Source organism: Gastrolobium bilobum, unplaced genomic scaffold, assembly GCF_033153095.1.
Source record: "Gastrolobium bilobum isolate Gb01-03AN ecotype WA unplaced genomic scaffold, APGP_CSIRO_Gbil_v1 utg35275, whole genome shotgun sequence".
Lineage (NCBI taxonomy): Eukaryota > Viridiplantae > Streptophyta > Magnoliopsida > Fabales > Fabaceae > Gastrolobium > Gastrolobium bilobum.
The window spans coordinates 65339-200167 of NW_026897206.1; the positions used below are offsets into that span (position 1 = coordinate 65339).

General features: G+C 34.8%; 6 protein-coding genes and 1 long non-coding RNA gene across 8 annotated transcripts; 4 read left to right on the forward strand and 3 right to left on the reverse strand.

Annotated features, from left to right (window-relative positions):
• Nucleotides 1-6757: 6757 nt before the first annotated feature.
• On the reverse strand, nt 6758-7827 carry LOC133304896 (probable long-chain-alcohol O-fatty-acyltransferase 5). Its single transcript, XM_061504974.1, has one exon. It carries the CDS (start codon nt 7825-7827, stop codon nt 6799-6801), a length of 1029 nt encoding a protein of 342 aa, XP_061360958.1. The 3' UTR covers nt 6758-6798.
• Nucleotides 7828-9276: 1449 nt separating this feature from the next.
• Nucleotides 9277-30179, reverse strand: LOC133304891 (protein ENHANCED DOWNY MILDEW 2). Of its 2 annotated transcripts, XM_061504968.1 has the most exons (20): nt 30029-30179; nt 29205-29658; nt 29020-29116; nt 26937-26996; nt 26666-26811; nt 26394-26490; nt 26187-26285; nt 23044-23291; nt 22858-22950; nt 22399-22769; nt 22248-22308; nt 21866-22013; nt 21318-21419; nt 20961-21053; nt 19233-19274; nt 18612-18722; nt 11291-11362; nt 11072-11190; nt 10847-10910; nt 9277-10681 (listed from the first exon to the last, which is right to left on the reverse strand). In XM_061504968.1, exons 2-20 carry the CDS (start codon nt 29618-29620, stop codon nt 9557-9559), a joined length of 3564 nt encoding a protein of 1187 aa, XP_061360952.1. In that variant the 5' UTR covers nt 29621-29658; nt 30029-30179; the 3' UTR covers nt 9277-9556. The 2 variants fall into 2 exon arrangements, with proteins under 2 accessions (XP_061360952.1, XP_061360951.1); XM_061504967.1 differs by having other exon boundaries at nt 22248-22769.
• Nucleotides 30180-55645: 25466 nt separating this feature from the next.
• LOC133304894 (uncharacterized) lies at nt 55646-67030 on the forward strand. The gene is made up of 6 exons (XM_061504972.1): nt 55646-56214; nt 60157-60268; nt 60364-60535; nt 60619-60800; nt 65603-65746; nt 66668-67030. The coding sequence occupies exons 1-5, from the start codon at nt 55763-55765 to the stop codon at nt 65726-65728; spliced, it is 1044 nt and encodes a 347-aa protein (XP_061360956.1). The 5' UTR covers nt 55646-55762; the 3' UTR covers nt 65729-65746; nt 66668-67030.
• Nucleotides 67031-71331: 4301 nt separating this feature from the next.
• LOC133304887 (sodium/hydrogen exchanger 4) lies at nt 71332-87275 on the reverse strand. Its single transcript, XM_061504964.1, has 14 exons — nt 87102-87275; nt 86226-86344; nt 86045-86142; nt 85880-85939; nt 85587-85633; nt 85305-85499; nt 78309-78355; nt 78091-78157; nt 77655-77755; nt 77475-77576; nt 72305-72449; nt 72140-72202; nt 71799-71882; nt 71332-71616 (listed from the first exon to the last, which is right to left on the reverse strand). The coding sequence occupies exons 1-14, from the start codon at nt 87273-87275 to the stop codon at nt 71332-71334; spliced, it is 1587 nt and encodes a 528-aa protein (XP_061360948.1).
• Nucleotides 87276-89218: 1943 nt separating this feature from the next.
• LOC133304884 (uncharacterized) lies at nt 89219-90925 on the forward strand. The gene is made up of 3 exons (XR_009750688.1): nt 89219-89505; nt 89760-89833; nt 90552-90925. It is a non-coding gene; the product is annotated as an uncharacterized LOC133304884 (long non-coding RNA).
• Nucleotides 90926-96361: 5436 nt separating this feature from the next.
• Nucleotides 96362-103044, forward strand: LOC133304892 (glycerophosphodiester phosphodiesterase GDPDL3-like). The gene is made up of 9 exons (XM_061504970.1): nt 96362-96579; nt 97163-97456; nt 97753-97874; nt 98021-98522; nt 99603-99641; nt 99755-100039; nt 100571-100701; nt 101570-102053; nt 102666-103044. The coding sequence occupies exons 1-9, from the start codon at nt 96492-96494 to the stop codon at nt 102899-102901; spliced, it is 2181 nt and encodes a 726-aa protein (XP_061360954.1). The 5' UTR covers nt 96362-96491; the 3' UTR covers nt 102902-103044.
• An 8608-nt stretch (nt 103045-111652) lies between these two features.
• On the forward strand, nt 111653-127815 carry LOC133304888 (glycerophosphodiester phosphodiesterase GDPDL3-like). The gene is made up of 9 exons (XM_061504965.1): nt 111653-111770; nt 112655-112951; nt 114360-114466; nt 114551-115052; nt 116083-116121; nt 116268-116552; nt 116909-117054; nt 122020-122503; nt 127514-127815. The coding sequence occupies exons 1-9, from the start codon at nt 111653-111655 to the stop codon at nt 127813-127815; spliced, it is 2280 nt and encodes a 759-aa protein (XP_061360949.1).
• Nucleotides 127816-134829: the final 7014 nt, after the last annotated feature.

The following is a 134829-nucleotide window of genomic DNA, read 5'->3' on the forward strand; positions in this document are numbered from 1 at the left end:
ATTACCATTTGTATGTTTAATACACTAGGTGCACACAGGGTGTTACACCTATTTTTCTTATTAATCCCTAATACCGTTAGATCAAAATTTTAAGAGAAGATAAAAGTAATAAAGGTTAGTTAAAATTCTAATCTAACAGTATTGGAGAGGAATAGGTAGCGTAAGCATGAAAAAGATAAATATAAGCATTTGAGAAATTGAAACAACTTCTATTATTAAAAAACTAAAAAACCAAATGAAGCATCAAATATTTGAGTAATTACATGCGTGCATTTTTTTGTGTGGTTATTAGGCATTTTTTTTGTCAACATGTCTGCAAGTTTTTTAAGTAATTCGGCTAAAAGTTTCAAAAAAACTTAAACAAACACAAAACTTCAGAGAATTAAATTGCAGTTTTTTTCAAACAAAGCCGCAAACTTTTAGGGCCTAAGAAAAAATTTCAAAATCAGGCACACCTGATTATCAAAAGGACGGCGAAAATTATTGTCAAACAAGAAAACAGCAAAACACAAATAGGTGTTCCAATTTTTTGCACTAAAAATTGGGGAAGGAAAAGACCCACATCCATCGCCGCTTCTCAACCTTGACTGCACTTGATTCTTGAAGAAGAACTTTCTAGCAAAGGTTATGAAGCAAAACCCTACCACAAGACTATAAGAGAGAGATAGACTCTCATTCATCAAACACACATCGAGGCACGTACAATATCGGCTGAGCCAATATAGCATGTGCTTTCTTTTCTTTGTGCATTTAATTTCTTTTATTTATTGGGGAAGGATATTGTGACAACCAAGTTGTGTTACTACCAAGTGACTACCAATCAATCTTACCGTTAGATCGATTATATGGATCCAACGGTTATATTTATTTCCATCTTTGTATGGTAATGATTTTCCAATTTAATACTTTATATTTATTTTCACCTTTGTATGGTTATGATTTCTCATATTTAATGCTTTCACTTTAAATACGGGGAATCATGACCATACAAAGATGGAAATAAATATAACCGTTGGATCAACATAATCAATCTAACGGTGAGATTGATTGGTAGTCACTTGGTAGTAACACAACTTGGTTTTCACAATATCCTTTCCCTTATTTATTAACTTACTTTCTTTTATTTATTTACTTACTTTCTTTTAGCCCAAATTAGGGTTATAAAATAAAAAAATTTATATAACTATCTAATTCAACTCGTACTTTATATATATATATATAGGCAAAATAATTTCTGCAACCGCTGCACATACAACAAGTCAGGATACGGCACCGGATCCTAGGATACGGAACCGGATCCTGGTTTTTTTTTTTTAAAGAAAAGCTGTGAGGCCCACTTTTCTGTGTCAGGTTGCAGATAACACTATCTACAGCCTATGTTGCACCGACACCGACACGGGACACGAGATGCGATGCGACACGACACTCTGACACGTTAATTCTAAAAAATGTTAAATTTCGACACGTTAGGACACGTTTTGATATTATATAATATTTTTACTTCATGTAGTGTATATTATGTTTAGTATTCAGTAATTTAATAAAAAAATAAAGCTAAACTTATTATACCCATCAATTTTGCAAAGAAACATAAGATATCCCAAATGTTTATATTAAACTCAATAAAATCGTAATCGTAATCTAACGAATCTAATAGTTGGAACTCAAAATGCAATGCAACGTAACCTTTGAACTTTTTTTGAATCTTTGCAAAGAGTATTGAAGTGTCGGAGTGTCTGTGAGTGTCGAAAAGTGTCGGACACGACACGCCAGAATTTTTAAAGTGTCAGTGCTTCATAGTCTACAGCGGCTGCAGAAAAAGTATCCCCATATATATATATATATATATATATATATATATATATATATATATATATATATTATGAATGTACAGGGTTGATGCTATATCCAAGAACAAGCTAACAAAGGGAATTCCAATTATGAGTATAATAATCTATTTTATTTATTTATTGGCATTTAATTTTTTTGTAGAACAGGATCATTTATCTATAATATTTTTATTATTAAATTCTTTTGTGTAGATTATTGGTTTAGAGAGAATAGTTTAATTGATACTGAAATTTTTTAGAATTGGGTCTTTTACCACTTTAACCATATTGCAGCGCTTTTTTTTTTCACTCTCTAAACATGAATTTCTTTGGTTTGATTTTGATAATGGCATTCTAGTCAACAAGGAATTTTGGTAGATAATAATTTCTTTTATCACTAATGGCTTCAATTTCTTTTATCACTATTGGCTTCAATTTCTTTCCTGTAGCGGCAACTGGGGTTAAGGTAAACAAATTTTACCCAATTTTTTTCTATTATTTAATTTATAGCTGGTTGTTAAACTGTTTTTACAATTCATGCTTTGTTTAAAAAAAATTGAAGAGATAAATTTTCCTATATTATAGTTCAAATTATGTATATGTGCACTTCCCACAAAATATGAGACTTTAGGAAAATATAGATTTCAAAACCTACAGCTAATTTTAATATTTTATATATGAAAATAATATAGGTGATTATTATAGGGAAGAGATAGAATAATTCATGCTCTCTGTAGGTGATTATTATGGGGAAGAATGCTACAATTGATGCTTATTTTAAGAGAAAGAAAGTTGAATTTTTGTTCCCATCTAGTCATAATGTTGAGTTGTCAAATATTGAGACTCCTCCTTCAAAGTCTCCGAGAATTGAAAATAAAGAGGTAGTTAAAGAAGTTGATTTTGCTTTATTGGAAAGAGATCCTACACTACGCCTTTCAATATGGAAATATCCTATCAATCAACAAGATGAAATCCGTCGTGCTTATCTTAAATTTGGTCCATATCAGTGCAAGCTTCAAAATTATCCTTTTTCTAGGCCAGAGAAGAATCAACGTCGTTTTTTCTCTTCTTGGTTTGATTTGTTCCATCTTGGCTAGAGTATTATCCAACGAAAGGTGTTGCATTTTGTTTTCCTTGTTATTTTTATTTATTTTTTTGGTACATAAGTTTGCCTTGTTATTTATTTAGCAAACCAAGTGACAATGGATATTTTGGACTTAGTATATCTGTTGTTGATGGTTTCAAAAATTGAAAAAATGTTAAAAATGGAGGAAATTGTGCTTTTCTATGTCATGTTGGAAAAAATGTTATCTCAATGCATAAAAATATTATAAGATCATGTAGTGATCTTATGAACCAATCTCAACATATTGAGACATTGGTTGAAAGGCTTACTTCTGAACAGATTGCAGCTAATCGTTTAAGGCTACAAGTTTCTGTTGATGTGACAAGATGGCTTGCATTTCAAGAATGTGCTTTTAGAGATCATGATGAAAACATAGATTCTCTTAATCAAGGCAATTTTCTGGAGATGATAAAGTTTTTAGCTTCTTATAACCAAGAAGTTACAGCAGTTGTGTTAGAAAAAGCTCCTCCAAATGCTTCATATAGTTCCCCTCAAATTAAAAGAAAATTCTTCATGTTTTCTCTTAAAAGGTGAAGGCCACAATATGAGAAGAAATTTCCAATGCTAAGTTTTTTCTATAGTTGATGAAGCTAGTGATGTATCTAAAAAAGAGCATATGGCTATTGTTTTGAGATTTGTAGATGAAGATGGTTTTATACGGGAAAAGTTTTTTGGTCTTGTACATGTGGAAGATACAAGTGCTAAAACTTTGAAACAAGAAATATTCAACATTCTACGTCACCATAATCTTGACATTCAAAATATTCGAGGACAAGGCTATGATGGAGCTAGCAATATGCGAGGTGAATAGAATAGATTGCGGCTTTAATTTGCGTTGAGTGTCCATATGCTTATTATTTTCATTTCTTAGCTCATCGGCTTCAACTTTCCTTGGTTGCTGCATCTAATAAAATAAAACATGCTCATCAGTTTTTTTGATGAATTGAACTTCATAATTAATATTGTTACTTCTTCTTGTAAGCGTAATGGTGAGTTAAGGCTGCCCAAACAAATGAAATTGCAAGAATGATTGCTATTAATGAACTTGAATCAAGAGTTGGTCTTAATTAGATTGGTACTTTGCATCGAGCTGGAGCTACTTGTTGGAGTTCTCATTACAATTCTATATGCAATTTATTTAAAATGTTTAAAGTTGTATGTGAAATTCTTGACAATATTTCTAATGAAGGAAAGACAGCATCACAACGTGGAGATGCAGATAATGCATACTTATCATTGACATCTTTTGATTTTGTCATCATAATGCACCTTATGAAAGAAATTATGACTATTACTGAAGTTCTTTGCCAGGCTTTACAATGAAAGTCCCAAGATATTTCAAATACTTTACACTTGGTTTCAACTACAAAAAAGTTACTTCAGAACTTAAGAGAGACAGGTTGGGATGTTTTCTTGGTTCAAGTTTGAGAATTTTGCATAAAACATGACATTAACATTCCAGATATGGCTGCAAAATATATTGGAAGGGGATGTCGTGCTCGAAATAAACAAGGTGATTTTTCTACAGAAAAATTTTATATGGTAAATATCTTTTGTGCTACAACTGATTATCAATTGCAAGAATTGAATAGCAGATTCAATGATAATACTGTTGAATTATTTGCTTTGAGCATAAGTTTACATCCGAGAAATGAGTACAAGTCATTTAATAATGATGATATATGCAAGCTTGTAGATAAATTTTATTCTGGTGATTTCACATAACAGAAAATTGCACTTGAAGATGGAGTTACAACATTTTGTGCTCGATATTCTTAAAGATCCAGATTTGAATAATTTATTAACTACATCAGAATTATGTCAAGGCCTGGCAAAAACTGAAAAATCAACCATTTTTCCTCTTATTGATAGAATAATTGGACTTGTACTCACTATCCCATTTTCTACGGCAACTACTGAAAGAGCTTTCTCTGCCATGAAGATAATCAAGACCAGACTTTGAAATCGAATGGAAGACCAATTTCTTGATGATTCTTTGATTACATATATTGAAAAAGAAATTGTTTTGAATTTTAGCACATATTCAATTATAGAAAAATTTAATAATATGAAAAAATGTAGAACAAGAGTTAAGTGAATTGATCTTGAATTTTGTAATAAAACTCTTTCAAACTTTTTATATTACATTCATATATAATTGTATGTACTTTTCTTAATAATATTTTTTTTCGCCCCCACTATAAAAATTTCTTGGTCCGTGCAAGCTTGTATGTATATCGCTTAACTGTAATTAATAAAAACAATTTTATGAGTTAGGAGAAATTTTTGTGTACACCAATCATTACACTAAATATATTAAAAATAAAACTTTTTATATTTTTGTACCTTTTTGTCCAATAATTCGTCCAGATCTATTATATGAGTTTTCTTTATCTAGAATTCTCTCTCTCTCTCTTTTTCTTTTCTTTTTTAATCTTATCTTCTTGTTTAGTCCCCGTCTAGGTTTTTAAATTTCCCTATTTAGGTGATTTCTTTGAGCCCCTTTGTAACTTCTTTTGTTCTAAGTCACGTTTTTACAGACGAGATACTAAATTCGATTTGGGAATTTTTGGCAGAAAAGGGGTACAAGCTTTAAGTGTAGTACTGTTCGTGTCAATCTCTGTTTTAAAAAGGGTTGAAACTTGAAACAAACGTTTAAAATGAAACGCAAATGTTCACACAAAAGGAAAAATAAAATTGTTCTTAAAAAATATAAAATATAAATTAAAATCAAAACCGTTGACAATTAATTAGAATTCCATCATTTATAATTTTTTTATCATATATCCTTGTGGCATTAATAAAATAATTGATTAAATATTTCCATCAACTCCGAAATTATGTATTATAGGATCTAAGAGAATTAATTAAAAATATTTCAACAAAATTCATGTAATTAGAAACAAATAAAATTCTTCTACCAAAAAAAAAAAAAGAAACAAATAAAATTCTTAAAATACCTTTCATTAATTCTTAATTTCCAAAATAACATAATTTTGGGATTGACAGAGATAGTTTTATCACAAATTAATACAAAATATACTAAAAAATACATGTCATAATACTGAAATTATTGGATCAAGTTGATAATATTATATAATACAATTTAGATCATAACTTAACTTTTGAGAGATCGTATATAAATGTATTTTTGAATCAGTGCTTGGCTATCTAGACCATGTCACATGTGGTGCTATATCTTGCCATATGCATACTTTGCGATAATGATATTTACGTACTATTTTCTATTATATTATTTTTATATCATCTTTGAAATTAATAACTTAAATAAAATATATTTAAAATGCATGTTCTATCTCTCCCTCTCTCAAACAAGTACATGTGTACAAAATAAAAATGGATGTTCTCATATTTTATTTAATAAGACTATGATATGTGAGAAAATCATAAACATATAAAAGTGAATTTATGGTAATAATTTTGTTTTTTCTCAATATTTCTTTATCACTATTGATACACTTTTATATGATTATAAATCTCTCACATGACTTAGTTATATTAATTAACACACGAGCGAATCTACTTTCTTACAAAATTGTGTTCAAATCATTTCTCTTCATAATACGTGGGATACACAAAAACTCAATCACCCCAACTTCCTTATCTAAAGAAGTGTATATTAGAACAAACCAACATGAATTGAAGAAGTAAAATAAAATATGCACTTGAGACTTTTTGAATTGCACATTTTCTTTATTAACTCACTCTCATTTACTAAAAATAACATGCTTGTTCTGATTTGGTAAATATTATTGCATAAGTAAATCAATGTCTACCCATCAAAAATGAGTAATTACAAGTATAGCAATGTTCAATTGTTCACTATAGAGAGTAAAACAAATTCATTAATGGTAACTTAGATTTTAAAAAATTTACCAAAATTGCATACTCCCCAATAGCCTTCATGTCCACACCATTCCTCAACAGTTGAGGAAAAAACAGCCACTTCCCGCTGACCGCCAAGAAAGCCACCGTGAGCGGCCCCGACACGGCACAGTGCAACCGCCACCCACGGCAGACCATCACCTTCTTCACCACCACCTCCGCCGCCGTGCACACACCATGAAGCACAAAAAACCACGTGACTTCCCACGTGGGAGGCGCACGTGCAAGGTAATAATATATCAACTCATGCATAAGACCGGACACAAGGAACGTGGCCAACATGGCAGCACATGTGCCCCAGGAGGGACCCACAAAACGAGTAGACACATGGCGGAGAGGATCGTATACGGTGGGGCGTAGAATACTTGAAACCATGAGGTTCCATCTATGACCCCAAAAGTCCTGAAGTGAGGTGCAAAGGTAGGGTTCATTGAACTGTGGTTCAATCTCAAAGTTGAAAATGGCTCGAGCCGGGGCTGCGGTTATGGCTAGCACAAGCTCTATGCCAAGGTACATGTGGCAGATATAGAGGGCTAGGATGAAATGTGGGTGTAAGTTTTCTCTGTAGTCATAAGCGCATATGATTGAGGCCAAGATAAGGAGTTTTAGAAATAGGAGGAAAAGGGGTTTTGGTTTTTGAATGTTTGGGGTGTGTTTGGGTTGGATGGGAAGTGAAGCTATGGAGATGAAATGGAAGATGTTTGGAGAAAGGGAAAGAGGGCCTTTGTTGAAGGAGAAAAGGAGGAGCTTGAAACTGCAAAGCCAAACAAGGAAGAAGGTTGTGGGCCCACCAAGGTGAAAGGAAGAGAGGTTTAAGGGAAGGATAAGGAAGAGATAGAGAACAGGAAAGACAGAGAGAAGTCTCATGAAGCCTTTTGGTATTCTAGAAGCTATGTAATAACAATAACAAAGACATGAGATGACTATAATCCACACCTTTATGAATCTCTGAATTTCACCATCCATTTTTTGGTTCTCTCTTGAATTGTCCTGGACTTGGTTTTATGTGAAATGTCAACGAGAATGGAGACCGATGGGTGATGAGATATGTGAGGCTCACAAAAAAAATATAAAAAAAATTATTATTATAATTTAAAAGAAGAAACAAAATGTACTAAATTATATCGATAAAGACAATGTACAATGGTCAAAGTTCTTGCTATGTATATAGGGTTTTATTATTGTTATGTTACATGATTTAAGTGTTGTTTCTAACACACACACAAATTGTGAGAGAAAGTGGAATGATGAAAGAGAAAGAAAAACATGTGGACCCCACCTCTTTAATGTGTGTGTAGTAAAGTGATGTTATATTATGTTAAATGATAAACATAAAATCCATGTATATATATCTCGTTTGTTCTCTTCGATTTAGGAAGCTTGCAAACTTTAACATGATTCCTCTTTTGTTTTTTTTTACATGATTATTTTTTTGAGAAAATTGTTTATCTTTTTAAATGACATAACTTATATTTTTTCACTCTCATAAAGAAATGAGACTTATACCTTTATTTTATTTTTTTCAACTCTCCTTCTTTATCTATCTCTTTCTTTCTCTTAAAATGACACAACTTTACATTCTTTAAAATGACACACAATTCTCCCTTCCTTTTTATATTTCTGCATTTTGGTTCATTTAGACAAACGTTTCAGGACAAAAATAAATAAATAAAAATGAAACTACCCATACATCACGCAGATCCCGTAATTAGGAATAATATAAAAGGTGTACATTTTCCGTCAAATTTTCTGACTATAATCTATACTTTTTCTTTTTCTTTTTCATTTGTAGAATATTTAAAATATTATTGTGACAATATTTTTCAATATTTATTATCATATTGCATTTTCCTTGTTATTTAAATTTTTTCTTTTTTGCATTCATAGAATATTTAAAAATTATTAGTAACTATTTTTCAATATTTATTGTTATATAGGATTTTTCGTATAAATTTTATCAGCAAATAAATTTATTAATTCAAGCTTCCAAAAAACATTGTTATAAAAAAAATCATAAAATTATGTTCAATGTTAAATATTACTCATTTATTAATCAAAATAGCCCAAATATAAAATTTAAAATTTTAAAGGAATAAAAATATGTGAAGCACAAATTCAGAGGCTTTTTTCCATTATCAATTTACGGTAATTAATTGCCTAGACATGGGGTGAGATGCTAAGCACATTCATATCTAACAATTCTTCTGACTAATCTAACAAATTAGCCTCTGAAATTATTTTCCACTTGCAGTTCAGTCTTTGAAAGTATCTGAATATATAAAATGTGTATCAATTCAACCCTTTATGTTTCTTACTATGATCCCTATGAAGGCCTGAGTTGATAAAGTTTTGTAAATTCAGAAATTAACTTGTACACACAATTAAATTCCAGGACAAAAACTACAAGTAGGGAATAATTCCAAAAACTAATAAATTGCAAATTTACTTATTCTATTACTCTTTCATCTTCATTGTCCTCATCAACTAAGGCAGAGAAAACAAGAAAGTACCCTTTGCCCTTTGGGAAGGACACGGATGGAAGGGAGCATAACAAACAGAAATTCTCTGAATGATGTACCAGGACCACAATCAAACAATCTTTATGGACAACACGTTCCTTCTTAATATCATCTATGTACAATATATCACATCTTTATCCAGAACCTAAAAAAGATAGAAATTCAAACTACTCGTTCTACCGACCCGCTGAATTCTGGCGTGAATACAAATTGTGAGGACCGGTTGCAAAAGGAGGCAGCCCAGTTCCATATCCAGGTTGGGGCACACTAGGTTCAAAAGTGCCATTTCTACCAACAATAGGAGGTTCAGATCCCAAAGAATCCATCCTGACAGGATTTAATTCATCTAGCCGAGGTGCATATCGTTGCATAGTTGATGTATTCATCATGTAAGATGAATCGGGTACTGAACTGAGTAACCCATAACTAGATCCCATTTGGCTATAAGCAGAATCATGACCAGATAGATTATTACTCCTCATAGAATCAGGATTCTGCAGCCCGTAAAGGCGAGTCTGTTGCCTTGTCTCCAATTCTCTCAGGTAATTCTGATCCTCCATGATATAGGGTCTATATCCAATGCTATTGGTGCTGTCTCCTAGGAGGCTGCTATGGTGTTCCTCTATATCTGTAACCCCATAATCAGAAAGAGGATCGACAACACTAGAGGCAACTCCAAACTCCATACGTGAGGAAGAGGGGGGATCCAAATGCCAATTACCATTGTCACCAAAATCAATATACGTAGGTGACATAACAGATTTGGGCTGATAACCTTCAACTCTCCCATCATCTGGATTGGATTGACTACGGTCAAGTACTTCCTCAACCATTTGATTTACAGCCTGCATTTTGGCTGGTGATGTCACACTTAGTCCACCGCCCTCATTTTCCTCTGTTCGTTTCCTCTTCCATGAGGTATTCTCAGCCATCTTCACCCAATATTCCTGTCTATCTTGACTCTCTCGATCAACATTTCCATGCGGCGAGCTTCCTTTCTGACTTTCATTCATAGACGCATGATCTTCTTCGTTATCAGTTGACTTCAAGAGATCATGACCCAGAAAGAGATCATCAACATGGTTACCATCCATAGTGTGACTGGCAGGTGACTTTTCATCATTAAAGCTTTCCGTTTTTAATACTTCATGCTGGCTGAACAGGTGACCATGCTCCTGGGCTATGACCATGTGCTTATCAGTCCAGTCCGGACGGCTCCAAAGGTAGAGCGGGGGAGGCTTAACATTCCATTGCTCTATTTGCCTGTCATTGGCATCAACTGATCCAGGTAGATAAAAAGACTGGAGACAAAACCCGGAAAATTATAAAAAAATAAAAAAGCAGTCAGAATACCAAAAGGAGTGCATCAACCAAAACATAATTTCTACATTATTTGGCTCCCCAATTTATATAATCTCCAAATGCCAATTACAAATATCACCAAACATAATTTGTATAATATTTACCTTGCCTGCTAGGAAATTCTCATCCTGCCAGACAAGATCATACGGCGACCGTTTTTTATCCAGCCTATAATAAGAAAATAATTGTGAAAAGTCAGGAAAAATAATAATGAACTATTTCATCCAACCAGGAAGCAACGACTCGGGTAGTCCGGGCAGGCTTATGTAGAAGGGAAGATTATTTTAACTCTCCCATCCATGAAAAAATAACGAGAGAAAAGACACTACCTCTCTGTCTCAGGTGGTACTATAAGAATCATGAGCTTCGGTCTGAACTCGAGAGCCTTATCTATAAACTTGTTAGCCAAAGCTGCTTTAAGCCCAAAGGGAGGATTGAGGCCCATGATCTGTTCCAGAAGAAGACAAGAAAAATAATGAAAATAAATACATGAGTTGGCCATGTGGATATGCATGCTAATCTCAACCATCCAATTGACCAATTCTTACCAATTGCGACCCTGTAGGCAACTCTTTTGGCTGGACGGTCATCCAATCTCTCATCTCAAAATTAAAATCATTCTGTAAATAAAACAAACAACATTCTGGTAAACAGGTAAAGAAAAATAACAAGATAATCATAGACTAAACCCTTAACTATAGTCTGCATTTGTCTTCATTCACCAAAAATTATTTTGCTCATAACATGAGAACGCCAGAGAGTCATAATATTCATCTTAAGCCAGTTCAGTTCACAAAAGAGTCTAGTAAGCTATTTTATACAGCCCATTAATTATTACCAAGCATCATTTAAGCCCCAAACTACTTAAAATTACAAAAGCCTCCAAACTTCCATTGAAAAATCACCACGTCAAACTGCTATTCAGTCTTCAAAAGTAGCAATATGGCCCCAAAAAAATTACTTATTTCATGTAGCAAAAGCATTGAAATATTCCTGAAGAATATGCTGGCAAGTTACTAATAGCTATATTGTACACCCACCCATATACACCAGATGCTTAAAGTTCAATCATATGCATTTACCGTTTAAAATGAATGAAAAAAATCTGATAAGATATGAAGAATTAAGATGGACAAGGAATTTTCCAAAAGAGAGGGCATACTCAGGCAGACACCTCCGCATATCATATTACTGGATATATTTAGTACATCAAATTCTTCCTTGCCAGAGCTAATCAACCAAATTACATGCAATATGTTATTCCTAATCCGGACACTTGATGAGATGATGATCATATCAATGTCGATAGAGGAGCCACAAAAATATTAAAAAAAATGGAAAACCAAAATATCACACATACAGCAATATTAAAGCATATGTCAATACAAACAGATATATAAGCATTGTTAGAAGTATTGAAAATAAGTTGATAAGAAGTCCCACTTCATTATATTAGTCTTATGTAATTGCCATAGTCACTCTATATAACAGAGCCTCCGCTGTTCTATTGACACATGGATTTGAACATCGCCTTTCCTTTCCACGTTATTAATAACCTGTTTCATCACTTTTTCACTGCCGAGTTCACTAAATTTTGGAAATCTTCGTTTCTTACTTTTTTGCCAACCTTTTCTCATTTGTTTCTTTCACTGCATATCAAGTCAAAGAAATCAATGAGAGAGGAAAGAGAAACGAGAGAGAGAGAATGAGTGGTTCATATTATTCAATGGTAATCAGAAACAGTACACATGTGTCCTTTATAGAGCTCCTAAGTTTGTTACAAACGTTACACGTCATATTTAGTTCACCAACTAATATATTGGCTATTTACACAAATATCCTTGAGTACAGCTGTGACCATAAGCACAGCTGTCCAGTTTACAATATAGCTACTCTAATATGCCCCCTCAAACTCAGGGTGGATGGAGATAACTGTGAGAATCCACCACACTGAGTTTGTCTCTCAAAACAGCAAACCGTGAGGCAGATAAGCTCTTGGTGAGGGTGTCAGCAACTTGATCAAGAGCTGGAATGTGACAGACTTGTACTTCCTTAGCAAGAACACGTTCTCTGATAAAGAAAATGTCTAGTTCCATATACTTGGTTCTGGCATGAAGGACAGGATTATGAGACAGAGATACTGTGCTCAGGTTATCACAGAGAATCAGAGGTGTACGAAACTGAACTTCGAGCTCATGAAGAAGAGATTTAAGCCATAAAACTTCTGCAGTGGCTAGAGCAAGGCTGCGATACTCAGCTTCAGTGCTAGATCTAGCTATAAGATTTTGCTTCTTAGACCACCAAGAAACTAAATTAGATCCAAAAAAGACACAAGCTCCAGAAGTGGACCGTCGATCATCAGGATCACTAGCCCAATCTGCATCACAAAATGCTGTGATAGAGAACAAATGGTTGGGATTGCATGGTTGCAACAGCGTACCATGATGTAATGTACCATTCAAATAACGCAAAATCCTCTTGATAGCAGCCCAATGTTCTTCAAGGGGCTGAGATAGGAATTGGCAAGCTTTATTCACTGAATAGCTGATTTCAGGTCTAGTGAGAGTGGCGTATTGTAAACCTCCCACAATAGACCGATAGAAGGAAGGATCTGAGTAATAATTTGACCCATACTTGGAGAGCTTGCAGCCAGATTGAAGAGGAGTAGAGATTCCTTTTGCATCTGCCATGTGAGCTTTGTTAAGTAACTCTTTAATGTATTTAGATTGAGAGAGTATTAACACTCCACAAGGTGCTTTCTGCTCTTCAATTCCAAGGAATAAATTAAGCTCTCAAAGATCTTTGAGAGCAAAGGTAGAATGGAGTTGTTGAATGAGAGACTGGATGTAGGATGAGTCACTACCAGTGATGATTATATCATCTACATAAACCAAGAGGAAAACACATTGAGCTGCTTTCTTGTAGATAAACAGTGAGGGATCACACTTACTAGCAGTAAAGCCAAGATGAAGTAGAGTGGTTTTCAATTTGTCAAACCAAGCTTGTGGTGCCTGTTTTAGGCCATAAAGAGCCTTATGCAACCTGCAAACAAGAGATTTATTAGAAGATTCAAAGCCAGGCGGCTGTTGCATGTAAACTTCTTCTTCAAGAGTGCCATTGAGGAAGGCATTATTAACATCTAGCTATCTTAATGACCAGCCAAAGGTAATGGCAATAGTGAGTACAGTACGGATTGTGATGGGCTTCACAACTGGAGAGAATGTCTCTGTGTAATCAAAACCAGCTTGTTGGTGGAATCCTTTTGCCACCAACCTAGCTTTATATCTATTTAGAGAGCCATCTGGATTTTCTTTGACTCGAAAGACCCACTTGCAACCAATGGCTGTTCTGTTGGGAGGAAGAGGAACTAAAGACCAAGTGGAGTTGATATGAAGTGCATCAATTTCAGTTTGCATAGCAGAGAACCAGTTGGGGTTGGCCAAGGCTTGTTTGACTGTGCTAGGCTCAAGAAAGGTGGAAAGAATGTGAGGCATGCAGGCTGTTTTGGAACGAGTAATGATGGGGTGAGTTGGTGAGTTTGTAACGGAACCTGAGCCAGAACTAGAAGGAGAAGAAGATGAAGAAGTGGGACTAAAAGAAATAGGAACAGGAGAACCTAAATGTGAGGAGGCAGCAGGTGAAACTGACCCATAAGCACAGTTGTTGCTAGAATGTGATGTGTCTGGAGATGAAGCTGGACTTGGACACGATGAGGATGATGTTGGTTGGTCTGGGCTGCATGCTGGTGTTGAGGAGGTGCTGCTAGATGCTTAGGAACTTGGACTATTAGCACACGGCAGTGATGATGAATGTGCAGTAGAAGTAAACTTTGTTGGTGATGTCATTAAAGGAATTATATTGGAGACAGATGGAGAAGAGTCATGTGAAGGAGTGGTGGAAGGCAAATTGAACCAAATAGGGTAGGGAAATTTTGTTTCATTGAAAAGTACATCTTTTGAGATAAAGAGTCTACCATATGAATTGAGACATTTGTAGCCTTTATGAGTGGGAAAGTAGCCAAGGAAAAGGCATTCACTACTTCTAAACTCTAGTTTGTGACTGTTGTATGGTCTTAGGAAAGGAAAACACACCCAAAGACTTTGAAGGATTTATAGTCAGGAACTGTTTTATGCAATTTGATGAAGGGAACCTCAAAATTTAAGGCAGCAGTGGGTAAACAATTGATGAGATAAACAGCAGAGATGAAGGCATGATCCCAAAATTTTATAGGTAAGGATGCATGGGCAAGTAAGGTGAGGCCAGTCTCAACTATGTGACGATATTTTCTCTCAACCAAACCATTTTGATGATGAGTGTGGGGACAACTAATCCTATGAATTATACCAAGATCTTTAAGCTGCTGATGAAAGGGCCTAAACTCTCCACCCCAATCAGTTTGAAGAGCTTTAATGGCCGACTGAAAATTATTTGACACAAGTGCTTGAAATTGGTTGAAAACAGTTAATGCTTCTGACTTTTGTTTAAGAGGATAAATCCAAGTGTATCGAGAGTGAGCATCTACAAATGATATGTAATAAGTGAAGCCCATTGTAGATTTAACAGGGGCTGGACCCCACATATTACTGAACACAAGATCAAAAGGTTTTGCATACACTTTGGTGGATGGAGCAGAATGCAAACGATGTATTTTTCCCAAACAGCAAGCTGAACAAAAGGAAATATCTGTTTTATTTGGAATAGAAATGTTACAGGATTTTAGAACAGAATTTAGGGCCTCAGTGTGAGCATGTCCCAGTCTACAATGCCAAAGGGAGTACATATAGTTTGATCCTACAGATTTTACAGAGTTACTAGCTTCATTGGATATATATATATATATATATAATGTGCATTGTGTGAGTACATCAGTGGGTAAGGTACTAGAAGAAACTGAGCTACTACACACGGTCTTAGGACTACAGAAGACAGAATTGAAAATAGAAGTAGGAGAACACTGTTGACTTGATTGCTTATTAGAGTTCAAGGAAATATTGACTCCTTGAAAACGGTACAGTCCATCTGTTCCCAAAGCACCATTCAGCAACACTTCATGAGATACCTGAGATTTCACACAGCAAGTGGAGGGGTGAAACTCAAAATAGACACCATTATCTCTAGCAAACTGACTCACACTAATGAGATTTTTAGTTATAGATGGAACAAGAAGTAAGTTATTGAGGTGTAAATGAGTGTGTGGTTTGAGTGGAGAAGGAAAAGAGGAGTGACCAGCAGCATTCACTTTCAAACCTTGGCCATTCCCTATGTAAACTTGGTCTGCACCTGACAATTGTGTGCTTTGTAGCAGGTTCTGAGGATTAGCAGTGACATGGTGAGAAGCACCTGAGTCTGGATACCACTCAATGGTTTGAATATTCGAAGGAGTTGGCAGAAGTCCTTGACCCTGAGTGACATTGCATTGCTATTGAGTGGCTTGTTGAGGTTGATTGGTGGTTAACAGAGCTTGAGGTTGGTTTGATGCAGCAGTTCTGTTGTACTGATAGGATCTCTGAAATGAAGATTGTGGTAATGGGAAGTACTGAGGGGCTTCGGGTGGAGGGAATTCAGGTACAAAGTTTTCATCAAACCTATACCAACAGCTCTGAACTCCATGTCCAAACTTATAGCAAAGTTGGCACTGGACATTGCTACGTCCACGACCTCTTCCTCCTCTGTTGTTTCGAGCATAGAATCTCCCTCTGCCTCTTTCATTATTTGAGCCATAAGGCCTTTGACTGTACATGTTCTGGTTCTGGTTAGTTTGTATAGCACCAAATGGAGGTCTTGTAGTTGTTAACTCAGATCTAGAGGCTTCCTTTTGATCAATGGAGACTTTCTGAACTAGATTCACAGACATTGATTCTGAGAGAAGAGTTTCATTTTGCCTTGCAAGCATCATTTCATAAGAAATAAGTTCAACTCGCAAATCACTGAGTGAATATTGATTTTCGCGAGCTCTAACGGAGGTTACAAACGCATTGAAATCTGGAGGAAGACCAGCTAATATTAACTCAGTTTGTTCTTCTACAGAGATAGGACTTTTAACAGCTTTCAGTTCATCACAGATGGATTTCACTCGTCTGAGGTATTCAGCTACAAATCTCCCACCTTTCTTGATGGTACGAAGTTCAGATTTGAGCTGATGAGTCTTAGATCTCATCATTCCTTGAAAGAACTTATGAGTCTGCTCCCAAGCTTCGTATGCATGGCTAACACCAAGGATCTCATTCAAGACTTCTTCTGAAACAGTAGAAAGGATCCACGAGAGGAGCATCTGATCTTGACGAAGCCATTCAGTATACAGAGGATTAATGACTCCGTCAACACGAGCTTGCTCAGATTCATACTGAAGAGGTATTTTAGGGTTTACAAGGAAGTGATGAAGTTGGTGAGAAGTGATTACCGGTTCTACAACTTGATTCCAGAGGAGAAAATTACTCTCTGTTAGCTTGACAGAGATTTGATGAGTGAACAACGACGAAGAAGACGATCGGTTCTCCGTTGATCCATTTCCAACAGTGGTTCCGGTGGCTGAAGCCGACGGAGAGTGTGGTTGCGAAGCGGAAGATATCGAGTGAGACGATCTGTATCAGGCCCTCAGAAAGAGAGCTCTGATACCATCAAAGAAATCAGAGAGAGAGGAAAGAGAAACGAGAGAGAGAGAATGAGATATTAGAGTAGCTATATCGTAAACTGAATAGTTGTGCTTATGGTCACAGCTGTACTCAGGGTTATTTGTGTAAATAGCCAATATATTAGTTGGTGAACTGAATATGACGTGTAACGTTTGTAACAAACTTAGGAGCTCTATAAAGGACACATGTGTACTGTTTCTGATTACCATTGAATAATATGAACCACTCATTCTCTCTCGTTTCTCTTTCCTCTCTCTCTTTCCTCTCTCTCTCTTTCCTCTCTCACTGATTTCTTTGATCAAGCAATCACCATCCCAGTTGTAGCCTGGCCCCATTAGTCTTTGGCCCAGATGTAGCCTGGCTCTGTTGGAAATTTTATCAGCAACATATTGGCCCTGTCGGACTTTGTCCTATAAATGTTTAGTTGGACCTCCTAAGTTTTCATGTGGTTGAAGCTTCCAAATGCTGTTCTTGATGAAATTGGAGAAGTTTTAGTTCCTATTGTATATACTTGCTTGTCACGACATTTCTGCTTGTGTTCATTCAAACGAAGTCTCTTCTTCCTTAGTTACACAATATTTCAACAAATGACGGTCATTCCAGCCATGCTGAGTTGTCTTTCCAGCAACTTTGATCTGTCTGACGTCTCCAGCATCCCAGAGTTGATTTTGCACTCATGTTTTATGGAGCTCAAATATATTATTTGGTTAATTTTTCATATGTAAGGGTTCATTTGTAACAAACTCAAAGCTTTAGTAAGTTTTAACTTGAAGGGGAGTGTTAGAAGTATTGGAAATAAGTTGATAAGAAGTACCACATTGTTCCATTAGTCTTATGTAATTGTCATAGTAGCTCTATATAATAGCGCCTCAGTTGTGCTATTGAGACACGTGGATTTGAAAATTGCCTCTCCTCTCCATATTATTTAACCACCAGCATAGTCATATTTAACCAAATCACTAGTTTTTCAAAGATTATGGTTATTCTATTACAAGGCGGTAACAAACAGAGAAGACATCATTGATAAACTGAAATATTACAACTGGAAGCATATTGAAAACCTCTGCCAACTTGTCAAAGATATCAGAAACAATACAAATAATAGAAAACACACCAATACTTTAAACTTTTAAATACAAAAAAATTGGTCAGTTTAAAGTCAGCAATCACAGATTGCAGTGGCAATTAGCAAAATTCGAATAAATAGAATTAGAGTGATAACAACTTGTAAATTCACCTTCGTTGGAAGTAAATCATAGTTTTTGTATGAGCATCTCTTCCCATTCTCTTCGAGCTTTTTCTTCATAAGGGTGCTAAAATCATTTGCGCCACAACAAAAGTCCACGATCTGATAATAAATAATCATTCCCAGTAAGTTAATCAACATTAAAAATTAGAATAGATTATATATGCAATGGTAATCCACCAGACAGTAATAGTAAATCATAATTTCACAAGGAAAATGTGATCTTTTGTTGTACCGATATGGCAGAGAAAGAATTGTCGAACACAGAAGAAATGTTAGAAACAAAGAGTCTAACATAGAATTCCAGATAGGCAGGAAATTGACACAGAAATTAAAAAAAGATTTTTCCTAGACTAGTTAAACCATAGAATAATCAAAAACCAGCATCATTTACTTCCCACCAATTATTTGTCAGAAAATAAAAACTCAAATATCTTGATGTCAGATCTGTTCAAAGTTTTAGTAAATAATACACTACAACTTCAAGTATGCACAAACTCTTTGGAGGACCATTTTCACTCAGCCTCAGGCGAATATTACGTTATAAAATTAATGACAAAAAGTATGCAAGGACAACAAACTAAATAATTGTACATTAATATCAGTACTTACTGTATCACCATTCTGAACATACCAATGAAGTCTATCAACAATCTGCAAACAAAAAAACCATTCTTTTAAGTAATGCTTGATGGATGCAATTATTGTGGGTAAGCCAAGAAAGAAATCCATTCCAGCAAGACAAAAAGTTATTCATATCAAACGTGATGAGAATAATCACTTTCCAAATGATTTTCCAAATTTTAAATAATCAAACTCCAGGAAAGCTACATTGTCAAGAAGTGTATTACTATGCACCTACTTGTGCAATTCAGAACATCGGCAACTATTAGTGCGATAACAATAAAGTTTGAATGATTAGTTTGTTTTAAACATGTGCTTGTATAAATATTAAACACCTCAGAAAACTTACACCAAATATCTTATCATATAATCCATTTTAAACTAATGTTCAAATGCTATAACTATGAGCATATGACAATAACCTGACTTCAAACTATTGAGGTTGGATAATATCTTTTCATAAGCTCTAACAATCATGTAAAAAATTTATAGAGGTCATCATAAAGCTAAATAAGCATCTATAGGTAAAACATAAGTTCATCCAAAAGGGTCAAAATCATTCTTGGGTTTTTCATTGAGCTTTTTTTTGGTTCAAGTGAATCTTTAACTCAGCACCATGTCTAAAGCTGGATCCTTTCCAACCCCATTCAAATAATTATAATTTCAGTGCCACATATGATGAGTTTCACAAGATGCTAAATCTAATACTTCATCTACAGTTTAAACCAAATAAATCCCAGACAAAGGCATATCAAAATTATGAAGACAGTTTTTGGACACTTCATTGCTTAGTAGTTAATCGCGCCGCAATAGCGCCGTGAGCCACGTCGTATGGGCGTTGCGGTGCCTCACTGCAAGAAACCACGTCACGTCGCACCAGAATGCAATAGCGGCCATTTCGATTGCATTTGCAGCCAAATCGCAGTCATATTGCTGTCATAAGGCAAAATGTCAACTTTGTCCTAAATTTAAATGTGTAACAGAAATTTTTTAAGGATTTTCTAGTTTATTTGCGTCTCTCTGTGTCACTTCTGCTATCTTTGCCTTTAAAAAATGTTTCTTTTTGTCATTATTTCTGTCATATATATCTATTCCGCTATTTCCGCAACCCGCTATAGCATTTTTCGGGATTGGCCGCGACATGCCGCAATCCGCATTTGATAACTTTGCTTCATTGACAGATAGATTTTTAATTAGGTGGTACTGAAATATTTTTATGTACATAGCCTCTCCCCCTCATAAGAGTATTTACCCAATTGTTCATCACATTGCCATCATTCAAACCATTAAACCCAACTAAGAATGACTGGCCGCCAGTATCAGGTCTATGTTGTGGTTGAACTAAAACTGAAAAATATCATTATAGATGCATGCTTCTCTTTAAGCTGCTTACCACATCTTACTACATAATCAAAGCCAAAAGCATCATAATTATTGTTAATCTGTTTTCTTTTATTACAGCATCTGCTTAACTATTTCCACTATTCATGACATCTGCCTCACCCAAAAATCTATAATACATATTCAAGGGCTATCCTAGATCAATAATACTCTTCAATGAAAAGGAGGATATTAAAACTAGTTTTTGTGTCTCCCCAACCCAGCAATACCAAAAGATGTAAAAAGATACAATCAAAAAGAGAGAATATCAAGAACACAGGAATCTGATAAAATAACAAAAATAAAAAGAGATGAAGTTGAATGGGAATATAATACCCCTTCCAGCTTTTCCAATTGAGTAAAATGGCGACCATATGATGTGTAGCGATTACCACATAGAACAGGTGCAAGATATACTCTCAGCTTGTCCTACAAAAAATTCACTCAATGTAGTTGTGATAACTGAACTGAATCATTTCCATGAATTTAGAATTGCATCTATTGTGTACCATAAATGAAAACACCAAATTTATGAAACAGATATCAAGATATGTAACAAGACATAGCATAAAGCATGTTACGAAAGAAAAGACAATGAAATAATATCATGCTGTAAAACGTATTAGAGGGGACTGAACATTTAGACACAAAACCAAAATTTCTCGAAAAATTAATTTAAAAATAGGAAAGTACCTTCCACTTGAATATTTGGTTAAGAACATCAGGTTCACAAACAGCTTCTGCATCTCGAATGCTGTGCCCATCCTCTAGCATCCTTAGAGCTGTTCTAACAGCCTATATACACACAATACAGAGCACATAAGCTTAAAACTGTAAAGAACCTTGGGATACACCACCCCAAAAGCTAGCTCAAAGAGTGAGAGTGCCCAAGACCTTATAAACTCCACATTAGTTGCACATACAACCAATGTGGGATTGTATATCTCAACACGCCCCCTCACACGAGAGTCCATTGGGCTTGAAGAGTGGATGATGCAACAGGCCCAGCCTACCTGTGCTAAGAAATTCCACAAGAGAAAGTGGGGAGCGGCGAAGCTCTGATACCATGTAAAGAACCTTGGGATACACCACCCCAAAAGCTAGCTCAAAGGGTGGGAGTGCCCAAGACCTTATAAACTCCACATTAGTTGCACATACAACCAATGTGGGACTATATATCTCAACAAAAACAAACTCCGCAATACAACACCATAGAGTAATAAATATAGATAGATGTGTACCTCAACCGAGCCTTCCAACTTGCCCACTCTAATGGTCTTCTCCACAACATTTTTCAACGAATGAGCATGAGTAGAAGCAAATTTATGTTCTTTTATGACATTCGCCAAAGTAACTGATGATGTAGCTTCTTTAAACAAAGCCAACAATCTACATCATTAGAAAACATCTTAACAATATCACCATAAATAACAACATAACACAAAGACAGCTTTAGAGTTTCAAACAAATATCCAACAGAATGTTATTAAACACTAAAAACTGACCAACACCCCCCCCCCCCCAAAAAAAAAAAAAACAAAAAACACACTAAAATAAAAAAAAAATCAACATCAGCAAAAGCATAAAATAGGCAATCCAGAAGTCCAGATACGACAGATTTACCTCCTCTCTGAATCTGCATCTAATGCGGGCAATGCTTTACTCAGTTTTTTAGTCGGCTTCACTGACAGGGTGTTATTAGCTACATTATCAACCTGATTGCCAGAATTAATTTGCTCAGAACCCTTCTGCATGTAAGCATATAATTTCTTACCCAATGAGAGCTTGTTTTCCTCACAGTCAGACCTTTCAGTTTCCTTCGAGATTGACCTCTTATTTTCATTCAAAAACCTTGATGCTTCATTTACTTTCTTCCTTGAGATATTTGATCCAAAAATCTGTTCAGACTTCTTGATACCAACTTTCGCAGAAGACATCTTACCAGACAGTTTAGATACTTTAGCAGTATTTCTTTTGCTAAGTAAATTATGTAAGTCAGCATTGTCCTTGTTCAACATAACTCTCTCTTTGGTTGCTGGCTTTCTCTTCTCCTCAGCATTAATTTCTCGTACAGTAGCTTTAAAATTGGGGAATTTTATATGATCTCTTATAGGAGTCCCAAGTTCATCATCAATCTCATGTTTTCTGGTGCAAAGAATGGGAAAAGCTATTAGATAGGAGGTTAACATGGATAAATTGGAAAGCAAAAGTATCCTTATACTATAACACTTACAAGCAATATATAAGAATGCGATTGTTTGGTAAAAGTCCTTCCCAAGCCCTCGTTATAATATCTTCTTCCTCTATGTCATCAAAAGCGATCTTTCTGATAAAAGCAACTTGATAATCAACCCTCTGGATACTAAAAATTAGAATCATTAAATGAATACTAGAAACACAGGACAAAAGGTGATATAACCTTGGCAAACATTTGCGATGATATGACTTAGGACAACGCCTACAGACAGCAAAGTGTAAATCATGTTCCTTCTTGTTTTCCATTTCTTTACAGACACAGCAATAATGAGTAGGACAAGTAAAAGGTTCTCCCCCAGCAATATTTTTCTCAAGTTCCTGTGGAGCATCCTCAACCACCCGGTGAAGTAACTTTGCAACACATTGTGGATGATAAAAGAAGCCACAGGTTGCAGAAGCACATTTAAAGACCTAAAACAAAACGACTTTTAGTCCAATATAAAAACAAAAAAAATCTAGGAAGATCATCCTATTTCTGAAAACCGTTTGTTAGGAGTAGTGTATTAAGCATGTATTTACTGCAAAAAGATATATATGCCTTTGGTGGTACTACTTTGTACTACGTTGTACTGCTAACCTTTCTAATTTCTCTTTTATTTTTCACGGTATAGAGCTCTCTCAATTTGTATTCCTCTAAAACAAAGCAAAACAAAGAGATCAAAATAGGTAGCAACAGCATCGTGACCTAAGTCATGTCTTCAAGTTAGGGCAGCCATTGAATTTCTCAAGGAACTAGTAGTGGTCACCAGTGACATCAGGCCATTTGTGGTTGATTGGCACCATGACAGGGGTCGGGGGCAGGATGGCAGCTGACAGCTAGCTGGGTTATAGGTTTTAGTACATTTTGCTTCAGTGCAAGCATTTCAGGGTTGGGTTTGTTTTTCCTGGTCCAACCAAGGTCATCCGGCAACTACGTACGAAATAAAAGGAGTGAAGTGAAGTAGCACTCGATTCTGTCTTGAAAAGGAGCAGCCATCTATGATTACTCTGTCTTTCATTGGCAATCCAACGGACGTATTCTCATGGAGTCATGTTGTCTATGTTGATGACATAATCATAACTGGGAGTGACACATCTGGCATTTCAAAACTCGAGCTCCCTTCAAACCAAATATCAGACGAAGGACCTAGGCCATCTAAAGTATTTACTGGGTAAACAAAAACAAAGGTAAAGTGGAAGAAAGGGAAAGAAAATATTACTCTGTAATTCTCTGAAAGTTGATTAAAATTACAGCTCAGAAGTGTAGAACTGATAGATATACAGATACGTCAAGCTTGCAGAGCAAGCTGAGCCTGGACCAAACTAACTTGGTATTCAATTAATTGATACAAGTTACAACTCAATGAAACTAGATGCCACGTAGGCATAACTAAATGCCCCAACTAAAATGACTAAATAGCAGCTAAAATAAGGCTAAAATAACCCACGAGTATTTACTCTAATACTGGGAATAGAAATAAGCAAAAGCAAAAAGGGCCTTTTCACTCTCAATGAAAATGTCCTAGATCTCCTTTCTAATGTTGATGTGTTGGAAACTAGGCATTGTGATCCCCATCGATTCCAAATATGAAACTTATTGCAAGTGAGAGAAACTTAATACCAGATTCCCAAAGGTACAAAAGACTAGTCAACACACTTAACTACCTTACTATGACAGTATGACTCATATGGACATCTCTTTCCTATTAGGCATAATGAGTCAGCTCATGTCATCTCAGTATTCTCATTGGGATGCAATGTTACATATCCTAAGATATTTGAAGGGAACCCTGAGACTTGGAATTTTTTAAAGATATTGGGCTGGACATCTTGTAGATAAAAAATCAACTGGCGACTGCATGCCATGATCCTTCGAAGTAATTTTATCTCTTGGAAAAGTAAGAAACAAAACATAGAAGCAATGTCAAGTGCAGAGTTCGAAAGGGGCCAAAATTCCCGTGAATTATTGTGTGTGTATCATTCATTTGATGAGACTGGGTTCCAAGTTTCTCTACTCAAGAAGTTGTGGATCGAAAACCAAGCCACTTTTCAAATTGCCTCAAAATCAGTATTTTATGAAAGAACATAGCACATGGAAACCAACTGCCATTTCATTTGAGAGAAGATTCAGCAGGGACTTACATCATTTACATTTACATGACATGACTCACAAAGGCGTTTTATGGGCATAGGGTCAATTATCTTTGTAACAAGTTTGACATGATTAACATCTATAAACAACTTTGGGGGAAGTGTATAGTAGTGTAGTGTAGTAAGCACTCAAATAGTGAGCATAAGGGTATTTATGTCTTTGTGGTACTATTCTATACTACACTGTACTGTATCCTATTTACTTTACATATAAACACATGATTTGCACCTAGATTGGGTACGGAAAAAGTTTCTCTTATTTTAAACCATTTGATCAATAAAAATCACCACCCAGAGAAACCAGACATTAAAGTAGGAGAACTAAGTGTTAAAATCGAAGAAGCCTCTATACTAAACAAGCCAACAAACCATCAACGACAAAACTTCACAGTAACGCATATATTGGAGTCCAAGGACGAATCTGCTACTTAACGTGTGAATTATAAGTTTTGAAGCATAATCATTCTGCAAGTTTAAAATATCAGTGTTTAGAGATTAAACTGCTGAAGATACTGTCAACCATGCAAGGTTAATTTGATCAATGGGAAGGCTTAGACTGGTCAGACAATTTGTACGACAAAAGACTGAAAGAAATCAATTTCAGGGGTCCTAAGCATATAATTTGTAGTCCAGCTCACCATAAATATAAGGTATAGAAAGAAAATAAATAACGCAATATGATTCAATTAAATAACATTATCATATTTCCTAAAAAAGTTAATTTGTATGGATAGTAGATATAGGAACATGTCTTTCTTTCGATTCTGGCCAACAATCAAGTCCATTGCCCTCCAAAGCTAAAATCTTTTGAGATCTTTGACAGTCAGTCCAACAAGGCAATAACTCGACCAATGAAACATGCATGACCCAATCAACAACTCAACCAAGACCCAAAGCATGTGGGATAATGAAGTATACAACACGATCATTCCAGTAGGACCTTTCCTGATGTTCACAGTTACCAAAAGGCACCACAAACATCACCCAAATCATTAAAAGAAGTGGGATCCGAGTTAAATATGCTAAAAGCTAATTCTCCTCAAAGTAAAAGTGATAAATAAAAAATATATATTCAGATAGACTACAAAGGATTGGGTGGCATTTCATACAGCTAGGGGGAAATATATAAATGAAATAATCAAGAAGAGCAACCCATTTTGTTTCACACAGTCGTACCTCAGCACCTGAAGATTTATCAGAACAGCCTAGTTTGCCACATGCGAAGCACTGGTGCTTATTATATTCACAATTCTTACAATAAAAGTTCTGAATCTCCTGCAAAATTTATCACAAGCAGTCAAATTTCTACATTATTACACAATGAAAAAGGGAACGGAAAAGGACGAGTCAAATAAATATAAAGAAAAAGTATAATTAACATACATCTACTTCCTTCCGGTTAAAACCGAGAGAGTCACAACTAGATTCTTCACCATCCTCCTCAACTGCATGAAATGACCTCATGCACTTTCCATCACAACTGAATTTATCATTTAATAACAATTTTTTAGAAATAAAATTAAATCAACTACTATAAAATAAAGAGGCAAGTAAATATGAATGTGATACTCTTGAGAAATTATGCACAGTCACATAAATAGAAAGCACAGTTATCGCACTAAATTGAATTAAACCACACAAAAAAAACTTCATACCACAAAAGTTTACCGCCATTGTCACAAATCGAACAAACAGAATCAAACAACTCATCCTCTCCATCTGACTCTTCAACAGTATCATCAAACATATCGTTGTCAATATCATCAATTATAAATCCAGGTCGTGATAAATCTTTAACTTCCTGAAATCAATGAATTAGAATCTTAAAAAATATTACAAATGATACATATAACATAATTAAAAAGTAAAGAAAGAAAATATATCAGAAAAATATTTTCAAGGAAGAAAAATTTAACATCTAAATACCTCTTCAGAAAGTTTCTTAATCCTCAGCTTATCCTTATCTTCCAGAACCATGAGCAAAAGCTGTTAACTCAAGTAATTGTCGTTAAAGTGAGGCAAACATGTCAAGAAGAAAACAAGAAATTATATTTTTTTTCCTTATAAAGAAGAAATTAAATGTTTAATACTTTAATAAAAAGAAAACAAAACTTTAATTTTGTTAGATAGCAGAAATGCAAGTCAGAGGATAACTAAATACTTATAACATAACTAAAGCCAAAGCAAATTTGAAGAGCACAAAGTAGACATTTAGCATGTGAAAAAGGAGACTGAGAGAGAAGGAAAACAAGAATATATTTACAAGATGAATCAACTACAACAGTATTTGAGACTACACATCTCATCTAGCTCAATGTTGGATGCAAACCACTTCATGAACTTCATATTCTTGACCTAGGAGTCTTACACATCCATCAATTAATTCAAATAACAAAGAAGAATCATGTAATACCCATTTAATTTAAATGTTATTCAAAGGAATAAATCTGATATAAGCTATGTTGCACGTTTATGGGTAAGAGTATCCTATCTAAATGATTATGATATGATAATGGATACAACAATTTTCTAAAAATGTAGGATGCAGTTACGGAAAGGTATACTAGCACAATATTCAACATTATATTAATATGTAGAATTATTGCATATTCATAATCATCCCTAAAGTCACAATTCAAAAATAACAAAAATATAATCATTTGTAAAGAACCTTGGGATACACCACCCCAAAAGCTAGCTCAAAGGGTGGGAGTGCCCAAGGCCTTATAAACTCCACATTGGTTGCACATACAACCAATGTGAGACTATATATCTCAACACGCCCCCTTACACAAGAGCCCATTGGGCTTGAAGAGTGGACAATGCAACAGGCTCAGCCTACCTGTGCTAAGAAACGCCACAAGAGAAAGTGGGGGGCGGAGAGGCTCTGATACTATATAAAGAACCTTGGGAGACCTTGAGGTCACCACCCCAAAAGCTAGCTCAAAGGGTGGGAGTGCCCAAGGCCTTATAAACTCCACATTAGTTGCACATACAACCAATGTGGGACTATATATCTCAACATCATTAAAAAATAAGCATAAACATTGTTACGACCCCAATAAGGAATAGGTGACATCCTATAGTTTGGCAAGTATATTCCCGAAGGAATATACCCAGGCAGCAGCTAGAGTAGTTAAGGGCATTAATTAGTATCCCAGATTAGTTAATAACTGCTGTATAGACAGGAGTTAGATGGTTCGAGGCTTATGAAAGAAGCCTAGATGGCTGTATACAAGGGAGACACTCCCTACTGATAGATATTCTTTGACTATTCTGTTGTAACTGAGGCTTTGCCAAGGGAGAATTCCCTTATAAGAGGATTGGCGTAATCTTTTTAACAAGATTCTCTAAACTTGTACAAGCACAATTATTTTTACTTAGTTTTTGACTATTCTGTTGTAACAGAAGCACATTGCCCACTTTGATAGGGATGCAGGGAGAGAGTTGTACACGCAACTTAATTTTTATTCATCCATCCTCTCCCATAAAAAAATTGTAAATCGAAACAGTTAAACGGCCTATTTACTTTTATTACTGGAAGTCATCAAAGGGTATGATAAAGTATAATAAGATGACCTGTTTCCTTCAAAAAAAAATAACAATAAAAAAAAGGACAAGCAAAGAACACAACAGATGATTTACAAACACAGCTAATTAAATCTTCCTAGCCTTGCATTGCATCAACTATCATACAAGGAAAAATGTTTTATGTAAATTATAAAGGGGCCCACAATTTTGTTTTCTCTTTCCTCATCTCACTTTCTCTCTCTTCTTTATTGTCTCTGCTGCAGAAGATTTTGTTGTGCAGTGACATAAGATATATAAACCCCAATTAAAAATTCAATTTTGTAGCAATTAATTTAACATATTGCAAAATTATACAATTATAATTTCAAACCACATTTTGAATCAATAATCCCAAAAATGATGTTTCAGAAGGGGAAAAAGATCACACGCTAATTTCCTAGTTAACCACCACAACGAATTTTGTAAAGTAAATACATACCTGGGACTTTGCTAAGACAGCATCCCTTTTGGCAGCTTCACCCATTAAAGCCACATGGTCTGATAGATCCATTTGCGAAGGCATAACCTCATAAGAGCTACAAATAATTTATTAAAAAAAATATGTCATGATATGTACGTCCACAACAATTAGGAGAGAAAGAAGCCCAGAACTCCAAAAATTACCTAAACTCCTTATTCTTACTCAAGTTATCCCACACAGATTTTGCAGATATGTCAGGATTTTTCTTCAAAAGATTCAAGAAGTGAATGGTGACTAAAATAGTCCTTATAATATCCTCATAGCTCTTCCTTGGCTTCTGAAGTTTAATCCATCTTCCATCCTTTGATAGCACTGATATCTCAGGCTTCACATAGGAAATATCAAACTTCCACGCTATGACTTGCATGAAAATCTTCTGCAGCCCATTATCCGCAAAACCGTGCAGGAAAACCTTCTCATTCTTGCCACCCAGTCTCTCAGACTCACTCCATTGAATTGGCAACACAGAAAAAGACACAGGCGCATCTCTGTCATCTTCAAAATGGTAATTTGACACAGATAGTGGCCGAGTCTCACCCTCATCATCTGAAGACGCCATTTCCCTTCTTTTCACCCCAAACCCTAACTACTCAACACCTAAGCACCAAATATATACATCAATGAGTAACTCTTAGAACAATTTTATCTAACGAGAAACTAATATTATCATGTCACCTTCGAAGTTATGAATATTCAATGGTAAAATCCACAAGTGATAATCAATATAGACAAGCAAGACTCGAGCAAAATAAAATTTAACGCTTCTGAAAACTGAATTGAACGGGACATGTGAGTAATTATGTGAAAAAAAAAAAAAAAACCCAAATCATGGAACCCTAACCTGCTGCCATTTTTGCGAGGGGCTTGAAATAGAAGAATTCAAAAAGGCTAAAGCTATTGTCGCATCATATTTCAAACAAGGATGAGAAGAAACGCAATGAAGCATGAGAATGATGAAGTTAAGTACCTTGTACGACAACGAACGCAGCGTTTCGAAGATTGTGCCTATAGCTTCGGGTTCGAAGGGCAAGTCGCACAGAAGAGAAGAGAAGAGATGGATCCGTACGATTGTTAATATGTTGCCGCGCTCCACTGCAATTTTGGGCCCGTCTATGTGCCTAAACTCTTGCCGAAGTGTTTTGCCACTAATAATGAAGCATTTCTGCGTCAAGGTATCTTCATATCTTAAAAAAAAATTGTGTATTTCGAAGGATAATTATTTGGAGGTATTAAAAAATTTTATAACTTTTATTATTAAATTATTTATGAGAAAAGTGTTTGTCATTTTAAATGACAGAAAGTTATGTCATTTTAAATGACAGAAAGTTATGTCATTTTAAGAGAGATACAGACACAGAGAATTTGAATTTTAAATTAAAAAAGACCACTCACTTTCTCTCTCCCATGATTTCTGTTTTTCTGTGTCTATCTCTCTCCTAAAATGACATAACTTATGTCATTTAAAATGACAAACACCAAACTCATTATTTATAGTTGATTTCAGTCGATCTAATAATTATAATTTATTATGAATTAATAATTATATTCAATAAATTATAATTATTAGATTAGTGAAAATCAACAGTTATTAATTTAGTACTAAGAGTTCTAAAAAATTTTGGTAATAAATATAACATCTCCCTAATCATTTTAGTAAAATTATTTTTTTATTCAATGTGTAAATTAAAAAAATTATTTTCTTCATTTATGATTTTTTCTTATTATAAAACATAGGAATTTTGACTAAAATAACACAATTTCATATCCTTTAAAACTACAAACATTAATCCCTTTTAAAAAATAGGAACTAAAAACACTAATATTTGTTTTTAAAAAACTACACACTTTGCGGTGGTTTATCATTCTTGCTATTATGTTTGGTTATCATTAATTTTGAATTAATCTAACAATAACCAAACAAATACTAAGGGTGGTATAACTGCCCCCTTATTTCTTTTACTTTAGTATTTTAAATGTGTATATATATATATATATATATATATATATATATATATATATATATATATATATATGGGCTTAACATTTCTTAAGCTGCTTGAGATAATTTTATCTCTGCCTACTAAGGGTGTGCATGACAACCTTCCCGGAATGAGTTTTTTTTAATTTCTATTCTCAGAAATAAAAATGGATGAGAAACTCGTTAGGTAAAAATGGATGAGAAATTTCTGAATCTCTGATCTGGGGCACAAAAACAGAATCGATTTTCTCCATTCCAAGTTTTCCCTCACTCTCTCACTTCTTCGTACACACTCACACACGAACACCAACCATCACAGGCCTTCAACCATATCACCCCTCCCTTCAGTTTTCACGAGAATCAGTTTTCAAGGCTGAAGTTCTTCGTCTCCTTCGACGTCTTTTTCTATTCCTTCACGAGAATCAGTTTTCACACAAGAACAACAGGTATGCTCCTCACCTCTTCGTCTTGATGAATCTCGGGTTAATGGTAGGAGTAAATGCTTATTTTGTTACTTATTTTTTCTTCTTTTATGACCTGTGATTATAACTTGAAATTGCAAATTTTGGGATTTTTTAAATTGGGGTTAGGGCTTTTGAATTTCCAAATTGATGATTTTTCCTTATCATTGAATTCTGCAATTGAGCTTGGGAACTGTTAATTGTATGCACTGTGACTGTGGGGTATGATTGGTTAAACCAGTTCTGGTTACCTGCGCTGGTAGCAAGGAAGCATGGATACTTGTAAAAACAGGGAGAGTCGTGTCCGACAGGGCGACACGCTCCGACATGGTGTCGAACACGCGGTCAACTTTTTCCAACACGTTGACCATTCCGACACGCGAATTTGACCGTGTTCGACACGGTCAAATGGCATTTTCGTAATTTTTTTTAAGAGTAAACACCATTTTTGGTCCCTGGCAATATCTACGAAATTCTTTTTAGTCCCTGACAATAAAAAAGGACCAAATTGGTCCCTGACAGTATGTAAAAAGGGCCACGTTAGTGACGGAGGAGTTGACATAAGGACTAATGTGGCCCTTTTTTCATAATTTTAGGGACTAATTTGGTCTTTTTTTATTGCCAGGGACTAAAAAAGGTATTTACTCTTTTTTAAAAAAAAATTTAAAAAAAATTATTTTTTAAAAAATTAAAATATATTAATAAAGCTTCCACCTGATCATATCAATTTTATTTTTTTGTCTTTTTTCCCTTAAGTAGATAAGAGATCATCTCAGCATCATTGTTGTCAATTCCTATCACGCTCTTGTTGTATCTCCTTGTCTCTGATCTCTCTAGTATGATTTGATTTCTCTATCTGATATTATATATCTCTCATCCCAGTTCTTTTTTTTTTTTTATTAAAGCTTCCATCTTTATAACGTGTTGATGGGTATTATTAATTTAGTTTCATTTTTTTGTTAAATTATTAAATATTAAATGAAATATACACTCTATAAATTAAAAATATTATTTAATATTAAAACGTGTCCCAACGTGTCGAAATTCATAATTTTTTAGGATTGACGTGTCGGAGTGTCGTATCGTATCGCGTATCGCGTGTCGTAGCGGTGCTACATAGGCTGATAGTATAGGGTCTCGATATACAAGTAGCGGCTGCCATGTTATTTCAAGTTCTGGTTACCTGAGCTTTTTCCTTTGTTATTTCGTGTTAATTGTTACCTCTTCGTCTTGCTGATTTATGGTTTGCTGGTTACCTTATCTTATAGCGGCTGCCATCTAGAAGCCCTTTGACGGTGAGCAATTTATTTGAGGACTACTGTGGCTTAATAATAGATAATGCTAAAAGAATGTTCCAAAAAGTATGTGGATAAAATCAGCATAGTGCTGCAGAGTTTGCAGAACCCCACCCTTGAATTCGAGTACCTATAAAATTACATCAATGATCAATGGACAGAAAAAAAAGAACCCGAGTTAGTTTTTCTCATACATTTGTTTTAGATGTATAGTTCACACACAACCTCAATTTCTGGGGCAAAATCCTGCTTGATTTGGTAATCTTCCAAACACAGTGAAAAAACTAAGGAAAGTATACACTCATATGACCATGTGCCTCGGACATGCCACCACCACTAGTATACAACAAATGCACAAAGATTACACAACGTGATATGACATAGTGGATGTAAACTAAATTTTTTCAAGGAAACAGAATCAACAAATAAGCATAGATAAAAGGCAATTTTGACATCCAATAACCTCCATTAAGGTCAATTCCGTGAAAAGAATTATATCACCACCTTTATTAAAGTAATAGACCTTCTTGCCAAACTTTATCCAGGTAGATTCCTACTACTTTAAGGTTCACCAAACAACCAAATTAAAAACTTTATACATGCAACCTCCAGCCAAACCAAATGACAACCACCCATTTACAAAAATATTATATACGAGCAAACTCACTAATAAACTCTACTAACAATGGGTAACAGACAAAATAAGAATCTACACTATGTATTTAATTGAAGAACTACTACTAATAACATATTGAGTTTAAATTGTGTATTAAATCTTGTTAATTACAAAGGATAAAGAAATATTAAATCTGCACCATGTTAGTTGAGATAATAAGAAGCTACACTCTGTATTAACTTTCTACTCTCAATCCTGTCAGTTGAATATGTTTGTTAAGAAGCCCTTTGACTTATAGATGGATTTACTTTAATTGATTTGGCACTCATGCTTGCGTCAGAGGAAACCAAAGTCAATAATCTCGTGGAGGTGACTTTAAGACTAGCTACTTGAACTCTTCCACCAACTGTGTCTTTGAGTATGTACATTTCAAATATTTCAAACCACCAAATTGATTTCATGCTTAGTATTTCTACGACAGACTAATATGTTTTTATCAGACTATTATTCTCAGGATGAGTATGTGCATTTCTAATTTTTGGTGTTATGGTTTATTTTCTGACATGTTATCATCAAGGAGTATGGCATCCGAAGGGTTCGTAGCAAAATGGACTGATAAAAACACACATCTTTTTGTTAATTTGCTGGTAGAGGAAGTAAAAAAAAGGAATAGAACAACATCTACTTTCAGTAAGAAAGCATGAAAAAGCATTAAAGATGAATTTACAAAACAAACAGCGCTTGATTACACACTAAATCAACAGAAAAACAAGATGAATAAACTTAGACAAGAATATTCAAGTTTCAAGAAATTACTAAGCATATCTGGTTTTGGTTGGAACACCGTTTTGAAAACTACTACAACCGAGGATGCATCTTTATGGGATGTCCACATTAAGGTAACTTTTAACATAGTGTTCCCTATGATTTATTATAAATTTGTTGATTTTCTTAAACATAATTAGGTAAATCTTTTGTACAGGAAAATCCCCAATGGGAGAAATTTCGGAAGAATGGCCTTCCTTATTGGGAAGAGTTAGTTGAGATATTTGGGGATGTTTATGCAAGTGGAGATAATGTTATAGGAAATGCTGAGGTACACCAAATTTCAGATGGAGATGGTGATAATATTGACAGTCTTGTTGAGACGCCTAGTCCTGTACTACATAGACAAGAATATAAAGAAGATGAGCATATGCTTAATGAAGATTTATTTGCATCTGATCCTGTTGAGACGCCCAGTCCTGCACAACATAGACAAGATAGGACGCCAAATGCAAAGTGTAAAAGAGGTAGTAGGAATACAGATATTGCAATGGCATGTCAAGCCATTCAGGATTTGGTTAAGATTAGACAAAACCAATGCCACCATAATTATGCTAATTCCGCTACTACAAAAGTGAATGAGGATCCATACTCAGTTGAGGCTGCAATGGATGTATTGAATGACATGGTAGGATTGGAGAATGAAGTGTACCGCAAAGCAGTTGATCGAGTGGTTGAAAGCGAAGCATGGAGAGTAGCATTTATAAAGGCTCCACCTGAGAGGAGAGCTTTACTCCTATAAATTTTTAAATGAATGAGATTGTGTTGCAACAAACTTAATTTTGTCTTGTTTAACGGAGTCGAAGACCATATTTTAATTCTTTTTTCGTATGACTATGTTGTGGATATTTTTTTAATTTTCATTTTTGTATGACTATGATGAGGATACTTTTTAAATTTTCATTTTTCGTATGACTATGATGTGTGATTTTTTTTTTGTTAATGCGAATTTTTTTTTTGAAATATGTTAGCATGAAATTAATGATGACAATATCTATTGATGCAGTATTGTCATGGCTAATGCTCTTATTTGTCTGACTTGTGGGCAATATTTTGAACCTCATACTGACGACGAATCAATAGATGAAGATCTTGTTATATCAAACTTGTTGAATATTATTATTAATAATTCAATACATAACAAAGAACCCATTAGGGATAGTAGCCTGACAGGTGCTGAATGGGTTGCGGAACTTAGATCTGGCCACTCAGATAGAATATATGAGGCATTTAGAATTGAAAGATTTGTGTTCAACAAACTTTGTATGTTGATGACACAAAAAGGCTGGTTAGCAGACAATAGATATATTAGGGTTGATGAACAATTAGGAATTTTTTTGTACTTGATTGGACAAGGGAGTTTAAATAAGAATGTTTGTGAGAGATTTCAGCGTTCAGGGCAAACAATTAGCAAGTATTTCAGCAAAGTGTTGAATGCGATGCTTCAATTAGCACGTGAGATAATCAAACCACTTCCTTTTGATGATAACACATTTTTAAAAAAAAACCTATATAATAAAATATTATAAATTTTTAGATAATTTGTTTAAATATAAAATTTGGCATTTCGGTTACAATCTATTGTCATTTGCTATTTTACACAGTTAATGAAATCTATAAACAAAAGTAAAGAAATAGATTTTTATTGTGTTATCAAACGTAATTCTGATTCTCGGAATAAAAACAAAATATGTTATCAAACGTAATTCTGATTCTCGGAATAAAAATAAAATATGTTAACAAACGTAATTCTGATTCTCAGAATTGTTCCAAGGCACAGAAATAGAAAAGAATCATTTCTTTTAAGAAACAGTGCCAGGAATCAGAATGGTTGTCATGTGCAGCCTAAATCATAACTGTACAAAGATGGATCAAAGGTGATACAGGAAGAGAGAGAATAAGGGAATCATAACCATTCAAAGGTGAATCAATTATTATAAATAAATAAATAAACAAAACAACGTAATTTTAGGGTGGTCGGAGATAAACTTATCTCAAGTTGCCGGAGAAATATTTTTCTCTATATATACATATATATATATATATATATATATATATATATAGTATACACACGCAAATATAATGTTTTAAACAAAATATATATTAGGCTTGTACGTTCACTTATGCTTATTTGTCTTAAATTAAAGATTGAATTTTTTTTTATAAAATTCAATGCACCTCCGCTTTAATTTTAAAGTCACTTGTCTAACACTTGTAATTCGAATGTAAGTCACAAATGGTGAAAATCAAACCAACATAAATAGAGTTTGCAATCTTTTTAACCTTTAGTCTTTATTTAAAGCTTTTAAATGGGTTGATTGATATCTTGTATATACTAGTATAGTTGTATAATTGTATGTAGTATAGGTATAATTTCATATCTCAAAATTTGCTTGAAATGATAATTTAAAAACAAGAATGAGACTTTTGCAAAAAAATTGTAATACGAACCACATTCATAACAAATAATAGTGCAAGAGTGAAAGAATCATTTGTTGACATTGCCATAAGTTCTAATAATGAACCAATCACATTATAAACAAGAGCCAGTGTCTAATACAAGTCTGTCTTCCGCATAACTCGGTTATCCAATCCCAATTTTTGGGATTGATTCTAGACGCTAACACCTAAGTCATGTTAGAGTAGAGGCCTTACTAAGGAAAATCAATAGATGAAACGAGGAAGACTAGAGAAAGTAGTTATCAGGCAAATGCTCGCTAGAGCGAGGAAGTTTATCAAGGAAGTCTAGAGAGTATTTCCTTCAAGTGACCTCTCGCTGAGATGCTCACTAGAGTGAGCAAGGTCAACGAGCAACACCAGAATGAAATTTTGACTTTGGCAACACCCAAGGTTTTCTGGGACCAAAACCCTACCTTGTACCAATTCCAATATATCATCCTACCCCTCTAAAGTTCAGAAAACATGCATGCATCCTATACTACCACAATTCCTAAAAATATCAATGTATGATTCACTTATCATATAGTATGCTCATGCATGAACAGGGGTGACCAAGATCAACAGCAACTCATATTTCTTTCTCTTTTTCCTAGAAAAAGATGACCCACACACAAAATCAGCAAATATACATATATCATCAGGGCATAATTTCAAAGTCATAATTGAATAAGCACGATTGTTTTATAACTTACACAAATTAAAGGTTCTAACTCCCAATATCCTCCCTCATTCTCCACAAAATTCTAAGAATGTATCTACGAAAGAAGAATGAAAGTTGTTCCCATATGTAACACCTCATTCTAGATCGGTATGTTAACATTACATATGATATTAAGCACGGTTACAATCATGGTATTTGAATTGAAATACGATAAAAAAATTTCCATTTTATAAACGTTTACATTTCAAACTAGCGTATTTAAGCCAATTCCCATATTATGATCATAACTCAAATTCAATTGCGAAAACATAATTTCTATTGCTTAAATATCATATAATACATATCTAAGATTGCTAAGTAGTTCTCATAAAGCAACAAAACTCAAATACATAATTACACGTTTTCCTAACCAAAGTTAGTCTCAGTATTTTCAAAACTGGGCATGAACTATGTGTCCATAAATTCCCATATTTCTGTATGTCAATTAGCAAATGATATTCAATATTTAATTTAATTTAACTTACAACCCATGACACTTTATTCATCATGGCCGAATTGCATCACCATTAATTCATGTATTTCATGTGTCATTTATTTACTACCAATTAATCCAATTGATACACCATATAACCTAATTCACAATCACTTTATAACTTTCACATGTTAACCTCACATTACACATTAGGTTATACACTTTCTGACCATATAATATACAACTTTATTAGTGCAATTCACCTTACGTAAATCATGTTTAATAATCCACCTTAGTATCAAATTAACTTCAACTCCTTCACCATTTTTCCTTTATAGCCAAATTGGTATACCAATGCATCCATTGATCTTTTCATTGTTTAATTTTAATTAAACTATGTCCCATCTTGATTCATCACATCAAATAAACATTAAACACACTTACCTATTCAACTATCCAATTCCAACCCTAGTTAATACATATAGACTGAATTGTACCTATACAATTTTCATTTTTCATGTCACTCCTCTCAATGTAAACTACTTCGATCATTGATTAACCATACATTAACCAACCTTTAAACATATTTGCATGATCAAATACTAATCCCTTACCATTAAAATGTATATGGCCGAATGGCCTACACTTAGAATCAAAGGATTTCCTTTTAACTTCTCAATTAATTCTCCATTGAATCAATCATCATTAAACCCATTGAAAACCCTAGTTTCACTTAAATATTTTATCAATCACATCGTTTGCATATTCTTTCATCACTTGGCCGATTTACTTCTTGTATAAACATCAAACCCTTTTTGTTCATTTAAAGCATTTCCATGCATAGTTTCAACAACCAACCACAAAAAAACATCAAACCACATGAAATAACTTCAAATGATCATGATATATTCAAACCCTAGTCAACCATAAACATCACCATACAATAACTTTCAACCATCAATATTTAGATATCTTACCTTATTTAGCTTCTCTAGGAGCTAGGTAGTCTTTTTCACCAAGTAAAACTCCAAAAACCATCCTTAAACCTTTTTGGACAGCATGTAAAGCACATGACTAGGAGAGGATTATCTCTCAATATAAAGCTTCTTTAAGTGAAGCGAAAGAAGATTTGAGATTACAAGCCCTAAAGCTACAAGTTTTGTGTATAGATTTTCTCTAGTTTTGCCTAAATCTTCAATAACTTCCTTGCTTTTTCTTTCATGCAAGCTTCGGCCATATGAGAAGGAAAGAAAGAAAAATGGGGCGTGAGAGGGACATAAAGAAAGAGGGGTTGCCAACTTATGAAGGAAAGAATAACTAAATACATGTATCTTTCACTTAGCCACCTTTTTTGACTTTTGCATCAAAAGCTTAATTCCCATTGGTTCAATTTCTACACACTTAACTTGTCCACTAAGTATACAACATTCTAGACTCTTTAATCTTGTGCAAACAAGAAGAAAGGGCGTCAAAGAGAGGCATCAAAATCGAATTGAATGAGGCTTCTTCACCAATTCTATTTAGTTGTCCACTTGTCACATTTTGACTATTCAAACTTCATTCTTATTGGTCCATTCTTTCAAAACTTTTCAACCTTAATTCTAACTGGTTAGTTTTAATCTAACTTTGACCTTCTTGTAATTAAAAATCAATGGTTGCATATGCATCACTTATGCATCAAAAATTCAAGAAAAAATTCACAAAGTTAAGTTACATTGTCAATTTCCTTAACTTTACATGTACATTTGACTTATACCATTTCTTATTAGTTGTTTTAGGTAAAACTTTGACCTAATTTTAAAAATTAATTTAGACATCATCTAATTAATTTAAAGACACTTTAAGTCTATGAAATTTGTCACACAATTTAATTACACCATCTAATTCAAGTTTTGACCTAGTTTTAATCAATTACCAACTAACCTTACTTTCACCATAATTACATCTACATCCTTAAATATATTTTATACTTATATTTGGGTCCTATTAGACTTGTCTGGCATGAACTGTATTCTTAATTTAATTATCATGTCAATTACATGATTTATCGTTCATTGTTTCCTTAAACACGTGTTTAATTCACTTAAACCCTTATGGGGCGTTTGGTAGAGGAGAAATTTGTTTTTACCCGAGAATCACGATTTCCAGGAATATGGTGGGAAATTGACTTTCACTATAATGTTACAAAAAAACTGTTTGGTAGGCCAAAATATTCATGAGAATGTTGGATCAATTTTCCTGATATTATGCTTGGTTGATTGAAAATATTGCTAGAAATGTGTTAAACTTTACCTTTTCTACCTGTAGGTAGTATTTTTGGATGGTATTCTTGGTTAAATTTTGCTCACAAAATAAAATCCCGAGAAAATTTTCAGAAATCCTCTACCAAATGTGGGTAACTTAGATTACCACATTCAGTTTCTTAGGAATCTAAACAAAAATTCTCTACCAAACACCCCCTTAGTTAATTCATTGTCACTTATTTTGACGATGAGGGTTGTTATACCATCCAAGCTTGATGTTCCAATTGAAGAGATGAGGAAGAAAGGTGAAAATAAGAGGGAGGGAGGTGAATAAGTGTTTGTGTGGGAGTAATACCCTTGATAAATGCAAATGTACATTGTCAACAAGTAATGTAGGATTGTGAGTCCAAATATTGTTCTCACGGAGATGATTTATAAAGTGTGAGTATTCAAGTAAAGAAATAAAGGAAATGAATTATGCTTATGGATGTTTTTATAAAATAAAAGACTAGTAAAGATAAACTAATTAACTAATGTAATAAAAATAATAAGCTAAATTAAAATATGAAAGTGATGGATGTGAGATATAGGTTAGGTTCAATTTCTCTAATACTACAATATTGTAATGATGCTATAGCAAAAACTTTATTAACTTTTAAGTAACTGAGCACTAAGGTATGTAGGAACTCTAGCCAACCTTACATATATACCCAACACTTAAGCCCTATATCTCTATACAAGAATTAAATAATGATTTAAGCTCAAATTCTAAGACTATACGGTGTGAATAATCTATCTACCCACAACTTAACTAAATTTCTTTAACTTAGTTAATCCACACTATTCAACAAGGATCAGGATTCGGAAACCTATCATCCTTAACCTCCTCAATATCATATATGTACTTCTCGGCATGCACACATGAATAAAATTAAGCATACCCATTGAATAACTAATTTAAAATTAACAAAAACTAAATTTAGGCTTCCATTACAACAATATAGCATAAGTACTCTATTAGCAACCTAAAAAATATTTAGCTCATGGTGGAAATAAAGAAAGAAGAAAGAAAGGGAAGATAATTCATTGAAATAGATTCAAAAAACTATAAAATAATGTTACATCAAAAGTTATGTTCCAGCATTGCGAACAAGTTCCTCATCAGCAATGCTATAGCACGATGCTGCTCATTGCCTTTAATTTTTGAGAACTTTTCTCTCTCTAAACGTATGTGTGTAACTTCCTTCAATCGTCTGTGTGTTGTGTGTATATCTTCATCGTGAGGTGAAGTCTTCTTTTTATAGGAAAAATGGGACTTGGATCTCAAATTTAAAGAGTGCAATCCATGAATTTTGTTGTTGCAGCCTTATCTTATCCCTACTTTTTCTTCAATTGGTTTAGGTTATTGACACTTAACGAATAAGGTCTTATCTTCGTAATTTGAATTTGAATATATTGTTCCTCATAAGATAAAAACCTATCTTCCTTGATTTTTGGGATTTGAAGATGGTTTGATCTCCTAGAAGTCTTTATCCCTTGCTTTCTGGTTATCCTTTGGTTTGTTCTCACGTCCTTGTTGTCTTATTGCCGCGATTGTTGTAGCATTATTTTCCTTATCATCTTTTTCTGTTACAATATTCGAGTATCAACTTTTCCTACAAAGTAAAAAAACTCAATCAGTCATCTATTATATTTACCATATTTTTCATACTTAGTAATCATAAAGCACTTAATCATAAATACGCAATATTTTGCCCAAATATTATGCAAATAAGACACCTTATATGCAATTTATGTATCTAATTCATCATAAAAACACTAAATTAACTCTCTTTTATCAAGAGGTTTCTGGCTCCTTAGTGAATGGTTGACAATGTACGATGAAACCTTTAAAAATATGGAGGAATGTGCTTGAGAATCTTCCTTGAAAGAGAAAGAAGAGTAGAAAGAGGTGTTGAAGATGGATTATTTTTGAGAAATTAAAGAAGAGTAGACAAAGGTGAAGTGTTTGGTGGATTTTTACAGAAATGGAATGTGGGAGAGGGAAGAGTCTTGTTTGACTAGTAGAATTTTGCTGGGAAAACAAAGTAACTAAAATGCCCCTGTCTAACTACAAGAAGTGAGGGAAAAGGTAGGGCAGTTAAGGGATTTCATTAGGAATCTTTTTTCTAAAACTATGGGTATTGCACTAAAAAAGAAAAAAATGACCCAAGAAGTAGTCAAATGGCACAACTAACTCTAGAATCATAGTTGAACCCTGCTAGTCCAATTCTAATGAAATATACCAAAGTGGATGGTATGTTGGTACTATCTATATAGGTCTTATAGGAAGAGGCGATTCAAAAAATGCACGCAAGCATTATATGAAAGAATGTTAAGCCTTCTCAAGTAAGAAAGATTATCAATACCAACCCAACAAACCTAATAAGCCAGGCATAGTGTTCAGCAAAAAGGACTATAAGGGAATCCTGTCAAACATGGTGACTTATTGGTCAAAGATAACCTATTGGCCTACTTTGAGGTAGAGAGAATGTTGTTAAGCGGCAGGAGTTTAGCTGACTTCATCTATTGTGATTGTTTGCAGAACATAGAATTGCTTAAAATGCAATTGATGTCTTGCAACACGGATCTGATTAGTTTTTAGGTGAAAGAGTCATACCATTAGGATACATAAAGTTGCAATTAACATGAGGTACACAAAGTGCAGCTAAAACCTGTATGATCAAATTCATCGTGGTAGATTGTCTTCAGCTTACAACAGTATATTGGAGAAACCAACATTGAAAGCGTTTAAAGTAACATTATCCCATATACATTTAGCAATAAAATTCATGGCCAAAAACTATGAGGTGGCAACAATGAGAGGTAACAAGACATTGCACGAAAATGTTACAACGAAAGCCTAAAGATTTTGAAAACCAACTCTGATATCCAATAGATAAAGTTTAACCTCAAAAGGAAGAAAAAAGAAATCAAGATAAGTCATGGTGATAGTTATTAACTTTTGACAAAAAAACATTCGCAATATCGACCCCGAACTAGATGGCAAGTTGAAGGAAATCCTGCTAGGAAAAAAACCTGGCCAAATTACCAAGATCGAATCCGGCCTACCCTTGAAACTAAAATATGACTTGATAAGAGCAGAAAAATGGAGTATAGACTTGCTCACTTGGGTGCATTTTGATATGCTAGACATTAGTGCCAATTTCTTTTGCCATAAAATGTCTACCTCACCATAAGCTAAACTAGTATCTCAAAAGAAAATGAGGATAACACTAGAGAGCTAACAAGTGGTGGATAAAGAGGTGAAGGGATTGTTAGAGGCAGGATTCATTTGAGAAGCCTGATACACCATATGACTCTCCAATGTAGTCTTGGTAAAGAAGTCTTTAGGAAAATGGAGAATGTGTGTTGACTACATAGACCTTAAAAAGGTCTATCCCAAGGATTCATATCTCCTCCCTAGCATTAACCAATTGGTAGATAACTCTTCCGATTTTAAAATTCTCTTATTCATGGACACTTATTATGGATATAACTATATCCCAATGTATAAGAGCATGAAGAGAAAATAATGTTAATAACAAAGAGGGCCAATTATTGTTACACTATGATGTCATTTGTACTAAAGAAAGATGAACAAAGTATTTAAAAAGTAAATACGAAGGATGATGATATGATCGTAAAGTCAAAGGAAGAGGGAAGATGGAGGTTATATTCCAACTTCAATGGAATTTTTTGATGAATTAAGAAAGCAAAATATGTGTCTTAACCCCGTCAAGTGTGCCTTTAAATTCCCTGTATGACAAATCTTAAGATTTATGATTACAAATATATGCAGTGAAGTCAAATCAAACCAGTTCAAAGCTATCATCGAGATGAACAACCTTCAAAACATAAAAAGTGTATCAATTAATTGGATGAATTATGGCTTTGATGAGATTCTTGACTAAGTCAGCCTGTAGATATTTCCCCATCTTCCAACTATTAAAGAAAGGGATGAACTTTGAATAGACCAAAGGATGTGAAAAGGCTTTATAAGAGTTGAAACAAATTCTACCATCCCTTCCCACGACGGTTTGCCCAGAACTAGGATAAACATTGATTGTTTATCTAGCAGTTATAAATGAAACTATAACACCTCGTATTTCTAAATGTATGATTATATATAATAAGGTGAATTAAAAGGGAAAGATTAGTGAAAATCCTGAAATTAGGGTCAAATTATGTAAAAGGGCAAAATGGTAATTTACCAAACACGTATCCTAGGCAAGAAAAATTGAGTAGAAGATCTCCAATGGCAAAATTAATGCCGGAAATGGATTCAGGACGAAAAATCGAGTGGATAGGCAAGTTTCGAAAAATTTCATTAATAGTGATTTTACCGGTGTAAAATACTGTAGTATAATTCTACCGATAAGCGTGAAATATTGATCAGTATTATTAGGAAACAAAAATATGACGCGAACGAGAAAAATACGTAGGTTATGAAATTGTGGTTTAAATTAGGTGATTCATTAAAGTTAATTGACGTGTAAGACCCACTTAAGTGATTTAAGTGACAAAAGGACAAATGAGACACATTTTCAGAAATTCTCTCTCCTCTTCTTTTCTTCCTCCTGTGGAGTTTCACAATTTTTGAGGGTTTGAGAGGTTTGATATCTAACTCCATTTTCTAGCCACTTTTAGGAAAAACTTCCAACTACAAAGTTGTTCCCCACACTCTTGTGTATGACTTTCATGTAGAGTGCATCTTGTGGGGAGCATTGTGGAGGGAGAAAACCCCCTTGAACAGCCACGAAATTTGTGAGGTTTTGGAGAGTTTTTGGGGCTTTTATGTTGAACCATTGGTTGGAGATCACTCCCTTGGACTATTGGAGGCTATTGGTGGTAAGATTTCTCACTCTCATTAAGTTTGGAATTAAATGCTTAGAATGATAAATGATGATGATTGATGCAATAAAATTTATTGTGATTTGAAAAATTGTAACTTAGAAAATTTTGGAGTGTGATGCATGAGTTCATGAAAATTCCATGTTGTAGGAGTGTGTAAGTTGAGTTGTGAATCATGGGTATGAATTAATTATAGGATTAAAGGATGTGTATGAGTGTTGAAATGAATTGAAAACCTTGGTATGTGCTTCCTTGATGAATTCGAACCATATGTGTTTGGAGGGGAAAAGTTGATGTGAAATTATGGTGTAATCAATGATTCATGCTTTAGTGCATAATCGGTAGATTGATGATTTAGTGGATAATTGGTGGGTTGATGAATTAGCTTGATGATTCAAGTGGTAAAGATAATTGAATTAAATGGGAAAGGGCCATTAGGCCTAAATGGCTAAAATTAGTGATAGGTCTTGTGAAATTGATGAATTGTTTGCAATTGATTGATGGTCATTGTTGTTGATCATTTAGGGTGCCTCTCACGGATTCAATAGAAGTGGATTAAGCTTGGAGCTTACGTTGAGGAGCATTGGCTTCGGAGTGAGGTAAACCTTTGGAACTTGGGTTTAGTCCCTTGTGTGCTCCACCACACCTAGTGAAAGGTTGTGGTTGGATTTTGTGCTTTTGACATGGTGTGAATATGTATGTTCATGCATTATTGCTTGATTGTGTGACATGCTTGGTGCATGTTGTGTGAAAAATTGTGTGGTCTCTGGCCAGTAGATGCATGTTGGTTTGGACTTCCGTTGGAGATATCCTTTGGGGATTCCGGTCGGGCTTTGCCGTGGGGCCGACTCTGGGAGCGGTACCAGGATGATCCAAACGTGGGACTTTCGCTGGATAGGGCTTATGAGAAGTTCCAGTTGGGTTTTGCCATGGGGTCGTCTCATCCATGGGAGAGGCACCAAGAAGATTCCGGGAGTTATATGATGGGGTCCTTGAATGGAATCCTGATGTGGATGTTCTTGGATTTGTCCCCAGTTGTTTGTGATATTGTATGTCATGCATTTTTACATAATGTTAATTGTTGCACATTGAGTGAGCCATGGGATGGAGTGATCCTCTAGTACCCTTGGTTTACTGAGATATATTTGTATATCTCACCCCGCGTTTGGAGGACACCATTTCAGGTTATAGTGAGCACGGAGGGGCTTCGGGCAAGAGGCCCGCTTAGTAGACGAGTTGGGGATGATGTGCATATGGTGAGCATGGCATTTTGGAGGAGCATATATGATGGACATAGCATATTATTTAGCATTTTGAGACTTAGATCATAAACATATTGCATGTTGAGGTTCCATGCTTTTGTGGTGTTCATGATTGGATTCTAAGTCTTTCGTATTTGATTTATATTTCATGCCTTGGTTTATATTTGTATTTTGTGTGAGCATGGGACTTGTCCATGGCCACCTATGTTGTATTTGAGGCATTGGAAAGCTTGTGATGTAAATAGATCATTTGATGTGTAAAATGGCTATGATATTGAGAATGTTGTAAATGATGCATGGATTAATGTATATGTATTATGGAAGGGCCTATAGCCTACATTAGTATTAGTGTAAGGTGTATATTGAGTATTAAGGTGTTAGGAGTAAGTTACATCACCCATTTAGTGCATTAAAAGCTGTCAAAATGCAATTCTGCAGTTAAGGAATCGATTCCCAACATCACAGTGGCCTAAATTTTGCGTGCTCTGTTTCAAGGAATCGATTCCTTTTGGGAGGGAATCGATTCCTCAAAACAGGGGAGGCAAATTTTAGCTACTGACTTCTACAGTAACTGCTGGGAATTGATTCCTTGAGGTTGGGAATCGATTCCCACTGTGTAAAATTTGAAAATGTGTCATTTTATCACCTAGAATTAATGGTATTACTTGGAGGGGTTATGATTAATAAGTTTTATGCTTCCGCATGTCTTGCAATTACAATTACGGTGTTGTTTTTAATTGATTACGAACATGTTTAAGGTTTAAAAATAATGATGTAATAAAAGAAAAAAGTTTACCCGTAATTTAATTAACTCAATTACTGTGATTGTAACTGCGCTTAATACCATATGTAATGATAACATCATCGGTACGTAACGGGCTGTTACAGAAACAGTCATCAAATATCCAAGTACGTGCTCGAGAAGTGTCACGTAATTCAAGATATCATTGATAACATTGATGTAAAGATGGGCTACATTCTCATAGATGACAATATGGTTGATTTTCTGACAAAAGTAGTTTATCAGAGGAAGCATAATAGCCATTATGAGTCATTAAGGTTGAGGTATCAACCTGATTGACTTTAGACCAAGGGGGAGATTGTTAGTATACATGTCTTGGAGATAATCTGAGAGTCAGATGATATCATGTACTTTATCATTTTTCATAAATAATATTTATAGCATTTATTTTATCTATTATTTATTTGTCTCTATTTATTATTTTTGATTATTGTTTTATGGATAAATGCCCTAGGAATAATCAAGGTGTATCTTGAGAATCTATGATAAGATCATGATCATGAGAACTTTAGTACACGATTATTTGCTAAACATTGTTCCTAATTAAAAGTCATCAAGAAAGGGCATTGGTTGACTCAATTAGACTAGCACGACATTAAGCTACTTACATGTGATACAAGGTACAAATCTCATGGGAGCAAGCATGGAGATGCATTCACTGAGTTGTTGATTGGTTTATTAGTGGAACAAATCGCACTGAACTAACTCGTCGAGATACTCCATAAGGAATCCTTACAACATGTATCATTGGATACAATCTCTTATTGTTTGGTAGTGCGAATCATCCTTAGACTTAAGGTTGCATCAATTATTGTGTCTAAGGGTCATACCTTGATTATATAACTTTATCTGCTTGAAATATAGGGGTATAATGCACTCTTGAGTAAGACTTGAGGGCACAAATATAGATGGACAAGACGATAGGATTCGTCATCTGTGTAAGAGATAAGTTATCCACTAGATACTGGCGAGACTTGGTTGAGGGAATTTATGAATTTGCCTTTAGAGTTTATGGAAGAAGACTTATAGTTCTAGAAAATCTTTCTTCTGGTCATTAAAGAGTTGATACAACATACATGTTCTTGATCAGAACTAGGGTAATGAGATGAAATGATGAATTGACACGACAATCACACAGGAAAAAGGCAAGATCACTTGATCGTCCATTAACTCTAGGGCCATAAAGTATTATTAGTACTATGTGTGGCTATTAAATAAGTTGGGCCCATTAAAGGGTCTAATTTGCCCAAGCTTATTTATGTTTGTGGCTAAATAAGTTTAATGGGTCACACACCAATATCACCTTGATGGCATAGACTAGCATATGGTTTTGGGCCTATAGTGTATAATATAGATCTTATGCACAAGATCATGCATTGGGCTATGCATAAGTGAGACTTATATGCTGTAAACACATGGGCCTATTTGGGGCGTAAGCTAGCTAGGCCTGGGAGGCGCTAGCTACTTGTGCCATTGGGCTATGGAGAGAACTACTTTATTTGATAATATCAAATGTAAATCAAGTTTAAATTAAATAAGGATTAGATTGTTAACTTAATTTAAATTTGAATTTTGAATTTGAATTTGAATAAGATACGCGTAAGGTAAGATCTTATTATAAGTTTAAAATTTCAGTCGACAACACAGGATGAGTAAAGTAGGGAGATAACTTCAGTTCGATTCCAATCAAATACATTTTTGGGAGGGACAAAGAGCTTTAACTATGACTAAGCCTCAACTCTTGAGATTAATCTCATAGCTGATACAAAGAGTTGAAGTTTGTGGGGATACTTGGGGAGCCGACTCGCCTCAAAGTAGTAAATAAAGTCAGTATACCAAAAAAAATTGAATTAAAGATAAGGATATTAATTTAAAGTTTAAATATTCATAGTTTGAAATTTAAATTATGAATTTAGATTTCATTCTTATATTAATTAGATTAAGATAGCTTTTATCTTAAAGGTTTGATGTGATTAAAACCTTTTAAGAGTAGTCATAGAATTTGAATTCAAACTAGATAAGCTCTAGTTGTTGAATTCAAATTCAACTTTCACGGAAGTGGGAGTCATGGTTCGACCATGACTCATTTGGTTTATCGTTTTAAGAACCTAAGTGAGGCTAGGCACAAAAAAATTAACTGAAGCACCAAGACAGCCTCACAATCACTTCCTCTCCTTCTCTGCACTTTCTTGCATTTCGAGTTACACAATTAAGTAACTTGGATCCCAAGTAAATACCCTAGTGTAGGCAGCCCATTCTTGTTCGAATATCAAGCGACCAAGCCAAGGAGAGTGTCTATGAGAAGTGTTCTTACAAGCCATCAAGCGATATTGTAGACTATCATTAGAGGATGCACATCGTCTACACATTGATTGAGGTTTGAATCTTGTTCACAACATAAAGTTCATTTATAACCTTTATATAGTCACATGTTTGAATTAAGACATCATGCATCTTCATGAATTTTATTGAGTTTCAATCTAGAAAAAATTTGAATATGTTTCCGCAAGAACAAGTTTTTGTTTGTTTGTATATGCGCATACCCATGGCTATTGTAAAAGCAATGGTTGCAAAATTTTAACTTTCACGTGATATGAGAGTCTCTCTCAATACCTTTAATTCGTGAATTAAAATTGGATAACCAAAGGAGTTTTGTGCATGTAATTGTTGGGTGCTTATGTGTTCTTTTAAGGATGTTTCCTTTACTTAGTCCATCAGGAAAAACGCATTCGTTCTCTTGATATCAACCCAGTCGCGCAAGTGCACGCATCAAATAATAAATGGGATTATTAGTGCTCAGATTATCGTTCCTACGAGGATAGAACTCTAAATAATACCTTTAACTATTTTAAAGAGAATTGTTAATAAGAGAAAAATAAGTATTTGAACTGTTTGGCCACTCGTTCCCTACTACCTTGAAAACGTTTCCTCAAGATAGTAAGTTCAGTTTGACTCTAAACAACTCCTCACGTCGTTATGTACCAAATCTTTCTTGATGTGAGAAGGAACGACAAAATTCATTGGAATTTTGATTGTATGGTCACAAGAGTTATGAAAGAGAATAACTACAAGATAACAATATTTAAGAGACAACAAGATGGGTGGATAAAAAAAGTTTTTAACACAAGGAACGAATCCACTATTCCATTCTTAAATAGCTATACTCTCGACTCAAGATTAACCCTTCTGAATTTGTTTAGGTCTTTTCACCGCCAACTCTGATTCCTCAGCTCATGGACTTTAATGGCTCACAAGTTTTCATATTCCTATGGTTTCCTTGACTTCAACAGTTACTAAGTTCAGAACCTTCAGAGAACGAGGTGGTCCCTTATTCCTAAGGCAACCAATAGTGTTGCTTTCACAAGCTTACTTTCCTCCTATGATCAAGTTGTCTGAAATCTCTTCCTTAAGGAAGTTCCTTTCTCAGTTGAGTTCAATTTCCATTGAGACACAAAGAATAAAGCTCACTTAAATCACAGAAATGCAAAAGCTTCAGTGCAAAAGTTTTGGGTATAGTTCTTTAAGAGTTTCATAGCTTTTCCGTTCCAAAATAACTTGGCCCATGGCAGAAAACATAAACATAATTATTCCAAACTGAAGTCTCATAGACCCGAGATTCAATTTAGAGATAACGAATGGAAGAGAACAAAAATAACAACATATATTTATAAGAAACAAGTTTAGGTTACAAGGAAATACAATGGAGAAGTATGGTTGCTGCTCGTAAGGAGTCTCAAATGGTGGATAGAGAATGAGGAATGGTTGCTGTCACTTAACTATTGTTAAAACTATACAACTGAAAAACAGAAACTGAACTATCCTAAGTGATCTCTTCTTAAGGAATTTGATGCTTTCTTCGTGTTGGAACATCCTATTTATAGGCTAGAAGAGTGGATAACAAAACTTGTAATTCCACTCGAGTTGTTTCTTGACTGCATGAAGAGGCAGTGTGAACAGTGCTCTTTTGTGAAGCAAGTTGCTGGATGGGACAACTTAAGGTTGATATTTGCCTTTTCTTTTGAATTCCCCATGCTTGTTTTTTCTCTCATCGAATGGTTGTTCTTTATTCTCTGCTATACATGTTTCTTCCTGCTTGATTGCTGTACTTCTTTCTGCTTTTTGGAAACTTCTTTTCAACGTTTCCTGCAAAGTGGTTAGAGAAAGGGTTAGTGGAGCAGGTGTGCAAATAAGTCAATCCGTTCCCCTTTTCTTAAATTCTCAACTGATTATATCATCATTCATTCCCTTCTGGTGTTTTTGTTCCTAAGATCTAGAAATGTGTTTTTAAAGCAGAAATTAGTCACCAGATGAAGGAACGGATAAAATTTTTCCATCAAAATGAGCTTGGATGGGAACAAATTTTTGTCCCATCAGTAATCAATTCTCGAATTAGGATTCCTTAAAGCTTTAATTTTTTATGTAAAGCTTGATTCTTGAATTAATTAGGAGGTTAATTGTTGATACTCCCTACATATAATCCAATGGTTAGGGTTTGCAGATTGTATGTTAGGTATCTTTTGATGATAAGGGTGGTCATGGAACCATAATTATTTAATTATTACAAAGGTTATAATTTTATTAATTATGGTATGAGACCTGCATGTCTCATCTTTACCTTTTTATTTCTGATTGTATTATCTTCTCATTGCATACTCTCCCTGAATGTAACTTGGGGTTTCTCTTTAATTCTATGTAATTAGTACTAGGAAAGAGGAGTTTAGGCCATGTAGATGAAATAGGAGTGATTCGGCCATAGAGATGAAACTTGGAGCGGATCAACCATGTAAAGGACAAATGCCTATAATGGAAGTTTTGAATGTGAATCGAGGTGCCATGACCATCCTCGACTTATGTTTTATTTTCCGTTTATATAGTGTGCATGTGTTTGTGTTCGACTGGCATGACAATCGATGAGAATACATAATACTATGACCCATGTGCTGTTTTGGCCAGAGCACTTTAGCGTGCTAACACAACAAAGAAGAGCATGTGGTTCTGGTCGTACGCGAGCATGTCACATACGATGAGACCTTATATACCCATAATTAAAATGAACCCTCAATTATTCAATGTATTGATTGCTTCCTAGTGTTGATAATGCTTAAATCCTTTCAATGTAGCAGTGCTCTCTAACTTAGCTAAGACCTATTATTTTGTTGGTTACATGTTCTACTTGAAGTGTTGGACACTTAAGATAGTGGTTTGTGCTTGACTGGATGAAAAGTCTTCAGGCTCAACCGAGATGATTCATTTGGGGTAATGGTGTACTAGGTTATCCTACCCTTAATGTAAATCTTTATTTTACCCCGAGCCTTTCTTTTGTCTTGTAGGCTAAAGGACATAACACACAAATAGGTCGAACAATAGAAATAAAAAAGGATAGTCAAGCTTTACAAAGTTTACCTTTGCTATAATTGTATAACTTAAGCAAGTGACATCTATTTTTTATTAGAGGAAATGTTGTTCTAATCTAAGGGACTAACCACTTCACCTCCATAAGTCTGAATTGCTCCGCGTTATTAACATTTTGCATGCTGAGGGCAATTTTTTTTTGGTTTCTTACAATAAGGCATCCATATTGTTTCTTCTATGTCTGTCTGAATGCTTGCGAACAAGTGGTTAAATAAAAATAATGAATTGATAAGTGTAACGATTGTATGTGGTTGGATCCATTTGGTGATTATGCAGTTGTATAGTTGAGTAATATAGTGATAGATGAGTGTGTGGTACCGTGTAGATTAAAACCACGTTAGTGTATGTTCCACTTTAGGATCACAAGCTTTGGTATTGCAAATAAACATATTTGAAAAGCCAATAAGAAAAGAATGAACGAAGGATATGGTTTGTGAAGGTATGGAATAGCTTTTTTGAAACATTGTGGTTTATATTATATTATATTTGTGGCTGTGGGTGAGCGGAAGTTGAAACCAAGCACAATGCATTACCAATAATCTAAAAGATAAACATAATAAGGACTTAGGAAAGTTAATCAATAGTTTGTGATAATGTTGAAATATTACACTTGTAATGAAGAAATCTCTCCATAGATAATATACATTGTTCTCCCTAAACCATGTTGGATTACCTTATTTACATAGTTACCAAACCAATATAATAAAGGGAAATATTATTCTCCTTTTACATGAGATTACTTCTCTCCTACTCTCTCACTTCGATTTCCGCACCTCACCTTTTTTTTTTCTTTTTTTTTTTCTTGTAATGGTGGGACCCACCCATTTTATCTCTACAACATAAGATACCTATCTTATGTTGAAGGAGAATAATAAAATCCTATAATAAATGACTCTCGTACGTAGCTTGGAAGAAGGTGGAACAAAATTAGAAAAACCTTTCCCCCCTCTCACGTAAGCAAACAACTATGGTAACAATGTGGTCTTCTCACCACAGACATTGCTAGTAACCATAAGAAAATAAAAAACAAGCAAGAGGAAAAAGAAAACACAAGAAGAGAGGTTACCTAATCGATGAAGAAAACAACTTGGTGAGGGTCAACATGGTGAAAGTGAAGGAAATCGTGGGAAAAAAAAACAGAAGAACTCGAAAGAGAAAAATGAAGGCACAAAACTACTTGCAAAGAAATTTAAATGACCCAGGGATAAGTTAAAATAATCATTTTATAAGTGACATGAATGAAACAGGGAACATCGTCACTACACGATCACAACACACGATCCCCATTACACGTCTCAAAACTCAAAACTTGCCACATGACCATGATTGTCGTAAAAAAAACACGCCTTAAACATTTGAAAAGATGTTCTCAAAAGTTCTAAAGCACTATTTGAAAATTGAAAACCATTTGGGCATAGCTTAACTCCAGGATTGAGATTCTTCCTTGAGGCGACATTGGAAAGATAATACCGTCCAAAGAACACAATCCATCATGATCTTTCGTCCAAGACTAGTATTTCATCTTGCCATTGTGTCTTACACAATACCAAGCTAGGGGCTTCTGTTACGCGCCTAACTCTGGCTCCATACAACCCATACTTCATTTATTAATATAAGACAAAAAATAATAATCCCAACCCTGTTTGCACATTAAATGCATCTCATCACTTAAAATGATGATCCCAATGCAAATACCATATTTCCCATCTTGGTATGACTCTCGTTACTAGAACTCACCACATCCTCCATGATGCACCACTATAAAAGACACCTCATGTACACATACAAAAGGGTTCTTTTCCACTCCTTCTTCATCACTAAAGTCATCCCCTTAAACACCAAAACTCATTTGTATTGGCTTTTTAAGAAAGTTCTTTTTATCACTTTCTTATTTTAAAAGTACTTTTTATAAAAGTTACAACTATTTAGATTTTTAAAAAAATATTTGATTTTTAAAAAAAATATTTGACTTTTGACTTCTGTTTTTTTTAAAAACTAACATTTTTAGCTTCCGAAAAAAGTAAGAATTTAACTTTTTTATGACTTCTGCTTTTTTTAAAAGCAGACATCCAAACAGACTTTTTTCGAGAAGTGTTTTTTTTTTCTTAAAAAAAAACAGCTTTTGAAGAAAAAAAACCCTATCCAAACGGGCTTTTCGAAATGCATACATTTGTCTCATACACTATAGAGATGGTGAGAAAAGATATATTACCTCATGTTAAAAGTCCTTCACCTGGTAAATAAAGCAACAAACAACCCTATCCCTAGTTACACATCCGAACTTAAAACTTTACTAGTGAACCTAAGAACACCATCTATTCATACGCAATTGTGAAGCACAAAATAGCAACGATTGCAAGGATTTATACCACTTTCGCCTTTTTGTGACAAGGTTGTTAACGAGTGAATCTTCAGTACTACCGCAATAGGTACATCATTGCTTAAAATAAAAAATAGTAGGGACATGCAAGAAATAAAATCAAAAGATAAGGATTTAAATGATATAAAAAATTTCTGATTTCGGAAAAAAGATGCACCCAAGTGGATGCATCCGATGCACAATAGAAATTTCGGTTGTTAACAACCCTATGCTCTAAAGCATCGAGAAGCATATGTAAAAATAGGATCTGGATTCTCTTCGTATTCACATGTAACAAGGGAAATCATAATCATACAAAGGTGATTCAATGATAAAAAAAGAGAAGAGAGAAAAAAAAATAAAATAGATAGTTATAAAATCATAACCGTTGATTTACCTTTATATGGTTGTGATCTTCCCACATGATCATATTTTTTTTTTTTTTGACACATTAGAGCCTCCATTTTCGTAAAAATATCCCACTTGACAAACTAGTTACATCCCAAATTGCGACACCTTTAAATCATCATTGTAATTTACTGTTGTTTTGGGAAAATTTAAACCGACAAATAAAACATAATAAATTCGATGGCAGATAAAGCATAACATTGATAAACGCCAATATTAATTTTTCGTGAGAAACATAACAAAATAAAAAAATAGTTAAAATTAATTTTTAAGATTAATATCACTAAATTGAAGGTTTGGTAAAGTGTTTTAGCTTTAGACTTTCTAGAGAAGAAGACGTGGCAACCCACGATTGAACCTCATACGAGGATTCTGTCATTTTCTGTTTTTAAACGAAGAGTCAGGAGAGAGAGAGAGATAGTATGGTATAGAGAGAGAGAAGAAAAAAAAAGGAAGCTCACCAGCAGATAGAAAGAGAAAGGAAGAGAGAGAGAGAGAAAAACGTCCGTTAATTTCAGTTAAAAATAAAAAAAAACAGAAAAAAGAGAGAAAGAATGGTCACAGAGGAAGAGATATCAGAAGCGGTGCGGTCTCTGTTGAGAGAATGGAACCCTAGAAGGCAAAGCTTCACGACGTTGAACCAAGTGGTTCAGGAGCTTCAGGCCAAGCTTGGCCATGACCTAACCCACAAGCTCGATTTCATAACCGCGCAGATCAACCTCCTCTTCGGATCCCAACAACCTCCGCCGCCGCATCCTCCGCCGCAGCATCCGCAGAGGCAGTTACAACAACAACAACAACAACCGCCTTCTCTTTCCAAGGACCATTTTGCCCTTCACCAAAACCCTAATTTCCACACTGCTACCGTCAGTTCCGCCTTCCAGAACTTCCCTTCCAACCCCGCACCGCCCGTTAAACCCGACACTTCCGCTGCCGCTGTCACCGTCGTTGCGGATGTTGCTACCACTGCAGCTCCTCCTCCTGCTAACGAGGTCCCCAAGGAAGGGTTAGGTTTCAATTTTTTATTTTTTGTTTTTCTGTTTTATTTTGTTTTTTATTCTGAAACGGTTGGAAGATAAATGGAAAATGAATTGGGTTGGTTAATGCTACTTTAAAAGTGGGGTTTTGCTAGTAATTTGTTTAATTGTTGGAAAGTAGAGAGTTTGAAATCTCAATTTTTGTTGCTTTCTAGTAGTTGGGGTTTGAGTGGGAAAATTAAAAAATCTAAGTTGAGTCTTGGTATGCTTAGAATTAGCTTTAACAAAATGTTCAGTTCAAGATTTAGGTACTGGATGTGGTGTAGGTGAGGATGAACTTGTGGTGTTTGATGGTGGCTCCTTCGCTATGCTTGTGGTGGCTGCCAGAGAGGGTGGCGGTGCAAACTCCAATGCCCAAGTCAGTGTGTGAAAGAGAGTGAATTGGTGAGGGTTAGGTGCATACATGAGAGTTTGAGTGGAGTGGTGCGGGTTAGGTGCTGGTTTGACCTCTGTATTTATAAGAGGGGTGTCAAGTTGATGGAGTGTCAAGGGGTGGGTGGAACAAATAGCAATTATGGAAGCAATGCCTCCTTCAATGAAATCTTTAATACCCATTTCGAGTTATGAAGAAAAGTTTCAAATTTTGAAAGAATTAATGAAATTAAAGACGTGGGGTGGGGTTGATTTTGTCCCGGAGAATTTCTGAAGGGGAATTATTTGGAGTTAGTGCAACCGAATGGATTGATTCAAACTAAAGGCAGATGATACAAGAGAAGGAACTTCTGGCTTTTTCATTTTTTTTCATTAAAAAACTTTTTTTTTTAAAGAGCTTCTCCAAAAAAGTGTTTGGTTCGGATTCTCTTTTAAGGATAAGAGAAGCTCAGAGTAAACTGGGCCAAATGGGGGGATTAAATAATACCTTTTTTTTTCAAAAAAAAATTGTCTAATTGTTATAAACATTTTTAAAATTTTTTAATATAAAAAGATTTTTTTTTTTAAATATTCACAAACGAACGGGCTTTTATACTCTTTCAATGGCTAAGAATTGGTTTAAGATTTGTTAAAGTAATATTTAAAATTAAATTCAGTTCCGAATATGATTATGCAATTCACATGTATTTTCTTTTTTAGTTGGACTAACTATAGTACTCTGTACTCTCAGTATATATAAGAACTTCTGGGGAGGAATATGGAAGCCTGGTTCTAACTTTTAGTCTCTGTGTGCTAAAAATCAGCTTTAACAACAGATGGAAATGTCAGCATAGTTGTTTCCATAGCCGCGAGCCGCGCCATATGGGCGTTGCGGTGCCTTGCCGCAAGAAACTACGTCGCGCCGCACCAGAACGCAATAACTGCCATTGCGATCGCATTTGCGGCCAAATCGCAACCATATTGCTGTCATAAGGCAAAATGTCAATTTTGTCCTAAATTTAAATGTGTAACAGAAAATTTTTAAGAGTTTTTTAATCTATTCGCGTCTCTCTCTGTCACTTCTGCTATCTCTGCCTTTAAAAAATATTTCTTTTTGTCATTATTTCTGTCATATATCTATTCCGCTATTTCGGCAATCTGCTATAGCGTTTTTTGGGGTTGGCCGCGACATGCTGCAATCCGCATTTGATAACTGTGGTTGTTTCCCAAAATCACTGTATGGTATAATAAAGCACCGCTCCTTTTTTGGGACTGAGGGTTTCGGAGGCAAAGAGAAATGAGGGTAAAATTTTCATTTCAAGTAAACATTTTCTAATTTAAGAATTTTTTAGAATGAAAGGAATTAAATGATAGATTATCATGAAACCTTCCTATCATCCCATATTCATTTTTGTACATACTATATAATTCTCTTAATTCAAAAATGAAAACTTTACCCTCTTTTCCTTTTCCTTCCAAAACCCTCCATTAAAACAAATAATTTTTTACATTTGTCAATTTGTGCCAATTCTGCTTGTATGATCGAACTTCTTCGTTTTGTATCTTTTAATGACATTTTATATGTCATTAAAAGATACAAAACGAAGAAGATACAAGCGAGGTGGACCTAGAGGACGCGTATGATGATATGAATAGAAGATTTGTACGTAGAATTAATACACATTAAGTTAAGGAGGCTTTAAAGAAGATGAAGACTAATAAAGCCTTGGGGCCTGATGGTGTCCCTATTGAAGTGTGGAGAGGCTTGGGGGATGTGGCAATAAAATGGTTGACTAATCTTTTTAATAAGATTCTCCAGACGAATAAGATGCCTGATGCATGGAGGAAAAGTATGATTGTGCCTATCTACAAAAACAAGGGAGATATACAAAATTGTTCAAACTATAGAGGCATTAAGCTAATGAGCCATACTATGAAGTTGTGGGAGAGGGTTATTGAGCATCGCTTGAGGAGAGATACCAAGGTTTCTGTAAATCAATTTGGATTTATGCCAGGAAGATGTACCATGGAAGCCATTTTCTTGATGCGACAACTAATGGAAAGATACCGAGCAAAGAAGAAGGACTTGCATATGGTGTTCATAGACCTTGAGAAAGCATACGATAGGGTTCCAAGGAAAGTTTTATGGTGGGTTCTGGAGAAGAAAAAGGTTCCATTAAAGTATGTAAAGGCAATTAAGGATATGTATGATGGGGCTACTACATGTGTAAAAGCTTGTAACGGATCATCAAGTTATTTTCCTATCACGGTAGGTGTACACCAAGGGTCGGCTCTAAGTCCTTACCTCTTTGCCTTAGTTATGGATGAGCTAACAAAAGATATTCAAGAGGAAGTGCCATGGTGTATGCTTTTTGCAGACGATATTGTGCTTATTGATGAGAGCAAGGAGGGTGTTAATAGAAAACTTGAATTGTGGAGAAGCACATTGGAATCCAAAGGATTCACATTAAGTCGAAGTAAGACTGAGTATCTGAAGTGTGAGTTTTCTCTGGTACGAGATGGGGACCAAGAGCCCGTGCATCTAAATGGTCAAGAGGTACCCAAAAAAGATGCTTTTAAATACTTGGGCTCCATTTTACAAAAAGTGGAGAGATTGATGAGGATGTAAATCACAGAATCAGAGCAGGGTGGATGAAATGGCGCAGTGCATCTGCATTTTTGTGTGAACGCAAAATCCCCCTGAAGTTAAAAGGAAAATTCTATAAAACGGCAGTAAGACCGGCAATGCTATATGGAGCAGAATGTTGGCCAGCACATAGGCAACATGAGCATAAGATGGGAGTAGCAGAGATGAGGATGTTAAGGTGGATGTGTGGTTACACAAGGATGGATAAGATAAGAACTGAAGATATTCGACGAAAGGTCGGAGTAGTACCGGTAGCCGAGAAGATGAGAGAACATAGATTGAGGTGGTTTGGGCACGTGATGAGAAGACCCATGGATGCTCCTGTAAGAACAGAAGTTTGTTACCAAGAGCTAAACACAAAAAAAGGCAGAGGTAGGCCGAAGCTTACTTGAGGGAAGGTAGTAAAACAAGATTTAATGGAGTGGGATATAGATTGGCGGACAGCATGTCTTAGAACGGAATGGAGAAAAGCTATAAGTATGGTGGAGGGTTAGACCCGCTGTTATTCCTATGTTCCAGATGGTCCCTTTTTAGTCCTTTTCCCCTTCATTTCCCCCACTTCTTCTTGTCCCTTCCTTTTTTACTTTTATTTATTTATATATACATATATTTTTTTTTATTTTTTATTTTTTATTTTTTATTTTTTATTTTTATTTTTATTTTTATTTTTATTTTTATTTTTTATTTTTTTATTTTTATTTTTATTTTTATTTTTTTCAACCGTTTTGTATCTTTCATGTGGGTTCATCTACCACCGACCCCAATTAATTTGGGATAAAGGTGTTGTTGATGTTGATGTTGATGTTAACTGACATTTTATATGTGTCTTGTTAACTTTGCTTTGTTATTACAATTGAGATTTGATTTGATATTTGGTAATGTTAAGTAATGCTATTCTTGTTGCGTCTTGCAGTACTCAAACTAAGGCAAAGAGAAGGGGTGGCCCAGGAGGTCTCAACAAACTTTGTGGTGTTTCACCTGAACTTCAGGTCATTGTTGGCCAGCCAGCATTGCCAAGGACTGAGGTTTATACTAATATTTTTTAAGTTTATCATTCACTTTACATTTTTCAATCTAGTTTCCAGCAAGATTTCTGACATGTGGAATGACTGTGGTTTAGATTGTGAAGCAACTCTGGGCTTACATAAGGAAAAACAATCTCCAAGATCCTAGCAACAAAAGGAAAATAATTTGCAATGATGAGCTGCGTGTGGTGTTTGAGACTGATTGTACTGATATGTTCAAGATGAATAAGTTGCTAGCTAAACACATAATTCCCCTTGAACCAACCAGTAGGTATCTGGGTTATGGTGATATTTTTATGAAATTGTGGTATGATGCATTGTTTGAATTATTCATGTTTTGGCACTTTCAGAACAGCCTGTTCCAAAGAAGCAGAAGGTAGATGTGGAGTCGGGAACAAAAAGTGCTGAGCCTGCTCCTTCTGTAATAATATCAGATGCACTTGCTAACTTTTTTGGCATTACTGGAAGGGAGATGCTACAGTCAGAGGTTCTGAGACGTATCTGGGAGTACATAAAGGTTAACCAGCTAGAGGTAAGCAATGGAGAGAGAACATTTATACTAAGTTACATTGTGGCACATTAAAGTTAGGTATCATGAGAATGATAATTATTGATAACTTGATAGTTTTGCTAAATAATGCAGATTTGTGAACTACAAATGTCCATCAAAGCTCTTTGCCTTTAATTCTTTCAGCTCTACCTCACTTTAACAACTTGGTCTTATTATTAGTATATGAGTTTTCCTTTCCCAGTTTATTGTTTTGTATTTTTACTTTAATTACTAGTATTTTGTTACATCTTATATTTTGATTACTTTGTTTTACCTAGCGCGATTAAATCTAGGATCAAAGCTTGAAATGTTAGTCTGTGTCAGTCTAATTTGTTAATAGTTAGTTGAAAAAAGAGATGGTCTTATTGATAAAGTTGTGTATTACATATGTACAATTGCTCTCTATTTAAAGAGACTAAATAACCTAATGGGCTAAGCTCAAAGAAGATTCTAGAATGAAAATAAAAAAGCAAATACTATTATTTACAACACTCCTCCTCAAGCTGAGGAATAGATATTTATTATTCCCAGCTTACTAGTAAGCTCTTGAAACCTTTCTGAGGGAAGTCCCTTTGTTAGAATATCAGCTAATTGACGTCCAGAAAGGATGTATGGAGTGGTGATCAACCCGCTATCAAGCTTCTCTTTGATAAAATGGCGGTCGACCTCAATGTGCTTAGTCCGATCATGTTGAACTGGATTATGAGCTATACAAATGGCGGACTTATTATCACAAAATAACTTCATAGGTCCTTCACATCTTATTTTAAGATTACCAAGTATAATTCTCAACCACAATAGTTCACAAACGCCTTGAGCCATAGCTCGAAATTCAGCCTCAGCACTCGATCTGGCAACCACGTCCTGCTTCTTACTCCTCCATGTCACTAGGTTACCACAAAAAAACATACAATAACCAGTTGTAGATCGACGATCAGTTACGGATCCAGCATAATCAGCATCAGTATAAACTTCTAAAGAGAGATTGCCATTACGCCGGAACAACAGTCCTTTACCAGGAGTGCCTTTAAGATATTGAAGAATTCAGTGTTTTTCTTTTGGATTATGCATGAACTGACTTACAATACTGACATCATAAGCAAGATCTGGTCTAGTATGAGCCAAATATATCAGTCTCCCAACTAACCGTTGATATTGTCCTTTATCAACTGGAGGACTCTCCTCTTCATAACCCATCTTGTGATTCTGCTCAATAGGAGTACTAGAGGGTTTACACCCAAGTTTTCCCGCTTCTTTAAGAAGATCAAGGACATATTTCCTCTGGCTGATAAAAATTCCTTCCTTTGAATGAGCTACCTCTATCCCTAGGAAATATTTCAATCTCCCAAGATCTTTAATTTCAAACTCAGAGGCTAGCCGTGCTTGTAGAAAATGTTTCTCAGCAATATCATCACCTGTTATAATAATATCATCAACATATACAAGGAGTACAGTTAGCTTCCCATTTTGGGAGTGCTTGAAGAATAGTGTGTGATCTCCTTGACTCTGTTTATATCCTAAGGTCAACATAACTTTAGTAAATCTCCCAAACCAGGCACGAGGAGACTGTTTCAAACCATACAAAGCCTTTTTTAACCTGCAAACTTTATTTCCTCCATCCATAGAGCCAAAGCCAGGTGGGATTTCCATGTAGACTTCTTCTTCTAACTCACCATTAAGGAAAACATTCTTCACATCAAATTGATTCATATCCCAGTTGTAATGGGCAGCAAGGGACAACAAAGCTCTCACAGTATTCATCTTTGCAACTGGGGCAAAAGTTTCTTCATAATCAATGCCATAGGTCTGAGTGTAACCCTTGGCAACTAACCGAGCCTTATATCTCTCAAGAGTACCATCGGAATTATATTTCAATGCATAAACCCATCTGCACCCTACTGCTTTCTTTCTATCAGGTCTATCAACAACCTCCCATGTTTTATTTTTCTCCAAGGCATTCATCTCATCTTGCATGGCTCGAGCCCAATTCTCATATTTTAATGCTTCATGTACTGATTTTGGGATTGAGATAGAATCTAGTGCTGAAATAAAGCTTTTGTGCTGCACAGAAAGGTTAGTAAAAGAGACAAAATGAGAGATAGGGTGTTGGGTACAAGATCTTTTCCCTTTTCTTAAGGCAATAGGTAAGTCATCAGAGGTACTGGGTAAGCTATCAGAAGCAATGGGCAAGTCATTAGATGCAACAATATTAGGTTCAGAAACAGGAGAAGTAATAATATTAGAATCAGAAACAAGAGATTCAGGACTTACCAGTGGTTCAGACGATTGAGGTTGCTGGTGAAGTAGTGTGGGCTGCTTTCTCCTTTGATATACCAACTCAGGTGTCACAATCCTCCGTATTTTCGATGTATCAGATGGGTCAGACACAAAAGAATCAGAAACAAGAGGAAGAGGTGTAGGAGAAGGCATGGAAGGTCCAGACTCAAAGATAGAAGGTGATGAATCTACTGAAGAACTGCTCTCCCCCTGAAGATGAGGACTTGGAAAAAAGGACTCAGATTCATGAAATGTGACATCCATTGAGACAGAGAATTTTCGACTAGTAGGATGATAACACTTGTAGCCTTTCTTATCAGAGGCATAACCAAGGAAGATACATTTGAGAGTCCTAGGATCCAACTTACTGCGAAGATGTTTATGAACGTCGACAAAGACAACACACCCAAACACTCGTGGCTGAAGACTCTGCATAGAGGGAACAGAGGGAAAGAATGAAGTCATTGAGTGAATAGGACTTACATTATCAAGGACCCGAGAGGGCAAGCGGTTGATTAAGAAAGCTGCAGTAAGAATGGCATCTCCCCAGTAGCATTTGGGTACATGATTCTGAAAAAGTAAGGCACGAGCAACTTCAAGAAGATGACGATTCTTTCTCTCAGCAACTCCATTTTGTTGAGGGGTGTCCACACAAGTAATTTCATGAATCATGCCCTGATCTTGGATGAATTTGGAAAGACACTGATTGACATATTCGGTACCATTGTCAGACCTTAGTCTTTTAATTCTTTTTCCAAATTGGGTCTCAATCATTTTATAAAATCGAAAGAATATCTGTGGTACCTCAGATTTTTCATGCATTAAATAAACCCAGGTTACACGAGTGCAATCATCAATGAAAGAAACAAACCATTTATTAGCAGAAACATGAGGAACTTTAGAAGGACCCCAAACATCAGAATGAACAAGATCAAAAGGGTCAACACTTTTAATGGTACTAGAAGGAAAAGAGACACGATGGTGTTTAGCAAACTCACAAACATCACAATGAAAACACTCAACAGACTTAGACAAAAATAATGATGGAAATAAAGACTTAAGCAAACGAAATGGAGGATGCCCCAAGCGTTTATGATGGAGCCAAATCAAAGAGTCGGCAGTAGACTGAGACTCAGTCAACAAGGTGTGATCTTTAACATACTTTGCAGAAGATTCTGACACCAGATAGTACAACCCACCTTGCTCTTTAGCACCCCCAATCGTCTTCCCCGTGGCGAGATCCTGAAAAATGCAGTGAGTAGGGAAGAAAGTTACAGTGCAATTCAAATATTTGGTAATTTTATGGATAGAAAGAAGATTAGTGGAGAGTTTGGGAACATAAAGAACATCTTGGAGATGTAAGGAAGGCTGTAAATATATGTTACTGGAACCCGCAACTGATGTGTGTGAGCCATCAGCTACAGCTATTGTATGGGTGCCAATAGTAGGGTTATAAGAAAGAAAGGAGTCAGCACAACAAGCCATATGATCAGTAGCACCAGAATTAATAACCCAAGAATGTTTAAAATCAGTACAAGAAGAAAGAAAAGAATGAGTAGTGGAGCTCATACCAGTCATAGCCAAAGCACTAGTATTAGATGGCTTACTCAGAGAATTAGTACGAATCTGCTCCAACTCATCTCGGCGAATAGAAATAAATTCTGATGATGCACCATTTGAACACGCCATAATATTGAGGTGAAAATCACACAAACGCAAATCCAAATAATGTTTGACCGAAGAGAAAAACACAGATCCGGAAAGAGGATACAAAACCAAGCAGAAAAGTTTTTTTTTTTTTTTGCGTGAACAGTAACCGATGAACATTGTGCGGTGAACAGTACCCCCGTGAACAGTGTGCGATGAACAGTACCTCCGTGAACAGTTTTTTTTTTTTTTGAGCTGTTCCGGTCGTCTGATGAAAAAAAACCCTCCGTAGAATGATAGATCTGAGAAAACAGAGTGAAACAGGGGTCCTCACGGTCCAAAAGGCCCCCGGAAATTTTTTTCCAGCGGCGGCGAGAGGCAAATAGGGTTTGATTTTTAAAAGCGGTGATTTGCGGAAGCAAAGCCCTCAGAATCGAGAGCTCTGATACCAAGTTGAAAAAAGAGATGGTCTTATTGATAAAATTGTGTATTACATCTGTACAATTGCTCTCTATTTAAAGAGACTAAATAACCTAATGGGCTAAGCCCAAAGAAGATTCTAGAATGAAAATAAAAAAACAAATACTATTATTTACAACATAGTTCTATAATAGTAGGTACATTAGTAAGTTGCTATGCTTTTACATTGAGCACAAGCACATAGGCTTTCAAGCTTCTATGCCAATGGACAAATGAAGGCAAATATGGCTATAACGAGAAGAAGAAGATGAAATTGATTTTCAGTTAGTTTGGAAAAAAAAAAAGTTCAATGATATCATCATATGAATAACAAATTATATATGGTGAACTTTGTTGGGAAATAACTTGTTGACTTACACAACCCTTCAATTTATTCCTAGGATCCTGTGAATCCTATGGCAATAGTGTGTGATGCAAAGCTTCAGGAGCTCTTTGGCTGTGAAAGCATTTCAGCATTGGGGATACCTGAAGTTTTGGGCCGTCATCATATTTTTAGGAGATCATGATGCTGACAACATTCTATGGTTAGTAGAATTTACACATTCAACAATTATGTTCTCTTTTCTAACCTCTTTCAAGTTTCACTGAACCTAGTTTATGTGATTATTTAACTGTTGAGTCAAGTGTATCATGTGATGTCTCAAAATGTTGTCTGCTTTTCATGTTGTCGAATCTGTGTCTTCCAAATGTTTGTTTATATTTCAGGATAATATTATTGTATGGAATGGAAGTGCTATTTAATTGTCTTTAGCATGGCATAAACTGAAAATATTCTGTAAGTATGACAATTAACAAACATTTTAAAAGGAACTGAAACTTGGGAACTATTAAGAATCAGAAATATTACTTATCATGTCTTGTAGTCTCTTTGTTTTCTTGTTTTCCTTTGTCTCAAAAGTGATAAAAATATAAAAAAAAAACCCTTTATTTTCCCCTCTTCTTTTCCCTCAACCTCAACCACTAACCCCAACTAGTTTGGAATAAGGTGTTGTTGATCGTGATTGTCATTAGACTAGACTCCAGAAATAGGCTTGGTTGATCTTTTCATGTTTGAAACTAATTTGCTTTTTTATGAATATCCTGATCCTGTTAATTAATCTTAGACTATCATGACAGTGGCGCAGATTGACTTGATGAATAGTGTATAACAATCTCCAGAGATTATGAATGTGCTGCCTTTCATATGCATTATATTTTTTAGATACAAGTGGAAATTGAACAGATAACTTAATATAACTTACCCAAATCCTTCATCATTAGATCAAATCTAGTGGCTTTCATATGCGTATTTGTATACATAACTGTCATGAATTTCCAAAAACAATGACTTGCCCTAGTTTGGATTTGATAGTTTGCCTTTCAGATTGATGGATCCCCTTTTGCTTTTTCAAATGATATTTATACATAGAACTTAATGTAATGTTGGCTTTTGGCTGCAATGACAGATTATGCGGTGTTAATTCCAGTATAGTACGAGCTGATCTTGACCACATGTTGATATGGTTCTGTAATTTAACTGCTAGATTTGTGTTCTTAGTTCGTGTTGTTAAGATATTAGAAGAATGAAGATGTAACAGGGACAAATTATATTTTGGGAGTGGCACTGTGCTTGTAGGTCCAGTGGTTGTGGTTTGTCTAACTTGCAATTAGGTTAGTATGACCTGTGGGTATTCTGACGACTGTAAAATGCTGACATAGGAAAGAAAATGATGTACAAGTTATCTTCCTTCAAACATGACTCATGCTATTTATGTGTAGTTAATGAAATGCAGCTTGCCAGATGTACATATAATATTTTCATTTAAGAGAAAACATGGGTAAAGTATGTGCTTGCTGTGTTTTTTTTTTTTAAGTGACAAAGCTCATGTATGATTTTTTTTAACTCTCAATCGAGAGAACTTTAAAAAGGAGAATGAAGTGCTTAAAAATGTTACCCCTCTTGTACTTTTATTTGAGAATGTTACCCCAATCACATATGAAAGTTTAACGTTTTGTTTAGATTTTTTTTAACTGTAGTACTATTCAACCATCCAAAGGGCAATGATTTGTTGTACTTAATTTTAGTTGGTTAAAATCCCGATTTAAATTTACATTTTTATGATTTTTTTTTTTTCAAAATACTTTCATTAAAATTTCAAATGCTTTTACGATTTTTTATGATTTTTTTTAGTTAAAATATTTGATATTTTATCCTTTTTTTGATTTTAGATTTTAACTGTCACGGTATCAACCTTACCATGCTATTTCGTAAGCTTCACTTGGGCAATTTTTTTTTTCCCCATTTTAATTGGTTGTAAATTGATGGATGGCATTTAAAGCTGCATTTTTTTAAAATGTAGAATATTTAAATCCTAAACAAACAAATTCCTATGGTGAGGATGCACGATGGGACGATTATTCTCCTCCTCCACTTATTTGGTGTACGCTTTTGGAAACTGATAAATCTAATTAAGTAGCCGTAGCCGTTAATATGCCGTTTTGAAAAGCTAAATTGTAACGCCGGCCGCTTCAAGAATCAATGACTATCCTCACATATTAACATGAGATTTTTCAGTGTGTTTTTTCTTCACTCGCACGTTTTCTGGAAAAATTTCTCAGGAAGTCATTCATTTCAGAATTGCTCTAAGTCAAGCACGCTTAACCATGGAGTTCTTTCGTTCCGGGCTACTGAAAAGTAGATGCATCTTGTTAGTATAGGTAGTACCAATTAATTTTTATAAGCTATCCCAAACTGTGTAGTCTCATACCTGCACAGTCTTTGGAATATCTTTCTTTCGGGTGTCGATTCGACGCATTCATGCATGTAACCCCCCGTCGGAAGCTTGTCAGGAGCCACTCTTTGTCTGTGCCTCTTTGCACTGGCGATCACTCCCTGCCCTCGTCAGCGCTCGGGATGTTACATAAATCCTTATTTGCGAGAAGAATTTTAGTGGTATCGGATCACCATTTATTCAGTAGTCCGGATCAATTAAAATTATACAACTAATGAGGAGAGAGGAGAGAGAAGAAATAAAAAATAATTTTTTGTCCAAATATCATCTATGGAATGGAAGGATCACATGGGGCTTGGAGTACAAAAAAAATTTCCCTTATTTGCCTCAACTCGGTAATCATATAGCAGATTAACTTTTAATTAAAGGAAATTTTCAATGTAACAATAGGGTAATGTATTTTTCATGTTGTATAAGATAAAATTATAGATGAGATTTACTAAGAAGAAAAAAAAATAAAGCAAAATAATAAGTTTTATTTATTTTGTTGTGTACATGAGATAAAATTATCTCATGTAATATGTAAAATTATGTATTTCCCATAATAATAACCCTGAAAGGGATGCAAGTAAGGGGTTTGATTTTCTCATGTTGAATGAGAATTCAATTCTCATGTTGTAGAGATAAAAAGCATGTGGGACCCATGTGTTAGAAAAAATTATATGTAGGACCCATGTCAGCACGGAAATCGAAGGGTGTGTAGAAAAATTTGAATTCTCATATTGAATAAGAATTATAAAACCCTGCAAGTAAACCCTTTACTCTGTCAATTTTTTTTCAAAGCAACAAGAGTGTCTCTTTGCCAACGCCACGAGGATTTTAAATTCCAATTGGAGCAAATTTACTATGGCATATTTTATGACACGGGCATTTGGTACTAGGTTTTTTTTTTAGGATTCTCGAGAAATTAAATTTTTTTAAATTTTTAATTTTCAGATATTATCGTAAGCTAAATGTGAAAATCATATTTTCTGAAAATCGAGATTCCCAGACAAATTTTTTTTTCCTCTATCATGTATTTGCAATACCAAATGCAGATGATTTCAGGGTTGTGGGTTTCATGACAAGATATTTTTTATTTTTATTTTTTCACCTACTCATCCATTATTTGACTAATCTTGAAGAGCAAATCACTGAGTACAATACAAATGATATTTTTTACTCCTGCTTTTATTAGTAATTGGTTTCGGATCAGTTATTGACTCGCTCGAGGTATTAGATTAATAGGTCATCAGTTTACTCGTGTGTCACTGGATCAATTGCATAAATTAAATATATATAATAATATATAATAAATATATTATATAATAAATATAAGATTAGAAATACTTTAGCTAATAATTAGAGTTGGTTTAGTAACGAGTGTTATAAGTTATAATTCAGATGGTTTAGGTTTAAATATCATTAGTGCTATTTTTCAAATATTTTGTCCAAAATTTCACAAAATCAATTTTTTAGTTTAATATCGATTGAACTGGTTCAGGAGCAGTTTACCGATTTTATACCAGGTCAAATGCATGGCCACTCCAATACCTAGACAAAACTGATTGAGGATCTAATTTACAGGTCAACCGGTCAAATCGACTGGATCAGGTTGATTTTTATAACACGAATTGTTATCGCATCCAAACCTTGATTTTCTTCACTATTTATAAGCCATAGTAACTTTATGAATTTTGCTTTAACTACATAATATTCAAAAAAACATATAAATTTAAGGAAATAATCGTAGTGTTGGAATGTTTTCAATAAAATTAACTTCATAGATTATTGAAAACATTCATGCCTTAGTTTTAAAATTACAATGCGCAATGCACAACTCTTCATCTATATAACATTGATTCTTTTTATGTCATTTAGCTTGTAAATAGATGATGAATAGATCCATGACTTATGGCAGTTGGCTCCATCAACCATTTTTTATTATTAGCAAGCAAATGGCCAGTTTAAGTTTGTTTGAATGTGGTTAAGATCACATCCATAATTCTAATGTAAACCAATCCCGTGAACATCCACAGAGTGGATTCACGTGACACACCTAAAAGCAAGTGAAACAAACACAAAACAATATTCCAACAACACTCTAAACTCCACTATAAATTAACATTATTCAGGCAAAAGCAAAGAATGGTTAGATCTAGTTGTTTAGCAACCTGGTTAAAGAGAGTATGGCACAGTGGCTAGTAGCAGCATTGTTCATTGCCTTGTTGAGTGGTGTAAAAGCTTCTGTATTATGTGACATAGATTCAGCTAAGCTAGACTTATGCCATGCAGCAGTTACTGGGAAATACCCTCCAAAACCCAATGAACAATGCTGTGAAGTTGTTAGACATGCCAATTTGCCTTGCCTTTGTAGATACAAGTCTATTCTACCTGCACTTGGAATCAACCCCATAAATGCTTTGGCCTTGCCTAGTAGATGTGGTCTTAAAACACCACCTGAATGTAAAGGTAAATCTTCTTGAGCCTGAATATATGCCTTGAATGTAAATACAACTTAGATTTATATTTGACAAATAGTGTTTAATTTGTGGCCTCAATCTTCTTTATTTTGCAGTGATTTGAAGTCATTCTTGAGAATCACATATATTAAAAGCATCCTCTTTGTCTTAAGTTGCCTTCAAATGATGCATTGGTATTGGAGAAGCTTTTAAGTCAGCATTCTCAGCCCCACAAATAAATGAGTAGTTTATTTTTAATCTGTGCTTTCTCCCTATGTATCTGTAAGATCTATGATGTATCAGTTTCCTCTGTAGTAGATTTTACAAAGGTATTTGATGTACTACGATTCAAAGATATCTGTATGCATTTTCCTCCATGTTGACAATAATATCAAGACATATATCACTCCCCTCCCACTTCAATTTGCAATCTGTCTAATAAAATGCTTGTTTCTTATTTTCTCAATTCAATGCACAAAGCAATAAATGGATTAGGACAGAAGCATCTAAAAACACATTTTCAAGGCAATATAAATTGTATGAGATGCAGCTGCCATAATAAAATGTGACAATCAAAATAAGACACTATGCACAAATAATCCCACTTGCTCATGTAATTAACCCAATAAAAGTAGTATTAGTTAACTGGGAAATTTTCCATGGCATGCATTAACTCAAAACTCCACTCTTGCTAACTTGCAGCAACATTCATGACTTTAGGAAAATACACACTTCTTTAAATCTTCATGTAAGTTCACTCTCCTGTTCCAACTTGAGTATCCAAAACAGAAGCACCGAATTGGATTCAACTCATCTTCAAAATTGGATTCATATTGGTTATCATTTGTGTTCCAACTTTCAAGTGCATAACTGAGATATCCATGATTTGCTGTATTACTAGCACTGTGACTGGTTACCATGAGGTCCCCCAAATATAGGTCTCAAGTAAGCATCATCAAATCTCCTCCAATAGTAATGTATAGTGTACACTGGACTTTCTATTAACATGGACAAACTTTCCTTTGCACGTCTAATGTTGGTTTCAGCTGACTCCTCAAGGGATAGCAAAGGTAGATTCAAGTCCACAACTGATGGACCTGATTCTTCATGGCTGATGTTTTTCGTTGTTGCATTGTTAGGAAGCAGATATCTAATAAGTGGTTTTGTGAGAAAACCAAATACCTGCAATGAAATTGGTGCTATATCAATTATTTAAATGTTAGACCAAATTGTAAGAATGACCAAAGCTGGATGATAGCAGCTACTGGAAGACAATACAAGGATATTAATCTTTTATAGAACCTCATGAACTATTCTAAGTTGCTATTTGTTACTTCCAAGATATGAGAAATGTGTAAACTCACCAGTGTGCTAAAAAGGACAACAATGATAGTGTTGGTAATCATTGTCGCATTAATTGGATCAGAAGCAACCCCAGAAAATGTGAACTGCGCAAATAAAAAGTGGGGAATTCAGTAGTACCTCCTTCTTAAGGTACCCCAGTAATATTGATTGTTGCATAACTGTAGGAGGAATGTACAAACATGATCCAATGGTAAATTCTACAGGGTTGGCATAGAAATTTCCAACAAAAGATACTTGATTGAGAAACTATTTTCTAGAAGTATTTTGATTACTGTCATAATTTTTTAACAAAAATTCTTTCTAATTATAATGTCTAGAAATTTAAATATCATACATATACCTGTTTGAAAGCTAGAGCAATGGAGACTGCTCCCCTCATTAGTCCAGCCCACCAAATGATTATCTAGATGGTTCACCGAAATTAAGAAACCAATAAATAATTACGTAGTATATTCTCCATTAACAGTAACATCATGAGAATATCATATAAAACATGATTAGTAACCTGATGTTTGAATGTGATACATGATGTTTGGTCAGAGCGACTACTCATATAATTGGCGAAAGCAGAGAGAGGGAAAACAAAAGCAGCCCGCCCAAGCAATATCAATAAGATTAAGGTGCTGTAAATTCCCATCAAATTTCCAAAGCTGCAGTGAAGAAGAAGTAGACAAGAGAATCTTCATTAGAAGGAACAAAGGCTATTACACCAAGTTGATAATATCTTGCATTATATCACAAGTTATTCTTAAGAAGATTCCACTTGAAAAAGGGTATTCTAATATATTATAGAATTGTAAATAATCTGTACAAAGGGTTCTCTATTTATAGAGAATATTTGACCTAATTTTAACCTAATGGGTTTGGCCCAATACAACAAATAAATGACTAAATAATAACTAAATAATTATTATTTACAACACTCCCCCTCAAGCTGAGGAATAGATATTTATCATTCCCAGCTTGCTAGTAAGTTCTTGAAATCTGTCTGAAGGAAGCCCCTTTGTTAATAGATCAACTAATTGACGCCCAGTGGGAATGTATGGAGTGGTAAACAACCCGCTATCAAGTTTCTCTTTGATGAAATGGCGGTCAACCTCAATATGTTTAGTCCGATCATGTTGGACTGGATTATGAGCTATACAAATAGCGGACTTATTATCACATAGCAGCTTCATAGGTCCCTCACATTTTATTTTGAGATCATCAAGTACAATTTTCAGCCACAGTAACTCACAAATGCCTTGAGCCATAGCTCGAAATTCAGCTTCTGCACTTGATCTGGAAACCAAATCTTGTTTCTTACTTCTCCATGTCACCAAGTTACCGCAAAGAAACATGCAATAACCAGTGGTAGAACGACGGTCAGTCACGGATCCAGCATAATCAGCATCTGTGTAGACTTCTAAAGATAGATTGCCATCACGTCGGAATAACAATCCTTTACCAGGAGTACCTTTAAGATACTGAAGAATTCTCTCTACTGCCTGCATGTGTTTTTCTTTTGGATCGTGCATAAACTGACTGACAACACTAACAACATAAGCTAGGTCTGGTCTAGTATGGGCCAGATATATCAATTTCCCAACTGGCCGTTGATATTGTCCTTTATCAACTGGAGGACTCTCTTCTTCATAGCCCATCTTGTGATTCCGCTCAATAGGAGTATTAGAGGGTTTACACCCGAGCTTTCCTGCTTCTTTGAGAAGATCAAGAACATATTTCCTCTGGCTGATAAAAATTCCTTTGCTTTAATGAGCTACTTCTATCCCTAGGAAATATCTCAGTTTCCCAAGGTCTTTGATTTCAAACTCAGAGGCAAGCCGTGTTTGCAGAATCTGTCTCTCCACAAAATCATCACCTGTGATAATAATATCATCAACATATACAAGGAGCACAGTAAGCTTCCCATTTTGGGAGTGCTTGAAGAAAAGAGTGTGATCTCCTTGGCTCTGTCTGTATCCTAAGGTTATCATAACCTTAATAAATCTTCCAAACCAAGCACGAGGTGACTGCTTCAATCCATACAATGCCTCTTTTAATCTACAAACTTTATTTTTCCCCTTCACAGAATCAAAACCAGGCGGGATTTCCATGTAGACTTTTTCTTCTAACTCACCATTGAGGAAAGCATTTTTCACATCAAATTGATTTATATCCCAATTGTAATGGGCAGCAAGGGATAACAAGATTCTCACTGTATTCATCTTTGCAACTGGAGCAAAGGTTTCTTCATAATCAATGCCATAGGTTTGAGTGTAACCTTTGGCCACTAATCGAGCCTTATATCTCTCAAGAGTGCCATCAGAATTATATTTCAGGGCATAAACCCATCTGCACCCTACTGCTTTCTTTCCGTTGGGTCTATCAATAACCTCCCATGTTTTATTTTTCTCCAAAGCATTCATCTCCTCTTGCATGGCTTGATCCCAATTCCTATCTTTCAAGGCTTCATGTACTGATTTTGGGATTGCAATAGAATCTAGTGCTGAAACAAAGCTTTTGTGCTGCACAGAAAGATTAGCAGAGGAAACAAAGTGGGAGATAAGGTATTGAGTACAAGAGGAACAAGTTTTCTTGTGACAAGATCTTTTTCCTTTTCTAAGAGCAATAGGTAAGTCATCAGAAGTAGAAGCAATGGGTATGTCATTAGAGATATCAGAAGAAATAGACAAATCATGAGAGGAAATAATATTAGAATCAGAAACAGGAGATTCAGGAGACTCAGAAGAAATAGGAGATTCAGGACTTACCAGTGGTTCAGACGATTGAGGTTGCTGGTGAGACAGTATGGGTTGTATCTCAGGTGTATTTGAAGGTTCTGACCCACCAGGAGCAGACACACTAGGAAGAGAGAAGATTGATCCAGACTCAAAGAAGGAAGGGGACGAGTCTTCTGAAGAACTATTCTCCCCCTGACGATGAGGACCCAGGAAATAAGATTCAGATTCTTGAAAAGTGACATCCATAGAAACAAAACATTTCTGACTTGGTGGATGATAACACTTGTACCCTTTTTTATAAGGGTTATAACCAAGGAAGACACACTTAAGAGCCCTAGGATCCAACTTACTCCGATGTTGTTTATGAACATGGACAAAGGCAACACATCCAAACACTCTTGGTGGAAGGCTCTGCAATATGGGAACAGAAGGAAAGAAGGAAGTCATGGAATGAATAGGACTGATATTGTTAAGGACCCGTGAAGGTAAACGGTTGATCAAAAAAGTTGCAGCTAATACTGCTTCTCCCCAATAAGAACTAGGACCAGATGTCTGGAAAAGTAGTGCTCTAGCAACTTCAAGAAGGTGACGATTTTTCCTTTCAGCAACCCCGTTTTGTTGAGGGGTATCAACACATGTGAGCTCATGAATCATACCTCTGTCTGAAATGAATTGTGACAGGCATTGATTGACGTACTCAGTACCATTATCAGATCTGAGTCTTTTAATACCCTTACCAAACTGAGTCTCAACCATGTGATGAAACCGAATAAATATCTCTGGTACTTCAGACTTGTCTTTCATCAAGTATATCCATGTTATCCGAGTACAATCGTCAATAAAAGAAACAAACCACCTTGCACCTGAAACACTGTGCACTTTAGAAGGGCCCCAAACATCAGAATGGATAAGAGAAAAAGGTTCCCTGCTTTTAATAGTGCTAGAAGGAAATGACACTCGATGGTGTTTTGCAAATTCACAAACATCACAATGAAAGGTCTCAACCGACTTATTGAGAAACAGAGAGGGGAACATAGACTTCAAAAGACTAAATGGTGGATGCCCGAGACGCTTGTGATGGAGCCAAATCATAGACTCTGCAGTAGAAGGATGACGTGTCATTAATAACTGATTTTTGCTAGCATGGTCTGGAAGGAGATGATACAACCCATCCTGTTCATTAGCAACTCCAATTGTCTTCTTCGTGGTAAGATCCTGAATAAGACAATGAGAAGGAAAAAATGTGATAGAACAATTCAAATCAGTTGTAAGTTTTTGAGTGGAGATAAGATTAGTAGAAAGCTGAGGAACATAAAGAACATTTTTAAGAAACAAGGAAGGTTGAATTTGAATGTTACCAGAATCAATAACTGATTTATGGGATCCATCAGCTACAGATATAGTATGACTACCAACAGTAGGATGATAAGAACAAAACAACTCAGTACGACAAGCCATATGATCAGTTGCACCAGAATCCAAAATCCATGAGGTTTTAAAATCAGTGCAAGAAGCAAGAAGAGATATAGAACGTGTGCTCTTACCAGATAAGATCGAAGAACTATCATGCTCGGCCATTCTTTAACAAAAAAAGTTAACAACCAGCGATAAAATCAACCAAACAGAATATCAAATGACCTCTGATCAAAAAAATAATTACAAATCCAGACAGAAGACAAGAAGACGAGAAGAATGGTGGTGGTCCGGTCCAAACGGTGAAGACAGATCTGATTGGAGGCGGTCGGAGGTGTTTCGGTCGTTTGTGGCAGAGGAACAGTGCGTAGAATGATAGATCGGAGGAAAAATAAGGTCAACAATGGTCCCCTTGGTCCAAAAGGTCCCCAGAAAAATTTTCCGGTGGCGGCTGATGGTGGCAAGAGGCAAAGAAATTAGAGTTTTGTTAAAAAAGAAGATAATATGTGCGGAAGCAAAGCCCTCAGATCGAGAGCTCTGATACTAACTTGAAAAAGGGTATTCTAATATATTATAGAATTGTAAATAATCTGTACAAAGGGTTCTCTATTTATAGAGAATATTTGACCTAATTTTAACCTAATGGGTTTGGCCCAATACAACAAATAAATGACTAAATAATAACTAAATAATTATTATTTACAACAATTCCTTAAACATAGTTAAGTCTAATTCGCAGATAATGCAAATCTAAAGAACATAGTTAAACAAAAGAGAAAAATAAAATGACAGGTATTTAAGATCTTGTGTGTCATCTGAAAAAAAATTTAAGTAGAAGAATAGGAGGTAGCTAGCATGTAGTTTTGTGTATTAATCCAATTATTACTTACTGTTTCACTATCTGAAGCAGATCATACTTTATCATTAAATATGATGTTTTCTTGATCATAATCAATTTAGTTATGTCATAATCCTATAAATATGTTTGACATTGTTGAAACTGATGTTGAAGACACATTGACTTATCTATGTAGGTGGTGGCACTATGAAATCAGTAAACTTGTACATGTAAAATATCAGCATATGCGTTAGAAGTTAGAACATATATGTTAAGAACCTTGAGGTCACCACCCCAAAAATTAGCTCTAAGGGTGGGAGTGCCTAAGGCCTTATAAATCTCACATTAGTTGCTCATATAATCAATGTGGGACTATATTTCTCAACACGCTCCCTCACACGAGAGCCCACTGGGCTTAAAGGGTGGACAACATACAAGCCCACCTATACAAAGAAAGTGGGAGGCGGTGAGATTTCGAAAGCTCTGATACCATGTTAAGAACCTTGAGGTCACCACCCCAAAAGCTAGCTCTAAGGGTGGGAGTGCCCAAGGCCTTATAAACCTCACATTAGTTGCCCATACAACCAACGTGGGACTATATTTCTCAACAATATATAACGCGACATCAGTGTGTGATGCATTAGTCCCTAGAAAACTCTTAATAAAATATAACTGTTTAGAGCTATAGAAAGGATTAGCACCTTAGTTTGTTCATCTTCCACTTTTCAATGTCTAGGGCATCCATGCCCACATAAAGAAATATGAAGGTTTCTGCAATAAATGACATTGTTGCAAACACATGCCTGGAGAAGAGAAACCAAATCAGAAATCTCAGGCTTGAGTTTGGAAAGTACTGAAATCTTCAATGGATTAATCAATACCTGGTTGTGATTCTTGAAGTTTCAGTCACATTATGCCATGCATAATGTGACATTAGTATTCCACAAAAGAAAACAGTGAGTATTCCACTAAGTTCGAGTAGCTGCATAAGACATTTGAGTTAAGATGGATTAAAAAAAAACTTGTTACTCCTACTTTAGTTCATCTGCAGACAAAAATAGTTTGTCATAAAATCTTTATAATATGCTACAATGTTACAAGTCCCCTGCTTGCACCCCTCCCTCCCCTCTCAAAGATAGTGTGAGAGATAGAAAATTAAAAAAAATAAAGAATGAAGAGGAAAGTATAAGAAAACTTAATAAAGTCCAAATCTCCAAACTTAGCTACCAACATTTTAACTGAACCCAAATCCATTTAGTTCTAGCCTTGCAACTAATGCCAAATCAATAGTAGACAAAATATGTGAGCTTCCAATACCTCTGACAACGTATAGGATAAGTATGCCATTAAGATCATCAATGCAATTTCACGAACACTTGAATGTCTGCAGGCATATGCACAGGAAAATTTATTAACGTAAGCACAAAATTTCGCCTCCTTTAACTCTTGAATCTGGAATGCAATTATTAAAGATATACCAACTTCAGACCATGATGAAAATACCATTTTGGAGAATTTTAGAGAATAATACATACTTTCCAATGCTCAAAGCTCTCAAGATATATGCTGTGAGAAGTCCAGCCTGCATAAATATGCATTTATTTATTTATTTAAAGAAATGACAGGAAAGGAAAAACAAGATGGTCTATCCAGTCCTTTGCACTAATAACAATGTTTAAAAGTTAGTTTGAAATTAAGACATACATTTTCAAACCACCTTGCTTTTACTTTATTCTTCTACCTTTCTACGAATCCCAATAAGAGACTTTGGACTTTGGATTCTTTTGGAGCATTTTCTTGCAAATTCCTTCTTCAGTTTCATACTTATTTCTCCAACCTCCACAATTCCCAGTTTGACAACCCTTTTAGAAATCCAATGATCTTCTTAAAGTCATTTCTTTTGATGGTGCTTAACAGGTTACACAAAAATGGCTTGTTACAGACTCAGGATTCTCAGTCTCAGGCCATATCCCCTAACATGTGAGTTATGTGCAAGTCAAGCTTGGAAACAGCTTGCAACACTTTTTATTGCATGGTGAGGGTAAACCATTTCAGATTTTAGGTGTTTCATTCTGCCTTTAGCAGTTTTTTGGTTCGCTTCAAAGATTTCGGTGAAAACAAGGAGACCAAGAATTCTGTGGCAGTGTGCAATTTTGCAAGTTTTGGTGCATTTGGTTGGAAAAGAACACACATATCTTTAAAGGAGCCTCCTTGCCACTAAATCTGCATTGTGATGAAAGGATTATGCTCTTAGCTTTTCGCTGGTGTTGTACCAATGGATGCTTCTTGGGGTCTGCCATATATGGTACTTGGAGAGATTAGTAGCCTTGGTGAAATCTTAGTTTCTTCATGTTTTTCTCTATTTGTTTTTGGTCTTATGTTTTGGAGTATACCGTATCAGCATCCGCATTGTACTTTTCTTATCTTTTCTCTAATAAAATTTCTCTTTTTGTCAGAAAGAAACTTTCAAAATTGATATTATTCCATTTAAGCAACTGAATTCCATAATAAAAACCCAAGTTGAAAATGCAAATTATGTTTTGAACCAAATGTGAATTCCCAGGGACAAACTACGAGAGAGGCAAGATATAATAGCCCTAACCTAATTAATTAGTAAATTACATGTAATTAAATAATTAAGCATGTTTTAGTGAGTAAAATTAAGTATAAGTCTTAATTAAGTGAGATGGGGTCAATTCTGAGTTAAAAAGTGTACTCAGTAAAAATTAAGGGAAATAAATGGGTACAGCCAAAAGTGCCCAAAATATAAAAATAAAAATAAAAATATTCCTAGAATAATATTCTAGACTTTTGGGTGAAGTGTGGTAATTATTGGAGTTAAATAGATAGATGGACTAATACCCATTTGATTCCACTTAACCTATGTTAAGTCATAAAACACAAAAAGGAACCCATTTCCCACCCCTTGCCCGTCGAACAGCCAGAGAAAGGAAGGAAGAAGAAGAAAACGAAGAAGAAGAGAGGGAGAGGGAGAGAGAACCCGAGCAAATCTTAACCGATTGGAGTGATTCAAAAGCCTAAACCACCTAGAATCTTCTCCTCTTTCATAATCCTAGCTTGGTTTTGAGTGGGAGTCCTTGTGGAGAGAGATATTGGCCCCCAAAGATTCGCCCCTTTTGAGAAGTGTGGGGTTTTGGGAGTTTCTACCTTCATGGAAGCTTGATGAACGCTCATTCCTCTATTGTGTGATCATTGGTGGTAAGTTTCCACTCTCTTTCACATGATTCTTGGAGATTTGCATGAGTTTAGGGTTTATGAATAGTGAATTGGGGTTTTTTATAAATTGTGATTAAATTAGCTATGTTCTAGGAAAAATGGAGCTTAGTGTATGTTATGAAAAATGCTAAGAATGACATTTAATCGGTGAAAATGAGTTTAGATAGTTATATGACTATACTTTGAAAATTGCAAGATTAAATGCTTGTTGATGAGTATTCTCGCAATGTTGAGTTATGGTGTGGTTGATTGGTTATTGATTGTGCCTATATGGTGGTTAGGATCGAGGCAATCGGACAAACCGTGATAGACCAACCATTGGAGCAAGGAATGAAGTTGGATTAGCTCCTTGAACTAGGTAAGTTCATACCTTGTGGTTGATGACTTGTATAAGTAGTTGATAGTAATGAAGTATTATTGATGCAATGTGTTGAATTGCATTACACCTTGATGTAGGTGTGTGCTGTGTAAACCATAGCTTGAAACCAAAGTTGATTGATTGTGGAACCTGTTGGTGGGAACAAAGGTTGACTAAAGCTTGAGGTAAGCCTTTGGACCTTGGGTGTAATTCCCTTTATTGTTCCACCAAGCCCTGAAAGGGTAGTGATTGTTGATAGTGTATATAAATGTAATGAAATAGTGTAATGCTTTGTTATACGTATGTGTATGCATTTGGTGTGGCATAGGATGGTGTTTCCCTATGTTGGTATGTTGCATGACGATGCGTAAATCATACTTGCCAGTAGGACTATTTGCATCTGAGTTTCCTTAGGACAGCTTGAGAGCTCGAGGGATTTCTCCTGGAGATGTTATTGCACTTTGCATGGATATGTATTTACTGCATTATTATTGTTATTGCTATTACACTAATATGGAACTGTGGGGTGGAGAGATGCTCCAAGGACCCCTGGTTTACTGAATATATTCGTATATCTTACCCTGTGTTATGGGGACCTCCTTTCAGGTAAGGATGCTGCAGGAGCCACCAGTGACAAGTGGCCATACTTGGATTAGTAGTGATGCATGAGGATCTTGTATTTTGATATTATACATGTTATTTTGTAGCTCACATGTATAGGATTGTAGTTAATAGACAATTAATAGATGTATTTTCTGTTTATTTGGAATGGACTTAGCCTATGCTCATGCCTTTGGATATCTCTTTGTTGATGGGAGCCAAGGGAGTGATCATAGCGTTTTGTAAGCTAAGTTCCATGAATTGTAATGAACATGATTTGTAATTGATGAGTACTTTAAGTTTATTATATGTATGTTCATTAAGTATTGGATTGTTGAACTGGAAACTAAATTAGGTACCTAGTGCTAAATTGGGAAATGTTGAGAAAACAAAGACATCATGTCCGGTTGACCAATTTTCATACCCAATGTGATGGAATTGGACTTTGATGTCTCTATGGAAGTTGTAGACATTTCTCTTAGCTTTCCATAGAGACCAAAATGATGTAATTTGAGTGAGTATAGCTCAAGTTATGAGTGGAAAACCATAGGTAGGTTAAATGACCTTGTTTTGGGTCACCCAGACCTGTGGATGGCGCCTAGGGCGCCAGATTCACGCTTGGTATAATACCCCAAACTTAAGCATTTAATTGATTAATTTTAATTAAATAATTAAGCATGTTTTAGTGACTAAAATTAAGTATAAGGCTTAATTAATGAATCTGGGTCACTTGGAGTTAAAAAGTGTACTCAGTGAAAATTAAGGGGTATAAATGGGTACTGGTGAAAGTGCCCAAAATATAAAAATAAAAGTGGAAATATTCCTAGAATAATATTCCAGACTTTTGGGTAAAGTTTGGTAACTAATGGAGTTGAATAGATAGATGAACCAATACCCACATAAGCCACTTAACTAGTAAGTGACTTAAAAACACAAACAGAAGCCCCATTCTCCCCCATTTTCCCGTCGTGCTCCAGAGAAGAAAAAAAGAAGGGAAAGAAGAGAGGAAAGAAGAGAGAAGGAAGAGAGAAAGGGAGAAATGGAGAAATCCAAAGAACCATCATCCCTCAACCAAATTGGATGATTCCAAAGCCTAAACCACTCTAAATCTTCTCCTCTTTCATAATCCAAGCTTAGTTTTGAGTGGGGAGCATTGTGGAGAGGGATATTGCCCCTCAAAAATTCGGCCCTTTGTGAGATTTTGGGGTTTTGGGGGTTTCAACCTCCATTGAAGCTTGAGGAGCCATCAATCCTTGGTTGTGTGACCATTGGTGGTAAGATTCTAACCCTTGAACCTTGTTTTCTTGGAAAATTTCATGGTTAGGGTTTAATGAATAGTGTTTTAGGGTTTTTATGAAATGTTGAGTAGATTGGCTATGTTCAAGGAAAAATGAGGCTTAGAGTATGTTGTGAAAAATGCTAGGAATGACATTTAATCGGTAGAAATGAGTTTATAGTGTTATTTTAGTATGCTTTGATGTTTGGAGAAATCTAGGCTTGGAACTATGGATTTCCTTGCATTGTTAGCATTGTTTGATTGTATTCCTTGTGTTGATAGGATTGAGGCAAGAGGACCAAGTGGAGTGACCAACCCTTGGGGTTGTGTGCAATTGAGGAAAGCTCAAAGAGCAAGGTAAACCTTTGGACCTTGTGGTTGATCCCATTGAGTGTTCCACCATACTCCGTTGAGGAGAAATGGTTTATGAGATGTGATATGTAATTATGATAGTGATTGTATGCTCATGCATTGATTCATGCATTGATACATGTTATGATTGATTGATGATTATTGGTTGATGTTTGATTGTTTAAGAGTAATTGAGGAATGATTATAGAAGTAGCAATAATGAATGAGGTAATGGTTGAGGATTGTGATTGAGGTTATGAGTGATAGTATTATGATGAGGATGATTGGTAGGAACTTCCCTTGGAAACAGCCCTATGTGGATCTCCATGTGGTTAGAGCCTAAGAGGAACAGCCCTATGTGGATCCCTCTTGGAGGTTCCTAGATTGAGGAAAGGACTTCCCTTGGAAACAGCCCTATGTGGATCTCCATGTGGTTAGAGCCTAAGAGGAACAGCCCATGTGGATCCCTCTTGGAGGTTCCTAGATTGAGGAAAGGACTTCCCTTCTATGTGGATCTCCATGTGGTTAGAGCCTAAGAGGAACATATGTGGATTGAGGTTCCTAGATTGAGGAAAGGACTTCCCTTGGAAACAGCCCTATGTGGATCTCCATGTGGTAAGAGCCTAAGAGAAACAGCCCTTAGTGGATCTCTCTTGGAAGTCCATGTGATGCTTGCTGATAAGAATGTGTTAAGCTATTATGATTATGTGTACATCAAAGTGAACCTTAGGGTGGAGTGATCTCCAAGGACCTCTGGTTTACTGTGATATATTCGTATATCTCACCCCGTGTTGTGGGGCATCATTTCAGGTACTGATAGAGGTGAGGTTGATCGAGGCAAGAAGCTTGAGTAGACTGTACCTGATAGCTGGACATGTTGAGTTGCATGCCATTTAGCATTGCTATATGTATATTTTGATGCCACATGATGTATTTTGGAGGACTTAGTGCATGATCATTGTAGTAGTAATGGGTATCTGATACATGGTTACTTGCTTTGATCATGTTCATTTTGTAGCTAAGTCCTTTGGCATGTATATGAGATTTGTAATTAAGACATGATGTAATATTGTAAGTAATGAAGATATTTGTGTATGATGATTACTGTAAGTTAAATGCATGAATGTATTTTTATGTATTGGATATGTTGAGCTGGAAAGTCAATTAGGTACCTTGTGCTAAGTTGGGAAACGTTGAGAAAACAAAGGTTATGCTGCCCAATTTCTGTTAAATCAATGATGAGAGGATGAGAGTTAAGCAATGATATAGGGATATCACAAGCTTGTTAAATAGGTTGTAAAATGTGTAGGATTGATTCCCCAAGAAAGATGCATGAAAAATATGAGTATAGGAAATTGCCCAGAAGAGGGGGCTTAAGCCTGCAAATGGAGGCTTAAGCCTGCTCAGGGGGCTTAAGCGCCCATGAGGGGGCTTAAGCGCCCTGATGCACCTGTGAAGACCAAAAGCTTTCTGCCGCCTGGGGCTTTAGCGCCCAAAATGGGGGCTTTAGCGCCCAAAATGGGGGCTTAAGCGCCCAGGTAGCGCGCTTAAGCTCCCTGGAGCGAGCTTAAGCGCCCTTGGTGGCTAAAAAATGTAAATTCCCTCTGTCTGTGGGCGCTTAAGCGCCCTGGAGCGAGCTTAAGCGCCCTACCCGCGTAATTTTTCAGCATGCACCTGAGTTAGTAAAATTGTCATAACTTGAGCTACAGAGCTCCAAATGAGGAGCGGTTTGAAACCACGCGTAGCTAACGAAGAGATCTACAATATAGTAGAAGTTGGGAAATAAATAAGAAGAAAATTAATGGTTTAAAAATGGAATAAGAACATGATGTTAAGCTTGGTTTATCTGATTCCGCAAGGTAATATGGTTATGATCACGCAATTGGCTATTTTAAATTCGGCGTCGTTTTAAAAAGAAAAACTTATCTGGATTTTAATTGAGCCAATGTGATTGTAACTGCGCTTAATATCATAATGCGATGTTAACAAACCGGTTCTAGAACGGGGTGTTACACTTGGGGCGCCAAATTACGGAACCAGACAGTAGCATCCACGCTGAGGGCGCCACTCCCACGCTGGGGGCGCCAACTTTCTGTTTTCCCACGCTCTGGGCGTGGATCCCACGCTACGGGCGCGGGGTCCTGGAGATTTTGCACCCCTTTTCTTAGAAAATGCATAACTTTGGCTACGGTGCTCCGATTTGAGCGCGGTTTGAACCCACGCGTAGCTAATGAAAAATCCTATAACATAGTAGAAGATGGGAATCATAAAAGGAGTTTAGAATTAATTTGATAATTAAAGAGATGAAGACATTTAACGACGTATTGTCAAGTAGAATGGGAATATAATATTAAGTTTAGTCCCACTATTCCGCGAAGCATATATAGTTATGATCACGAACTTGGTTATTTAAATCCGGCTTGTTTAAAAAGGAAAAATTTATCCGGTTTTTTAATTGAACCAATGTGATTGTAACTGCGCTTAATGTCGTACGCAATGATAACAATCCGGTTCTAGAACAGGGTGTTACACAAGACAAAAACTTTGTAATGTTCCTCCATGTGACAGGTAGGTAATATAGCTAGATGCATGTGAAAGTAAACACCATCAACTAACTAGAGAATTTATAGAAAGCCATGACGTCATCTAAACACATGAAAAAGTTATTGGATCAATTTTGCACACAATTTTCACAATTATGAAACTCACTATGACTCCGAGACCAGTGCTTGCTGTGAATAGATACAAGAAATCTCCAATAACCCGGAGTGCATTACTGCCACTAAGTCTTGAAACATCAAGCTTTTGCACTGCATTGAAAAGAACAACTGATGTTGCATCATTTACAACTCCTTCCCCAAAGACTAGGCTGTACAGTAAAGGAGTTTCATCTTGATGGAGAACCTACAACAGATTCCAGATGCAGTGTTGACAATAAGAGCATGTGGACATAATTACATGAAAGAAAAACCATTTACCAATCTAACCAACCTGCAATGTACAAACTGTGTCTGTTGATGAGAAAATTGCTCCTATAGCTGAATTAAATAAAATAAGCTAATTATCATCCAAATATGATATATATGGATTGTGGGAAATGATCAACTTACACCAATATTGTAAGGCTAAAAAATCTTGCGTTCTTCATTTCAAGCAATATGAACTTTTATGTGTAAGAGTTCTTAGACTTACATCAGTATAAGTTAATCCCTCTCTAAGAATTATTGATTATTTTAAATATAGTAGTCATTTTGTGTAATATTGAGATAATGCAATGATCTCACCAAGGTAATCTCGCGCATTCAGACAAAGGAAGTTCAACTTGGGGAACAACCACCAGCTGCCTAGGTGAACCAAATGCAAAGACTTAAGGTGAACTCAAAGTAAATTTCCATAGTGATAGTGCTATAAATTTCATAGAAAAGGAAAGCTGAGAGATTAATCATTACCGCTAGTAATAACAGATGCTGAAATAAAAACACCAATCACCCCATACAGCATGATGGTTAAAAAGTTATGGAAGAACTGTTTCTTCTTCACCTGAAATCTGTTAGGAGGGATAACTTAACATTAAAAATTATTGGAACCACAAGAGCTGCTTCATGTTTAACACAAGACAGAAACTTTTACCCAGCATTGAATATAATGGGAGGAAGGAGATATATGAAGAATAGTTCTTCATTAAAGGTAAGGATGTGAGAACTCTTCCCCTTGGTGATTAATAAGAGTACCAGTCCAGCAATGCATCCCTACCAAGGAATATGTTAGAGGAACTAATAATATCAATTTAAGTCCAGGCCTAAAGATGAAGGGTATAAAATTATTCATAAAAAAATTTATTAGTATTGGACGGTTGTTTGAAAATAATAACTCAATTGCAACTTGCAAGGAAGGGGAGAAAATAAGAGAAAAAGAACTCTTTCTAGTTAGAACTATTTCTGAAAAGCCAAAATGTACATAGAAACTCAAAGTGCTGATGGCCTTCATGCTTGAAGAGGGACTTCTTCATCACCAATATGTTACTTCAGCATCATCATATACAATTGATTAAAATTCCTAATTCTTTATAAATCAGCCACAAATGCAATTAAAATAAACCACAGTAATACTCAAAAACAGTTCCTCACTTGAACAGACCCCATTTTTCATTATTTTCTTATTGACATCTCAAATATTGACTTGTTTGAAGTTTAATTTATATACATTCATTTGATTACTAAGCCATTTCCTTGACATGCAAATCTTGGTATATTTGAAAGAAATGAGAAAAGAAACCAATCACAAGGCCTGAAACTCATCTTAATTTCCACCCTCACTTACCCAAGTAACTGTTTTGCCATGAAATCATGTGGTATAAATCAATGAAATCACATAAGCTAAGTTTTCAACCATTCATGCTATTTTTATCTAACAAGAAGATAGTAAATGCATAACACAAACAAGAGTTATTTCTGATGGATTTTTGCAAAGAAAAAAAGATTCAAATAGAGAGAGGTTGTGGCTTACAACTAGAATGGCAACAATGGATTCATTAACCCATCGATTTTCTTCAAGCAAGTGACCAATGACCAAGCAGAGACAAAGAACAGCCACGAAAAGTGATATAGGCACAACCTGTTGGTGGTCGTGAGCCACATTCCACACCACCTCAGGTATCATATCAAATGGCACCGTTACCATTATTTTCTATTTAATTAAGTTCTAACAGTTACAGTACTAACACCACCTTTGTAATTTTTATAGCTAAAAAGCTAACTCTCCGTGATGAAAATCAAACATAAACACAGAGGTTGTTGTTATTCAAATGTTCTGAATTTGAGTGCACTGAAAGAGTCAAAAACAGAAACTAGCATGCCACGGATATAGGCAATGTAGCGGTAACAGCATGGAATGGCACATACTAGACACTGCATGCAAAGGTAACGTGTCACTATCACAAGTCACAATCAACATAAGATCCTATCACACTGACACAATTAAGATTTAACCAATAATTCTGAAGAATGTTCTGTAAAACAAAAACATATCTTCTGATAAATTCTAGTTGATAAGCATATATATATGTATGACAGCTTTGTTTTATGATAAATATGCGATGATATTTTGGCATAAAGGGCACATTCGTAAATATGTAAAGATTAAGTTTTATTTAAGAATTGTCCTATTTTATGTTTTATTAATCGATATTTAATAAGGAGTGGTTTATACTTATAAGTATATATAGGTTGATATTTACTCATTTCGCACTTTTTTCCCCTTTGTTATTTAAATTTTGTATTTTTTGATAAAATACTTTGAGATTTTAAAAATAAGTTTAAATGGAAAAGCATTTTTTTTATGGCAGAGCATGGTCAAATTAAGTTACTAGACTTGGTATATCATATATATCAACTATTCGCAATCTTATTTATAAAATAAATCTTAGATTTGGCAGAAACTAATTAGAAAAATATTGTTGTGATTTATATATATAGATATTTTCAATTTTTTTTTTTTTTTTTTTTTTTTTTAACGGGGTGGATGAAAAGAAACTACAAAACAACTAGTGTTGCATGGCACAGATGACTGGATCCAGAAAAAGAAGGAATAAGTCAAAAAGGATGTGATCCTTTTTTTTTTTTTGGTAAACAAGAATGTGATCCTTTCTTAAATGCATTGACAAGGCCCAGGGCGTTAATATATTTTTTTTCTTTCTCTCAAATATATGAAGTCTAACATTTAATGTACAAAATTTATGAACTAAACTGTAACTAAAGTGATTTGGATAATAGGATGGGTGATTGTCCTTCAAAGTCATATAAACTTTCGTCTTAAACTAAAAGAGAAGTAATTTAACATTAATTTGTTCTCTTCTAACGTACTCTTTCAAAAAATTTTTATTTCTCATGCCTAAAGAAAATTTGGAGATTTTTTAAATTTATAATCATGTATTGACTTTAACTACTTAAAAAATTATTTTGTTATATTATATTGCTTTTGATATACATTAATTGTTGATATGACTCATACTTTATAATTAGATAACAATAATGTGAAGTTTGGTATTTGTTCACCAAAAAAATAAATAAAAAAATCGGTTTTATTGTGGGATTTCAGTTTATTTTATTTTATTTCTCTTTTTAGTAATTTGAGTTTAAGCTTATGAATAATTGTTATTGTTTAGGATTTTTCTTTTTTGGATAAATTATAAATATCCTGCATGAGAGATATTTTTGTTCGAGACAAATCAAGAATTAAAATTTTAAATTCCTTACAAGGATGATTATAATACCCCAAACTTAAGTATTTAATTAATTAATTTTAATTAAGTAATTAAGCCTGTATTAGTGAGTAAAATTAAGTATAAGACTTAATTAAACGAATTGGAGTCACTTTGGAGGTAAAAAGTGTACTCAGTGAAAGTTAAGGGGTATAAATAGGTACTGGAAAAAGTGTCCAAAATATAAAAATAAAAATATTAATACTCCTAGAATAATATTCCAGACTTTTGGGTAAAGTTTGGTAATTAATGGAGTTGAATAGATAGACGAACCAATACCCACATAAGCCACTTAACTAAGTTAAGTGACTTAAAAGCCAAAAAGAACCCCTACCCCGTTCATTCCCCACAACACCCTGCACCAGGGAAGAAGAAAAGAAAGAAAAAGAGAGAGAAGGAGGAAGGAGGGAAGGAGAAGGGAGGAAGAGGGTGAGAGGGCGATTCTCCACCGATCGGAGTGATTCCAAAGCCTAGACCACTCAAAATCTTCCCCTCTTCCATAATCCTAGTTTAGTTTTGAGTGAGGGTTATTGTGGAGAGAGATATTCTCCTTCAAAAATTCGAACCCTAGGTGAAATTGAGGAGATTGATGGCTCCTACCTCCATGGGAGCTTGGGAGGCTTCTATTGCATGGTTGTGTGACCTATTGTGGTAAGTTTCCACTTCTCCAACCTTGTATTCATGGAAGTTTCTTGAGGTTGATGATGATGAAAAGTGTATTTTGGGGTTTTATGAGTTTGAGTGTGATGGAGGCTTGGTGTCTTTGAAAATGTTGTTAGTGATGATAAATAAACGGTGAAAATGAGTTTAGATTGTCATTTGAGTAAATTATGCTTGAGATTAAGGATGCTCTTAAATGTTAAGATATTATTAGCATCAATTGATTGTATTCCTTGTGTTGATAGGATTGAGGCAAGAAGACCAAGTAGAGTGACCAACCTTTGTGGTTGTGTGCAATTGAGGAAAGCTCAAGAGCAAGGTAAATCTTTGGACCTTGTGGTTGATCCCATTGAGTGTTCCACCATACTCCATGGAGGAGAAATGGTTTATGAGATGTGATATGTAATTATGATAGTAATTGTATGCTCATGCATTAATTCATGCATTGATACATGTTATAATTGATTGATGATTATTGGTTGATGTTTGATTTAAGAGTAATTGAGGAATGGTTATAAAAGTAGCAATTATGAATGAGGTAATGGTTGAGGATTGTGATTGAGGTTGTGAGTGATAGTATTATGATGAGGATGATTGGTAGGAACTTCCCTTGGAAACAGCCCTATGTGGATCTCCATGTGGTTAGAGCCTAAGAAGAACAACCCTATGTGGATCCCTCTTGGAGGTTCCTAGATTGAGGAAAGGACTTCCCTTGGAAACAGCCCTAGGTGGATCTCCATGTGGTAAGAGCCTAAGAGAAACAGCCCTTTGAGGATCTCTCTTGGAATAGATTGAGGAAAGGACTTCCCTTAGAAACAGCCCTATGTGGATCTCCATGTGGTAAGAGCCTAAGAGAAACAGCCCTTAGTGGATCTCTCTTGGAAGTCCATGTGATGCTTGCTGATAAGAATGTGTTAAACTATTATGATTATGTGTACATCGAAAGTGAACCTTAGGGTGGAGTGATCTCCAAGGACCTCTGGTTTACTGTGATATATTCGTATATCTCACCCCGTGTTATGGGGACCCCCTTTCAGGTAAGGAAGCTGCAGGAGCCTCTGATGGCAAGTGGCCTTATTTGCAGTAGATCATGCATGAAGAAAATGATGTTTTGAGATCATACATGTTATTTTGTAGATTTACATGTATAAGATTGATTATTGATAGCATTGACGTATGTATATCTCGTTATATTTGATGGACTTAGCCTATGATCATGCCTTTGGATATCTCTTTTGTTGATGAGAGCCAAGGGATGGTCATAGCCTTTTGTAGCTAAGTTTCCCGTTATGTAATTAAACTTGTGTAATGTTATTTACTTCAAGGTTATGAACGCATGATGAATATTGGAAATGTTGAGCTGAATTTTCTATTAGGAGCTAAGCTGTTAGATTGGGAAACGTTGAGAAAACAAAGGTTATGCTGCCCAATTTCCGTTAAATCAATTTTGGAGAGGAATTTATATGATAGATTTGGACCGTGGTGTATGTATGGAAGTTGTAGATATTTTTCTTAGATTTCCATAGAGACCAATGTTGTGTGAATTGGACAAGTACAACTCTAGTTAGAGGTAAAATACTAAGAATTGGTGAAACCTTCAGAGCTTTGGCGCACCTGGCGCCAAACTTGGCGCACCGCGCGCCATAGTGCTTGGAAGCTTCTGTTTCGTAGCGCAAATCGCGCCGTCGTTGGCGCAAAACGTGCCGGGATCACCAGCTGGCGCACCTGGCGCCTCCAGCGCCATATGGATCGAGAGCATCTGTTTCGTTGGCGCCTGCCGCGCCACATCTGGCGCCGGTCGCGCCGGGATCAGCAGGATTCACGCGCTCGTTTCGTAGAAAACCCATAACTTGGGCTACAGTGCTCCGATTTGAGCGCGGTTTGAACCCACGCGAAGCTAACGAAGAGATCTACAATATAGTAGAAGTTGTGAAATAAATAAGAAGTAAATTAATGGTTTAAAAATGGAATAAGAACATGATCTTAAGCTTGGTTTATCTGATTCCGCAAGGTAATATGGTTATGATCACGCAATTGGGTATTATAAGTTCGGTATGTTTTAAAAATTGAAAAATTTATCCGAATTTTTAATTGAGCCAATGTGATTGTAACTGCGCTTAATATCATAATGCGATGTTAACAAACCGGTTCTAGAACGGGGTGTTACAATGATAGTGGAAAGAATCAAATAAATATTCTCATCTCTATGTGCTCAGCTTCCATTCCCTAACTAAACTATTATCATTTCATATTACTTAGAATTTCTAAGCCTAATTATATATATTCCACATGTAACCAAGTGCTATAAAGAATGGGGTGAGAAGAATATTATAAATATTGATGCCGTAGCTCATATTGGGTAAATCCATATAAATTTCATGTTTCCGTTTTCTTTCGTTCTCTCTTTGCCATTTTGCAATCGCGTGTCGTATACCGTCCCAACATCAATCACAATCTTATAATCACTCATAAGATGATTATTTCATTAAATATTGCATCGTAATTGTTAACAAAATTTGCAAATTTGACTTGACCAATTCTTGCATAAGTTGCCCCATTATTTATAAGAGATTGTCCAAGTGAAGCAAATGTGCGGGCAACGTGGTCGAATTTTTTTTTTTTTTTGAAATATTACAAACGTGCCTCAAGAATACAACCATCGTTGACTTTTAAATCATATAAACAGACGTGGCTCAAGAATACATTTACCATAACGACACGTTTTGTGACTAAAAAAATCATATTCCAATCAAATTTTGTCAAAATATCAAGTTACATTCTCACTACGTCATTCAACGAGAATGGATTAGACACGTGACAACGTCTAAATGGTTAGCCATTCTCGCTGAGCAGTCCAGCGAGAATGACAAGGTACTGGCACATGACAAAAGTACAGTCATTCTCGTTGGGCAGCTCAGCGAGATTAACCACCTGAACAGCTTTTGCAGAGAATACCTGTACTTTTGCCACGTGTCAGCACCTTGCCATTCTCGCTGGGCTGCTCAACAAAAATGGTTGCCCAACGTTGCCACGTGTCCAGTCAATTCTCGCTGGGAGGCGTAGCGAGAATGTAACATGGCATTTTAGCAAAAAAATTTCCTAGCGGCAATCCGACAAATTTTTGCCTAAAAGATAGCAAAATGGTCATTGTCCCTTATATAGCATATCCAAAAGCATTTCACTTATATATAAATATATATATATATATATATATATATATATATATATATATATATATGACTAAACTAATCTCATGTTGAAAGAGATAATTTCTCTTATGTGGGTGATATAAAATTAAGGTGGGTTCTATTTTAATTTTTTTTATTTTTAATGGGACCTATATTAAATTTATCTCATAACATGAGAAATACTCTTTCACGTAACATGAGATTAGTTTAACCTATATACATATATATATATATATATATATATATATATATATGTATATATATATATATATAGGGGCAGGATATTCTTACACTGGTGTAAGAGTTAGAAGTCTTACACTCAATCTTGACCATTGATCCACTTGTATCCAATGGCTCACATTACTAAAAAATTTGAGCCCTTAGATATAAATGGGATCAGTGGACATGATTAAGAGTGTAACTTACACTGGTGTAAAATGATCCTAACCCATATATATATATATATATATATATATATATATATATATATATGGGGTAAACATTTCTGCAGCCACTTTAGATAAGGTTACCTACAGCTACCATTTTTTACTATGTTTTCTCGGGAGAACATAGTTATAACAGTAAAATTGCTTTTTTTTTTTTCTCCTCAGTTACTTTTCAGAACCTGTTTGCTGACGTGGAGAAAGAGAAAAAAACAATTTTAATGTTATAACTATATAGTTAAAAATGGTGGCTGTAGATAACCTTATCTAAAGTGGCTGTAGAAATACTTTTCCCTATATATATATATATATATATATATATATATATATATATATATATATATATAGGGTTTGCTTTTTCTGCAGTTACTGCGGATAAGTTATCTGCAGTAAGTCAATACGACGTCGTTTTGGGACGGAAATCATGGTGTTTTTGTAATTTTAATTTATTTCAGGGTTATGATAGTCTTTATATTTATAATTTATTAAGATTTCAATCCCAAAACGACGTCGTTTTGGGAATAAATGCAGATAACTTATCTGCATTAACTGCAGAAATATTTTTCCCATATATATATATATATATGTTCACTGAAACAACGTCATTTTGGGGTTAAAAAATTAAAATGATAAAGACTATTATAACCCTGAAATAAATTAAAATTACAAACACAAACCATAATTTTTCGCTCCAAAACTATGTCGTTTCGATGAACATTAGACAAAGTTATCTAATGGAACTCTAGAAAAAATGAAATATATATATATATATATATATATATATATATATATATATATATAAATATATATTCATGTGTGTGTGTGTGGCAATATTTTTTGTCATGTGACGGGATATAAGGTGTTTCCAGTCACCCTCTTATAACTATATACTTTGGAGAATACATAGTTATAATACTCGCGGAGTACATAATTATAAAGGATGACTCAACAAAATCTTATATCCAGTGGAACCCTATATATATATATATACACACACACACACACATGCATTACTTTTCTCCGGCAAATAAATTTGGGGAATCATAATCATATATAGGTGTGTGAAAGCATTAAATGCGCGGAATTATATCAAATTAACGGTGTAAGATTTATTGTTGGACGTCCAGCAGCCGGAGAAATGATTTTACCCATATATATAGGGTTTATTGTTTGTCCAATCACAAGATATACGATTTTGTCTGTCACCCCTTATACCTATGTACTTTGGGTAGTACATAGTTAAAATATTAAAGTTATTTTTTTTCTTCAGAAACTTGTGGCCTGACGTGGAGAGAAAGAAAAAAGCAACTTTAATATATAACTATGTATTCTATGGAGTGCATATAAGGGGTAACAAGACAAAATCTTATATCTTATGACAGCACACCTAATGAACTTTTATATATATATATATATATATATGGCATTATGAATCTCCTGTTGTATAGGCAAGGGAACATGTGAGGGCCATCAAGTAGAAAAAAAGAAAAAATACACAACACATTTTTCTATGGGTCAGTTGGCGTGATATAAATCTTCCTCCCCTCCCTTCCCCACACACACATATATGATATATATAGTAAAATCATTTCTTTGGCGGTTGTACGTCCAACAATTAATCTTGATCATTGATTCTTCACATTTAATGTTTTCACCCACTTTTTGATGGTTATAATTTTTCAAATTTAATTGCTGGATATATATATAGTTTGATTTTTCTCATGTTGCATCAGACAATTTGTCTCATGCAACACACAAAAAAGTGGGTGGGACCCACTAAGAAGGAGAGAGAAAAGGAAAAAAATTGGTCTCATCCACTTTTGTGTGTGTTGCATGAGACAAATTATCTCATATAACACGAGAAACACATTTCCCATATATATAATCACTAAAATTGGTATAAAAGGGCTTTGTTGGGAAATTTTCTTCAATACATCAGAAGTACCTATTTTGATACATCTTTTTTTCAAATAGGGAAATTATCTTTTCATTTATACCATTGCTTTTCTTTATTATTCCCACTAAATCTGAAAAACTTTCCCCATTACATAAAGATGTACCTACATATGATGTGCCCAAGGTTTTCTTCTATGTTGGTTAGTTGATATGTTAGGCAGAACATGAGAGTTAATTCTCCTTTGTTAAAAAAAATGACATAATTAGTAAAAAATTATAATCATATAAAGGTGGATTAATGATGATAAAAAAAAAAGAAAAATATATTATAATAGATAGTTATAAAATCATAACTTTTGATTTATTTTTATATAGTTACAATTTTTCTATATGCTCATGTCATATTTTTTTTTTTTAACGAGGATCTATTCCCCGCAGAACATAATCTTAATTATCATGAGATGTCAATCTCACATTTCAACATTTTTATCGAATAATTTGTTTTAATATTACATCAAATAAGTATTTTAACATTAAATACTTTTAAAGAAATAAACCACTACAGATCATTGTTGGGTAACACCAAATTATTCGGCGATATAATTGCATAAAAATCAAACTAGATCTAAATTTATTGGTCTTATGCATTGAACTAGAAAGTGCTGTATATCACAATTTTAAAGTTTAGTCTTTCTTTTCCTATTTTAGTATCAGATTTAAACATACTCCACACAAAAATAAAATAAAAAAATACCAGATTTAAATAAATAAATAAAAAAGCATTCATAGGTGACTTAGACACAATTTGTTAAAAAAAAAATTAAAAACAATATTATAATAACTTGGAAATTCAAATACATACAAAAACCTAAAAAGAAAACACATTTAAACACATAAATAAGCACTTGGAAATTGTAAGAAAACTTCTGGCCCCTGATTTATTTGGTAATAAAAGAGGAAGTGCAACAGTGATTATTTAATGCAGAGATATAAATGCAGAAATGTTAGTTAGCAGCATCTATAAGTTACAGTGCTACATAACTAGATAACTGACCCTTTCCCTTTCTCTTATCTTTGTCTCTATCTCACCTGTTATTGTTTCCATTCACTTTTTCTAGCTTCTAACTTTTGTTGTAAGTTAGAAAGCATTTGCATGAAACTTCCAAAACCGCGTGAGCATGTAACTGTGTAAAGGGGCATCACATGTAGTTTTGACCAGTCTTCAAAGTAGACTTGAATAAAGGACAAGGAACCAAGGTTGAGATAAGGGTGTCTTATGCCTAGATGAATAGCTCAAGTTCATCATAGCTAAGTTCTAAAGTCAAGGCATTCATTTTTGGTTTTCTTTTTTAGAACTACACCATAATTCTCACAAGTTTGTGCCTCCTTAGAAGTATTAAATCCTAGATAAGGATTTTCTTGGTAAGATTTGAAATCTTTGTGGCACTTCATGGCTCTCTCTCGTGTACTTGTTGTACTTGTTCTTCTGTACTCATTGGTAACATTGGTATCTTCTTCTGGCTGGAAAACATTGCAAGGTGCGTGTTTCTAATTCTGTTTCCATTCAGTCTTCTAATGTTTCATGCGGTTCTCATTCATCTTCTAGCTAGCTAGTTCTGTGTTGCTGCTGCGTCTCATGCTTGTAAGGAAGTTGGGTATTTGATGTTCTTTCTAGAGTTTTTGAGTCTTGTTTTAATGAACAACATTTTGTATTAATCAAACTTTCAATATAATATATATTAGTAGTGTTATTGCAATGATCATAGTAATGTTAAGTCATCAATTTTTTCTATCTTGAAGAGAAAATAAGAAGTAAACCATTTCATTATATTGAATCAATAATAAGTTAAAGCACAGAGACAAGATAATGAACTACAAATAATATCCAGAAATAGATAATTTTAACTGCCTAATGGGTTTTCATCTCTTGAAAGCAGTAAAATTTTGTTGCAAGATGTGTGTTATTCATAAACAAATGCCAGAAATTAAACCTTGTGTATGAAGATTTATACATAAATGTGACTCCAACTTTTGTTTCACATCCTGATATACTGGGAAACTCAGAAATCAGGACCATGGTGTTTCATAGTAATTCACATGCTCTTTTGATTTGCTATGCAGGATCTCCACCACTTGTCATAGCACGTGGTGGGTTTTCAGGGATATTTCCAGCTTCAAGTTTATCTTCCTATACTTTGGCACTAAACACTAGTGGTCCAAATGTTACCCTATGGTGTGATGTGCAATTGACAAAGGATGGAGTTGGAATTTGTTTCCCAGAGCTAAAGCTGGAAAATGCCACTGATATTTCCATTGCATACCCTGGCAAAGCAAAAGATTACTCAATTAATGGAGTTCTAACCCGGGGATGGTTTTCTGTGGATTACAACTTCGATCAACTAGCAAATGTTTCCCGTGAGTTCAATCTATTTTGAGACCAGATCATTTTGTTTCTAAAACCAGCTAGGCTATAATTAATTGCTTGGATAAAATTTAAATCTTCTTTATCAAATAAATAAGATATTTGCAATGATAAGAAGATGAGGTTGGTAAATGGCATTGATTTCTTAAGTGGGGGAGTAGAGTAGTTCTTGGTGATTTGATTATCTTTGATCGTAACATCTAAGTGGGAAACTTGTTCCATTTCTTTTTCCCATTTTTGCTTTGATATATGCTTGTGATCACTAATAATTTTCTTGTTATTGGAACAGTTGTTCAGGGAGTGTACTCTCGAACTAATAAGTTTGATGGCAATAAATTTCACATTCTCACTGTTGAAGATGTAGCTAAATTAGTAAAATCACCATCAACAGGCCTGTGGTTAAATGTTCAGGTAACTTGAAGAGTATTTGCCTCTTTGTCCTAATGTTGGTAATGTGATACATTCTTTTGTTTCATGGCAGACCCTGAGTTTAGACATGTGGGGTCTGACTTTTAATCTATGTTGTTGACTCAATTTGTTTTTGTAATACTTTGCAGCATGATACATTCTTCAAGCAACAGAATTTGAGTGTAGAAAATTTTCTAGTGTCTCTCTCTACTAAACAAGTGTCTGTCAATTACATCTCATCACCTGATTTGGATTTCTTAAGAAGAGTAAGATCAAGCTTCAGTCCTAGAACAAGCTTGATCTTCAGGTTTCTAGAGCAGGATAAGATTGAACCTACAACCAATCAGAATTATGGTGCACTCTTGAAAAATCTCACATTTATCAAGACACTTGCTTCAGGAATTCTTGTTCCCAAGGGCTATATATGGCCTGTGGACTCAGATCTTTATCTACTACCACATACCTCTCTTGTCTCAGATGCTCATAAAGAAGGGTTGCAAGTTTTTGTATCAGACCTAGTTAATGATGTTCCATTTAGCTACAATTTCAGCTATGATCCTCTGGCTGAGTGCCTATCTTTCATTGATAGTGCAACCTTTTCTGTTGATGGAGTGCTGTCTGACTTCCCGGTAACTCCATCTGCAGCTATAAGTAAGTTTTGTTTCCCTTGTATAATAGATATGTACCTTTAGAACTATTTTGTATTGTGGTCATTTTACTGTGTAGAAGTATATAATATACATATCTTTTATCATTATTTTTCAAACTAGGGGTATAAATGAGTCAAGCGACTTGTCAAGGGTTTAAGTCCAGCCCACATCAGCAAAACTTGGCCTATTATATTTAGTAAAATAGAACAAGCTCAAGCTTTCAAAAAAGTATATTTAGAAAGCAGGTTACAAGCTTTCTTTTACAAGGCCTGGTCTATATCATATTATTTATTTTAAATAAAATAATTATTCAATTAATTTTGAATAATATAATAATATTATGTTAATTATTTTTTAATTCTTAAATGCCTAATAAACTTAAACAAATGACAAGCGTAGGCCTTTTGTTTTTTAAATATAAGTCAAACAATTTGACTAACACTAGACTAAAAAATCAGACCAGGCTTAAACTATTTAAGCCAAAGCTTGGCACATCCCAATTCATTTACATCCCTACGTACAAGTATTAAAATGAATATGTAATCCCTAAATAAATTTAAATGAAATAAATGTTATTCAGTACATCCATGCAAGTACGGAAGACAAACACAAGCCAGAGATGATTATATAATCTGTTAAGGCTGAGCTGCATGTAACTCTCTTTATACCTTGTGAATCAATACTAGACACTTAGACTATTATGCTTCTTGAGATATATAAAACCATTAAAAAGTCCTCACCCACTAACTTAAGTTTTTGGGTTGAATTGGTTGTTTACATGGTATCAAAGCCTCGGTGTACCGGGTTCGATCCTCACCGCCCCCACTTTCTTTCAAGTGAAATTTCTTTGTTCGCACAGGTAGGTAGGCATGTGCATTGTCCACTCTTCAAGCCCAATGAGCTCTCGTGTGATGGGGCGTGTTGAGATATATAAAACCATTAAAAAACCCTCACCCACTAGCTTAAGCTAGTGGGTTGAATTGGTTGTTTAGAATGCTTATCTAATAATATCATAAGTTATATGCTATCTGATTGCAATCAGCATCACATTCATATTCTGAAATCTCATCTTCTACTGCAGATTGTTTTTCTGGCCTAGGGCAAAAAGCCAAAAATCAAGGTATAATTTTTTTTGTTCTCTCTATTGGTTTATTTCATTTCATCACTGTTGACAAGTAAGTAAATCATCTATATTAACCTGTTCCTGCTTGTTTTATATTTTTTATGCAAAAGTGGAGACTTTGGTTATCACAAAATATGGAGCAAGTGGAGACTATCCTGCTTGTACTGACCTTGCATATAACCAAGCTAAAGTTGATGGAGCAGATGTACTTGACTGTCCTGTTCAAATGTCAAAGGATGGAATACCATTTTGCTTAAGCTCTATAGATCTTTCAGAAAGCACAACAGTTGCTGAAACAAAATTCAAAAACCTTACAACAACTATTCCAGAGATAAAATATCGAAGTGGCATATACACATTCAGCTTGACATGGAATAAGATAAAATCATTGACTCGTAAGTTGAATGATTTTCTTGAATGCTTATTATCTTGGTGTGATATTGTTTAGCCCTTCTTCCTCCTTGTTTAATATCCTTGGGGGCTATCAATGGGAACTTGGAACTATTTAAAATTGTTCAAATCATTTATGGGGAAAGTACTTCTTATGTGACTGCAGAAGGGAACACTTGCAGCAACACAGGATACGCGTCCGAATCCTGGTTTTTTTTTGTTTTTTTTTTTGTTTTGATAGAATCCGCACGTGTATCCTAGGATCCGCACGTGTATCCTAGTGTTAAAAATTTACTGCAACTTTTCTCATCAGCAGTCACATGAGAAGCGACGGACCCATCATTTATACCTAAAATTTGTCACTAGCCAAAAGTTCCATATAATTATAATTACTAACACAAAATAATTATAATTAGGGTTTCCCATTCAGTTTAAGTTCTTGGAAAATTAGAACAAAGGAAAAAAAAATGATTTCAATTTGTTCTCAAAAAATGTACACATCGCTCAATTTTGCTCCTCTTTGTTTTTCATTGTAGCCTCAATATTGAACCCTTATGAGAAGTACACATTGCTCCGGAATCCGAAATTCAAAAGTCAAGGGAAATTGTTAACCTTGTCTGATTTTTTGTCCTTGGCTAAAGGCTCTGGCATCTTGATCAGCATAGAGGTTAGTTCTTGCATTTCTATCTTGTTCAGGATTCGTTCTTGGGTAAGCAGTTGATTTTTATAGGTCATTACTATGCATATCATAAATTATTTCAATGAACATATGACGAATATTTCATTAGATAAAGAAAATTAGCTTGATAAAAAGCAAAAAAGGATAATGTTTGTTGTAGGGTTTAAAGCCTTAGTGTAATTATGTGGTGAAACTAATTTACACAGGTAATTATTAGGTACTTGTTCTTTAGTTTCTGCAAGTATCTTTAATTCTTGCAACATGTCTAGGGGCTGCTTGAAAACTTCAAGTGAATTTCACATTATTGATTTCATGACTCCTAACCTCGGTTCCTTAGAATAAGCATAAATTCTAAGTGATTGCTACTTAGACAATTTTGTACTTCATTATTATCAAGAATGATTGGTTAGTTCTTCAGCAAATTAACAAATGGTTTCTTTCTGTCAGTATGATAGAGATGTCTAGCCAAGGGCTAGTAGATCAATATAGGATCTTGTTCTCTCTCTAGGTACCTATGAACTAAGTATCTTGGGGGTAGCAAATCACGGTACACGATTATGAGGCCTTAGCCAGAAATGAGGGTGGTGTGTGTGCACTGTGATTGCATAAAATATAGTAGAGATAGAATAGTCCATACCTATGGTCTTTATCTCCTATTTATAGTATTTACCTTAGGGTTTGAACCATTTGGGCCTCCTTCCCTTGGGCCTGCTCTGTTGTTCGCATGTTATTCAGATGTCCATCCTTTATTGGGCCTCTCAAGTATATGGGCCTTACACGGGTCCATAACAGTTTCCACCTTGATTAATTCCTTTTATGCTTTGTTAATGACATTTTCTTTTCTTTTTGGTATCAGAATGCTGCCTATCTTGCAGAGAAGCAGGGATTAAGTGTGACCAATGCAGTCCTTGATGCTTTACACAAAGCAGGTTATGATAAACCAGGATCCCAAAAAGTTATGATTCAGTCAACTCATAGCTCTGTACTGAAGATATTCAAGGATAAAACCAAATATGAAAGGGTTTACAAGGTTGATGGGAATATTGGTGATGCTGTTGCTTCAGCTATTGAGGACATCAAGACATTTGCTGATTCTGTGGTGGTTGGAAAGGAATCTGTTTTTCCTGAAGTTTCTGCATTTCTAGTTAACTCTACAAAAACTGTAGCAAGACTAAAATCATTTAACCTCCCAGTTTATGTAGAAACTTTCAGCAATGAATTTGTATCTCAAGCATGGGACTACTACTCAGATGCATTTGTTGAGATAAATTCATTTGTCATTGGAGCCAAGATTAATGGCATAATTACTGACTTCCCTAAGACAGCTGATAGATACAGGAGTAAGTGGAAACTTCTATATAAAACTTTGCTTCTTCAACAAGGTTTTTTGAAAATTGACATAATTTAGTCCTTAGTTTGTGTTGCTAGAACTGGAAAGCCTAAGTTTTACATGATGAGGATACTAATTCTTTATAATTTAGTAGAAAAACTCTGCATACTAATAATCTTACAGCTATATGCTGAAAGTTTTGTGTAGTCTGCAGTGCATCACTCATGATTACTGCCAGCATGGTTATTGGTTAAGATAAAAATAGGCAAAAACCCTTGTGCATAAAGGCTTCCCAACTCCATGAGAGTAGGGGATAATGGTCGATTGTATGCAATTTTACCATTGCACGCAAGAAGGCTGTTTCCTAGATTTAAACCACTAACCTTATGGTCACAAATGAGCATTATTATCACTGCTTCGAAGCTCGCCCTATGAATTGGTTAAGCTATAAATTTAGAAATATTCTTGTCACTTAACAAATTTTGTTAGTCTTATCACTTTTTCTTTGATTTGTTTATTACATGCCTAATAGGAACAATTCTGCAAAGAACTAGCTGTATTGTATGAAACTATTTAAGCCTCATTGCTGACTTGATTGTTGTTCTACTTCTACTTATTGCAGAGAACTTGTGTCTAAAGCATGGCAACAAAGCACCTTATATGAGCCCTATTGAACCGGGCAAACTCTTAAAACAAGTTACCAATAAGGTGTACCTTCCATCACCTGCTCCTCCACTCCCAGTCTTGAATGATAGTAATGTGACAGAGGCACCTTTACCTGGTGTTTCTGGTCAAGTTCCAATTCCCAGTGCTGCTCCTGGATTAAGGGCAGCAGCTCCAGCCCCAATCACAGCATAAAGAAAGGTAAGCAGGAAACAAAGTGTAGCATCAATGGCATTTACTTTGTGAGCTCCAAGGAATTTCTTTCTATGACTAGTATTTTATGAAATGGAACATTTCATTTATTATGATAGTCCTATTGTAAGATGTGATAGTTATATTATGACATAATTTTTACATTATCAATTAAATTCCTTTGGACTGTGGAGAAATTTTTTCCTTGCTTCTATAAAAGTTGCAGAACAATTCCTATACATTTTCTAATCCCACAAGAACTGTTGAATCTTGTTCCTCCTTAAATGCTTTGGCAACTTATCATTATAATGTGTGTCTCCATGTCTCAAGCATGACATTATATTCAATAATTGAGAGCATGGAAGAAATTCTTCACCCCATCTATATAATGAGAAGAAATCAGAACCAAGAATATAGATTGAAAACAATTGTGAGTATTAGATTTCCTCTTCCTAAAAGGAATGAGTATTCATCCGTTGTGAGAGACAAATTTTGTATTCCATCCTTAATGTGGGTGAAGAATTGTGTTTAATCCTCCAATTATATACTAGGGAAGAACCTTTTGTAATCCTATTTTAAGGTGAACAATTTTTTAGACATGTGATTTTTGCTCACATATTGAACGAGTTTTTCAGATTAAAATTGTTGTGTGCATTTTCTTCTCCTTCTCCTTCATTTATGCATAAAATACATTGCATTTGATCTGGAGCAAATCTCAACTAGTAACGTACACAAGGTTTTTTAATTGTCACTTTTTTTAAAGTATTAATCTATTGCAATTGAGATTATAAAATATAAAAAACACAATAAAATAAATTAATAAATTATATATTTTAGATTAAGTTGTTTGTATCTTATTCCCTTCATGTATGATTGTTTCTTTTGTACAAAATAAAAAACAAACAAACAAAAGTCAACTTGTATAACGTTATGTGAGGGCAATACAGGGGAACGCATAGATCAAACTTGATTTGAAATTAAAGTCCAAAAAGAGAGAGAAATTGTAAGAGAGATATATCTATCCTTATTCATTCATGAAATTTGAGCTACGCAGCTTCGAACTTGTTTTTATTGGAATTTATCCGATAATAATCTTCAAGTTTAAGCATGTCAAATTCATGCATACCAATTTTTGTTTGAGCTTTCATTGACTTAATAAATACCCGCCTCTATTAGGAAGCCTAGTCTCATATAAGTGTAGCAAACTAAATGAAAGCTCTTCTAAAAGTAAATAATATGATAAAAAATAGTTAAGAGAATACGTTAAGAATGTAGGTAAATTTGTTACTTTCAACAAGAATGAGTAAAAGAAAGCTCAATCCAAACATTAAATAGTATATATAACAATTGAAATAGTTGAAAAAATTCAATGCACAAGAAGCATTCAAAAACCGATGTAATTTGTTCAAGTATCGGAATATATTATTTAAGACCTACTAATAAAATAAAAATAAAAATATTATTTGATAATCTTAATTAGATTCAATTTTGTTATAAATACCTCATGAAGCATGAACGCTTTAAGCCTCCAACAACCATCTTGATTATTGAATTAAATTTGAAGTCAACATCAAGACCTATCAAATAGCCATAAATAATAAGGCATTTCACAAATGGCGAGATTTCATTCAAATCAGTTTTAAACATTAGTTCCCCTTTCAAGCAAAGGCAATACATCTAGAAAACTTAAAGCAACTTAAAGCTGTTTCTGAAACTAGGGAAGTAATTGACCAGCGATATTAAATCAAAGATATGAAATTGTGACATTAAAAAGTTTGTAAACAATATACAGACAAACTTTCAAGGGAGTTACTTTTCTTATTTTACATAAAAAAAAATATTATTTTCTACACTCATATTTTTTTAAATAAGTTCCACAAGAATTTTTTTCTCTCACCTCTAATTTTTTTTTTCTATTTATTATTTGAGTAGGAGATAATATTTCTCTTATACAACATACAAAAAGTATTACTCAACTTTTAATATCATTAGTATTTTTTCTAAATAAAGTATGTAAAAGTAGTTTAGTTTCGGTATGAATGTTATCAAAGAAGTATATATATATATATATATATATATATATATATATATATATATATATATATATATATGAGTTTATCATCTATCATTTAACATGACCACAAAAAGTTTCTTACACACACAAAATTTTGTGGGGCCCGCAGCAAAAAAAAAAACTTCGGCACGCAAAACGAATCTCTATAACATAACACAATCACTTTTCATACAACATAACTTTTATAAAACCCTATATATATATATATATGTGTGTGTGTGTGGGAAAAAGTATCTAATATTACTTTAGATAATTTTGTCTAATGTTAACCGAAACGACATCGTTTTGAGGTTGAAAAATGAAAAAATTAGAATGATAAAGACTATTATAATCCTGAAATAAATTATATTTACAAATACACCATAATTTTTGTCCCAAAATGATATCGTTTCGGCGAACATTAGATAAAGTTGTCTAAAGTAACTTTAGAAAAAACGAACCATATATATATATATGGCAAAATGATTTGTAATGTAACTGTATAAAAGCATTGGTGCAGTCACCTAAAAATATCCTGTTTTGGTTGGGATAAAGGAAGTTCACGCTTAAAATTAATTGTAGAAATGGAAATATTATATTTATTTTCACCTTTGTATGGTTATGATTTCTCATATTTAATGCTTTATATTTATTTCCATCCGTGTATGGTTATGATTCCTCATATTTAATATTTTCACACTATAAAACGACGTAGTTTTATATGACTGCACCAATCATTAAATGTAGACGTGCCTGTACATCCGCTAAATCTTATATATGTATATTTAAAATGTTGAATTAAATGAAAAAAGTGCTCAAGCTTTTTATTTTGGATGTATTGTTCTGAAAAAAATAAATAATCCAAAAGAAATAAATTCAATTTTGTTTATCCTTCTCGATATATTTTATTTAATTAACTACAAATTTGTTTGTCCGTAATTTGTGATGGGTATTTAAAAATTTCAAAAATTTGTCACAAATCAAAGTTTCTGACAAATTCTTTTCATTGAATAATTTGTAAAGTTTCTATACAAGGCATTATTGGATAGTGTTTCTTTTGCATTACAAATATGGGATAACTGTGCTTGTTAAAATATATTTGTTTATTTTATTCCATAACTCTAATTATTCTTACGGGTTGAGTCAGGTTTTTTGGTATTCTCATGATCCCAACCGGGAAAGAAACCCATAGAGGTGTAAAATTAATTTCAAATCGAATAGTGTGACAAATATCCAACCTGACCCCAAAGATTTTCTAGAGAAATACATTTATTTTCCTGATTTAAGGAGCTTTAGGAAAACTTGGTCATTTAAGTCTTCAATTGTAATAAAATTATTTATAGTGTAAAGTGTAAACGTCTTTTTTTCTTCTTTCACCTTTGGGCTGCTAAGTGTTTCTCAAATTTTTCGGTTTATTCATAATGGATCGAAATTTATAATTTTTCCAATTTTACGTGAATGGAAAATCGGGTCTTTCCTCTTAGTTTCCATGATGCTGAAGCAATTTCTATTTTCTCACATTGAGATACTTCAATACTAATTCATTGGTGTTTGTTGAGATATATAGTCTCACATTGGTTGTATGTGCAACTAATGTGGAGTTTATAAAGTCTTGGGCACTCCTACCCTTTGAGTTAGCTTTTGGGGTGGAGTATCCCAATGTTCTTTACATTGTATCAGAGCCTCGCCGCCCCCCACTTTCTCTTGTGGTGTTTCTTAGCACAGATAAGCTGGGCTTGTTACATTGTCCACTCTTCAAGCCCAATAGACTCTCGTGTGAGGGGGCATGTTGAGATATATAATCCACATTGGTTGTATAGTCCCACAGTGTTAAACAAATTTAGAAATCTAAATTAATGCTATTCCATTTGTTAGATCAACAACTTTAATTTATGGCCACCAAAATTTTTAGGGTAAGCCTTTTTCCACGCACAACAAGTTGATTACTGCCCATGATAATAAAAGAAATTTGTGACCACTACGAAGGGAATATGTGACAAGCAAGTGGTGCAAGAGAGTAATTTTGTTCACTTTCTATCTAGTTAAAAAAGTATGTATTGGAAATTCTGAATGATAAAATCCTGTATTGAAAAGAAATAAGGAATATATAATTGAAAGGACTCATAAATTTAATACTTTTAAAATTTTATATTGAGATGTGGTGTTCATTAACTCATTGTGAACTTTGATTAGGCCCTTTAATACATGAATGATAATTTCCCTTAATTTGGGCTCTCTTAGTAATATAATCGTCCAATAATAAAAAATATATATTCATCCCTTTCATTATCCATTTTTTTTGCTAAACGAAATAATAATAATTTAATTAAGGCATTGGTACCATTATTTATTTGTATTTTTTTAATAGATTATAATTTTGATTAATTAAACGACTTTAATTTATTTATTTAATAATTTAATATTTATACATACTTAATTAACTATTTACATATTAAAATTAAGAAAAAATAATTCATTTATTACCTAATTTTTTTTTTGGTAATCTTATACCTGAAATTTTTTACTTTTACTTTATAATGAATCACCATCTCTTTTTATTAAAATTTAAATTAAAAAAATGTTATAATTTTTTTTATTACAATGATATTACTTTTTATATTTTTACTTATGTATTACACTTTTTAAAATTCAATTCTTATTTTATTATTTATTACTATTAATAGGAATATAAATTCTTAAAAAGTAATAAAATATTGAAAATAAAACAGAAAAAATATAAAAAAAATGATTATTAAGTACATCAAATTATTGGAAGCCAAGAAATTCTTAAAATATATACCTACGTGAAAAAAATTGATGTTGATTTTATTATTATTAATATTATGATTCAATTATGTCTTATCATATGATTATCAAAATAGAACGACTTTTGAAGCAATTGTTAAAATTAAATTTTTTCATGAACACACTTATCAAACATTCAAATACACCCCTTATTTATGAGTATATTTTCAGTGCTCTGGTTATAAATATTTTGTATTGACTTAACATAATTAAAGGTGAAATCCATTTGACATTAATCATAAAAAATGAGATATGATAAATGACATTAATGGATTATTTTTTTTCTATTTTTAGTAAGAAATGTTCCGAGTATATTATTTATTAATTATCAAGGAAAGAAAAGGAAGAACGAGTGATAGGATGAGAAGTATTTGACTCATAAGTAGGTGGCTAATAAAAAAGAAAAACGGCGTGCTTTTGGTAATTGATTCCAATTATTTATGGGCTTTAATTTTTTTTATTATGTTATAAACACATTTTGTGGGGGCTCATATTTATTAAAAAAAAATACTACACAAAAATATAAAGATCACTAATAGGAAAAATTAATTCTTTTAAAATATGAAGAAGAAAAATATCTCATTATTTATTTGAGGTATTCTCTGCACACGATATATCACCGGTACCGTTTTGCACGTTGCCATCACGGGGCCTACACCTTTGATATATGTGGGGTATGTGGGCCACCACTTTCCGGACCCCACTCTATAGCAGTTATCCAATTGTTCATGTATGGCTCACACCTGAGACTCCTGCCTTAATTAGGGTGTTCGCGGTCTGGATTGGATCGGTTTTAGAAGCAAAACTCATCCGATCCAATTCCTTCGGTTTGATTATGTAATCATCCATTCGGTTTAGATTTTTTTTTCAAATCCGATCCGATCCAATCCAATTTTTTCGGTTTGGATTGGATCGATTTTCGGTTTTTTGAATATCCTAAAATTAGTTTCATGATTATTGTGAAAATAACATCTTTTATATATATTGGCTTTGGAAAAAAAATTTGAAATACAAAAATATCAGTAAACAATACTATAGTTGATGAGACGTGACTAAGTTTTTTTTTGGGTTTAGTTGATAAGATAATGGGTCTTGAGTTTAGAAATTTTTGGGCTATGATTGGAGAAAGGACAAGTAGAGGATAATTAATATATTGGATCGGTTTGGATTGGATCGGTTTTCATCAACCCATCCAAAAACCGATCCAATCCAATTAAAATTTGCGGTTTTCTTTCGGTTTCTGATTTTTCGGTTTTCGGTTTATTCGCTTATCGGTTTTTCGGTTCGGTTTTCGCGGTTTGAATTGGTTTGGATCGGTTGATGAACACCCCTAACCTTAATCGCATTAACTTATGAACCATTTACTTTATTTTAATTTAGGATTTGTGTTTGGAAAAAATATTTCTACTGCGTCAAATAATCTCTAACGATCTCAAATAATATTATTTTGTGGGTTTGAACTTTGAACATTAAATTATTTAGGTCAAATAATAATTAATAAAAAAAATAATTATTATTTGTTTAATTTTTTAAAACACTATAAATTCTAAAATAATAAATGTATTTCAATAATAATAATTTTATAGTTAATTTTTCCCTACTATATCGACAAAAGAATGTTATGTAATTAATCATTTTGATAAATTAATCAAATTAATATTGTTATTTTGACATTAAATTTATCAAGTCAAATTATAATTACGAACATAATTTATTTTTATTTATCGGGTGATTTTTCAAAATTTCTACCAATTAAAAAATATTAAATTTATTATTAATAATAAATATTTGATTATTAAATTTAAAATTATTATAATTAAATTAAATAATAATTATAATTATAAATAATTTTCATTTGAGTGTAATTTTTTAGAATTCCAAAATTTTTAAATATCAAATTTATTATTAATAATAAATTTTTTACAATTTGATGTTTTTAAAAGATAAGTTTTTTATTTTAACTATTATTTAAATTAATTCATTTAAATTCAATTTTTAATTTATTGAAAAAATAATACTATTAATTGAATGAAGTTTATGTGAAACACATGATCAAAGAATTAATAATATTTAAGATGGACTATCTCCTCACCAAAAAAAAAAAAGATGGACTATCTAAAATCTAAATTCTGCTGTATGACAGACGAGATTGTAATTTGACTTATGATTGGAAACAAAACATGAGAGTATCCATATTGAAAGTTGTGCGTGATTTCAAATTGAACCATTCAAGAATGAAAATGAACCTGATTAATTTTAATTTTTATAAATCATATGTATTTTCCAACCGAAAATAAATATATTCGAGGTAAAAATATTTATATCATTATAAGATTACTTCTCGCAAAAGGAAGTTTTTACATTCGAGGGACTTGAACCCAAAATCTTATCACTTGATTGAATTTTTTAAATACCTAATAAAAACATTTTCATAAATTGAAGACAGCTCAGAATCTCAAAGGAAAAAAAAATAAAAAAATCCTCCTGCTATCCAAACAGAGAGTAAAGGGCCGTTTGGATGAATATCTTTTCTAAAAAAAAAAAAAAAGTACTTTTTACTCTAAGAGTTCGTTTGGATGAATTTTTTTCTTCTTTTGGATGTATGCTTTAAAAAAAAAAAACAGAAATCACAAAAAGTCAAAAATTTATTTTTTTTAGAAGCTAAAAATTTTAACTTCTAAAAAAAGCATAATTCAAAAGTCAAATACTTTTTTTTCAAAAATTAAATATTTTTATAAAAATATAAATCACTTTAACTTTTGTAAAAAACACTTCTAAAATAAAGAAGAGATAAAAGTTACTTTTTTGATAAGGCGAAACAAACGGACTCTAAATTCCTTTGGATGCCTGTTTTACAAAAAAAAAAAAAAGAAGTCACACAAAAAATTAAAAGTCTATTTTTTTAGAAGTTAAAAATTTTAGAAGTCAAAAGTCAATATTTTTTTTCAAGAAATCAATATTTTTTTAAAAATTTAAATAATTTTAACTTTTGTAAAAAAAACACTTTTAAAATAAACAAGATATAAAAATTAATTTTTTTAAAAGGCGCTCCAAAATACTCAAACGTAATTTTTTTTTTTTTTTAAATATTTCAATCGGTTCATTGCTTCGCAATTAATCCGATTCTGGGCGAGTCCAGAATTAAAGTTTTAAATCCCTCCCAAAGGTGGTACTGAGAAGATTCGAACACGTGCTCTTACCCTCACCTGCTTAGCTTCCCATGCACCAACTAAGCTACCACCATATGCTCTCAAACGTAATCTCTAACCACACTTATTACGCGGGAGCTCTTTGTAATCTTGATTATATATGTGGTAAATAATATTTTTATGTCGTAGAAAAATAATTATTTCATGTTGTAGAAATAAAATTAAATGTGGAATTCACAAGTAAGAGGAGACAGAAAAAAAGAAGGGACCCACCATTTTTTTGTGTATAGAAAATTTGTTTATTTTATTCAAAATTAGATAAATATAACCCTATATATTTTAATCAAATATGTATTAACATTAGTGACCGATTAATTTGATGAAAGAATAATCATTTAGGAAATAGTGGACATGATATTTATTACTTAGCAACTATTATAACTAACACTGATCCCAACAATGTGTTTTTTATACACAAAAATCTCAAAATTAAATATGATAATAAAATAGATTAGTCCTTTTCATTTGTACCAACCTACTTTGTTTTTCTGGGACTAACTTTTTATTTTTTCTAAAATAAATGTATGTCTATATATATATAAAGAAAAAGAAGGTTACCTGAAAAGGTTGTCTGAATAGACATATTAGTATATTACTTCTCTATCTCTGTATTCTCTCTATTACCTGATATCAACTCAGGAACTCACGCGTTTTGCTCCGGCGACCGGGAATTGAAACTTCGCCGGAATGTGGGAGCCACGCGCTGTTTTCCGTGCTCTTCCTCTTCTTCTTCTTCTTCTTCACTCGGTGTTAGCTCTGGTCTCTGCTAAGGGATCAAACAGAACCACTTGGAACACTCTCGGAGGTTTGTGTCTTGTTTCACTACGGTTTCTTTTTCTGATGTTTTCGTTTCTCTCTTGCGGAGTTCATTCATTTTTTGTATTTCTTGCTGAGAAAATGCAACGAGAGAATAAGGTGAACATCGACGTGTTTGTGTTGTTTTAAGCTTACCTTAGCTTACTCGAGTGGTGTAGGTGTTGATCTATGTTCAGATATCAAACGGAGGATCTGTGATTTTCTTGCATGCAAACTTTGATTGAACTTTTGTTGGTGGAAAGGGAAATGTATATGAAACTGAGAATTGAGGTGCGGTAGTGTACTCTGTTGTGGTGCCTGGAAAATAATTTGAAGTTTTAAATTTTTGAACTTGGTTTTGTTGAGTTGTCATCAGAAATGGATTAATCTATTTTTGCATGTGATAAATGGAAACTTTGAAAGCATGTGGCAAATTTTCTTTAAGGTTAGTTTTTTTTTTTTTTTTAAAGGAACTGTTTTAAAAATCAAGATTTTAAACCCTTTTTGTATAGATTATGTAAATTAATGACAACAATGTTATGAATAAATAAAAAAAGGAAGGTAAATCAGAAAAAAAAAATAAAAAATTGTAAGTTCATTTCATCGTAAGTTGTTAGGGGAAATTAATGGTCTGTTTGTGAATTTAAGAAATTCAAACCTTTTGTTTAGTAAAACTGGAGAGATGAAGCCCAAACAACAACTGAATTCAACTCTAGATATTATTAAGATCATAAAGTTTTTTTTTTTTTTTTGTCATATAGAATTTAAGAAGACATTGTGAATAGTATTTACCATGAACTTGAATGACTTCTGCGCTCTCCTTTTTTTTTTTTAAGGAGAAACTTCTACTCTGTACTCTGTGTCATGAAACTTACTGGTACAATTCTTTTGCAGGAAAACCACCATTGGTTATAGCACATGGTGGGTTTTCAGGGATATTTCCTGATTCCAGTTCAGATGCCTTTAATCTTGCAAAAATAACTGGTTCAAAAGATCTCATTTTATGGTGTGATGTGCAATTAACTAAAGATGGTGCTGGGATTTGCTTGCCAGATATCAAGCTTGAAAATTGTACTGACATTGCTGAAGGCATTTATGGAAATAATAGTAAGAGTTACTCAGTTAATGGTGTAACAACCCGCGGGTATATTTCTGTGGATTACACCCTGAAGGAGCTATCCAATGTGTTCTGTAAGTTCAGATGTACTTTTATTCTCACATGCTTTCACTATTTGATAGACTAACTGATTCTTTTCTTCCTTTTTATTTTTTAACTGATGTTAGGTCTTTTACCTCATGTAGGATCTATTGATAGATTTGTTGGCCTTTATTACATCTAACACTTAGGAATTTATGTTTTATGATAATTTTAGAAGTTGTCTGTAACAAGCACTGTAGATTAGGTTTGTAATTCTTGTTAAGAGGATTGGAGGAAGGGAGGGGAGAAGAAAACATTTAGGAAGAAAACCTGGTGGTTTACAACTACGATTCTTGGGCTTCAGAACCTAGAAGACAGTGCCACATACATTCAGGAACTAGAGTATTCTATTTCCACTTTCAAACTCTTAAATATTCCAGTACACCACTTAGAGGTTGGAACAAGTCTGAACTTGAGACCCCAAAGGGGAAAAACTTGGTGCCTTAGTTTTGAAAACTTGCAGTTAATATCCAAACAAAACACCAGATAAGCTAAACAGGAAGGCCTAAACAGGGTACTTGGTTATTACATTATCAAACTATCGAGATTCTGCCAATGTAAGAGTGGAAGAAACTGTAACAAAATATGCCTCTTAAGTTTCAACACTATTATTCCTTCCAATTTAAGGAAAATAGAACATAAAATCAGTCTGACATTTAATTTAGACCTTATTTTGTTAGTTCTGCTGTCCTTAAGTCCATGTTTCATCTGACCCTTTGCTGAATGCATCAAAGGTTATTCCCAAGCAACTATGAGCTTTACAACAAACAAGTTATGGTATCCTGCTATATTAAGTCAGTCCTTTTTTCTTTTATTTGATATCAAGCTAACCTTAAGAATGGATTATTAAGTCAGTCCTTATTTCTTCTATTTGATATCAAGCTTTACTATTAAATTGATAGTTGTCATTTTGATAATTAACTCTTCTTGCAACTTGTACATTAACAACCAACAAGTTTCCCATAGGAATAGATTATTTTGGGAGTGAATTATTTATACTAGCTGGAGATTGTAATTGGCACTTTTTGGAGACTTCAACTTATGTGTGTGTATATATATATATACACACACATATCTTCTCATTACACCTTTGTTATGGGACATGGGTAATGTCAATGATAATGGGACAATACCTGATCTTTGGACAGTTCTGTTCCAAAACCACTTGTGCAATCTTTAATGACAAATTGAGATCTTGTACCCTGTTCTCCAAAACAAGTTAATAAAGGTAATATCCTGGTCAATAATTGCTTACATACTGTAAAGTGTTACACTGGTGATATCTATGTTTTATAGATCAGTTGATGTTAATTTTCTGTGTTTTTGCTAGCTTTTGAGCTTTGATTATATGTGTGTGTGTGTGTGTGTGTGTATTACTGACAATTTTTGGTTACTGAATAGTGATTCGGGGAGTACTGTCTCGAACTAACAAATTTGATGGCATGTTTGATATTCTTACCGTCGATGGCTTAGTTAAAGAAAAATTAGGCTTGTGGTTGAATATTCAGGTAAATGGAAAGCATAATCCATTTTCTTAATCCAGTCTTCTAGTTTTTCTTGAACTAACTGTTGTTTTATCTGATATTTTGCAGCATGACGCATTCTATGCACAACATAATTTAAGTATGAGAAACTTCATACTTTCTGTTTCTAGAAGAGTAAATGTCAATTATATCTCATCTCCTGAAGCTGGTTTCCTAAGAAGTATAAGAACTAAGCTCAACCTGAGAACAACGAAACTGGTCTTCAGGTTTCTGGGACATGATGAAATAGACCCATCAACCAATGAGACTTATGGTTCCCTCTTAAAAAAGTTAACATTTATCAAGACATTTGCTTCAGGAATTCTTGTTCCCAAAGGATACATATGGCCTGTAGACACAAATCTTTATCTGCTACCGCATACCTCTTTGGTCTCGGATGCACACAAAGTGGGGCTGGAAGTCTTTGCGTCAGATTTTGGGAATGATTTTCTATTTAGCTATAATTACAGTTATGACCCTCTTGCCGAGTACCTCCATTTCATTGACAACGGATACTTCTCTGTTGATGGTGTGTTGTCTGACTTTCCCCTAACAGCGTCTGAAGCTCTAGGTAAGTTATATCTTTCTCCATTTTGTCAGAATGGCCTTCCACAAATATAATGGCTTTTGAACGCATCAAAATCTTGTTCACTTGTTATAATTTTTTTCTACTGAGATATTGCATTTGTATACATTGGAATGGAACTGAAGCAGCTATGATCCCTTAAATTTAATGTTACTAGTGTGTTTCTGGCCTTGTGCTTACCGCATTTTGGTGAGTCACCTTAAATGTGTCTCTCCTGCCTTTGCACGCACTTTTATCAATTTTTTTATTGCCCATGTATCTTTTAAGCAAGGATTTATGGTGTGAATCACCATACCTAATTATGTATAATACTGGAATTCAAAGATCAGTCTGCCGTGATATTGATCTATCTGTCTAGTTTATCTTTATTATCAAATCTGAGTAATGAAATATCAGCATTTCCATGAGGATGCCACTCAGATAGTTATACCATATGCAATTCTTCATCAAAGAAATGACACTGGTAGAATTTAGATTGAATATCACCTATAGGATTTCATGTCCTAATGCTGGTGCTAGTCCTTGCACATAATGTTTCAAAAAGGCCATTTTAGGTTTAGCCAACCACCCACCAGCTCCTTTTTTATGCTTCCACCTTTTAAGAGAAGTCCAGTTTGGACTAGACTCCTTCTTTAGGCAGATTCCAGCTATGTACTTTAAGCGACCGTCGTAAAAATCAATTTGATGTTTATTTTCTTTACTCAATTAATGCAAATAAAGATTTTTTTTTCCTCTAAGCATTGTGTGCTATTATCTTTCCAAAATGAAATTTTCTGTCTTGATTTTATACTATGCTTCTGCATCTTCTAAAATTAAGTATGTACTTGTTTTTCTTAGTAGATGTATGCACTTGATTTTAGTTGCATGTGGTTTCTATGTAACTGAACATTCCTAACCTGACAAACCTTAGATTATTTGTATGCATGAGTAAACAGTCCCCCCCCCCCCCCCCCCCCTCCTTCCTCTCCTCTCCTCTCTTTTTAAACAGATATCGAATTTTCTTCTTGTAATGCAGGCTGCTTTGCTCTCATAGGCGCCAATGCTCCAAAGAAAGGTACATCACTGCTTTGATATCCTCTTATGAATATGTATTCTCATCTTGTTCATTAGTCTTCCCATGGTTGATTCATTGTATAACTTTTATGCTAGCATAGATTGCATCATTGTTGACCTCATACTTTTATTTTGTTCATGTTTCAGTTAACACTTTGGTCATCTCAAAATATGGAGCAAGCGGAGATTATCCCGCCTGTACTGACTCAGCATATGAAAAGGCTATATCAGATGGTGCAGATGTTCTTGACTGTCCTGTTCAAATGTCAAAGGATGGAATACCATTTTGCCTAAGCTCCATTGATCTTAAAGAAAGCACAACAGTCGTCAAATCAAGTTTCATCAAACTTGACACAACTATCCCAGAGATCAAATCTGGCAGTGGCATATTTACATTCAACTTGGCATGGGATGATATAAAACACTTGACCCGTAAGTTAAATAGTCCAATATTTTCAGCATTTCCCTATTTGCATTCAGATTGTCTAGACAAGACCTATCATACGATCAGAATAATTGGGAAAAAATGACTTTACCACTTCACTTTCCAGGATAATCAATTTTACTTACAGATATTATCATAATTATTTTGATGTTTTTGTTTTGGAAATCTTTTGTATTGTATTACATCCATCTCATAAAAGACATGCTAGGCTGGATATGGACCTGATAGAGGCACATAGAACCCTGCTGTGACTCATACGAAGTTATTTTTAGATACTGAAAAGGCAATTCTCGTGACAAATATTTGACATCTATGTTTTTATTTTTCTTCATTTTCCCTGCAGCCTCAATGTTGAACCCTTATGCTTCTCAATACAGCATGTATAGGAACCCAGAATATAACAGGAACGTCAAATTTTTAACATTGTCAGATTTCTTGAACTTGACAAAAAGTCATACTTCCCTATCAGGTGTCATGATCATCATCGAGGTGTGTTCTGCTTCTGCCTGTTATTTCTGTCTACAATTTGTTCCATTAGCTGTAGATTATGTGAACATGTAATGTTTTAATGAAATGGAGAAAAATGAGAACAGAGTTTCGGAACTAGATGTGACTAGCATTAAATGCAGATATGGATTCTCATTATTTTTGTTGTCGATAAAATAAATATCAAATACTAAACAAATAAAACATTACATTGTTTAAAATTCTGCTAAGTACGGACCTTAAATATCTGTATGAATAAGAGAAAAAGGAGTATCAACTCGTTTATTAACTCGACTGGCAAAGGAGGAGCATGTGTGCTTCCGTTGCTGACAGGACAAACAATCTAAAGACTGAAGATCGGATAAAAGAGAAACCATCTTCTGCAATTTTGAAAGACTTGGATGACCGAAACAACTATGGATAAGTTGTGGAGATTCTGTGAGAGACCATGCCACTGAAGGACGAGGCATAACCAGATAGTAAAGCCCCCGTGACTCACGACCCACTTCAATCGTCTTCCCTGTACGTAGATCCTACACAGAAACAGAATTGTTAGAGAAAGTAATAGTGCAAGTGAGAGAGTGGACCAATTTACTAATAGAAATTAAGTTATAAGGGATGCCAGGAATGTAATAGACAGATATCAGGGTCAAAGTAGAGGTCGGAGCTTGTCCAATCTCATGAACTGAGGCTTTAGTTCCATTAGCAAAGGAAATTGAAGGTAAATGATCAGAATAAATAAGAGATGTAAAGAGTTCCTTAGTACCACAGAGATGATCGGTAGCACCTGAGTCAAATATCCAAGGACCAAGTGATGTAGAATGAGAGACACAAGCAACGGGGTTACCAGTATCTGGAGCGGAGGGCTGAGACTGAGGGGAAGCCTTCATGAGAAGAGTCTAGAGTGCAGCATAGTCCGCAGGTGAGAGAGAGACTGAACCAGATGATGCGGGTGAGGATACTTTGTGTAACAACGATCTTCAAAATGACCAAGTTGCTAACAATAATTACAACGAGGTCTTTGACCACATCCGCCCGGGCCCCAGCCACGATCACGACCACTGTTCCCACGAGTGCTAGTGCGGGAAACAAGAGCAGTGAAATTAACAATAGAAGATGGATCAAGAGAAGGAATTGGTTTCTTGTTGAGATTCAAGAGGCGTTGGTAGGTTAATGATAGACTTGGAGCTCCACTAGTCAAGATAGTGTCATGGACAACAATCATACTCCTCGGGAAGACCAAAAAGAGTGGTAACCATAAAGAGACGTTCCACCTGTTTTCGATATGCAGAAACATCAGAAGAGTAAGGCAACATGTCCATGTACGCCTGTATCAACGATCGACTTTTGGCAATATATGTTTCCATCTGAATATTAGATGATTTGCGCAAATTCGTAAGTTGAGACATGACAGAGTAGAGCTGTTGGATATCATTAGTGTAGAGGTGTTTGGTTTTCTCCCATACATCATAGCATGTCTGAAAAGAATAGAAAATGTCCAAAACAATTGGATCAATAGACTGCCAAAGAATACTCAGAAGTTGATTATCAATCCTTTCCCAATCATATTTCTCAGCCTTAGGGATTTCAGTAGATTGAACAGTGAGATGATGCCTATGCCTCTGTCCAAAGAACCAGACATGAATAGAGATGGCCCGATTCTTGTAGTTATCAGAACCCTTAAGTTTGGAAGAGGTAATGGGCCCAACATTAGTGGAGATGATACCCGAGAAAGTTTCGGCAGGAGGAAGAGGAGAGTTAATCTCTGAGTGATCAGGGGACGCACCTGCCATTAAAATAAAAAATAGAAAATTCATAGAACCAAGCAAACAGAGGCAAAAGATAACCAATCAAGAAGAAACGCGCCGAAAGTGAGACCCACAAAGAACCACAGACAGATCTAGAACAATGAGGAAAAACTGAGTTGTAACCTTTGGCGACTAATCGAGCCTTGTATCTCTCAAGAGTGCCATCAGAATTATATTTCAGAGCATAAACCCATCTGCACCCTACTGCTTTCTTTTCGTTGGGTCTATCAATAACCTTCCATGTTTTATTTTTCTCCAACGCATTCATCTCCTCTTGCATGGCTTGAGCCCAATTCTCATCTTTCAAGGCTTCATGTACTGATTTTGGAATTGCAATAGAATCTAGTGCTGAAACAAAGCTTTTGTGCTGCACAGAAAGATTAGCAGAGGAAACAAAGTGGGAGATAGGGTATTGAGTACAAGAGGGACATGAGGAACAATTTTTCTTGTGACAAGATCTTTTTCCTTTTCTAAGAGCAATGGGCAAATCATCAGAATCAACATTAATGGGTAACTCATCAGAAGTATTAACATCATGATCAGAAATATGAGATTCAGGAGAAACAGGAGACTCAGAAGAAACAGAAGATTCAGGACTTACCAGTGGTTCAGACGATTGAAGTTGTTGGTGAGACAATATGAGTTGTTTCCTCCTCTGATATACCAATTTAGGTGTCAAAATTTTCCGTATCTCAGGTGTATTTGAAGGTTTTGACACACCAGGAGCAGATACACTAGGTAGAGAGAAGACTGATCCAGGCTCAAAGAAGGAAGGGGACGAGTCTTCTGAAGAACTGTTCTCCCCCTGACGATGAGGACCCAGGAAATAAGATTCAGATTCTTGAAAGGTGACATCCATAGAAACAAAAAATTTCCGACTTGGTGGATGATAACACTTGTACCTTTTTTTATAAGGGGTATAACGAAGGAAGACACACTTAAGAGCCCTAGGATCCAACTTACTCCGATGTTGTTTATGAACATGGACAAAGGAAACACATCCAAACACTCTTGGTGGAAGGCTCTGCAATATGGGAACAGAAGGAAAGAAGGAAGTCATGGAATGAATAGGACTGATATTGTTAAGGACCCGTGAAGGTAAACGGTTGATCAAAAAAGTTGCAGCTAACACTGCTTCTCCCCAATAAGAACTAGGAACAGATGTCTGGAAAAGTAGTGCTCTAGCAACTTCAAGAAGGTGACGATTTTTCCTTTCAGCAACCCCGTTTTGTTGAGGGGTATCAACACATGTGAGCTCATGAATCATACCTCTGTCTGAAATGAATTGTGACAGGCGTTGATTGACGTACTCAGTACCATTATCAGATCTGAGTCTTTTAATACCTTTACCAAACTGAGTCTCAACCATGTGATGAAACCGAATAAATATCTCTGGTACTTCAGACTTGTCTTTCATCAAGTATATCCATGTTACCCGAGTACAATCGTCAATAAAAGAAACAAACCACCTTGCACCTGAAACACTGTGCACTTTAGAAGGGCCTCAAACATCAGAATGGATAAGAGAAAAAGGTTCCTTGCTTTTAATAGTGCTAGAAGGAAATGACACTCGATGGTGTTTTGCAAATTCACAAACATCACAATGAAAGGTCTCAACCGACTTATTGAGAAACAGAGAGGGGAACATAGACTTCAAAAGACTAAATGGTGGATGCCCCAGACGCTTGTGATGGAGTCAAATGATAGACTCTGCAGTAGAAGGATGACGTGTCATTAATAACTGATTTTTGCTAGCATGGTTTGGAAGGAGATGATACAACCCATCCTGTTCATTAGCAACTCCAATTGTCTTCTTCGTGGTAAGATCCTGAATAACACAATGAGAAGGAAAAAATGTAATAGAACAATTCAAATCAGTTGTAAGTTTTTGAGTGGAGATAAGATTAGTAGAAAGCTGAGGAACATAAAGGACATTCTTAAGAAACAAGGAAGGTTGAATTTGAATGTTACCAGAACCAATAACTGATTTATGGGATCCATCAGCTACGGATATAGTATGACTACCAACAGTAGGATGATAAGAACAAAACAACTCAGTACGACAAGCCATATGATCAATTGCACCAGAATCCAAAATCCATGAGGTTTTAAAATCAGTGCAAAAAGCAAGAAGAGATGTAGAACGTGTGTTCTTACCAGATAAGATCAAAGAACGGTCATATGGCTTACACATATTATCAATAATGGGTTTAAGCTGATCCATGGAGAGGAGACAAAAAAAAAAAAGTAGAATTTTTTTTTATTTTTTTGGTGAACAGTGCCGCGTTTTTTTTTTTTTTTGAGCTTTTCCGGTCGTCTGATGAAAAAGAAACCTCCGTAGAATGATAGATCTAAGAAAACAGAGTGAAACAGGGGTCCTCACGGTCCAAAAGGTCCCTCGAATTTTTTTTCCGACGGCGGCTTTGTGGCGGCGAGAGACAAATAGGGTTGGTTTTTAAAGATGGTGATTTGCGGAAGCAGAACCTTCAGAATCGAGAGCTCTGATACCAACTTGAAAAAGGTATTCTGATATATTATAGAATTGTGTAAATACTTTGTACAAAGGTTCTCTATTTATAGAGAATACTTGACCTAATGGGCTAAGCCCAATACAACAAATAATAAATAAATAAATAATATTAATATTTACAACACATAAATTTGTTAGCCAAATATTCCTCCTGATGTCTAGCATGACTAAATTCAGCAGTATAATTTAAGATTGTCTTCTCACCTTTTGGTTCTCTACTTAGAGAGCAAATATGACATACCAGCCCGAACACCCCCTCCCTATGAGTTTTGCATTTAATATTTCTTCACCAATTACTCTGTTCCCCTGAATTATTTCAAGCAAAGAAATAATTATGAAGTATATGGCCTTGAGGCCTAGTAGCACATCACTTGGTCACAAGGAGGCTGTGGTGTTCGAGGTGGAGAATTCTATCCCCCCACTCCCCATTCCCTACCTAGATCCCATTAGGGGTCTCTTAAATCACCAGGAACAAAGAAAAAAAGAGAGAGAATGAATTATGTTGTTTCTATTTTATTAGGATGCATTATAATTGTGTTGGTAACATGTCAATGGATGAAAAGCCGAGTTTCTACTAATTTAGTTTCTTTCATTTTTTGTTAACATCGTGTTGTTTTCTACTCTTGTCAGCATGCCGCCTATCTAGCAGAGAAGCAAAGCTTAAGTGTGACTGATGCAGTCATTGATACTTTGACCAAAGAAGGTTATGATAAACCAGGGTCTCAAAAAGTTATGATTCAATCCACTAATAGCTCTGTACTACTGAAGTTTAAGGAGAAAACCAATTATGAGCTTGTCTACAAGATTGACGAGATAGTTGGTGATGTTTTAGATTCAGCTGTTAAGGATATCAAAAGGGTAGCTGATTCTGTGGTTGTTGACAAGAAGTCTGTATATGCTGTTGAAATTTCCTTCCTGACTGCCCCTACAAACACTGTGTCAAAGCTCAAATCTTCTAATCTGTCTGTTTACGTAGAAACCTTCAGCAATGAGTTTGTATCTCAGACATATGATTTCTATGCAGATGCAACAGTGGAGATCAACACATTTGTTAATGACCAAAAAATTGACGGAATCATCACAGATTTCCCAAAAACAGCTAACAGATACAGACGTAAGTGCATGCAAAACCTTTGTTTATTGCTCCTGCATTTACATGTACAATTTTGGCATTATTTGGTTTTGATATATTCTGTTTAATCACTATAGGCACTTTTTACTTCCAACTCCTTTCCTTACTTTATTTTCATGTAGTAAATCTTCCCTCATCATTGCTATTGGCATAACCATATAACAAACAGTCGATTACTTTTCTCCTTTCGTTTTCTTTTCTGTCATGTTTTTTACGGAGGTAAGATTGCTCCTTGCGACATTCCCAGGTTCGAGTCAAGGAAACAGTCTCTTTGCAAATTTGCAATGATAAAAATGCGTACAATCGATTCTTACCCTACTCTTGCAAGTTGAGGAACTTTGTGCATGGGAGTTAATATTAGGGGTGCTGTTAGAAGTTAGAGTTTATTACTAGAGGAGTTACATGATTGTTAGGAAGGTGTAGAATTATTGTGTGTATAAATAAACATAAAGCATAGAAATGGAATGAATCATGAATCTTGAATTGTTTCCTTCCTTCTCTTGATTTTCTTCTCTCTGTTAGATCCCTTAATCTTGAGAATTTTCTCCTCTTTTAGAGCTTAGCTCTAACATTGTATTGAAAAGAAGTTTCTGTATATTGATATTGAATAATTTACATGAGTGAGTATTTATACAAGAAAAAATCGCTAAGAATGACTAAGCGATGACTAATCAATCCTAATCACAATCAATTCTAATCAATCACAATCAATCCTAATCAATCAAAATCAATCCTAATTAATAGGAAATCAAAACGGAAACATGTTTGGATTCTGATTTTCTACACTCCCCCTCAAGTTGGGAGGTAAATATTGATCATTCCCAACTTGCCAATCAAGTCTTCGAATGCTGGACGGTGTAGGCCCTTGGTAAGGATATCTGCCGTTTGCTCTTTGGTTGGAACATATATCAAACGCACACTTCCATCATCTAATTTTTCTTTGATGAAGTGACGATCAACTTCCACGTGCTTTGTTCGATCATGATGCACATGATTTTGAGCAATGCTAACAGCTGCCTTGTTGTCACAATATAGTTTTATTGGTAGGGAATATGAAATCTTCAACTCTTGAAGAAGTCTTCTCAACCAGATTCCTTCACAAACTCCATGAGATAAAGCTCGAAATTCTGCTTCAGCACTACTTCTTGCAACCACTGTTTGTTTTTTGCTTCTCCAAGTAACAAGATTTCCCCACACATAGGTGCAATAGCCTGAGGTAGATCTCCTGTCTACTGATGAGCCTGCCCAATCTGCATCAGTGTAGATTTCAATTGTCCTTTTATACCCCTTTTTAAAGAATAATCCTCTTCCTGGAGTATTCTTGAGGTATCTAAGCACCCTATAGACTGCACTAAGATGCTTCTCCTTGGGTGAGTGCATGAATTGACTAATCATACTCACCGCAAAGGCAATGTCAGGACGCGTATGAGATAAGTAGATTAGTTTACCAACCAATCGCTGATATTGTTCTTTATCCACCTCATTCCCATCTTCAATACCTAACTTGGTATTTGGTTCCACAGGTGTCTCAGCAGGTTTACACCCTAACATTCCTGTTTCCAACAAAAGATCTAGAACATATTTTTTTTGTGTTAGAGTGATGCCTGTTTTGCTCCTAGCAACTTCCATACCAAGGAAATATTTGAGAGTGCCAAGGTCTTTGAGTTCAAATTGAGCTGCTAGAAATTTCTTCAAGGTGTTCAATTCCTCAATATCATCACCTGTAAGAATTATATCATCTACGTATACAATAAGAATAGCAATTTTACAATCCTTAGAGTGTTTGTGGAAGAGAGTATGATCAGTTTGTGCTTGAATGAAGCCTCTTCTTTTGACTGCTTGTGTGAATTTGTCGAACCATTCTCTGGGAGACTGTTTTAATCCATATAGAGACTTTTTTAGTTTACACACTGATCCATTTCCCTTTTCAAAACCAGGTGGAGGATCCATATAGACTTCTTCATGTAAGTCACCATTTAGGAATGCATTCTTCACATCTAACTGTTGCAGAGGCCAATCTAGATTGGCAGCAAGAGATAAGAGAACTCGGATGGTATTGACTTTAGCAACCGGAGCAAAAGTCTCATGATAATCTATCCCATGAGTCTGAGTGAAACCCTTTGCAACCAATCTTGCCTTGTATCTGTTGATGCTATTATCTGCATTGAATTTTATTGTAAACACCCATTTGCATCCTACTGCCTGTTTTCCTTTGGGTAGGGTCACTATCTCCCAAGTTCCATTTCTTTTTAAAGCATTCATTTCTTCAAAGACAGCATCCCTCCATTTTTGATCATTGAGAGCCTCATGTATATTTCTCGGTATCTTTGTACTATCCAACATAGTATTGAAAGCACGAAACCCTGGGGACAACTTTCCATATGAAATATGATTAGAAATAGGATGAGTAGTACAAGATCGAGTACCTTTTCTGAGAGCAATGGGCAAGTGTAGATCATTTTCACCATGACACTCAAGTATTGGGGTGCTAGAACTAGAACATGGTTCAGAATCCTGGCAGTGTAGAGGCTCTGGGTTATTCACACTTTGAGGAGTCTTTCGCCTGCTATAAACTTGTCCCCATTTTGAGGAGGCTCCTGATGGTGAGGATTCTGTAGCTCCCCCTGTTTCCAAAATTAGAGGTAATACCGTGGCATCAGTAGGTTCCCATGACTGATCATCATCTACTCCTATCTCCCCCTGAAGAGAAGTCGAGGGGAAGAAAGGGTCATTTTCAGAAAAAAGTGACATCCATAGAGACAAAGACCTTACGAAGAGAGGGTGAATAACATTTATAGCCACGTTGAGTAGGAGAATAACCAATAAAGACACACTGGAGAGACTTAGGATCAAGCTTAGACCGTTGATGGGAGGGAATATGGACAAATGCAACGCAACCAAATAACTTGAGAGGTAAGGAGGAGACACCTCGGAAGGAAGGGAAGATACGAACAAGACTAGAAAGAGGAGACTGAAATTTCAGAATGCGAGATGACATTCGATTTATCAGATACGAGGCAGTGAGAACTGCCTCTCCCCAAAGATATTTAGGAACACTCGTGGTAAACATAAGAGCCCGAGCAACTTCAAGGAGATGTCGGTTTTTTCTTTCCGCAACTCCGTTTTGTTGGGGTGTGTCAGGACACAAGCTTTGGTGAAGGATGCCATGTTGGGAAAGATATTCTCCAAGAATAGAGTTAAAATACTCTTTGCCATTATCTGTACGAAGAATTTGTATAGCAACTTGGAATTGAGTTTGAACCATGGCATGAAATTTTTTAAACACGGATGCAGCATCAGACTTATCCTTTAGAAGATACACCCAACAGACTCGAGAATGGTCATCAATGAAGGTAATGAACCATCGAGTACCTGAAATATTTTTAACACGGGCTGGACCCCATATGTCACTATGAATTAAGGAAAATGGGGAAGAGTCACGGTGAACTTTAGAAGGATAATGAGCACGAGTATGCTTGGCAAGTTGACAAATATCACAAGAAAACAAACTTGGACTTTTATGAATAAATAAGTTTGGCAACAACTTCTGAAGATAAATAAAATTTGGATGGCCTAGCCTACGATGCCACATCATAACATCATTACATGAATCAAAAGGAAACATAGAGTTTTTTTTCTACGAAAACAGCTTCATGAGTCACATCCTCCTCAAAGTAGTAAAGTCCACCATCCTCTCTAGCACTGCCAATCATCCTCTCCGAGTCCTGTTCCTGAAAAACACAACCATGTGGAAAGAATTTAGCAAAGCAATGCAACTCAGAGGTGAGCTTGCTAATAGAAATGAGATTACAAGTCAGAGAAGGAACATAAAGAACTGATGTCAAAGTAATCAGCTCAGAAAGTTTAATGGTTCCGTGTCCCGCAATCTGGGAAAAACTGCCATCGGCGATCTTGACCCGAGAAGGTTCAGAATATGGAGTGTATGAACAAAACAAGCCAAGATTACCTGTCATATGATCAGAGGCTCCAGAATCAAGGATCCAATGATTTTGACTATCAACATGGAAAGTTGTCCCTTGCTGGACCACATGACTAGTGGCCTTAGGAGGTTGAGTCAAAAGTCTCTGAAGTTGTTCAAACTTAGTCTTGCTAAGAAAGACACCATCAGAGTAAGAGGAAGAGTGTTTTGAGGAAGCCATGAATAGAAAGAGAAGGGTTGACCGTTGATGAAAAATCAAGTTTTGTAAATTTTTGATATGACCTCTGGAACAGGAAGGGGAGAAGCCGGCGAGAAGGTCTGTGCAAGTCGCGGCAGAAAAAGACGTTGGGAAGGCGGCGCGTGGAGCTCACGCGCCGGAAACTGGCCGCGCGTGCGGCGGTTGACGGCGATGGGTCCAGCGGCGGTCGACTCGTCGGATCCTTCTGAGTCGAATGGTCACCTCACTTTCTTGATCGGAGGTCAGTAGACTAGGTTTCTGTGTTGGACAGATTCAAGGAGGTGTTTAGGAGGTGTTTGACGGTGATGGAAGTGTTGGATGGTTATTTCAGATTTGAATCAGGGTAGGAACGAACCCGCTCTTGATACCATATTGAAAAGAAGTTTCTGTATATTGATATTGAATAATTTACATGAGTGAGTATTTATACAAGAAAAAATCGCTAAGAATGACTAAGCGATGACTAAGCGATGACTAACCAATCCTAATCACAATCAATTCTAATCAATCACAATCAATCCTAATCAATCAAAATCAATCCTAATTAATAGGAAATAAAAACGGAAACATGTTTGGATTCTGATTTTCTACACATTGGTGTTTTCATCTTGAACAAGTCACCATCTTCAAGATGCGTCTTTAAGATCTTGTAGAAAAATTTAAATTGTTTCAGTTACTTGTTGAGCAAAGGTTGCCCATGTTTTTTACTGGGTATATTTTATAGCAAATTTTGTTTTCTTTTCATGTCTTATTCAGCTTTACAATGAAGTCTCACATCTGTTTACTAATATGAATGTTCCTCATCCTAATGCAGGGAACAGATGCTTAAATTTGGGTGAGGACACACCTCCTTACATGAAACTTCCTCCAATTGGTGGTCTTTTACCTATCATACCTAAAAATCAGGTGCCACCAGCTGAGGCTCCAGCCCCTCCCTTGACTGAATCTGAAGTGATAGAACCACCTTTGCCTCCTGTTTCTAAAACAGCCTCATCTTCTAGCCCTGTTGCTGGAACTGTGCCTGAGACACAACCACCAGGAAATGCCCAGGCTAAGGTCACTGTCTGCTTCTTCTTGTCCATTCTGGCTGTGCTTGTAGCTTCTCTTCTGCACTGAGTGATATAGACTTATATATATATATATATATATATATTGAAAAAAGGGTTGGTTATGCTGACTTTAGCCTTCTATTTTCCCATCCCTTTCTGGATTAAGTACATGAATAATCCAGATTTTTTACTTGCAGCTGTAAATTATTTCCCTTAACTGTTGTAGCTAGGTATGTCCATTCCCGCTTCACCAATCTGTCCTTGGTTAACTCTATGAACTATTCTGGTCATGATTATTAAATTGTAATTCAAATGGTAACTCGACAAGCTATTTTTTGAATTCAAACGTACTGAATAGTAAGTTTCAAAGACATTATAAAAGATAGTTTGAAATAGATCATTTAAATGATGTATAATGCACAATGTAATTATTTTAAACTAGGAATTAGAAATTGGCAAAATAATTTAACCCCCATGCTCACCAAATAAGGCAACAAAGCCCAACAAAGTCTCAAGTCATATAACAATATAAAGACAAATAAAACATAAATCGGCATCCAAGCAGATCAGCATAAACATGCATAAACAGTCAACTAAGCTCCGGCCTCCTGCCGCCCGAGGTATCAGCCCTTGAGGTACCTGAACCTGAAAATGTGCCCCAAACATGGGGTGAGATCTCTAAACAAAAATCTCATTAAGACAAGGGGTCCTTAAGGATCTCTCCACCCCAAGCTCACTTACATGTGCAATATAAGTTCAAAAGCAGTAATACAATATAAGTGTTGGACAAGTGGCCTCAAACTCAAGAGGGGGTGAATTGAGTTTTAAAAATATTTTCGCAAAATGCCTCACTTTCTTTCTTGAAAAAGATTTTCTTGAATTAATATGATTTATACACAAGCAAGACTAAGAGAATAAAAATCAATACAAGCAAATAGTATGCAAAGTGTAAATTTAAATAAGCTTAAGTAATCAAATAATGCTAATATAACGAGATAAAGGGTTAGAGAGATTGCAAACACTATATATCCTGATTCGGTCACCACCACTATGACCTACGTTCAGATTGAAGACCCCCGTTCAACTTTCCACTAAAGATCAAGCTTCAAGGGTGCTTGACAAACCACTACAACCTTCAAGACTTTTGGTTCTTGAAACCCTTACGCTTCCACTCACTTTCTTAGGCTATGAGCAACCTTTACACTAGGGTCTCACTACCCTCAACTCAAATAAACAGAATGAGAGTGTTTAGAAATGGATTTGTACTCTTAAAGTACAGATTATACAAGTTGAAGCTTATGAGTATTGATCAATGACACAAGAATAAAGCTCAAAGGAGTTTTATGATCAAAATGAGTGAGAACAAGCAATGAAGGATTTTAAATCAATGAGAATGATCAAAGATGATTGCAAAATCAATGGAACAGTAAAACTTAGCTTGCTTGTTCGTAATAGATGAGTTTATATAGGTGTTGGGACGAAACTATCCGTTTATAGCCGTTACACTGCTTACTGTCCAGTAAGTATTCGTATACTTTTCGTGAAGTATTCGAATACTTCATCTAGTGTTCGAATACTTTTCTTAAAGTATTCGAATACTTTGTTCTTAGGACAAGTATTCGAATACAGTCAAGAAAGTATTCGAATACTTTCTTGACAGAACCTTAATAATGCAGTTTTATGAGTTGTAAAGCATTCCTTTTAGTCTCTAATCACTTTTAATGTATTTCCTTGACTTGTACAAAATGTTTTGAGGTTACGAAATATGTTAAGGGTCTTTTTCATAATAATTAAAGCTTTCAAGTGATTGATGACATGGATAATGCATGCATAGAGTTAAATATCCTTTGAGCTCATTTATGCATCATTAATCAATTACCTTTACAATTAGATCTAAGCTTTCAAGGACATGTTGCAATCTTGATCTTGTGTGTTGAATGATTTGTGTTGCGAATAATCGGCAAGTGTACCGATCGTTCCAAGTAATAAAAGGGTAAGTAGAGTATTGTCTCCACGAGGATTGAGGCACCGAATTTATGATAACTATTCCTCTCTTGTTGGATTAATAAAAATAGTTTAAGAACAATTATGGTTTGTGAAATATGATAACAATTCAAGAAAATGTAAACAATTCAAAGGTTCTTTAGAAACTCAAGAACACAAGATTAAAGGTTGAGAAAATATTTGAGAAAATATTGCGGTAAAGAGACGCCAACACCTTTATGATCCTCACCTTGTAACTTGAATCAACGTTTACATTCAATTATGCAATTGATAAACTGATTCACTATCTTTTATTTAATTGGTTAAGCCTTAATTCCTTAATGATCTTAACCTTATCAACCCTATTAGAATCGTAATCCCTTAGAAATCCCCTTTTAAGTTGAGCCTTCGAATCAGTGAATCTTTCACGTTTGCGGTTCATGTAGCCTATCCCTAGTGCATACATGAACAGTTATCTTACCTCTTGTCAGGAATTAGAATTCTAATATTCCTATTGAAAACCCTAACCCTCGCAATCCTAAAAGAATGATCAGTTCTAGAAGAATTATAAGATGAAGAACAAGGTAAAATAAACTCAATTAACATAGATGAATATAAATTTAACCAAACTACAAGGGGTTCACATCAAGGGTTGTGACCCTTACCACAATAATTAAACTAGCCAGACATATTCATGTCTGACAAAATAAACATAAAAGAAAATAAAATTCAGAACCTAAAGAAGAGAAAGAAGATGAAGATCTTCCGTCTTGATCGTTCGAATCTTTGAAACTCCAAGAAGCTCCCAAGAATTCTCCCTCTCTTTGTTGTTTTTCTCTTCCTTATTGTCAAAAAGTCCTCCCTTCCTCTGTTTTTGATCCTTTTATTAGGTTTTGGGAAAACCTACTTTCAATTGCTCTCCAATTGGGCCCATTTTTCGAGTAATTTGCATCAGATTAAAACAGAAAAATATCGCTCACGCACTTTGAGCCAGGTCTGGCGCACTGTGCATGAGAAAAAAAGAAGGAAAACTGTGAAATGGCGCACCGTGCGCCAGGCCCGCGTACCGTGCGCCGCCTCCAGCGCACCGTGCGGCGGGATACATTGGCGAATTGCATAAAACGGCGCACCGTGCGCCAAGTGGAAAATTTGACTTCTCTGTTTTGCTTCCTTTTGTGGCGTTTTCTACTATTAAAACACATAAATTGAGTGAGAGAATGATTGAGAAGGAATAATCAATATTTCTTACATTTATGACTTATTTTCACACATTTATGATTAATTCCTTGCTTCTTTTAAATTAGAAAGTACCATATGCTAGACGCACATCAATTTGTTTTTGTTGTCTTGTTGAATTGCTTCCTTGGACTTTTGATTGTTGCGAGTTGTATTATCTTTGACGTCGTTTCTAAGCTTGTTTGTTATCATCAAAACTCTTGTATAAACGAACTCTTCATTTTAAACGCATTGGTTTCACAATCTCCCCTTTTTTGATGATGACAAACTCAAATTGAGAAAAGAGATTAGCATAGTATGTATTTTGATAAAATGATACTAGGACTCCCCCTTAACATGTGAATAGTTGAAAAAGAGGAGTTCTAGATCTATATTTACCTTATTTTTACCTTTCATGATTATGCTCCCCCTGTTTACCTTAGTTTATGCTCTTTTTGACGTAAAGGGTAGGTTGTGCAATTTTTTCTCAATTCGCAATTGCTTCTCCCCCTTAGGCAACATAAAAAACAAAAGCATAATTCAAAGCAAAAGAAGTAGGAAATTGAAATGAAAATCATTATAGATAAAGTCAAAGTCATCACAAAAAATCAACATCCAACCAGATAATATAAACCCAAAAAGTAAAAGTCAACATCAGAGGTCAGTGGCATCAAAAAGATAGAGATGCATAAAGAAGGTGACTGCAGGTGTCATATCTCCGGTGAGCCAGGAGGAGAAAGGCCCGCAGCACCGTCATCAGTGTTAAGCAAGCCAAGATTACGCTCGATGCAGGTGAGATGCTGACCCATGACTTTGTTCATTCCAACTAGATAATCCATTACATCGTCGAGAGTGGAAGGACGTCGAGAACGTGTGCGGGAAGGAGACTGAGGGATAGGAGGATCTGCAATAGCAGGAATATCAGCAGAAACAGCTGCAGGCATAGCAGCATCATGAGCAGGAGCATCCTCATCCATGGGATCAGCAGAAGGAGCAATAGAGGAATAGACCCTAAAAGTTCATATTCTACAAGTTCATGACATAACGACAACGTTATCCTTTTACGTTTCATGCCATTAGGCTTCTCCCAAAGCCCTAAGCCCTTAATCCCTTTGATTCTGACTTAGATTAATTATTACAGAGGTTTAACTTAACCAATCTAGGGTCCACAAACCCCAAATACAGTTCTGTATGAACAGAACAGTGACTGTCTCGAAATTTCCAGAATATTCGGATATTTGTCGGAGGCATATCCGGATATCCAAAACCCCATATCCGGATATCATATTTGGATATTTTGCGACAGAATGTAATTCTGCATTTTCGCGAAGATATCACCCAAATGTTGTTCTTTTAACGATTCCAAAAGCTTAAACATGCATTTCTAGGTGTGTTTAACCTTACTCACCCTTAAGTTATTAACTTTAGCTTGTTACATGAATCAAGGTCCATTCTTTCCAAAGAAAACTCAAGACAAAGGTGATGGTGCTTACCACCAAGGCTTGGAACAGAAACAATGATGCTCTTGGAGCTAACAATGCAGCTCCAACAATCTGACTTCAAAGGCCCACGAAAATAGTGATCAAGCAAGGTCCTTTCTCCACAAAATTAGCTCCTTGAAGCCCCACAAGCAAAGACAGTGGCTCCTTCCCCACAAAACAGTGAAGTCAGCCCTCACACACTTAACCTAGTGGCTGCAATGACTCATAACAAGGTGGCTCTCAACCTCACTAGTCTTGCTCTCAACATCTATGGTGATTCAATAAGGAAACTAGGAAGAGAATGGCCACTTGGCTCACAATGGAAGAGAGGAAAACAAAGGAGTGCCAAGGATAATCAGCCACCAAGGTCTCACGTAGGATCTGTGTATGGCCTAGGGTTTTGTGCAAAAATGTGTATTTATAGCCCGTTTAAGTTTAAACACACTGTATTGGCACTAATAGCTACGCTTAGAATTTTAATCCCAAACTTTGGATTCTGAACCTAGCCATTTTTCTAAGATTTGTCATATTTTTATTTTATTTTTCGCAGCACTTTGCCGGTACACGCTTTTATGTAGCTGGTATCAGTTCTGACGTCAGTTCTCATTATTTTGACTTGAGACTTGTTATACTAGTCCTAGATATTATTCTAGTGATATATACATACTTTTCATAATTTTCTGGGATACTTCATCGGACGCATTTATACCGTGAGGCAGAACCGGTATATGCAATTTTCGTCAGAAAAGTGACTTTCAACAGTAATACTCACTTAATATAATTATTTAAGCCTTCTCATAATTATTAGGGTCAATTATAGAATTATCTCAATAATCTCATAATTAATTAATTAAATTTCTCAATTAACGGTGCAGGTTCTTACAGAAAGTGATTCTAGCAGTGTAATCACTATGCTCACTAAAAAAGGTGATGCAGCTCTTAAGTCTCACCTCTTGACTCGTATAAGGGCATGACTTTCAAAGGACTGGCAGATTCGTGCAACTCACACTTTCAGAGAGGGTAATTCTTGTGGAGATTGGCTTGCTAACTTGCGTGTTGATCATAGGGTGCATGAAAACTTCATGTGGTTTGAAGACCCTCCTCCTGGTATTAGTCTCTTGCTTCAAGCTGATATGACTGGTTGCAGTAGGCCTCGTAGAGTTTTAGTAATTTTAGATTAGTTTTCTGTTATTTTTTGTTTTTTTTTCTTTCTTTGTTGGGGCTTTGCCCTTTCTTTTACCAATTTTTTTTTTATCAAAATATATAATTAAAATAGAGTCCGGAAATTATTTTGAAATGAAAAAAAACAACTATAAATATTTTTATGTTTTAAACGAATTCAATCAACATGTTAAAATGAATATAATGACCTTTTTCATTTAAATTATGTTTATAAAGTTAAAATGTAAATCTAAATATTATTAAAAAATACAATTGAATTATATAATTATTAAATTTTAAATGAGTTTTTCTAATATACTTTATGAAAAGTATATTTAACACTTTTAATAAAAAAATATTGAAAAAATATTTTTGCTATAAAAATTGTTTAAAGCAAAGTAAATTATTTAGGAATACATTAATTATTTATTTACTAAATAAAAAGTTCATAATTATAAATATTTGATTGAGATAATTATTTATTTGTGAATTTCACTATAAGTGCAAATTTTCCTTTTTTTTTAATTTTTCAATTCATCGACTACTCGACTATTTTTATTTGAGTTAATTAAGTATAAATTTAAACTCATACAGAATAATATGAGACCTATTAGGCTACCCAAAAATAGCTATAGGTTAAAATAAAAATGTACAAATATAATACATAACTATCACTTCAAGTGACAAGCAACTATCAAATAATGGTAGCTAAGTTGGCGCTAGAGAACTGAGCATGTACAGGTAGGAAGATGTGTTTGATCCTTCTTAATACTGTTTTTAAGAGGGCTTAAAAATCTTAATCCAAAGATCCGTGTAGCAGATCAGCCCACCACAGATAGGCCAAGACGTCAACGGCAAGCCCCAACACGTCTAATGGACTATGTCACATGACAGGCCCAACCATTAGTAGCATTTAATTTAGTTTCAATAAAATAGCAATTGCTTTATTAGAGAAAGTTGTTATTCCAGTACTTATTTTTAGGACTTAGTTGTTAATGCTTATTTTTAGGATGATACGTTCCTACCTTTCAGCAATTTGAATTCTATATTAGGATTTGCAATTCCTTTAAATATGAAAAATCAATCACTCAATGGCATGAGTTATTTGGCAAAAGTCTTATCTTCCTCTCTCTCAATTCCTCTTTCTCCTTTCAAATCCCCTTTCTCTATCCCCCCTAATTACGTCCTTACATTTTGGTGCTTTCATCCTTGTGACTCACCTCCATGGCTGAAAAAACTCG

What these genes read in the sequence shown, in the direction of transcription:
- LOC133304896 (XM_061504974.1), bottom strand. Translation starts at nt 7,827, where the DNA reads ATGGATGGTGAAATTCAGAGATTCATAAAGGTGTGGATTATAGTCATC.
- LOC133304887 (XM_061504964.1), bottom strand. Translation starts at nt 87,275, where the DNA reads ATGGTAACGGTGCCATTTGATATGATACCTGAGGTGGTGTGGAATGTG. An exon ending in CCATTGTTGCCATTCTAGTT is followed by an intron (nt 86,345 to 87,101) that starts GTAAGCCACAAC and finishes ATTCCTTGGTAG; the next exon opens with GGATGCATTGCTGGACTGGT. An exon ending in TTGTCCTTTTTAGCACACTG is followed by an intron (nt 71,617 to 71,798) that starts GTGAGTTTACAC and finishes ATTTCATTGCAG; the next exon opens with GTATTTGGTTTTCTCACAAA.
- LOC133304894 (XM_061504972.1), top strand. Translation starts at nt 55,763, where the DNA reads ATGGTCACAGAGGAAGAGATATCAGAAGCGGTGCGGTCTCTGTTGAGA. An exon ending in AACGAGGTCCCCAAGGAAGG is followed by an intron (nt 56,215 to 60,156) that starts GTTAGGTTTCAA and finishes TGCGTCTTGCAG; the next exon opens with TACTCAAACTAAGGCAAAGA. An exon ending in TAAAGGTTAACCAGCTAGAG is followed by an intron (nt 60,801 to 65,602) that starts GTAAGCAATGGA and finishes ATTTATTCCTAG; the next exon opens with GATCCTGTGAATCCTATGGC.
- LOC133304892 (XM_061504970.1), top strand. Translation starts at nt 96,492, where the DNA reads ATGGCTCTCTCTCGTGTACTTGTTGTACTTGTTCTTCTGTACTCATTG. An exon ending in TCAACTAGCAAATGTTTCCC is followed by an intron (nt 97,457 to 97,752) that starts GTGAGTTCAATC and finishes TTATTGGAACAG; the next exon opens with TTGTTCAGGGAGTGTACTCT. An exon ending in GACAGCTGATAGATACAGGA is followed by an intron (nt 102,054 to 102,665) that starts GTAAGTGGAAAC and finishes TACTTATTGCAG; the next exon opens with AGAACTTGTGTCTAAAGCAT.
- LOC133304891 (XM_061504967.1), bottom strand. Translation starts at nt 29,620, where the DNA reads ATGGCGTCTTCAGATGATGAGGGTGAGACTCGGCCACTATCTGTGTCA. An exon ending in AGTAAGAATAAGGAGTTTAG is followed by an intron (nt 29,117 to 29,204) that starts GTAATTTTTGGA and finishes AATTATTTGTAG; the next exon opens with CTCTTATGAGGTTATGCCTT. An exon ending in AGTTGGAAGGCTCGGTTGAG is followed by an intron (nt 21,420 to 21,865) that starts GTACACATCTAT and finishes GTGTGTATATAG; the next exon opens with GCTGTTAGAACAGCTCTAAG.
- LOC133304888 (XM_061504965.1), top strand. Translation starts at nt 111,653, where the DNA reads ATGTGGGAGCCACGCGCTGTTTTCCGTGCTCTTCCTCTTCTTCTTCTT. An exon ending in CACTTGGAACACTCTCGGAG is followed by an intron (nt 111,771 to 112,654) that starts GTTTGTGTCTTG and finishes ATTCTTTTGCAG; the next exon opens with GAAAACCACCATTGGTTATA. An exon ending in AACAGCTAACAGATACAGAC is followed by an intron (nt 122,504 to 127,513) that starts GTAAGTGCATGC and finishes ATCCTAATGCAG; the next exon opens with GGAACAGATGCTTAAATTTG.